Source organism: Phyllobates terribilis, unplaced genomic scaffold, assembly GCF_046119375.1.
Source record: "Phyllobates terribilis strain yellow unplaced genomic scaffold, ASM4611937v1 Scaffold_7__3_contigs__length_470593459, whole genome shotgun sequence".
Classification (NCBI taxonomy): Eukaryota; Metazoa; Chordata; class Amphibia; order Anura; family Dendrobatidae; genus Phyllobates; species Phyllobates terribilis.
Genome location: NW_027362767.1, coordinates 417808576 through 417952754, shown reverse-complemented (window position 1 = coordinate 417952754; position 144179 = coordinate 417808576). Strand labels below are relative to the sequence as shown.

The 144179-nt window shown below is 44.2% G+C and overlaps 1 protein-coding gene across 1 annotated transcript; it reads right to left on the bottom strand.

The window, feature by feature from the left end:
- Nucleotides 1-38286: 38286 nt before the first annotated feature.
- Nucleotides 38287-137060, bottom strand: LOC141155579 (uncharacterized). Its single transcript, XM_073642449.1, has 15 exons — nt 137000-137060; nt 134795-134818; nt 132639-133010; nt 127881-128052; nt 127259-127307; nt 116669-116719; nt 116367-116481; nt 111266-112831; nt 110487-110569; nt 109332-109486; nt 109199-109232; nt 50543-50594; nt 41848-49869; nt 39648-39742; nt 38287-39348 (listed from the first exon to the last, which is right to left on the bottom strand). Exons 1-15 carry the CDS (start codon nt 137058-137060, stop codon nt 39097-39099), a joined length of 11103 nt encoding a protein of 3700 aa, XP_073498550.1. The 3' UTR covers nt 38287-39096.
- Nucleotides 137061-144179: the final 7119 nt, after the last annotated feature.

The window sequence follows — 144179 nt, the reverse complement described above, 5'->3', positions numbered from 1 at the left end:
GGTATCGACCCGTACCCCCTGCACATTACCAACACGCCAAGGGGATGCTTAGAGACATGAAGGAGGCTGGGGTAATCCGGGATAGCTGTAGCCCCTGGGCAGCCCCACTAGTTTTAGTCAAAAAGAAAGACAACACCATGAGGATGTGTGTAGATTACCGGAAAATCAACCGTATCACACACAAGGATGCGTACCCCTTACCAAGGATAGAGGAGTCATTGGCTGCTTTAAGATCTGCTAACTTCTTCTCTACCTTGGATCTCACTAGCGGGTACTGGCAGGTTCCTGTAGCAGAGGCGGACCGGGAGAAGACCGCATTCACCACCCCGATGGGACTTAGTGAGTTCACCTGCATGCCGTTCGGACTCTGCAACGCCCCAGGAACCTTCCAACGATTAATGGAGTGCTGTCTGGGCCACAGAAACTTCGAGACGGTCCTGTTGTACCTGGACGATGTCATCGTATACTCCAAAACTTATGAGGACCACCTGAAACACCTGGCGGAGGTGTTCGAAGCTCTGGCGAGTTACGGCCTAAAGGTGAAACCCTCCAAGTGTCACCTCCTGAAACCAAAGGTGCAATACCTGGGACACGTGGTGAGCGCTGACGGAGTGGCTCCCGACCCCGATAAGATCACCGCAATTAAGGGATGGCCAAGCCCCTCCAGCGTAAAAGAAGTGCGGCAGTTCCTAGGGTTGGTAGGCTACTACCGAAGGTTTATTCCCGGTTTCACCAAAAAGGCAGCGCCTATGCAGGACCTCCTGATAGGCCAGTCCCGGAAGGCCAAGAACCAGAAGCCGCCCTTCAAATGGGAAGAGCTAGAAGAAGAGTCCTTCCGCCAGCTGAAGATGGCCCTCACGGGGGATGAAATCTTGGCGTACCCAGACTATAGCCAGCCCTTCATCCTCTACACCGACGCCAGTAACATCGGGCTAGGAGCCGTACTATCCCAGATTCAGCAGGGGAGAGAACGAGTGATCTCCTATGCCAGCCGAAAACTGCGACCCACTGAAAGGAACCCCGAGAATTACAGCTCATTTAAGTTAGAGTTCCTGGCCGTGGTATGGGCAGTCACCGAGCGCTTTAGGCATTACCTCGCTTCTTCCCGGTTCACCGTATACACGGATAACAACCCGTTGATACACCTGGACACGGCAAGACTCGGTGCCCTGGAGCAGAGGTGGATGGCCCGTCTGTCCAACTACGAGTTCACAATCAAATACCGGGCAGGACGCTCCAATACTAACGCGGATGCCCTGTCCAGGATGCCCAACCTGCCGGACGAAGGAGAAGATCCGGAGGGACTGGAAGAAGTTGAACTCCCTGCGTTCCACCGTCATGGGACTATCCAGTATTCCCACCGGGTAAGGGGTAAACAGGCTGCTACGTTGAACCCCTTACCCCACTACAACTGGGCGGAAACGCAAGACAGCGACCCTGCCGTCCGACTGGTGAAGGAGATGCTGACTCGGCCGGAGGCTCGACTTGAACCAGACGCTCCGGAGGAAGCCAAACAACTATGGGCGGAGAAGAGTCGACTATTCCTTTACAAGGGGAAGTTGTGCAGCAGAATGGTCAACTCCCGGACGCATGAACTACTCTGGCAAGTAGTGGTGCCACGAAGAGACGCAGCCATGGTGATGGAGGCATACCACGACGGAGCTGGACACTTCGGGTGGAAAAAGCTGGAGTTCCTGCTGCGCGAGCGGTTCCACTGGGTAGGCATGAGGGGAACCATCGAGAAGTGGTGCAGAGACTGTGGCCCGTGCAATCTGAGAAGGAAGGACCGGGCCAGCCAGAAGACTCCCCTGCAGTCCATCGTCACCCGGCAACCGTTGGAACTGGTAGCCTTGGATCATGTAAAACTGACCCCAAGCAGAAGTGGCTACGTCTACGCGTTAACCATCGTGGATCATTACTCCCGGTTCTTGGTTGTCGTCCCCGTCAAGGACTTAACGGCTCAAACAGCAGCTAGAGCCTTCCAGCAGCACTTCTGCCGTCCACACGGGTACCCGGACCAAGTGCTGACGGACCAGGGACCTGCCTTTGAAGCGGAGGTCTTCCAGGAATTCTGCAATCTGTATGGCTGCCGGAAGATAAGGACGACACCCTACCATCCGCAAACTAATGGACTTTGTGAAAAAATGAACCAGGTGGTAATGGATCTGCTAAAAACATTGCCCCTGGAAGAACGCAGTCTGTGGCCTGAGAAGTTGCCCGATCTGGTGGACCTATACAACCACATCCCGGTAGGTTCCACCAACTGTACCCCGGCTTACCTAATGAGGGCGAGACCTGGTAAGTTACCTGTTGACCTGGAAATGGGAGTCCTGACACCTGAGGACACTTCACCAGAAACAGACTGGGACACAGAGAGGCAGCAGCAGTACCGGAGAGTACAAGAGAGCGTGGAGCGAAGTCTCTGTCAGGCTAGGGAAAGACAAGAGAAGACTTACAACCAGTATGCTCCCGCTGTTCCCCTGGTACCCGGAGAGCAGGTCTTGAAGAGGAAAAGACGGCTCCACAAGTTGGATGACCAGTGGGAGGAGGACCCGTACACCGTACTGCCCTCAAGCCACGAGAACTCGAAGGTCTGTACCATCAGTAAAGACGGAGGGGAAACCACAGCCATTGTATCCCGGGACCACCTGAAGAAGTGTCCCGAACAACTGAGGAACCCTGAAGAGGAACAAGAAGACCATCGACCCGTGGAAGAAAGGGAAGATATGGTTAGTACCGTGCTCGGGGACTTCCCTCAGTCTTGGACTCAAGTCAATGGTGCAGTTGTGGTACCCGTACTCACCTTCCTCCAACCATCATCCCAAGAACCTACGGAGCAACGGGTAGAGCTGGAAGAACAGCCGGTCCAGGAGGCAGAAGACTCCACACAAGCAGAACAGGAGAATCAACCCTCTGCTTATAGTGAGCCTGCCGTACCCCTAGTGAGACAAAGAGCCGGTAGACAGCTGCCCAGTTTACCCTTGACAGCTCCTACACCCTGTAGTTCAGGGCCAGACAGTCAGCTCCGTAGGTCCACTCGGGCCACTAGAGGCCAGTTACCCGCACGCTGGAGAATTTAAAGTGTATAAATTGTTTTATTTATGTTTTTCTGTGTATTGTTGCTTGTGAATAATTTTGTGTTTCCAGTTGTTTTTAGGAAACCTTGGTGGATTTACCGGGAATCCTTGTATATAGTTGGAGCGTAACCCAGGATGGACTAGAGACTGTTAAGGACTCGGGGTAGGACAGACCCCTACCTGGTTACGTCTCCCTGTGTTGGTGAAATGGACACCTTTGCTTTTCTTCAAAGACTGCACCCGGTTGCGGACACGCCGCAACCATCTTATGTGTTTTTCTTATTGTGTTGTTATTGTTATACTTTGTTATGTTTTTCTAAATGTGTTTAGTCCCGGAGTACTAAATTTCACTAGGGGGGAATGTGGCACCCCAGGGGTCTGGTTTTCCACAGTAATGTAATGTTATGTCTGAGAGCAGGTGGGAGGTCCTTTGGTCAGGGATCCTGTGCATGCCACACCTCCTGCCCAGTCTTGGGAGGGGAAGAACTTCCCCTGTATAAACCCGGGGCTGAGGCAGGGTGAGTCAGACAAGGAGAGTGGAGACAAGAAGCAGCATAGGAAACAGGAGAGTTCCAAGGAGTCAGGGGCTGGCAGCTGCAGCGCTCGCCCTGACTAAGAAGATTCTTTACCGGACCCGGAGTCCGAGGCTGTGGGGACTAACTTCTACCCAGCAGCAGAATCCGTCAGGCAGGGGATTTCAGGTCCTCTGGCCCAGAAGCCCGAAGGCACGGTCACACGCGTGGGACCAGCACCGCCATCGTGGAGCGGAAGCCATTAGAAGGCCCCGAGTCACCGGCCATACGGGTGAGCACCACACGGTACACTCAGGGACGTGGGCTACTTACATCAGCTTCTAGCAAGGTAGCCAGAAGAGTACAGTCAGATTGTGAGGCCTACAACTACGCCTGGCCAGGGGAGATCCCATCTGCTCAAAGACTGACCAGGCCCCGTTTGCTAGCAAGTACTCCGGGAGGGTCTATCGTTGTTACCAGTAAAGACCCTGAACTACACCGTACCGTCTCTGAGTGGTTCCTGTTACCCCCATCATCCACGTCGGCTGCCCTGAGGCCATACCCCTCCCGTTGGGGGTTATACTATCACGCTGCACAATCCTACCACTGGCCTCAGCGGTCTGCCCTGCAGCAGCAGCTCCCTGGCTGCACTCAACGGGTGGCGTAGTCATCAACTATTTACTACTAATAGACTGCCGTCTAGTTTGACTCCCTGGGCACGGACCGGGTCACCGCCACGAGACTAAAACCCTCCACTGATCCGGCTCCGGGTAGGCTCCCGCATGCGCAACGCAGCGCGACACAGGCCCAGGGGCGCGTCAGAAGCACGTCAACAACTGCATCCTCAAACACAACTCTGCCTCTCACCACAAGTCGTGGTGGCTCTTCAGGTCGCATGGGTGCTAAGCCTTGCATAGCCTGGGCATTTTTTCAGATCGATAAAGATGACCCAACTCGTGTTATCTGTAACATTTGTCAGCAAAAGCTAAGTAGAGGCCAAAAAATACATAGTTTGAGTACTTCATGCATGAACCGGCACATGGACATGAAGCATAAGTTGCAGTGGGAAGCTCAGTGTGCTACAATGCGGCCTAGCCGGCCGGGCCAACCACCGTCTGCCATATCTTGTGCATCCGCGGCCTCTTCATCCTCTGTGACTGGGGGGACAGCAGTCACACCTGTTTTGGGGCGCAGACCTGCCACCTCTTTACCCGCAACAGCCAGCGTGATTGGCAGGTCATCATTTTCTTTGGAGGTGGTAACAACAGCTGGTGTTGAGCGCTGTCCGACATCGATAGCACCACCTTTGGATCAAGGCAACCTAACATGTCCGCCTGCATCTTCCTCACAGACCAGCAGTTTGCCGGGGACACCCTTATCAACCCCGTCTAAGCACAATAGCCAGCCCTCGGTCCCTCAGATGTGGACAAGTAAAAGACCATTTCCTCCTAGCCATGAGAAAGCTAAGAGGTTGAATTTCACCATCTGCAAGCTCTTGGCTACAGAAATGCTGCCTTTCCGCCTGGTGGACACAGAGGATTTTCGAGACCTTATGTCCGTCGCAGTGCCCCAGTACCAGATGCCCAGTCGGCACTACTTCTCAAAGAAAGGTGTGCCTGCGCTCCACCAGCATGTCGCACACAACATCACCGCTTCTTTGAGAAACTCTGTGTGTGACAGGGTGCATTTCACCACAGACACTTGGACGAGTAGGCATGGACAGGGGCGTTACATGTCGCTGACTGGGCACTGGGTAACTATGGTGACAGCAGGACAAGGGGCTGCTGTCCAAGTCTTGCAGTCCCCACGAGTTGTGCGTCAATCCTCTTTATGTCAAAGTTCCTCCACTGCTTCTGCCTCCTCAACCTCCTCTCGGTCTTCCACCTGCACGAAAAAGCCTGTCTGCTCATGCCACAAGCTTTCTAACTGCGCAGAAGGGATCCTGCACACCTCCTTACTATGCTGGCAGTAGGGCTCAACGTCATCAGGCGGTTTTTCTTTGAAATGTCTGGGAAATGTGAGTCACACAGCTGAGGAGTTGTGGTCAGCTCTGGAGAACCAATTTCATGAATGGTTGTCTCCACTGGACCTGAAACCAGGGAAGGCCGTGTGCGACAATGCTGCAAACCTGGGTGCGGCCCTTCGCCGGGGCAATGTCTCACATGTGCCTTGTATGGCTTACGTGTTGAACCTGATTGTCCAGCAATTTTTAGCCCACTATCCCAGACTAGATGGCCTTCTGCAGAGGGCACGGTCGCTGTGTGCTCACTTCCGCCGTTCGCATCCCGCAGCTCAGCGACTTACATCTCTACAGAAGTCGTTGGGCCTGCCATCTTCACCGGCTAAAATGCGATGTGCCTACCCGGTGGAATTCAACTCTGCACTTGTTGCAGCGACTGTGGCAGCACCGACAAGCCCTGGTGCAATACGTTCTGACGTATAGCCTGGGCCAACGAGATCCAGACGTGGGGCAAATCACGCTGGAGGAGTGGTCTCAGATCAGGGACCTATGCACCCTTCTGCACAGTTTTGAAATGGCGACGAAGATGTTTAGTGCTGACGATGCCATTATCAGCATGACTATTCCGGTGATTTACATGCTGGAGCACATGTTAAACAGAATTCGGAGTCAGGTGGTGGCACAAGAGGAGGTGGAGGAAGTAGAGGAGGAGGAGTTGTATGCGGAAGGGCTAACATCTGCAAGGTCCAGACGGTCGGCAGCACCAAGGCGGCAGGCATGTGAGGGTGGGGGAGATGGTTTTACCAGGGCGCATGGTAGCAGCCAAACTAGTGAGGAAGGTGCAGGAGCCCAGGAAGAAGTGGAGGACGAACTGATGGAAGACTCATCAGATGAGGGAGACCTTGATCACATTTCTGTTGTGCGAGGTTGGGGGGAGAGGACAGAGGAAGGAAGCATGATTGTTACCTCGCCACCAACACAACAGGGACTTGGTGCTCCTGGATGCGCAACACACATGAGTGCCTTCTTGCTGCACTACCTGCAACATGACCCTCGAATTGGGAGAATTAGAAATAATCCTGACTAATGGGTTGCCACACTGTTAGATCCCCGGTACAAAAGTAAATTTGCAGAAATTATTCCTGCCATAGAAAGGGATGCACGCATGCAGGAGTATCAGCAGAGACTGTTGCAGAATCTTACATGTGCTTTTCCACAAAACACCAGTGGTGCACGTAGTGAATCTCACAGTTCCAACTTGCCAACCGTGGGACCGTCAAGTGTTCAGCACTCAAACCGTAACAGAACCACAGTATCTGCTGGTAACATCAATTTTGCGGAATCATTTCACCACTTTTTTAGCCCATCCTTTGCAAGGCCACAGGAAACAAGAAGTCTGACACATAGTCAACGCCTAGAGACGATGGTACAGGAGTATCTCCAAGTAAACATTGAAGCCATGACTGTGTCACTGGACCCTTGCTCTTTTTGGGCTTCCAATCTGGATAAATGGCCGGAGCTAGCCACTTACGCCTTGGAGATCTTGTCATGCCCCGCAGCCAGCGTTCTGTCTGAACGTGTGTTCAGCACTGCTGGTGGTGTGCTGACAGATAAGCGCACGCGGCTCTCCACTGATAATGTAGACAGACTCACGTTCATAAAGATGAACAAATCATGGATTCGAAACGACTTTTCTACCCCTGTGTCATCCTGGGGAGAGTAAAAGATGGATGATTGGTTAAAATCACCCTACCAACCGTTTTAAGCTTTCAAATTACTAATCATGTTTATCTGTATCTTGGCTGGAAAATAATTTGGGCTTTGTAGCAGTGTGCAGCACTGATTCTATTAGGCCATCTATAATAAGCTCCACCAGATTTAAAATTACTAATCATGTTTATCTGTATCTTGGCTGGAAAATAATTTGGGCTTTGTAGCAGTGTGCAGCACTGATCCTATTAGGCCATCTATACTAAGCTCCACCAGATTTAAAATTAATAATAATTTTTAGCTGCATCTAGCCCGGAAAATAATTTTGGGGCTCCGAGATGCGCAAGACACATAAGTGCCTTCTTGCTGCACTACCTGCAACATGACCCTCATATTGTCAGAATTCGAAGTAATCATGACTACTGGGTTGCCACACTCTTAGATCCGCCAAACTTTTCGATCAACCTTTTCATTTTAATAAAGACCAAAAAAATGGTCATTTTTGAAATTATAAGCATTAGCAGGTTATTAGAAACTGAAATCAAACAGTTTTCAACTCAAAACTTTATTCTAGGTGATGTTACATTTTCACATAGGACCCCTTGTTCGAAAGGAGCTTCTGAACTCTCTCGTCCATTGAATTTGTCAGGTTTTGGATGGTTTCTGCTTCAATTGTTTTGCATGAGGACAGAATACCCTCCCAGAGCTGTTGCTTAGATGTGAACTGCCTCCCGCCATCATAGACACTCCTTTTGATGATGCTCCAGAGGTTCTGAATGGGGTAGAGGTCAGGGGAGCATGGGGGTCACACCATAAGTTTGTCCCCTTTTATGCCCATATCAGCCAGAGATGTAGATGTTTTATGTGCAGCATGAGATGGTGCATTATCATGCAAAAAAATGATCTTGCTGTGAAATACACGGTTCTTCTTCTTGTACCATGGCAGGAAGTGCTGTTTGAGAAAATCCACATACATTATGGAGTTCATCTTTAGCGCCTTCAGGGATCCTAAAGGGGCCGACAATCTCTCTCCCCATGATTCCAGCCCAAAACATTACTCCACCTCCTCCTTGTTGGCGCTGTAGCCGTGTTTGCGTGGGGTGTCCATCAACCAGCCATCCTCCACTCCATCCATCTGGACCATCGAGCGCTGCACGGCACTCATCCGTGAACAAAACAGTTTTGAAATCAGTCTTCATGTAATGTTTGGCCCACTGGAGCCGTTTCTGCTTGTGTGAAGTGGATAGAGGAGGTCGACAGGATGGCGTATGCACAGCTGCAAACCTCTGAAGGACCCTGCATCTTGTTGTTCGGGGGACGTTGGAGGCACCAGCAGCTTCAAAAACTTGTCTGCTGCTATGACAAGGCTTTTTTGCCGCTGCTCTTTTAACCTGACGTAATTGCTTGTAGGAAAGAGTCCTCAATTTGCCCTTATCAGCACGCACACGTGTGTACTGTGAATCAGCTACATACTTCTTGATTGCCAAGACACTTCATCCTGATCATCGCACAATGTTGATTGTAGTCATGCCTTGACCTAAACACTCCACAATTTGTTGCTTCTCAGCAGCTGACACATCCTTTTTCTTTCCCATTTTGGCAGAAAATGTAGGCTGCTTAATAATGTGAGACAGCCTTCTTAAGTAGTCTTGCCTTTCATTGGACACACCTGCCAAACTAATTAGCACAGGTGTCTGCAATTGCTTACAGTGATATAAAGAGCCCTGACACACATCACCATCAATGAGTTTAACTGACAAACAAACAAATTCTTCCCTTATCACTCCTAAACACTTTTTGCATAATAATTTGGAACACAGTGTACATGTGCTTTTCCACAAAACACCAGTGGTTCACGTAGTGAATCTTACAGTTCTAACTTGCCAACCGTGGTCTGTATGGAGTTGTTCAATAAAGGGCCCAAAATTAAGATAACATAGATGGGAGAGGTCTCTATGAATAGGAATTCCTAAGTATTTGATACCCTGTGAGGGCCAGGCAAAGGGAAAGTTGGACTGGATGGAATCCTATATGGATTTGGGGAGGGAGACATCGAGGGCCTCAGACTTCGCTGCATTGATTTTAAAATTTGACCATGTAACAAAGTGATCTATTTCAGCCATAACAGCATGGATGGAGATATGTGATTGAGTGATATATACTAGGACATCATCAGCAAATAGAGAGCACTTGTACTCGGTGCCTCCCACCTCAATCCACCTAATATTGGGGTTATGGCGAATTGATGAGAGCAGGTGCTCCGTCACTAGGATGTATAAGAGAGGGGACAGAGAACATCCCTGCCTTGTCCCATTGGTGATTGTGAAAGGTGATGAAAATGTTCTGACGCGCCCCCTGGGCCTTGGGACACCCGGAGCCGGACCCTTTTTGGTGGATGCTGGTGGTTGTTGTCTCCGTGGCGGCGACCCGGTTCCGTGGCTCAAGGCGGTCAAACCAGTGGCGGAACTATTTATGTGGTTTTGATGTTTAAATGTCCGACTACGCCACCCGTGGATTGCGGTCAGAGTGAACCGCCGCTCCAGGGCAGACCGCTGAGGCTGGTGTTGTGGGTGCAGCAGAGCGTAGCATAACTCCCCACGGGAGGAGTATAGCCTCAGGGCAGTGTATGCGGAGGATGGGGGTGATGGTGGAGGGCAGCAGCAGTAACGACACGGAGTCAGTGATGCAGTCCAGGGCCTTTACTCACAGTTCTTATTATCCAGACCACGTCTGCAGGTAACGGCTGCCCACGTCGTACTGTGCTCACCAGGTGAGGGGCTCAGACAACTCCCAGATAACTTTGGAGTGCTTCACAGGACCCCCTTTGTGTGTCCTTTGTCTGGCCTTTCTTACCAACCCTTCTGTACGGCTGCCTCGGGCCTCCTCTTGGTAAACTTGGTGCCAGTTTCCCTGACCCTATGTGGTGCCTTCCTAGCGGGTGTAGCGAGGGGCTGCGCCACATAAAATGTCACAGCCTCCGGTTTCTAGCTGAGGGTCGTTTCCTGCCTCCACTAGTTTCGGGGACCGGTCTCCCCCTTTGGTCTGACCCCTCCACGCAGGTGGATTCGGGCGTGCGGTGGCGACTCGCCCGTCCGCACCCCTGGGATCCCTTCATTCCTCGTTCCTGGAGCCTTCTCCGCTCCTCTTCCTTCCTTCTCCCTCTTCCAGGCCTGGGCCTCTGTTACTAGGCCCGCCTCCGGAGCAGAGCTCATGCAGAGCCCCTGCTCCCTGCCACTTCTGCTCAGACTTCTCTGCACTGAACTAAGATTGTGCCCACCTTTTATACTCCCTTCTCAATGCACCCAGGAACTGCTTCCTCCCTGCTCCTGCACTACAGGGTTCCCCTTCCTCAGTGTTCCCTCCCCCCACTCCAGCCAGGGACAGGGACTGTCGTGCCCATCTCAGGGGCATATTGGTCGACCTGCCCCACGGCAATATGGTGTAATGCATGCAGGTGTCGGGTCCTGATCCACACTCCATCCTTACCTGAGAGTGAGATATCACACCTCTGGGTGAGGTGCAATACCTCTGTATCAACCGAGCCCTCAGGGTAATACAGTTCCATTTATCTTCAGCCTAGGTGACGTATTGCGATACAGGGCCGTGATTTTGGCTATAAAAGGGTCCCCTAGACCCCTACCCCAAGCTTTTTAAGAGAATCATATATAGCGTGCCAGGAGACTCTATGGAATGCTTTCTCAGCATCCAACGAGAGTATCTAATTACAAATTTTTAACTGCATCTAGCCCAGGAAATACTTTGTGCCTAGTAGCAGTGTCTGCTAGTCAGCGGATTATCCCGGCTGTTAAGCAAGCTACACCACCTGTAGTTTTGACACTTAATTTTTTCAAAGGAAATGCTTCGGGACCACGGGATACTCAGTGAAGAGCATCAGGAGGCACCCCAAGGCATAGGGGCTGGGACTGGCAGTAGGATGCCTTGCGGTGGACAGCCGAGCTCGATCCTTATAAAAGCTTTTTAACTGCAGCAGCTTTAGTGGACGCTACTGGAGCTGGAATTACGCGGCTGCTGGCATGAGACTTGCCCTCCAATAGATCCTTGTAAATGGATTTAAAGTGTATTCATTCAAATTAGAGAGACAATTTAAATTAAAAAGCTTAGAGCTGCCTCCACCACAGGGGGGCTCGCTCGACCCACCAGCGGACAGGCACCAGTATTGGGAGAGGGGGGCTGGCCGTCAGGGTTCACCGCGGCTCTGGCACAAACCCGGCGACACGGAGGTGGCACGGGCAGGAGCGGACTGAACGTGTCGGCTTCTCACTTTTTGGATTTTAGAAGGGCATGACATGCCTATATCTGTGTCTCCCCCTCCTTTTACTCCTCCACCTCTTTTCTTTTCGCATGACTATATGTACTTGTCACTTTTTCATGTGTTAGTTTTGTCTTCAGAGCAGTTTGTCAGCTTTTGGACACCTTTGAAGGTGTTTTCTATGTGTTTCTATGTGTTTTTGTTTGCCTGCCATTGGTTTTAACGGTGTTCGAAGGTGTTCGACGAACAGTTCGACGAACAGTTCGGCGAACACACGGGTGTTCGACGAACCGAACCGAACTCGAACACTACGGGGGGTGGCTCAACACTAGCGGCAGGCTCAGCTCGCTGTATAAGCCCCGTTGCCCAGCCCAGCCCGGGTTCTGCTGTGCATCCGGTGCAAAGGCACGGGGAGATTACAGAGCGCGGTAGTGAGGCGCAGAGCTCCGTCTCTGCTTGTAGTAGTGGGGACGCAGCAGGAGGTGCATCAGCCGAGAGGCTGGACAGTGAGGGCGGCACGGCGGCGGGCGTTCCATCTGGCCACGATGCTGTGGTGTGCTCCTCAGTGGGAGGGGGGAGCAACCCGGTGTCGGGGGCAGCGCCGGTAGCCTCTGAATGCTGTTGCCGCTGATCACTTAGTTGAGAAGCGGCGGCAGTGTGAGGGGGCTGTTGGGGCTGAGCGTTCCGGTCCCCCCACGAAAGTGCTATTTTGTGTTGGCGTCGCTGGTCCGGAAGATCCTGATGCTAAAGATCAGCGACGCCTAACAGCAGCTAAAGATCAGCGGCACATTATACCAAATGCCAAACAATGGAAATTACCGACCGATGATGTGGAGGGCACACATAAGACCGGGGGTGAGGTCGCCTCCAGTTCTATGGAGGTGACTGAGCCCCTTGTGCCTGATGCGGAGGTCAAAAGGTCATCCACCATTGTTACTGGTCCAGCAGGAATGAATGTGGTGGTGGGGGTGAATGAGGCTAATTCATTGTCTAGTGGTGTGGTTGCTGGTTTGGTGGAGGGTGAGATGGAGGTGGGTAATGGTGATACTGTTGGGGCTGATGTGGTCACTGGTCCGGTTGCCCCCCTGGGGGTGGCAACACCTGTCCAGAGTTATGCCAGTGTCACCTCCAGGCAAATAGGGCATCCTCCTCATCTCCGGGCTTTGGGGACGGCATGTTGCAACGGCGCCTTCTGGAGGCTCTAAAGAAGGGGGAGAGATCACTAATGGTAGAGGGTCGAGAGGTTGATCTATCCTTCTGGATAGAGAGGCATGGCCTCGGGGCCTTCCGAGAGCAAAAAGGGGGGGAAACAGTGTGGTCCCTCCCAACAGCTGGGCCAGGCAGTATGCGTAGGAATGTGGTCCGTCTTCGGTGGAGGGGCAGTGATGCATGTCCGCCAAGGTCTAAATTTGTGGAGCTCCTGCTGAGGGAGGGCTTCAAGGCGATTGACATCTACGCCTTGATACATCCCTATTCCACGCCTGAGTTTGATGTCAGCTTTGTTCGGCTGGAGGGGCTTGAGCTCTTCTGGGCGAATTATGAGTTGGCAAAAAATGAGCCCTGCTAGCGAGACTTTGCCGTTCAGGCAGTGTCTCGCCAAAACCAGATCAAGAAAGTGACCGTGATGACTCGTAACGAGTCGCTTTCTTGCTATGACATCATGACGTGGCTTGGTCGGTATGGAGAGGTGGTGGAGATGCCAAAGAAAAACCGCGACGAGTTTGGTATCTGGTCAGGGGCCTGGACGTTTATGGTAAAACTTAAGCGTTCAGGTGGTACGGTTGCCCACATTCCATCGTCTGCCTTCGTGGGTAGGGATCGTATCCTGGTCTTCTACCAGGGGCAACTGAAGCTCTGTCACAGGTGCGGCGACCCCACACACTTCAGTGCAAACTGCACCGTGCAGAAATGCGCGTTGTGTGGGGGTGTCGGCCATCTTGCCGCCTCTTGTGTGGAGATTAGGTGCCACCTGTGTGGTGAGTTAGGTCACCCATTCAGCCGTTGTCCTCGCTCCTTTGCTAATGCAGTCGAGACCCCGGTGGGAGTAAGCCGTGAGGCCGATTCTGCTGGGGAGGGGACTAGCAGGGGTGGGGGAGCTGAGGGGCCAGGGAAGAAAAGCAATAAAAAGACGCCTGCCCAGCTGAGGCGTCTAGACAAGCGCAGACAGGAGAGGGAGCGGGGCGAGCCCCAGACTACCGGAGCAGCCCCTGTCCTGGATGCCAGTCTTGCTGCTGAGGCCCCGAGGGATGATGAGTTGGATGAGGAGGTCAGGAGGATCCACCGGAGGAAACTGCCTCTGCCTCAGAATCCTCCCATTATGAAAGTATGGATGAGGATAATAAGCGGTGGCTAGAGAACAAGCGTAAGCTCGGCACCAAAAAGAAGAAAAAGAAGGGGGATAAAACATCTTCTCCCGCTCTGACCAAGGAAGGTAAAACCGACTCCCCTCTGGTTGGTCTTTCGAACCGGTTCCAAGCCCTTGATAACATCTCTCCCTCAGAAGAGGAGGCTGAGAGTGAGGTTCCGGCTTTAGCGGAGCTTACAGGGGGTGCCGAGTCTCCTTCTCCTGGGGATGCAAGGTCCTTGGGGGGAGGGACAGGCCCAGAGTCCGGAGACGAGGACGAGAAAAGAAGGAAAAATGCTGGAATGGACACCTCTGTGTCATTAAAGAGGGGGAAGGATTCCTCCTCTGAGGCAGAGGATAAGGGGAGTGGGAAGAGGAAAGCCATCTAACTTAATCACCAATGATGGCGGTACCCACTCCGTTGACGCTGGCATCCATTAATGTTTCCAGCATTAAGTCAAATATGGCTAGATTTGCGGCCTTTGATTTTGTCAGCCGGGTTGAAGCTGACATTTTCTTTTTGCAAGAAACCAGGCTGCAAAATATGGCAGAGGTGTTTATAGCTAAGAGGGAGTGAAGACTCAGGCCCTCCTATTGGTCTCTTGCGGCCGAGCCGCATAGCGGAGTGGCGGTCCTTTTTACCGCACCGGTAGAATGCCGACGGGTTATTAAGTTAGAAATGGGGAGGTGCCTGATATTAGATGTCCTCATGAAGGGACAGGAGCTTCGGCTCATTAACATCTATGGTCCCCAATCTAAGTGGGACCGGAAGTGTCTCTTTACGAGGATCAAGCCCTACCTTTTTACGAGTCGGCAGGTCGTCTTTGGAGGGGACTTCAACACTGTCACGAGGCCCTGGGATAGAGGAGGTTCCAGAGACAAGCTGACTTATGATAGCGTCGCCCTTAATAGTATAGCTAGTGAGGCTCGCCTGGTGGATGTCCACATCCGGCACACCCCAGGCCACGAGGGGTTCACCTATCATAGAGGTAACTGTAGGTCCAGGATAGACAGGTTTTATTTAAAGGAGGAAGCCATCTCTTCAGCAGTATCTGTTGTTGAGGTGGAGTTCTCCGATCACTGTTTGATTTTGTTTTCCCTGAATGTTTCAGAGACCCCCCGGATGGGAAGAGGCTTTTGGAGGCTCAATTCGTCTCTCTTGGAAGAAGCGGAGATAAGACAGTCCTTTGAGGATTTTCTTCAGAGCCAGGTACCCTTACTGGATCTTTGCAGTAGTTAGTCAGAGTGGTGGGAGATGTTTAAGAAAAGGGTGGCGAGATTCTTCCGCCAGCTCTCGAGCCTCAGGAGCCTGGACAGGTATCACCTGTATCAGGGCCTGAGGAGGAAACTCGAGCATCTTGTCTCAACTGGAGGTAGCCGCAAGGAGATCTCCAGAGTGAAATCTTTGCTAATGAGGTGTCAGTATGATAGACACGCATCTTTGGTTTTTGAGAGGGATTACGGGAAGTACCGCTCGCCCGACCCTTACAGAAACTGCAAGATGTCAGTGAATAGTAAAGTTGTTACAGGACTGGTTGACACTGTGGGGTCCCTGAAAAGATCCAGATCAGGGATCCTGGAGGTCGTCAGATCCTTCTACTCGCACCTCTTGGGGAAGAGGGATATGGATTGGGATAAGATGTCGGCTTTTCTGGCAGAAGCCATCCCCGAACCAGGGGTAGACCCCTCTCTTGGCGTTTTGACAGAGATGATCAGGGAAGAGGAAGTTAAGTTGGTGATTGAAGGGCTTGCCCTAAAGAAATCTCCCGGTCCAGATGGCTTAACATCTGAATTCTATAAGACCTTTAAGGACGCCTTGGTTCCCCTCTTGACTGAGGTATTCAATGAGTGTCTTTCCTCGGGCACTCTGCCAAAGTCAATGAGGAGGTCTGCCCTGATCATCTTGTCAAAGGGTAAGGACCCATCTAGCATTGAGAACTGGCGTCCCATAGCGCTTCTCAATGCAGACAGGAAGGTTTTGGCAAAGGTGCTGTTTAATCGGCTGGTGAAATTTTCACCCCAGCTCCTTTCGGGGGCCCAGCATTGCTCTGTTCCGGGCCGCAGTACAATTAGTGCTGTACTCTGTGTCCGAGAGGCGGTGGAGCAGGGTAGGGCTGGTCACTGGAAGGGGTACATGCTGTCATTGGACCAGGCAAAAGCGTTTGATCAGGTTAATCATGAGTACCTCTGGTCTGTCCTTCTGAGGTATGGCCTGCCGGGGGGCTTTGTTGATTGGCTTAAGACCTTGTACGCTGGGGCAGAGAGTTTCCCGCTTGTGAACGGTTGGATTGGCAGCTCTTTTGAGGTTGGGTGTGGTGTTCGCCAGGGTTGTCCCTTGAGCCCGCTACTGTACGTGTTTGCGATTGACCCACTTCTTAGGAGGGTGGAGCGTGGACCGTTGGCTGGGATCGGGATGGACCGGGCAGCACCGGAAGCCACTCTGAGAGTGGTGGCGTATGCCAATGACGTCACCGTTTTTGTTTTCTCTGATGGGGAGGCAGAATGGCTGATGTCAGACGTAAATCGCTACTCGGAGGCATCCGGGTCTAAGATCAACCGGGATAAGTGTAAGAGTCTCTGGCTGGGAGGAGGAGATCCTGGTTTTGATCTCCCGGACACCCTTCCAGGACCCAAGGTCTCTGCAAAAGTTCTTGGCATCGAATTTGGCCAGGGGGATTACCCCAAACAAAATTGGGACAGCAGGCTAGAGATCGCCACTCAGAAGGTGAACCAATGGAAGGGTTGGTCTTTGACCCTAAGGGAAAGGGTAAACCTGATCAAAACTTACCTGCTCCCTTTGCTGATCTATCTGGGCAGTGTGTGCATCTTGCCAGAGCCTCTCTGGACTCGGGTCTACAGTTTGTTCTTTCAACTGTTATGGGGGAATAGACTGAACCTGGTCAAGAGGGAGGTTACTTACCGTACGAGGAGACTAGGAGGGTTGGGTATGGTCAACCCTGTGGTATTCCTTGTGAATACCTTCATTAAGATCAATATTGCAAACCTCTGGAAAGAGAGGGCTCCTCTGTGGGTATTCTCCTCTAAGGGATGGTTTCAGCCTTTCTTCCAGGAATGGGAGACAGAAGGGCAAGTGAAGGATCTCCGCACACCGCATGGACATCTCCCGGCTTACGCTACCATGGTTCTGAAGGTAATTCGCCGGTGGGGTCTGAGAATGTGGGAGGTCAGGACTCTGCCAAGGAAGCTCCTTGACAAAAGGGTTCTGTTGACCCATTTTCAGAGGCCTCTGGCGCTCAGGGATTGCCCAAGTCGGGATCTTGGGGTGGGTCTGTATCTTTTGAATTCTATCAAGATCCCCTCGAAGGTTTGGGACTTGGCTTGGCGCTGCTTCCATGGGAAACTGAGTGTGAGGGACAATCTGAAGTGTAGGAGCTCTGAGGACAGGAACTGTCCTCGGGAGCCTTGTGGTACCATGCTTGAAAGCATGGACCACTTCCTACTTCATTGTCCCTTTAACACAGAGGTGTACAACAGGGTGGGCGCCTCCATTGGCTGGCCCCGGCTGGCCGGTCTCTCTTATGCGGAATGGGCCTATGGAGCATTCGGGGACCTGGGTGGTCGGGACCACTGCACCTTATTTCAAGTTAGCGCAGTGGTTAGGTATCACACGTGGAACGCACGGTGCTTAGTATCGACGCAGCGGTAAATCCTCCCAGTGGACGATGTGTTTAGGACCATACTCGGTGACCTGGTGAAGGTGCGTTCTCTGGAGTATGAGAGACTGGGTACACGGAGGGCCGCTCTCCTCTGGAGGGGATTTTCTTTTAGTGTGCCCTAGTCTGGTCATCTCCTCTCCTGGTGGTGGGCTCCTGCTGACACCATAGATTTTTGTTTTTGATCAGTAGACAGTGATGTAGGGCTGCAGGCGCCGAACTTGGGCTTTGTCAGTTGTGGTTATTGTATTGTTTGTTTCTGTATATAATGTATATATGGGTTTGGGTGTAGGTGTTAGGTTGGGTGGAGGGAAAAGGGGGGAGGTGGGTTCATCTTGTGGGACACTGGTTATTTGGGTGAATAACTGGCACTGCCTGATCTGTCCTATGGACGTTGGACATGGACTGAGGCATGAGGCGCGGGACCAGCTCTCAGGTCAGTGTCGGGGAGGGACTGGTGGGCTCGAGTGTGGGGTGTTTTGTTTTGTCTTGTATATATTTGTATAGTTAGTATTTATTTTATTTATAATAAAAAAAAAAAAAAAAAAAAAAAAAGAATATATATATTAGTTTGTTTATAATTTGTCGGTTATGGTTTATTATATTGTTATTATTTGTTTGGTAACCGGACCAGATGTCATGGTTTAGGTAGTTATTATTGTGTATATATGTAGAATATGTGTTTGAGGAGAGAGGGAGCGGCTGGACCAGTTCATTACATTGTTCATTTTACATTTATTAATTTTGTTATGTTTCTGTTATTATTATTGTTATGTTTTTCATTTTTATAATAAAAGATCTACAGGATGTAACTCAGGATCAGCCTAGGATCAGTAATGTAATGTATGTACACAGTGACTGCACCAGCAGAACAGTGAGTGCAGCTCTGGAGTATAATACAGGATGTAACTCAGGACCAGTACAGGATCAGTAATGTTATGTGTGTACACAGTGACTGCACCAGCAGAACAGTGAGTGCAGCTCTGGAGTATAATACAGGATGTAACTCAGGACCAGTTCAGGATCAGTAATGTCATGTATGTACACAGTGACTGCACCAGCAGAACAGTGAGTGTAGCTCTGGAGTATAATACAGGACGTAACTCAGGACCAGTACAGGATCAGTAATGTAATGCATGTACTCAATGACTGCACCAGCACAATAGTGAGTGGAGCTCTGGAGTATAATACAGGAGATTACTCAGGATCAGTACAGGATCAGTAATGTAATGTATGTACTCAGTGACTGCACCAGCAGAATAGTGAGTGCAGCTCTGGAGTGTAATACAGGATGTAACTCAGGATCAATACAGGTTCAGTAATGTAATATATGTACACAGTGACTGCACTAGCAGAATAGTGAGTACAGCTCTGGAGTATAATACAGAACGTAACTTAGGATGAGTAATGTAATGTATGTACACAGTGACTGCACTAGCAGAATAGTGAGTGCAGCTCTGGAGTATAATACAGGATGTAACTCAGGATCAGTACAGGATCAGTAATGTAATGTATGTACACAGTGACTGCACCAGCAGAACAGTGAGTGCAGCTCTGGAGTATAATACAGGATGTAACTCAGGACCAGTTCAGGATCAGTAATGTCATGTATGTACACAGTGACTGCACCAGCAGAACAGTGAGTGTAGCTCTTGAGTATAATACAGGACGTAACTCAGGACCAGTACAGGATCAGTAATGTAATGCATGTACACAATGACTGCACCAGCACAATAGTGAGTGGAGCTCTGGAGTATAATACAGGAGATTACTCAGGATCAGTACAGGATCAGTAATGTAATGTATGTACACAGTGACTGCACCAGCAGAATAGTGAGTGCAGCTCTGGAGTGTAATACAGGATGTAACTCAGGATCAATACAGGTTCAGTAATGTAATATATGTACACAGTGACTGCACTAGCAGAATAGTGAGTACAGCTCTGGAGTATAATACAGAACGTAACTTAGGATGAGTAATGTAATGTATGTACACAGTGACTGCACTAGCAGAATAGTGAGTGCAGCTCTGGAGTATAATACAGGATGTAACTCAGGATCAATACAGGTTCAGTAATGTATTGTATGTACACAGTGACTTCATCAGCAGAATATTGAGTGCAGCTCTGGAGTATAATACAGGATGTAACTCAGGATCAGTAATGTAATGTATGTACACAGTGACTCCACCAGCAGAATAATGAGTATAGCTCTGGAGTATAATACAGGATGTAACTCAGGATCAGTACAGGATCAGTAATGTAATGTATGTACACCGTGACTGCACTAGCAGAATACTGAGTGCAGCTCTGGTGTATAATACAGGATGTACAGTGCAGACCAAAAGTTTGGACACACCTTCTCATTTAAAGTGTTTTCTGTATTTTTATGACTATGAAAATTGTACATTCACACTGAAGGCATCAAAACTATGAATTAACACATGTGGAATTATATAGTTAACAAAAAAGTGTGAAACAACTGAAAATATGTCTTATATTCTAGGTTCTTCAAAGTAGCCGCCTTTTGCTTTGATGACTGCTTTTTACACTCTTGGCATTCTCTTGATGAGCTTCAAGAGGTAGTCACCGGAAATGGTCTTCCAACAATCTTGAAGGCGTTCCCAGAGATGTTTAGCACTTGTTGGCCCTTTTGCCTTCACTCTGCGGTCCAGCTCACCCCAAACCATCTCGATTGGGTTCAGGTCTGGTGACTGTGGAGGCAAGGTCATCTGGCGTAGCACCCCATCACTCTCCTTCTTGGTCAAATAGCCCTTACACAGACTGGAGGTGTGTTTGAGGTCATTGTACTGTTGAAAAATAAGTGATGGTCCAACTAAACGCAAACCGGATGGAATAGCATGCCGCTGCAAGATGCTGTGGTAGCCATGCTTGTTCAGTATGCCTTCAATTTTGAATAAATCCCCAACAGTGTCACCAGCAAAGCACCCTCACATCATCACACCTCCTCCTCCTTGCTTCACGGTGGAAACCAGGCATGTAGAGTCCATCCTTTCACCTTTTCTGCGTCGCACAAAGACACGGTGGTTGGAACCAAAGATCTCAAATTTGGACTCATCAGACCAAAGCACAGATTTCCACTGGTCTAATGTCCATTCCTTGTGTTCTTTAGCCCAAACAAGTCTCTTCTGCTTGTTGCCTGTTCTTAGCAGTGGTTTCCTAGCAGCTATTTTACCATGAAGGCCTGCTGCACAAAGACTCCTCTTAACAGTTGTTGTAGAGATGTGTCTGCTGCTAGAACTCTGTGTGGCATTGACCTGGTCTCTAATCTGAGCTGCTGTTAACCTGCAATTTCTGAGGCTGGTGACTCGGATAAACTTATCCTCAGAAGCAGAGGTGACTCTTGGTCTTCCTTTCCTGGGGCGGTCCTCATGTGAGCCAGTTTCTTTGTAGCGCTTGATGGTTTTTGCAACTGCACTTGGGGACACTTTCAAAGTTTGCCCAATTTTTCGCACTGACTGACCTACATTTCTTAAAGTAATGATGGCCACTCGTTTTTCTTTACTTAGCTGCTTTTTTCTTGCCATAATACAAATTCTAACAGTCTATTCAGTAGTACTATCAGCTGTGTATCCACCAGACTTCTGCACAACACAACTGATGGTCCCAACCCCATTTATAAGGCAAGAAATCACACTTATTAAACCTGACAGGGCACACCTGTGAAGTGAAAACCAATTCCGGTGACTACCTCTTGAAGCTCATCAAGAGAATACCAAGAGTGTGCAAAGCAGTCATCAAAGCAAAAGGTGGCTACTTTGAAGAACCTAGAATATAAGACATATTTTCAGTTGCTTCACATTTTTTTGTTAACTATATAATTCCACATGTGTTAATTCATAGTTTTGATGCCTTCAGTGTGAATGTACAATTTTCATAGTCATGAAAATACAGAAAAATCTTTAATTGAGAGGGTGTGTCCAAACTTTTGGTCTTTACTGTAACTCAGGATCAGTACAGGATCAGTAATGTAATGTATGTACACAGTGACTGCACCAGCAGAGTAGTGAGTGCAGCTCTGAAGTATAATACAGGATGTAACTCAGGATCAGTACAGGATCAGTAATGTAATGTTTGTACACAATGACTCCAGCAGCAGAATAGTGAGTGCAGCTCTGGACTATAATACAGGATGTAATTCAGGAACAGCACAGGATCAGTAATGTAATGTATGTACACATTGACTCCACCAGCAGAATAGTTAGCGCTGCTCTGGAGTATAATACAGGAGGTTACTCACGATCAGTACAGGATAAGCATTGTAATGTATGTGCACAGTGACTCCACCAGCAGAGTAGTGAGTGCTGCTCTGGAGTATAATACAGGATTTAACTCAGGATCAGTACAGGATCAGTAATGTAATGTATGTACACAGTGACTGCACCAGCAGAATAGTGAGTACAGCTCTGGAGTATAATACAGGATGTAACTCAGGATCAATTCAGGTTCAGTAATGTAATGTATGTACACAGTGACTGCATCAGCAGAATAGTGAGTGCAGCTCTGGAGTATAATACAGGATGTAACTCAGGATCAGTAATGTAATGTATGTACACAGTGACTCCACCAGCTGAATAGTGAGTGCAGCTCTGGAGTATAATACAGGATGTAACTCAGGATCAGTAATGTAATGTATATACACAGTGACTGCACCAGCAGAATAGTGAGTACAGCTCTGGTGTATAATACAGGATGTAACTCAGGAACAGCACAGGATCAATAATGTACTGTATGTACACAGTGACTCCACCAGCAGAATAGTGAGCACAGCTCTGGAATATAATACATGATGTAACTCAGGAACAGCACATGATCAGTAAGGTACTGTATGTACACAGTGACTCCACCAGCAGAATAGTGAGCACAGCTCTGGAGTATAATACAGGAGGTTACTCAGGATCAGTACTGGATCAGTAATGTAATGTATGTACACAGTGACTGCACCAGTAGAATAGTGAGTGCAGCTCTGGAGTATAATACAGGATGTAACTCAGGATCAGTCCAGGATAAATAATGTAATGTATGTACACAGTGACTCCATCAGCAGAATAGTGAGTGCAGCTCTGGAGTATAATACAGGATGTAAGTCAGGATCAGTACAGGATCAGTAATGTAATGTATGTACACAGTGACTGCACCAGCAGAATAGTGAGTGCAGCTCTGGAGCATAATACAGGATGTAACTCAGGATCAGTACAGGATCAGTAATGTAATGTATGTACACAGTGACTGCACCAGCAGAATAGTGAGTGCAGCTCTGGAGTATAATACAGGATGTAACTCAGGATCAGTACAGGATCAGTAATGTAATGTATGTACACAGTGACTCCACCAGCTGAATAGTGAGTGCAGCTCTGAAGTATAATACAGGATGTAACTCAGGATCAGTCCAAGATAAGTAATATTATGTATGTACACAGTGACTGCACCAGCAGAATAATGAGTGCAGCTCTGAAGTATAATACAGGATGCAGCTCAGGATCAGTACAGGATGAGTAATGTAATATATGTACACAGTGACTGCACCAGCAGAATAGTGAGTGCAGCTCTGGAGTATAATACAGGATGTTACTCAGGATCAGAAATGTAATGTATGTACACAGTGACTGCACCAGCAGAATAGTGAGTGCAGCTCTGGGGAATCATACAGGATGTAACTCAGGATCAGTACAGGATCAATAATGTAATGTATGTACACAGTGTCTGTACCAGCAGAATAGTTAGTGCAGCTCTGGAGTATAATACAGGATGTAACTCAGGATCAGTACCGGATCAGTAATGCAATGTATTTGCACAGTTACTCCACCAACAGAATAGTGAGTGCAGCTCTGGAGTATAATACAGGATGTAACCCAGGATCAGTCCACGATAAGTAATCTAATGTATGTACACAGTGACTCCACCATCACAATAGTGAGTGCAGCTCTGGAGTATAATACAGGATGTAACTCAGGATCAGTAATGTAATGTATGTACACAGTGACTGCACCAGCAGAATAGTGAGTGCTGCTCTGGAGTATAATACAGGATGTAACTCAGGATCAGTACAGGATAAGTAATGTAATGTATGTACACAGTGACTGCACCAGCAGAATAGTGAGCGCAGCTCTGGAGTATAATACAGGATGTAACTCAGGATCAGTACAGGATCAGTAATGTTATGTATGTACACAGTGACTGCACCAGCAGAATAGTGAGTGCAGCTCTAGGGTATAGTTTAGTACATAACTCAGGATCAGTAATGTAATGTGTATATCTATATATATTTGCTAGCCATTGAACCCGTTCTACGTCCAGGTGGCGAACATTTTTATTAGTATATGGTCTTTCATGCTGGTATGTGCTACCCCCTCCTGGTATTTGCGCTGCCCCATCCTGTCTCCACCATCCTATCCTGATATGCATGGCATCCCTCACCCCCAATCCTGGTATGCATGGTACCCCTCACCCCCAATCCTGTTATGCATGGCACCCCTCATCCCCAATCCTGGTATGCGTGGTACTCCTCATCCCTATCCCGGTATGCATGGTACTCCTCACCCCTATCCCTGTATGCGTGGCACCCCTCATCCCCAATCCCGGTATGTGTGGCACACCTCACGCCCAATCCCGGTATGTGTGGCACCCCTCACCCCCAACCCTGGTATGCATGGCTTCCCTCACCCCCAATCCCGGTATGCCTGGCACCCCTCACCCCCAATCCCGGTATGCATGGCACCCCCCACCCCCAATCCCGGTATGCATTGCACCTCCCACCCCCAATCCCGGTATGCATGGCTCCCCTCACCCCCAATCCCGGTATGTATGGCACCCCTCACCCTCAATCCCGGTATTCATGGCACCCCTCACTCCCCATCCTGGTATGCATGGCACCCCTCATCCTTATCCTGGTGTGCATGGCACCCCTCATCCCCAATCCTGGTATGTATGGCATCCCTCATCCCCAATCCTGGTATGCATGGCACTCTTCATCCCCAATTCCGGTATGCATTTGCACCCCTCATCCCTATCCTGGTATGCATGGCATTCCTCATCCCTATTCTGGTATGCATGGCACCCCTCACCCACCAATTCTGGTAAGCATGGTCCCTTCACCCCCCAATCCTGGTATGCATGGTCCCCTCAACCCCCAATCCCGATATGCATGGTACCCCTCATCCTGGTATGCATGGTCCCCTCACCCCCCAATCCTGATATGTGTGGTAATCCTCATCCCCCCAATCCGGGTATGTGTGGCCCCCTTATCCCTTTCACGCTGCACGCATGCAAAAAAATAAACTCTTATACTCACCTTTCCTCCCTGTGCTCCAGCACTGCTGTGTCCTATTCTGCTGGAGGCCGGGTTAGGAGTGCGGCTCCGGAGCACCGCACTCTCCAGCGCCATTTTGCTGAAGACACACTGCAAATGTGTCCTCAGTAAAATGGCGCCAGATAGCGCTATGCGCATGCGCCGCTCCGACGCCTCGCTCCTGCCCTGGTCTCTGGCGAAGAGAAGCACAGCGGCAACGCTCCTCCCGGTCAGGTAAGTATGTAAGTATGTCGCTGGAGATCGCGGTATGCGTTCAGTGTCTACGCATACCGCGATCTCCGGCGCCATACACTCCTCTTACCTGTAATGGCTCGATGCATGCTTCTGTCTGGAGCCAGACTGTGCGTCGCGCATGCGCAGTTTATAAAGGCTTCAGACAGAGACACGCATCCCCCGTTATATTATAGATATATACAGTACAGACCAAAAGTTTGGACACACCTTCTCATTTAAAGATTTTTCTGTATTTTCAGGACTATGAAAATTGTACATTCACACTGAAGGCATCAAAACTATGAATTAATACATGTGGAATTATATACTTAACAAAAAAGTTTGAAACAACTGAAAATATGTCTTATATTCTAGGTTCTTCAAAGTAGCCACCTTTGGCTTTGATGACTGCTTTGCACACTCTTGGCATTCTCTTGATGAGCTTCAAGAGGTAGTCACCGGAAATGGTTTTCCAACAATCTTGAAGGAGTTCCCAGAGATGTTTAGCACTTGTTGGCCCTTTTGCCTTCACTCTGCGGTCCATCTCACCCCAAACCTTATCGATTGGGTTCAGGTCTGGTGACTGTGGAGGCCAGTTCATCTGGCGTAGCATCCCATCACTCTACTTCTTGGTAAAGTAGCCCTTACACAGCCTGGAGTTGTGTTTGGGGTCATTGTCTTGTTGAAAAATAAATGATGGTCCAACTAAACGCAAACTGGATGAAATAGCATGCCACTGCTAGATGCTGTGGTAGCCATGCTGGTTCATTATGCCTTCAATTTTGAATAAATCCCCAACAGTGTCACCAGCAAAGCACCCCCACACCATCACACCTCCTCCTCCATGCTTCACGGTGGGAACCAGGCATGTAGAGTCCATCCATTCACCTTTTCTGCGTCGCACAAAGACACGGTGGTTGGAACCAAAAATCTCAAATTTGGACTCATCAGACCAAAGCACAGATTTCCACTGGTCTAATGTCCATTCCTTGTGTTCTTTAGCCCAAACAAGTCTCTTCTGCTTGTTGCCTGTCCTTAGCAGTGGTTTCTTAGCAGCTATTTTACCATGAAGGCCTGCTGCACAAAGTCTCCTCTTAACAGTTGTTGTAGAGATGTGTCTGCTGCTAGAACTCTGTGTGGCATTGACCTGGTCTCTAATCTGAGCTGCTGTTAACCTGCGATTTCTGAGGCTGGTGACTCGGATAAACTTATCCTCAGAAGCAGAGGTGACTCTTGGTCTTCCTTTCCTGGGGCGGTCCTCATGTGAGCCTGTTTCTTTGTAGCGCTTGATGGTTTTTGCAACTGCACTTGGGGACACTTTCAATGCTTGGCCAATTTTTCGCACTGACTGACCTTCATTTCTTAAAGTAATGATGGCCACTCGTTTTTCTTTAGTTAGCTGCTTTTTTCTTGCCATAATACAAATTCGAACAGTCTATTCAATAGGACTATCAGCTGTGTATCCACCAGACTTCTGCACAACACAGCTGATGGTCCCAACCCCATTTATAAGGCAAGAAATCCCACTTATTAAACCTGACAGGGCACACCTGTGATGTGAAAACCATTTCCGGTGACTACCTCTTGAAGCTCATTAAGAGAATGCCAAGAGTGTGCAAAGCAGTCATCAAAGCAAAAGGTGGCTACTTTGAAGAACCTAGAATATAAGACATATTTTCAGTTGTTTCACACTTTTTTGTTAAGTATATAATTCCACATGTGTTAATTCATAGTTTTGATGCCTTCAGTGTAAATGTACAATTTTCATAGTCATGAAAATACAGAAAAATCTTTAAATGAGAAGGTGTGTCCAAACTTATGGTCTGTACTGTATATATACAGTGACTCGACTATTTAAAATATATTTATGACTGTGTACAATTGAGCTATAAAAATCTATTAATTGAAATTAAAAACTCAGTCATTAGAAGATTCTTTTTTACTAAATGATTGTACTTTTAGCTTTTATATTTTTATGTCGTTTTCTCTCTGATTAAAAGACAAAATGGAAAGCAATAAACTTTTTATTTTCTGCTTTTCTTAACTACTGTGAGAACATGTCCTGTTTGCACATGTTTGCAATGAATCAATACCTGGCAGCAGAGCTACTCCTTTTTGTGCTGCTGTTATGAAATAGTTTTTTTCATATAGAAATTAAACTACTTTGAAGTCCTCGTAAATGACAAGTGCAGTCCTCAAGCCATCCAAAATAACTTGTAAAGTTCTCAAGGTTTTCCCTCTTTGCTATTTTCACAACATCCCTTACAATAACGCTTCTGATGCTTGTGTTTGGCTTCGTTATTTACACACATGATAGAAAGTGCCGATCATTTCAAAGGCTTTTCTGCTTTATACAACCCCTATTTGTTAGGAGTGTCTGGACATTCAATTGATCACAAAAAGTATCATCTGTTGCCCCTCCCTTCAGTGATCAGCTCTAATCTGTGCTGAAACTCTATGGTAAGTATTTAGTTTTTCTGCAGCGCCACCACAGGGAAAATGAAGCATTACACGTTGATCATTCACACAATTAGTAGTTGTCTAATACTGGACAGGTAAGGTCCTCCAGAGCAAGAGACGCTCTTTGTAACTATGCTCCACTCAAGAGATTCAAGAGATTAGACTCCTAGACATAATTCCTTTATAAAGTGTATGAAAATGTTTTTTCCTAATCTAGACAGTCTTATTAAGGGATATCCGGTCTTTGATTGGTTAATTATGTGATTACAGTAAGGAAGAGAGAATCTTTTGAAAGTTGAATTCGTCATCTTTGCCCAATTTTGCCTGGAAATTTGATTAGCAGCAAATTAATTCACAAAAAAATTATTTGCCTCAAATCAGAAGTACTCCAGAGCCTTCTATAGCCCTGTGATGATGTTTTTGACTCTCTGAGGCCTCCTATCAGTTAAATTTGTATAACTCTCTTTTCTCTCGCACAATATTTTTCACTGCTGAGCTGTCACACACTAATCTGTAGAGTTTCTTCAGTGGTTTATGAATTTCTCTCCCTATCTCGATATCCCTATCACTGAATAAAGAAAACCCAAGATACAAAGTGAGCAAATACCCTGCAGTAAATAAATAGAAATAATGCTTGAAAATAACATATAGGACTTGGTTAACATAATTTTGATAAAAAAAACCTCAAAAGCCATCCCGCAACGTCACGGTGACCCTATTTGGGACGGTCCTAACCTCTAGTATTAAAATCTTACCATACGTCAAATGGCGTAAATGTGAATAAGGTCCGAGAAGGTCGGCCCTTATTTACATTTACGACAGCGGCATTTAACATATGCCGGCAGCAGGGGACATCATTCTATGCACTCATCAGCATGACCTTGACGTGATCGCGGTGGTACCTATGGTTTGCCATGAAAGCCAGGAGTCTGCTTAAGACCCCTGTGCCTTTCATTACGGTACTCTTTTGAAAGCCAGCCCGTAGCTCACCCTTCCTTCTCCGCCCGCCTGGGATAGAACAGCTGCGACTTTGGGACTTCCTGGGCCAACTACCTCAACCAGTGGCCCCCCGCTTCTGGTGGGCCCCCACAGAGAGGAGGTAGCGGCAAGCTTAGGAAGCTAGCAGTCCATCGAGGTACAAGGCCAGGAGACCCGAGTGTCCCACCCTGGCCTTAAAAATATACCAATGAAAAAAATACACATATTAAGTATCGCTGCATTCATAAAAGTCCAATCTATCATAATATAAAATAAATGAATCTGTTTGGTAAACGGTGTGATAAGAAACAAATTCCCATACTCCTGAGGAAGCCACAACAAGTGTGGCGATACACGTGGGGTGTTTGGTCCTTATCCATTTTTTCCCATTTTCCAGGTTTCATGGTTCCAGGTTCTTGGTCTCTATTCTATCTTATGCTATATTGCATGTTCTCTATATATTGGGTCTTCATATGCTTTTTTGGGGGGGCTTTGTCTTCAAGCATACTCTAAGCAGCCCACATAAGATTTATTCATCTTTTATCGTGCATTAATTTTGATCATTCTGCTTAATTTGCCTGTTAATATTAATATAGTGTTAATACATGGTTGTATATTGAACAGCACATTTATTCTGTGTATTATTCTTGTTGCCATCTTTGTATATATTTTTTTTCACCTTGACCCACAGATACCTTGCATGTTATCATCTTTTGTGGATAATGAGGACAGGTGTCTTATTACAGCTTCACACTAGTGATGATCGAGTATGTTTTATTAACCCTTTCGCCAAGTATGCTCGGGCGAGCACTGAGTATTTACAGCTGCTCGATGATATGTTTGAATCACTCCCGTGTGCATGATTTGCGACTGTTTGACTGCTTTAATACATGTGAGGAATGTCTGTTTCTTACACATTCCTCACATGTATTAAAGCTGTCAAACAGTCGCAAATCATGCACACGGGAGTGATTCAAATATATCACCGAGCAGCTGTAACTACTCGGTGCTCGCCCGAGCATACTCGGTGAAAGGGTTAACAAAACATACTCGCTCATCACTACTTCACACTTTTCATCTTTTGGTGCCTTTGGCCTTTTCATAGGTTTTAGAATTGTTTGCTTATTGTCCCTTTTGTGTCATCTATTTATGTTAATAAAAACTATTTATATGGTAATCCTTTAGTATATAAATATGTCTTTTCTCATTGTTGTCCAAGAAAAAAAATCAAAACGCCAAAATTAAATTTTTGGGGGCTGTCTCAACATTGAATTAAAATGCAATAAGAGATCATCAAAAAATTGTATTCACCTCAAAACTGTATCAATAAATATGTCAGCTCAGAACGCAAAAAATAAGTCCTCTTATAGCTTCATATCCCAAAATTTGAAAATGTTACAAGTCTTGGAAAATAGTGACACAAGCAAAAAAATTTTGGGGAAACTTTCAGATTTTTTTTCACCACTTAAATAAAAAGGAACTATACATGTTTGGTGTCTGCTTAATTGTACTGACCTGGAGAATCATATTGCCAAGTTAGTTTTACCATATAGTGAACATGATAAATAAAAAAAACAAAAATTGTGGAATATGCCATTTTGATGCACTTTGAATTATTTTTCCGCTTTCATGCGATAAAATGAATGGTGTCATTCAAAAGTATAATTTGTCCTGCAGAAAGTAAACCCTCATACGGCTATGTGGGTCGAAAAAAAAGTAAATCTCTTGGAAGAAGGGGAGGAATAATCAAAAATCGAAGGCGGAAATTGATGGCAGCGAGATTAAGATCTGACTTCTGGGACCTCCACAGATACATCGAACTGCTGTAGCACAGTGATCCTTTATTAAAGCTTCTGGTCACCAGCCTGTAAACAACTAGTATCAACCTCATTCACCTAAATGGAGAGAAGCTGCAGTTTCCAGCCTAGTGGATATTCGTGGTACCTGTGCAGGGAATATACGGTAGGGTCATTGTGCCACACCCGAGTTCCTAGAACTCAAACTTTCATCAATAAGGGAGGCGTGCTATTCCTAGCAATCTACCATTATTTTACGATGAGTGCATTATACAATATGGATTCTTTGGGACTGCTGCCCAACAACCAATAATTAGCATTTCAAAAAGTCAATAATAATTTAACATGTCATTGTAAGTTACATAATTATATGTTTTGAATGAGTTGTATACAGTCTCTTCTGTCTTTTCTCATATTGTCACCTCCTTCTATCTCACATAAGTTTTTATCCTTTACATTGACTTCAAAGAACTGTGTTTTTCACCCAAATTATGACCTTCACTATGACCTACAGCATTTTTGTTACATTATTTTTCTAAAGTCCCAACTGCACTGATGTCCTACATACTCTGCTATAATACAGTCTCTAAATAATATCTACATTTTTATAAGTATTTATGACAATAAGTAATAAACTCAGACTTAATTAGATAATCATTTGGAATCTTTGAAGGAACCTCAGGAATCTAGAATTACCAGTTGGGAATTGGATAACTATTCCTTATTATAATCTTCTTTTAGTTACCATATAGTGTTTACCTTTTCCTAGTTATGGTTTTTATCATTTACAATCTTACTTTATTCGTGGTTATATAACCAAGGAGTGTTTTTTGAACATGCTGTAGTTACCTGGCGAGCCATAAGGACAAAACATGTTTGTCTCCCAGTTAACTATCTGTGTCCTTCATGCCTTTTACGCCTGCTGCATTGATGCCCGTGGCCCCTTTGCCCACCCGGACCTTGGGCTTAGAGATTCTACCTCACCTAGTGAGCCCTTTTTTGCGACATATGGTAGATCTGAAGCCTTTATCACTCCAGCTCTATTGCCCGCCCAGCACCGCCTCCCCTTGCTTTAGTGGGGGTTCTTTGTTTAGGATGCTTATCTCTTGGCCAGAGTAGAGAAGAATGGTTACAAGTAGCCCTTCTTGCTCTGAAAGACCTGTCCTGTATTTCACAGTGGCCCAGCTGATTTTATTGAGAACTGTGTAATACATAATTCCCCCTGTGGGGGTGCTGTAGGGAAAATGAATATTAACTTACACTTGTACAGAGTGATTACAGTAGAACACTGGCTACCGCGGGACTCAGCATGAAGACACATTGGTCAAAATTCATCTCGATCAACGATGTTCACACCGGTCTTGATGAGGGTGTGTGTTTGTAGTCAGATGCTCCTGATTCCTTTATAGATGCACCCCTCCTAATGAATCAGTAGAGCCTGATGTGTGACATGTGCTTCCCTGCGCCTCACTACAAATCTTACTGCAGTGGTGGACAGGAGTATGATTTCTGGCATAAAGTACACCACAGCTCATCATGAATCAGACGAGCTATAGAATCACGCTCCTGTCCCACCCTAGCTCTGCCCTTTCTAGGTGCAATCAGCATGGAAACGCCAAAAGTTTTCGAAGCGATTAAACGCTTTGATAAATCGGGGCCTTTGTGATCAGCTTTTTTGTCAGAATAATTGTGTGGCGCCCCTGAGGGTTCAGTCGCCACAGACTTACTGCACCTCACCCAGACTTGTGGCATCTCCTTCTCTCAGGTAAAGATGGAGTGCTGCCTGGGACCCCAACACCTGCACTCAACACTACACTACTTCAGACCGGTTGGAAGTGCATTATGCATTTCTTCTGCTGCCCCGTCCCTGGCTGGAGTGGGGGGGACCAAAAGTAAGGGGAACCATATAGTGGGTGTGGGTGGAGGACGCAGCCCAGGGGAGCACTTAAAGAAGATACATATATATATGGAAGCCATCTTTTTAGAGGAGTTGAACAGAGGGAGAGGGAGTGAGAGGACGTGAGGAGCAGAGGCTCTTCAGGAGCTCTGCTCAAGAGGCAGGCTTGGCCTGTCATGCCCAGGACTGAGAGAGGAGTGGGAGCAAGGGAGGAAGGCTCCAGGAACTGAAGGGATCCCAGGGGGTACGGCGAGTGCAGGAAGGCACCCGTACGCCCGAATATGCCGGGTGGTAGTGGGATCAGGCCACAAGAAGGGAACCGGTCCCTGGACTAGCCGAGTTACTTCAAGTCTCCGCTAGAAAACCAGAGGCTTCTGCACTTTCAGGGTGCAGTTGCCACAAACCGCACCTAAGCCGCCGAAAAGGGCACCAAGCAAGATCCGAGAACTTCAAGTTGCCCTGAGGGATCTCAAGGTACCTGATCAGGACTTTGTGTGGCGGGTCGCAGGGCAGGAGGGAGAGACCCAGTGCGGGAAGTCGGCTAAGAAAGGAACATACAGAGAGGGGTCCCGCTAAGTGCTCTTGAGATACGTGAGGGAGTGCTGAACCCCTACCTGATACACGCAGCGCGACGTGGGAGGCTGCCTCCTGTACAAGCAACCTGAGGAATAACTGTAAGTAAACTTAGACGACTGCACCCCACAGTCTCTGTTGGTTCTTGCCCCTGCGTTACCACTCCTGCACTACAACGCCCAGCATCACCATCTGCGCCTACACTGCCCTGAAGCTGAGCTCTGCCTGTGGGGAGCCGCACCAACCCAGCTGCCCTAACACATGCTCATTACCAGGAACCACAGGTGGCGTCACGAGACAAAAACTGTCATCCATCTCCCCAAGCAACCAACCCCCTTTTTAAGAGTGACCCCAGGGTACGGACCCAGGAGCTGACTGCCGTGACATCCCAAGGAGGTAAAGGCCCGGGTACCGAGTCCCCCATATCTCCCCCTGGGCGAGTCAATTGTCTTTAAGTAGGAATTGTCCAAAGAAGATATCACCTCTAATACATATTTTCATCGTTAACCTCCTCTCTGTTTTGGCAGTGGTTCATTATCTTGAAATCACAAAATGACTTTCCAACTCTGTGTTATCTCCGAGTACCGAGTTACTATCCCATATGTGGAATTAAAGCAAATTTTTGCCAAAATTGAGACTAAGTCACCCACCCATTTAGCATTAGGAGAAAAACAGGTGTTTGAAAGCAAAAAAATTGCGTGACATCTGCGTGACAGCGTGGCAAATCAGGGATGTTCATGGGCGGAGCCAATTTTTTGGCTCGAACAAGCCGGAATCCCGAACACGAACCCGTATTTGAAATGCTGACCAAATTCACTCAAAACTAGCTACAATCGCATGGAAAAACTCAGATAACATTGTGATACTGTCATGGGCTCAGTAGATGAGGTGAAATCTCTAAGCCCAAGTTCTGAGTGGGCACATGGGCCACGGGCAACAGCAGAAGGGCGAGGCACACAGATCACATATAGCAGACAGGAGAACATTAGCAGAGGTACGGGAGACTTCCTGGAGACTGCATATAAACTGGAAGCCGCAGGCAGACCAGAGACTTCCGGGAGACCGCACACATGTAGCATAGGTACTGGAAGGTGGACAAAAAACAGACATCCTGGAAGACCAGGAATAAGTCGCAAAGCTTCTGGAAACTGCAGGCTGACAGTTGATGTCCTGGAGACTGTGGATAGGTAGCATGGGTTTTGGAAGGCAGGGAACAAGTACAAAAAGCAGGTACTGGAAGCCACAGGCAGACCGGAGACATCTGGGAAACCACAGACAGGTAGCAGAGGCTCTGGATGCCACAGGTAGATAGAAGACATCCTGGAAGCTACAGGCGGACAAGTAGCAGAGGTCATGGAAGACTGCAGACAAGTTGCAGAGCTACTGGAAGCCAAACGCAGACTGTTAATCATACAAAGACAAACAAAATGTTTTAATACCAAGACATATGTGGGTGTCTTTGTAGGTCTTATATAGGCCTAGGAAGCTCAACACACGGGAGCACACCAGGCTACTTGCGAAACCCAACGTTGAGTACAAGAAAGTTTAGAGGACTAGGGTGTAGAGAGCAGAGCCCTGTACCGGGAAAGGTGTGTAACAGATATCACAATACATTTTCCCCAAAAAATCTAAAAAAATCTTCAGAAGCAGACATCTTCAGAAGCAAGATCACCTATTAAAGGGAACTTATCAACAGAATAAAACACTATTAACCTGCAGATATGGGGTTAATCTGCAGGTTAATAGTGTTATTAATCTGCCTGGCGTCCACACTTAGCCGAATGCTGTAGAGAGAAAATGAACTTTAGTCCCCCTTGCTCCGTTCCGGTTTCAATCGCAGGGGTGCTGCCAACGCAGGTTCAGTCAAGAGCGTCGGCTGTAAATGCGCCCCCCGCCCTGACTGACAGCTGGTCCAAATGAAGAGCCAGTGTCAGTCAGGGCCAGTGGTGCAGCTACAGTCGCCGCTCTGAGTAGAGAATCAGCATCGGTGCCACCCCTGTGACTGAAACCGGAACACTGCCGGGGGAAAATAAAGTACATTCTCTCCCAACAGCGTTGGGCTAACTGCAGGCACCGGACAGGTTAATAACGCTATTAACCTGTAGATTAACCCCATATCTTCATGTTACTGTTTTTCTAGTGACAGGTTCCCTTTAATGGTTACTTGATCCTGGGTGTATTATAGAATTGTAATTATTACCTAACGGCAGGAAATAGCGTTGAGCAAAAAGATTTGTGCTTTCCTGGTCGAACATTCTGTCTGGTCCAACATCCTGTCCGATCTCTTATGACAGCCGGACAAGGGCTGTCTCCACTTCAGCAGCTGACATCCTCGACTTGGCATCCTGGATGTTTCTAGTGTTTAGCATGGTTATGGCATCACAGATCTAGTAAACACCAGAAGCACGCAAGATGCCAGGCTGATGATGCCGGCTGCAAAAGTGAGGACTGCCCGGACCAGGCTGGACACTAAACCAGAGCAGTGCAAATATTTTTGCACAACTCTAAGACATATGATTACTGTACCACATTTTGTAAGCTTTGAGTTTAATTAAATTGTGAAGGGAAATGTCTAAGCAATTTTGATGTTCTCGCAGCTTACATTAATATTCTAGATGTGTGACTCATTAAAGTCATCACAATGTATCAGGCCCTCTCTGATCTGAAATGTGTGGTAATGATGAGTTTCAATTTCGCAACAAGTAATCATCTAATCATGTAAACTTTATTTTTTATTTAAAGGGGCTGTCCATTTTTGTTGGAATGGCCTATTAATGATTCTGTCAATCCCAGTGACCAGTTGTTATCAGTGGAGAAGGTTATCAGTGCTTAATTTTCCTACAGCACCACCACAGGGGAAATGAAGCATTACATACTGTATGGCCCATTTAATCTTTCCCAGTTGAGTGAATTTTAGATTTTTCACATTCGTTATTTTTCTCCCTTGTTCCTAGGACCATCTTTATTTTTCCATTTGGCTTGAATGACACCATTCACTTTACTCTATAATGTACTGAAAAAACAGGCAAAAAAAAATCCAAGTGAAATTAAATGGTGAAAAAAAATGCAATCGCGCCATTGTCTTCGTCATTTTGATTTTAAATTGTTCATTGTATGACAACAAAAATATTCGCTAAGTCAGTACGGCAATACCAAAATGTTATAGCATTTTTATATTTAACTGGTGAAAAATTCTCTCCATCTAAGCTGCCCAGCTATTCAGCCAATCTCTGATTCCCCAACGTTCCTCCTACAAACTGTTTCATGCCGGTCCTCCCCTATGCCGCACTCACTCCGATACGTCCCTTACTATTTAGCAAAAATGAAGAAGTTGGCACCATGTAAAGGGAAAACAGATACCTTGAATTAGAATATTAACAAGTTTTGGTACAACCATTATAAGTAGAAAAAAATGTATCATGAGACCATAAGCTTAAAAGCCCCAAAATGTCAAGAATTTATATATATGTCAGAATGATCTGCTGGAAATCACTTTTTTGTAGAGCAGTTGTTGGCTGAATAATAGTAGCTGGTGATGCTTAAATAATTGAGGATTCAGTAGAAGTTGGCGCTACAGTAGTAGTTGGTGAATCAGTGGTAGTAAGCGTTAAGTCAATAAATGTGGTTTCTTCAGGGGGTCTTCTTCTTGGACTTGTCTACTGCTATCATTTATTAATAAAGTGTTTATTCATTATTATTTTTTGTCATTTTTAAGGTAGTTTTTAAGTTAATAACATGCTACAAAATTAGTTAGAGCTTCAGTAATAGTTGACCCTTCTCTGTACTTGGCCCTACATTAGTAGTTTGGGCTTCAGTAGTAGTTGGCACCACAGTAGTATTCATCTGTACACTAGTAGTTAATTTTGACACTAACTTACATAGTGGTAGAGAGAGTGATCAAACCTTGAAATGAACCCTGACAGTATGTTAGGAACACAAAGTTACATAAAAAAGTTGATAGAAATCAACTATCGCTTGCATCATTTAAAAAATACATGGTCAACCAGGTTTCACGTGGACAACAGGCTTAGGCAGGTGAATTCTTATTGGTCCACTGCACAGGAAATTCTAGTCATTCTCTTGGACTTATAGGCAGCGACAGAACAGTATCCCTGATCATAAAAGACTCTGACCGAATTCATTAAGACTGGTGCTTCATACGTTTTTGTACCCTTTTGTCATTGAAGTTAGTGATTAGCCTCATTTGGACTAGCCAAAATCCTAAATTTCAAGGGAATTTGTAATAAATTTGATGGTAAAGGATCAATTCGTAGTCACACAAACATCATACCAAATGCATGCTTCTTTGTGTCTGGTGGCCACCTAAAAGTATTTTTCATGTCAGAGTGAAGTTCCACAATTGGTTATTTTTAGGGTCTCCAAACATGGGCAGAACGAGGGTGTTCTGATTTTGTGTGGCACCCCGGTAAGGAGTGGATGAGGTGGAAATATGGCCATATACATTACAGACCAACAGTCACCAGACCTGAACCCAATCAAGATGGTTTGGGGTGAGCTGGACCGCAGAGTGAAGGCAAAGGGGCCAAAAAGTGCTAAGCATCTCTGGGAACTCCTTCAAGATTGTTGGAAGACCATTTCCGGTGACTACCTCTTGAAGCTCATCAAGAGAATGCCAAGAGTGTGCAAAGCAGTCATCAAAGCAAAAGGTGGCTACTTTGAAGAACCTAGAATATAAGACATATTTTCAGTTGTTTCACACTTTTTTGTTAAGTATATAATTCCACATGTGTTAATTCATAGTTTTGATGCCTTCAGTGTGAATGTACAATTTTCATAGTCATGAAAATACAGAAAAATCTTTAAATGAGAAGGTGTGTCCAAACTTTTGATCTGTACTGTATATGTGTGACTTTCTTTCTTGTAGTTTTTTTGGAGATTAGTGAAACACATGGCCATTTGAGCAAATCACTTAGCGTATATGCATGGTCTTTGAATTGATTCAATCTAACAGTGTGGCCCTTGGACTAAAAAAGGTTGAGCATTGCTGTCCTAAAGCAATACTCTGGTTCATAAACTGAAGAGGAGAAGCATCACCCATAAAATTCAAAGAAGATCAAAGATGGACTCCAAATGTCAATCTCTGCCCACCTCACGAGGCACAAGACAATGTATCGGTAAACAACCACTTTTTAAGAAAATGATCCAAAGGCCTTGGTTTAAAATAAAAACATTTAAATAAAGTTTATTTCATACTTCACATAGTTATAATATTACATCTTGCATATATATAAATAAATACAGTGATTGTGTGCAAAAGCAAAAAAAAATCCATATTCTTTACAATTACCGTAATACAAAAATTAAAAGCTTTATCAAATATGACTTTCAAGATTTAAGGAAATAAGTATAAAGAACTCCAGCCCTGCTGGAAACATATTACAAAACAAAACAATACATTGAAATAAAAAGAGTTTTAGTAACTGATGTCGTATCCATAGAATATGAATATAAACGTTTAATAAGTTTTGGTCCAAACTAACTGTTGAGAAGTCAAAGTACCAATGGTAGACAATGGGAAGAAAAAAAAATATCAAAAAGGCCACCACACCTGCTGCTTTCTCTATGAAGGACAGTGTGAATTATGGACACAGCCAAGCTGTAGACTCTACTAGAGAGAGAGAAGCTACATGTTCGACCATCTCTACTTTTCTTTTACTTTCTTTCATGGCCATTATTGGCCGCATTTGACTGGTGCTTTTAAACAACTGCTATAAACAAATATTTATGATTACAAGTCATTAATACTTGGGACAAGGGGTTTGAGAAGAGGAAAATTGCTTACAGAGTCATCCTTGCATTGTGGTGGTGGAGTAGTGATGGTACAGGGGGTTGGTATGGTGGTTGTCTGGATGGTCACCAAAGCAGTTGATTTGGTCATCACTGACATGGTTGTCTTAATAGATATCTTCATGGTTAATAAAGTGATTAGTTTGGATGAGGCTCTGATTTACAGTGGAAGCTCTGGTCAAGTTGTTTGGTCCCCGAAAATTGAATAAAAATAATACTGAGTGCATAATCTCAAGTCATAAATAGCAACAATAGTCAAAGTGAAAGGATTGCTTCATAATAGGTGAACCACGTGTAGGCAATATAGAAAGTAGGAAGAGTATTCCTTCTCTCATCTTTGCATCCATATAGAAAGTAGGAAGAGTATTCCTTCTCTCATCTTTGCATCCATATAGAAAGTAGGAAGAATATTCCTTCTCTCATCTTTACATCCTAATGGTTATCTATCTGGTTTACAAAGTGAGTGCCAGTATCGTTGATTTAGTTAACAAGTTGGTTACCGGAGTGGTTGACGAGGTGGTTGACGAGATGGTTGTCTTGGTGGTTGCCGTGGCAGTTCTGGTCGATTAAAACGAGGTAACTCAGTGTTATTGCTCATAAAGTTACTATGAGGATGGTATGTTGGATATGTTGGGGCTGGGATAGAGACTGTGGTAGTCGGCAAAACACTGATAGCAGTAGGTGCAACAGTTGGAAGGGTGTAGGTGCCAAAACTCAGGAAACTTCCAAAACTAAAGAAAGAAAAGACCTGCAACGAAAGCAAAATTTCTGATTAACAACTTTTTTCCATATTGCACTGTGTCGTTATCAAAGATTTCTTTGAACTATAAGGAAAATTTATTTTAATCTGGTTGAGGATAATTTTTGACCCTTACGGGACTAGCAAGCCTTCCCAAACCACAAATTACTATATGTTCTTACAGGACTATATGTGGACTATCCTGACATAAGAAGTAAGCAGGTTTCCAGAATACAGTTATAGTAAAGTTACTAATTGGATAACATTTAATTTAAGATAAAATTTCACAATTTATGACTGATACTCACAAAAGATATCACAACTACAGCCAAAATAGCGCCAAGTGCAACACCGCCTGATATTAGAATTACTCCCCAGAACGGAAGGCTTTCACCAACAGGACCTATAAATAAGAACAGACATATAATTATATTATAAAGGTTGGTATCAAAGAACTACTACCAGATGATTTATACAAAAAGTCTATGATTGTGTGTCAAAAATTAGGAAAAAAGAGAAATATCAGATTCAGCTGCCCATTAGGGATGACTATATAATTTTGTGTGGTTTCAGTTTCACTGATTTTCAAAATTAAATCAGTCAATTTTCCAGATTACAGACTAATTCTTGGTAAAGTGAAGAAAGTACTAAGCAAATTGGGTGATCAGACACAATTGGTTGCTCATCTCTAGTGCCAAGATAAAAGACACTCAATTTGCCGGGTTGGCCAGGCCCTCTAGACATGTGGAGCCTGTCTGGGTTGGGCCTAAGTTTAGATCCAATAAAAAAGAACAATATTTGACGGTGACTTTGGAGCCAAACATTTACCACTGGGGTCTATTTCTTTGGTTGATAACCTATTAGACCTTAATAATGATATGTCTTATGTGAGTGGTGTAGCTACAGGGTTGAAGCAGGATGGATTGTTGCTCCAGGAGTGGTTAGGTAGTAATGGTGGTCGTAAAATAAAAATATCTGGAGATCCTCTCTTTCTACTCCCCCTCCTTCCTGAATTCACAGAGGAAAGTCATCAGAGAGACTCTGTTCTGTTCTCTTCTTTTCCCTACTCCCTCTCCACGAATGGGATGTGGTAGCTCCGCAGGAGCAGATAATATGTCTACTGCAGGTAATTATACTGATGTAACATTTTTTAACTATACCATGATACAGAAAAATATATTGCTGCAGCAAACTGACACATCACTAGCCATTGTATGTGTGTACACATGTGTGTATTATGTGTAATGCTATGAGTATGAGCATATATATATATATGGTATGAGTAATTTGTATTCTATATGTATGTATGTGTATAAAATGTATGCATGTGTGTTTTGTGGATATTTTTCTCTATAAATAAATTTTATGTGTGTAATTTCTATGCAATGCATATGTAATGTGTGTGTGTCTACTGTATGTGTGATTTTTTTATGTAATGTGTATATAGTGTATATCTACTGTAGGTGTGTAATTTCTATGTATATGTGTATTTTGTACATTTCTCTAATATGGGTATAGGTGTGTATAATTTTTGAAAGTATGCATGTGTATGCAATACAGGTAGGTGTGTATTACAGATGATCATAATGATTTGAGGCAAATTTTTAGAAATTCTTTCAACCCAGCAAACTCAAATAATATGCAATTCACTTGAGGCGAATTGTCTGAAATGGAAGGCTTTCTCATAAAGTCTCTATACCACAGCCAAATAGAAAGGATTTTATGAATAGAAGTCGATGCAGGAAATGCAGCAGCAATTTTGCGATGAATCTGGATAGTGAGAGAACGTCATTGTCACAGCTCACAGCTTAGCCATAAAGATAGTGGGAGAAAGTCATAAAACACTGAATAAAGTGTGAAGGAATTTTGTGACAGTGCAGCAGTGAAGATTAGTGGGTAAAAGCACCATATTAATGTGCAAATAAAAGAGAATGGTGTAAATGGTTCTATGTAAATGAAATGTGGGACTACAGAAAAATTGTTTCTTATAGGCCACAAGTACCCTAGTGTGACTCTTAACTGCCTATAATAAAAAGGACATAGCAGAGGGGTCGTCATGTTCAGCAGGATTCACCATCCAACTGTTAGGTGGCAGATTTTTGTCAGACATATAGTCCATCCAGATAATTTTTCCATGTTGATTTTGGGGACAGAATGGGCATTGAATTTTTTATTTTTTCTTGAAAAATAAAGTTTAGTGGTTCCAAAATGAAAAGTAAATAAGCAATCTAATATATGTTGTGTTAAATCTAATCCTGTCATGGATGCAGGGCTCAATAACTGTATCAGAGAGCTTGTCTTGCAAAACTTCATGCACTTCTGACAGTAGGAAATGATCAGGAAAGCATTTTAGACTTAAAAAAAAATTAATTTACTTTCAGCAAGCAGATCTTGGAATTGGTGCATACACCGAGTATATATCATTGCATTGCATAATTCAGTCCAGCTAGAATTAAAATTTAAATATAAAAAAATATCGAATTGTGCCACATCGTGCTTTACACTTACCGTTGGTGGTTGTTGTATTTTGTCCTGCGGCAGTATCGGGACTACTTGAAACAATTGGCTCTGTAGTAGAAGCTGTAACAGGAGATGTAGTTGTGCGTCGTGCTGCAGAGGTAGGAGAAGTTGTTGGAGAAACTTTTGAAGTTGTTGTTCCAGTAGTTGTTGTTGATGTTGCAGTAGTAGATTGTGCGGGAGAAGTGGTTGTTGCTTCAGTAGCAGTAGTTGCTGCAGTAGATGTTTGTGCTGGAGCTACAGTTGATGCTCGATTAGAAGTTGTCATTGCAGGAGTAGTTGATGCTGAAGTAGTAGTGGTTGCTGCAGTAGTAGTTGGTGTTGGAGTAGAAGTCAGTGATGATGTAGTTGGAGCTACAGTAGATGTTGACACTGCAGTAATTGTTGGAGCTTGTGTAGTGGTTGGAGCTGCAGTAGTAGTAGGAGTTGGAGTAACAGTTGGAGAAACAGTAGTAGTTGATCCTTTAGTTGAAACTGAAGTTGTTGTTGGAGCTGCAGTAGTGATTGGTGCTGCTGTAGTAGTTTGAGCTGGAGCAGTGGTTGTAGAGGAAGTAGTAGTTAGTGCTGGAGTAGCAGTTAGTGCTGATGCAGTAACTAAAGCAGCCACTGTAGTAGGAGATAAAATTGTAGTTGGCTCTACAGTAATAGTTGATGCTTTAGTAATAGTTGGAACTTCATTAGTAGTGGACTCTGTAGTTGTAGTTAGCAATACAGTTGTTGGGGCCTCAATAGTAGTTGGTGCTACAGTAGTAGCTGGCGTTTCTGCAGTAGTTGGCTCTACAGCATTAGTTTGGGCTGAAGTGGTAGTTCGGGCTGCAGTGGTAGTTGGTGTTTCAGTGGTTTCTGTGGTGCTTAGTGAAATGGTAGTAGTTTGGGTTTCAGTGGTAGTTGTTGGCGCAATCGTAGTAGTTGAGGCTTCTTTAGTAGTTTGCACTAACATAGTGGTTGGTGCTTCAGTGGTAGTTGATGCAATGGTATTAATTTGCATTTCAGTAGTAGTTGGGACTTCAGTAGTAGATGGTGGTGCAGTTGTAGTTGGTGCTTCAGAAGTAGTTGGGTCTTCAGTAGTAGTTGCCAATACAGTAGTAATTGGGGCTTCAGTAGTAGTTGGTGCTTCAGTGGTAGTTGGTGCAATGGTTGTAGTTGTCGCTAAAGTAATAGTTGAAACTTTAGTAGTTGTTAGAATCTCAGCAATAGTTGTGGCTTCAGTAGGGATTGGTGGTGCAGTTGCAGTTGGTGATTCAGAAGTAGTTGTTACTTCAGTAGTAGTTGGTGCAATGATAGTGGATGTGGCTTCAGTAGTAACTGGTGTTTCAGTAGTCGTTTGTGCAATGGTAGCAGTTGGGGCTTCAGTAGTAGTTGGTGGTGCATTTGTTATTGGCGCTTTCGAAGTTGTTAGGATTTCAGTAGTTGCTGGCTCTATAGTAGTACTTGGTGCAATAATAGTAGTTTTAGTAGTAGTTGGTGTTGAAATTGTAGTTGCTGCTTTAGTAGAAGTTGTGACATCTGTAGTAGTTGATTTTATAGTAATAGTTGTGACTTCAGTAGAAGTTGGCTCTGCAGTAGTAGTTGGCAATGCAGTTACAGTTGGAATGTCAGTGGTAGTTGATGACCCTGGGGTTGTTTGTGCTTCAGTAGTAGCTAGTGCTTCAGTAATAGTAAGTGCATTGGTAGTGGTAGTTGGCACTTCAGTAGCAGATGGGGGTTCAGTAATAGTTGGTACAATGGTACTAGTTTGGGTTTCAGTAGTAGTTGTTAGCACAATAGTAGTAGTTGAGGCTTCTGTAGTAGTTGGTAGTTCAGTAGCAGTTGGTGCACTCGTAGTTGGTTCTTCTGTAGTAGTTGGTGTTTCAGTGGTTGTCGGTGCAATGGTAGTTTGAGTTTCAGTTGTAGTTGGCACAAAGATAGTAGTTGAAGTAATAGTTGGCTGTAGAGTAACAGTTGTGACTTCAGTAGTAGTAGGCTCTACAGTAATAGTTGCCAATAGAGTAGTAGTTGGAGTGTCAGTGTTAGTTGACATTTCATGGTTTTTTATTGCTTCAGTAGTACTTGGTGCAATAGTAGTGGTAGTAGGGGCTTCAGTAGTAGTTGGGGCTTCAGTAGTACTTGGTTCAATGGTTATAGTAATTTGGGCTTCAGTAGTAGTTGGTGATGCAGTTGTAGTTGGTGCTCCAGTAGTAGTTGTGACTTCAGTAGTAGTTGGAGCTACAGTTGTAATTGAAGCTTCAGTAGTAAGTGCCTCTACAGTAGTAGTTGGCAATACAGTTGCAATTGGAGCTTCATTGGTAGTTGGTGCTTCAGAGGTTGCTCGATCTTCAGTAGTAGTTGGTGCTTCAATAGTAGTAGGTGCAATGGTACTAATTTCGGTAGTAGTTGATGGTGCAATAGTAGTAGTTGATGCTTCAGTAGTAGTTTGGGCTTCAGTTGTAGTTGATGGCACAGTTGGAGTTTTTGCTTCAGTAGCAGTTGTCACATCAATAGTAGTTGGTTCTATAGTTGTAGTTGGTGCTTCAGAAGTAGTTGGCTCTATAGTTGAAGTTGGCAATATAGTTGTAGTTCTAGCTTCAGTAGTAGTTGGTGCTTCAGTGGTACTTTGAACTTCAGCAGTAGTTGGTGCTTCAGTGGTAATTGCTGCTTCAGTAGTAGTTGGTGCTTCTGTAGTAGTTGGTGCAATGGTAATAGTTTGAATTTCAGTAGTAGTAGTTGGCACAATAGTACTAATTGAAGCTTCAGTAATGGTTTGGGCTTCAGTAGTAGTTAGTTGTGCAGTTGTAGTTGGTTCTCCAGTAGTAGTTGTGACTTCAGTAGTAGTTGGCTCTACAGTTGTAGTTGGAACATCATTAGTAGTTGTCTCTACAGTAGTTGTTGGTAATACAGTTGTAATTAGAGTTTCAGTAGTAGTTGGTGCTTCAGGGGTTGTTTGTGCTTCAGTAGTAGTTGTTGCTTCAGTAGTAATAAGTGCAATGGTAGTGGTAGCTGGAGCCTCAGTAGTAGTTGGGGCTTCAATAGTAGTTGGTTCAATGCTACTAGTTTGGGTTCCAGTTGTAGTTGAAGGCACAATTGTAGCACTCAAGGCGTCACTAGTGGTTTGGTCTTCAGTTGTAGTTGGTGCGTCAGTACGAGTTGTCACTTCAAAAGTAGTTGGCTCTACAGTTGTAATTGGAGCTTCAGTGGTAGTTGGTTCTACAGTTGTAGTTGGAGCTTCAGTAGTAGTTGATGCATCAGTGGAAATTTTAGGTTCTGTAGTAGTTGGTGCTTCACTGGTAATTGGTGCTTCAGTAGTAGTTGGTGCTTCAGTAGTAATAGGGGGAATGGTAATAGTTTGGGTTTCAGTAGTAGTTGATGGCACAATGGTAGTAGTTGAAGCTTCTGTAGTAGTTTGGTCTTCAGTTGTAGTTGGTGGTGTAATTGTAGTTGTGGCTTCAGTAATAGTTTTGACTTTGGTAGTAGACGGCTCTAGAGTAATAGTTGTGAGTTCAGTAGCAGTTGGTTCTACAGTTGTAGTTGGCAATACAGTTGTACTTAGAGATTCCGTGGCAGTTAATGTTTCAGAGGTTGTTTGTGCTTCAGTAGTAGTTGGGGCTTCAGTAGTAGTTGGTGCAATGGTACTACTTTGGGTTTCAGTAATACTTGTTGGCACAATGGTAGTAGTTGAGGCTTCAGTAGTAGTTTGGGCTTCAGTAGTAGTTGGTGGTGCATTTGTAGTTGCTGCTTCAGTACTTATTGTGACTTCAGTAATTGTTGGCTCTACAGTTGTAGTTGGAGCTTCAACAGTAGTTGGCTTTACAGTAGTAGTTGACAATTCAGTTGTAGTTGGAGCTTCAGTAGTAGATGGTGCAATGGTACTACTTTGGGTTTCAGTAGTAGTTGTTGACACAATGGTAGTAATTGAGGCTTCTGTGGTAATTGTGACTCCAGTAGTACTTGACTCTACAGATGTAGTTGGCAATACAGTTGTAGTGGGAGCTTCAGGAGTAGTTGATGGTTCTGTGATAGTTGGTGCTTCAGTAGATGTTGGGGCTTCCGTAATACTTGGTGCAGTAGCAGTTGTTGATGCTTCCGTAGTAGTTGGTGCTTCAGTGGTAGTTGGTGCAATGTTAGTTGTTTTGGTTTCAGTAGTACTTGTTGGCACAATGTTAGCTGTTGTTGCTTCTTTAGTACTTTGAGCTTCAGAAGTAGTTGGGGGTGCATTTGTAGTTTGTGCTTTAGTAGCAGTTGTGACATCTGTAGCAGTTAGCTCTACAGTCATTGTTGGAGTTTCAGCAGTAGTTAGTATTTTAGTAGTAAGTGGTGCAATGGTGGTGATTGCGGCTTCAGAAGTAATTAGTGGAGCAGTTGTAGTTGGTGCTTCAGTAGTAGCTGTGACTTCAGAAGTAGTTGGCTCTAGAGTTGTAGTTGGCAATACAGTTGTAGTTGGAGCTTCAGTAGTATATGGTGTAGTGGTAATTGTTGGGGCTTCAATAGTAGTTGGTGAAATGGTACTACTTTGGGTTTCAGTAGAAGTTGTTGGCACAATGGCTTCAGTAGTAATTGGTGTTGCAGTTGTAGTTGGTGCTTCAGTAGAAGTTGTGACTTCTGTAGTAGTTGGCTCTACAGTAATAGTTGTGACATCAATAGTAGTTGGCTCTACAATAGTAGTTTGCAATGCAGTGGTAGTTGATGCTTCTGGGGTTGCTCGTGCTTCAGTAGTAGTAAGTGTAATGGTAGTGGTAGTGGTTGTTGGGGCTTCAATAGTAGTTATTTCAATGGTATTAGTTTGGGTTTCAGCAGTAGTTGTTGGCAAAATGGTAGAAGGTGAGGCTTCTATAGTAGTTTGGGCTTCAATAGTAGTTGGTGGTGCAGTTGTAGTTAATGCTTCAGTAGTAATTGTGACTTCAGTAGTAGTTGGCTCTACAATTGTAGTTGAAGCTTCAGTAGTAGTTGGTGATTCAGTGGTAGTTGGCATTTCAGTAGTTTGTGCTTTAGTAGTAGATGATGCAATGATAATGGTTGGGGTTTCAGTAGTAGTTGGTGGTGCAGTTGTAGTTGATGCTTTAGTGGTAGTTGTGACTACTGTTGTTGGCTCTACAGGTGTAGTTGGAGCTTCAGTGATAGTTGATGGTTCCAGAGTTGTTTGTGCTTCAGTAGTAGTAGGTGCAATGGTAATTGTAGTTGGGGCTTCAGTAGTAGCTGGCACAATGGTACTAGTTTGGGTTTGAGCAGTAGTTGTTGGCAAAATTGTAGTAGTTGAGGTTTCTGAAGTAGTTTGGGCTTCAGTAGTAGTTGGTGGAGCAGTTGTAGTTGGTGCTTCAGTAGTAGTTGTGACTTCAGAAGTAGTTGGCTCTAGAGTTGTAGCTGGCAATACAGTTGTAGTTGGAGTTTCAGTAGTAGATGATGTAGTAGTAATTGTTGGGGCTTCAATAGTAGTTATTTCAATGGTATTAGTTTGGGTTTCAGTAGTAGTTGTTGGCAAAATGGTAGAAGGTGAGGTTTCTGTAGTAGTTTGGGCTTCAATAGTAGTTAGTGGTGCAGTTGTAGTTAATGCTTCAGTAGTAGTTGTGACTTCAGTAGTAGTTGGCTCTACAATTGCAGTTGAAGCTTCAGTAGTAGTTGGTGATTCAGTGGTAGTTGGCATTTCAGTAGTTTGTGCTTTAGTAGTAGATGATGCAATGATAGTGGTTGGGGTTTCAGTAGTAGTTGGTGGTGCAGTTGTAGTTGATGCTTTAGTGGTAGTTGTGACTACTGTTGTTGGCTCTACAGGTGTAGTTGGAGCTTCAGTGATAGTTGATGCTTCCAGAGTTGTTTGTGCTTCAGTAGTAGTAGGTGCAATGGTAACGGTACTTGGGGCTTCTGTAGTAGCTGGCACAATGGTACTAGTTTGGGTTTGAGCAGTAGTTGTTGGCAAAATTGTAGTAGTTGAGGTTTCTGCAGTAGTTTGGGCTTCAGTAGTAGTTGGTGGTACAGTTGTAGTTGGTGCTTCAGTAGTAGTTGTGACTTCAGAAGTAGTTAGCTCTAGAGTTGTAGTTGGCAATACAGTTGTAGTTGGAGCTTCAGTAGTAGATGATGTAGCAGTAATTGTTGGGGCTTCAATAGTAGTTGGTGCAATGGTACTACTTTGGGTTTCAGTAGAAGTTGTTGGCACAATGGTAGTAGTTGTTGTAGTTTGGGTTTCAGTAGTAGTTGGTGTTGCAGTTGTAGTTGATGCTTCAGTAAAAGTTGTGACTTCTGTAGTAGTTGGCGCTACAGTAATAGTTGTGACATCAATTGTAGTTGGCTCTACAATAGTAGTTTGCAATGCAGTGGTAGTTGTTGCTTCCGGGGTTGCTTGTGCTTCAGTAGTAGTAAGTGTAATGGTAGTGGTAGTGGTTGTTGGGGCTTCAATAGTAGTTATTTCAATGGTATTAGTTTGGGTTTCAGTAATAGTTGTTGGCAAAATGGTATAAGGTGAGGTTTCTGTAGTAGTTTGGGCTTCAATAGTAGTTGGTGGTGCAGTTGTAGTTAATGCTGCAGTAGTAGTTTTGACTTCAGTAGTTGTTGGCTCTACAATTGTAGTTGAAGCTTCAGTAGTAGTTGGTGATTCAGTGGTAGTTGACATTTCAGTACTTAGTGCTTTAGTAGTAGATGATGCAATGATTGTGGTTGGGGTTTCAGTAGTAGTTGGTGGTGCAGTTGTAGTTGATGCTTTAGTGGTAGTTGTGACTACTGTTGTTAGCTCTACAGGTGTAGTTGGAGCTTCAGTGATAGTAGATGCTTCCAGAGTTGTTTGTGCTTCAGTAGTAGTAGGTGCAATGGTAACGGTAGTTGGGGCTTCAGTAGTAGCTGGCGCAATAGTACTAGTTTGGGTTTCAGTAGCGGTTGTTGGCAAAATTGTAATAGTTGAGGTTTCTGTAGTAGTTTGGGCTTCAGTAGTAGTTGGTGGTACAGTTGTAGGTGTAACTTCAGTAGTAGTTGGATCTACAGTTGTAGTTGGTGCTTCAGTAGTTGGTGGTGCTTTTGTAGTGGGTGATGCAATGGTAGTTTTTAGGGCTTCAGTAGTACTTGGTGGTTCAGTTATAGTTGGTGCTTCAGTAGTAGTTGAGACTTCATTAGTAGTTTGTTCTACAGTAATAGTTGTGACATCAGTAGTAGTTGGCAATACAGTTGTAGTTAGAGTTTCAGTTGCAGTTGATGCTTCCAGGGTTGTTCGTACTTCATTAGTAGTTGGTGTTTCAGTAGTAAGTGCAATGATAGTGGTAGTTGAGACTTCAGTAGTAGTTGGTACAATGGTACTACTTTGGGTTTCAGTAGTAGTTGTTGGCAAACTGGTGGTAGTTGAGGCTTCTGTAGTAATTTGAGCTTCAGTAGTACTTGGTGGTGCAGTTGTAGTTTGTGCTTCAGTAGCAGTTGTGACTTCAATGGTAGTTTGCTCTACAATTGTAGTTGGATCTTCAGTAGTAGTTGTGACTTCAATAGTTGTCAGTGCTTTAGTAGTAGGTGATGCAATGGCAGTAGTTGGGACTTCAGTAGTAGTTGGTGGTGCAATTGTAGTTGTGACTTCTGTAGTAGTTGGCCCTACAGTTATAGTTGGAAATACAGTTGTAGTTAAAGCTTCAGTGGTAATTGATGCTTCAGCAGTAGTAGGTGGAATGGTAGTGATAGTTGGGGCTTCAGTAGTAGATGGCACAATGGTAGTTGAGCCTTGTGTAGTAGTTTGAGCTTCAGTAGTAGTTGGTGCTTCAGTGGTAGTTGATGATTCAGTGGTTGTTAGTGCTTTAGTAGTAGGTGATGCAATGGTAGTGGTCGGGGCTTCAGTAGTAGTTGATGGTGCAAATGTAGTTGTTGCTTCAGTAGTAGTTTTGACTTCAGTAGTAGTTGGCTCCACAGTTGTAGTTGGAGCTTCAATAGTAGTTGGTGCTTCAGTGGTAGTGGATGCTTCAGTAGTTGTTAGTGTTTTAGTAGTAGGTGATGCAATTGTAGTGGTTGGGGCTTCAGTAGTAGTTGGTGGTAGAGTTGTAGTTGGTACTTCAGTAGTAGTGCTTTGAGTAGAAGCTGGCTCTACAATTGTAATTGGAAAATGTAAATATTTTACTATTTGACTCTTAAAAAGTTAACAAAATACTAGTTTTCCGGTCGCCACTTTGCTAAATTTTAAAGTGCTAGGAAAGAGTAAATAAAATTAATGAATAAATTTAAAAAAAATAGTACTTAATCGGCTCTCCACCAGTTTTCCTTGGTCTGGTCACTGATATGGTCTCAAATGGACTTTCTTCAGCATCTTCTGCCATCTTTGGTGTTTCCTGCTCTGACTAGGCTACAACAGCAAGAAATGCGTGCTGATGCTGAAGCCTAATAATGTCATGGGTTATTCAAATCAGGAGATGCCAAAGATGCCAGGTGCTGGAAGATGCCAAAGATGGCCATTCATTGAAGACTTTACTGGAGTACAGAGTGGAGCATACAACAGCAAGGCTACTTGGTGAGACTGATTATGGCCAGGTAAATATATATTTTTAATATATTTTTTACATATGTGTGGAGAGACTATCATCAAAGCATTATAATGTACATTTAATTTTCATTGATTAACTTTAATGCAAAATAACCTTGCAGGCCAAATTCGAGGGAATTGTTTAATTAAAATTTTCAAATAGTGCTAGAGACGGGACAGAAAATTCGACAGAGGGTGATACCTAAAATATATAGAACAAACACAAGATGGTGTGCTCACCTTGAGGGGTTTTGTTAGGCACAGCTCCTGTATATGCTAAAGGGAAAATCTTCTGCAGAATTTGAAGAAAGAGGATACTACATGGTTAAAAGCTGCACTGCTGGAAGTAACGGATCATCAGGCATGTAGGATGAGATGAAGATCATGTTTAATTTCCAAGTGTTTCCTAGTCAGACTGGCTTCTTTATCAAGAAAAAATCCATTGTGTTTTTTGTCATGATAAGGAATCCAGTCCGAGTTTGCAACGCGTTGGAAATAAGACCTCATACTCATCTCATCCTACATGACTGATGATCCAAAACTTCCAAAAGCACAGCTTTTAACCATGTAATATCCTTTTTTAGTTCAAATGTTTGCAGATTTGCTCATTGCTAAGGCAATTAAAGTTTCTTAGATTCACGCATCACGTAAGCATGGTACACAGTACATCCAAATTTCTAGTGCAAAAGAAGGAATCAGATCTAGAGCAACTACATTTTCCATGAAAAAAATAGCATAAAATTTGCCCAACTTGAACATACAGAGCGGCGGATCTGAGAATACAGAGAGGCTGTAATAACTGCGCCCGGCACTGACTGACAGCCGATCCCAATGCAGAGCCAGCGTCAATCAGAGTTGAGGCTGCTCCCATGACTGAAACCTGAAGGCTGCCTGGGAGAATAGAGTAAATTTCTCAACAAAGCATTCGGCTACGTGTGGGCGCCGGGCAGGTTATTAATGCTATTAACCTGCTGATTAACCCCATATCTGCACGTTAATAGTGTTTTTTTCTGGTGAAGGGTTTCCTTTAATAAGATAATCCTTTGGAATTTATGTAGCATCCTCAGGAGTTCAGAGTTACCAGTAAGGACTTGGATCATGATTCCTTATTATAATCTTTCTTAGTGGTGATATAGTGCTTACCTCTTCCTGTTTCTAGTTTATATAATGTACAATCTTACATCACTTACAATCTTATACTTGGCAGACTTTAAGGAAATAATATAATTGTATTTTATGGGATGCAAGGGAGCTAAAATTCTTGAATACGATGATTGGCCTTACTTCAGTGGGTTTCACCAGTAACAAATAATGCTTAGAGACAAAGCAACTGGCTAGTATTTTACCTATCAATTACTCTTGTTTACCCCAAGATAAGTGGTGGAAAACATTTTTGTCAGCTGCTTATCTCAATAGCTTCATGAATATAACTCACGCTGCCTGTTTCTTGTGTATCTAACTATTTTAAAAGGAACCTGTAAGGTTCCCTAAGAGTGCTTTGACACTGTGCTTTGTCCTACATTTGTTGGTCCGTGGGAGGATACGTTCGCAAAATGGGATTCCTGCGTGTGCACCAATGGGGCCATTGACTTTATTAGTGCCAATAGAGTCAACATGTGCTCTGTCGTGCATCATTTTTGAGTATATACGCCTACTGGAAGTGGACACTCAGATGCAGTATACTACGTCTGAGTGTCTGCCTCAAGTAGGCGTATACGCCCAAAAATATTGCACGACAGAGCACATGGTGACTCCATCTGTACCATTATAGTCAATGATCCCATTGGTATATAAGCACAAATCCCATTTTGCGGTGATTCGGACTTAAGTCCCTTCAGGACCAATGAACGTCACGAAGGATGCAGTGTGAAAAGGCCCTTAGTTATCCAAACTGCCACTAGTACCATACATAACTCTATCCCTGTATTTTTTCCAAGTTTATGGCAAAATTTTGAGATGCAAAAATTCTATTGTTTCATCTTTGATGATATGTTAATTAGTCAGGGCTAACCTGGTGGGACATCTATTCCCCAGACTAGTCCCTGCCTCAAGTGCCATAATTATGCCCATTCACCATGATTGACATCTTCATTTTTCCCAATGGTACAATAGCTTTAATTGAGGACATTATGAGCTTTTGCAAATGTATATAGAAGTCCAGGCAGCACAACTCACAGAATGGGCATGATTATAGCACCCAAAACTTGGACTAATCTAGAAGAATAAACACCCTACAGGACTAGTCCTGTCTAATTAGCATATCTTTAGCAGTTAAACAAAAAGTGTTTTTTGCCCCTCGAATAGTAGCTTCCTAGTTTTTTTTACACCATAGGTTTGATTAAGTCAGAGGGATAGAGTTCAGTATTAAATTAGTGGAAGTTAGGGACCCTATGGAACCTAACAGGTTCCCTTTAAAGGGATTGTCTGCTGGCTTGAAAAAAACCATATACCCTATTACTGAAGGTTTCTATGTTCAAAAAAGATCCTCATCTCTTGTCAGAAGTGGAGAATGGCTACAAATAGTCCCTCTTGTTTTTTTGTTCTGTACTGCAATTACACAGACAACCCACTGATTCAACTGAGAAATGTGAAATACTTAATATCCCCTGTGGGGGTGCTACAGAGAAATTGTATGTTAACTGTGTGTTCTACCAAGAGATTACAGCTAAAGACTGGTTACTGGGAATCTCAGCAGGAGGACACGTTATGATTTTTTTTTTTCCAGGTTAACCATCTAATAATTAGGAACCCCTCTAAGAGATGTTCTCATCATTAACCTCGTTACATCATCATGAGGAGGTCGTCTTACCCTAAACACGTTCTCTAGATCTTCCTCAAGCTATGCATACTATAACAACCCCATAAGGATTATGAGGAGCATCATCCGGTTTGTAGTATCCCTTTTTTGTCAAATATTCTTATAACAGATAATGGTTATATGTTATTTTAAGCTGGTGAATCAGAGCTAAGTGTGGTGCTTAGATGTTTTAGATGCACAACTAATTGAGGTAAATTGTAGGTTAACTTGAAAGTTTTCATATGTTGTAAAATATTTAGATTTGAGAGTCCTCAATGGTTGATGCCTTTGTGGTACAAAAATATATATTTTCCCTGTATCATATGTTGTAGATACCAATGAGTTGCTTCGAATGGTGGGGGGCCCACTCCTGAGACCCCTTACTTATTGCTCAAAAAATAATTATGCAACTAGTCCTAGAAGGGGAAGTAGAGTTATGTACAGATCCATAGACTTTCCTTTGAGCTGATAGACTCTGCTCATGCTCAACGATAAGCTGAGTCTATCGACCAGTTCCTTGGAGTGGTCAGAGGAGGTCTTGAAACCAGACCTCAACTTATCAAAACCATTAAGCATTGAGTACAATATTTTAAAACTTTTGTACACTGTAGGTTTGACTACAGTACTATGGAGAAACTGGTATAACATATTGTGGCATCACAATACTTTTTTGGCAAAAATCTAATAAACATTGGAAGCTGATAGACCAAGATCTCCTATTAATGATCACTTGATCCAAGCTGTATTAGAGAATTGTAATTCTCTAATAGCATAAATATTTGTGCTTCCATAGTCTGAAATCCAGTCTGGTCCTTCATGGTAATTGGACCAGGACACTTTTCACTTGCCGGGCGATTGCCCTGATCTGGTTGTCAAAAGACGACCGACTAAACACCAAACTAGGGCAGAATAAATATTTTTGCTCAACTCTAACAGATATGAAATGATTGCAGTCGATAAAGCACAATGATAAGAAAATTCTAACATGGGTTTACAACATTTTACACTCACCATTCAGAAGCATCATAAATAAGAGGAAAAGTGCCTTGGATCCACCATTAGTCCCCATGGTGCTTATCATTTAGTCCTGTGTCTTGAAGATGTAGATAAGCAATATGCCAAACTTTGGAAATAGGAAATACTTTATAAAGCCTTTGTGACGTGATGATAGACTTTAGCAAAGTCTGATGTGTCACGTTACAAAAATCTCACACTTGGACAACCCCTATCACGTTTGATAAATTGAAAATTAATTCAAGTGTCAATGAAATTATCTAAGCAATTCTGATTTCCATACGGCTTACATTAATCCTCTACGTGTATGACTCATTAACCTGATCACAATGGAATGTATCAGGCCTTACTTGATCTGAAAAGTTTGGTAACAATGAGTTTCGTTTTCCCAACAAGTAAGGACATTATGTAAAGTTTACTTTTCAGAGGACTCTTTTAAAAAGGGTTATCTACTTTGGATAATCCATTTGTATTAAAATGGCATCATGCCCCTACGTCTGTGACTGGTTGTGATCAACGGGGGAACTTAGTAATGCTCAATTTGTTTTCTTCCCCTTTTTCCAAGAGCCATAACCTATTTATATTTCTGTCAACTACTTATTATAATTGTTAATTTTACCATATAATGTGCCAAAAAAAACGAATAAGATCCAAATGCAATGTAGTAATGAAAACATATTTCTGCTATTGCATTTTTGGACTTTATTTCCACTGCATTCATTGTGCGGTCAGATCAGTATGATTATGGTGATACCAAACTTTTAGAGCATTCTTTATTTTTAAGAGGTAAAAACATTTTTTTACAATGTTGGAAAAGAAATTAGTTTGTCTCCAAATTCTAAGACCCATAACTTTTTTTTCCGTCAATAAAACTGTAAGGGGAGAGCATTTTTGTGCGTGGTCAACAGTAGTTTTTATTGACATCATTTTGAGTACATATTGTATGATGTTTGATCGCTTTTTATTGCATTTTGTAGATAGGTGAGGCATCTTAAGCATCACTATTTTAGAAACCGAGACCAGAAAACTATGTAAACCAGTAAACTATGGTCATTCTGAGAAAAACTCAAATCAGAAGAAGCAGGTCAGAAAAAAAAGGTCTCCATTTATACGCCGTCTAGACAATTTCCATATTTTAGATGTCGCTCCTCCTAAGCTGCCGAGTTAATCGCTCAATTTCCACTTCCATTACTTTCTTCCTACAAAACATGGCATGCAGATCCTCCCCTGTGTTGACCTCACTCCGTCCCTTGAAATACATTAAGAAGGAAAGAATTAAAACCATTTGAAGGGAAACAGGTCCTTCGAATTACGATACTAACGCTTTTCAGTACAAGCAATGTAACATGTAGATGAATGGTATTTTTGGATGCAGCTCGCTCTGCCTGATGTGCATGTGTTGCTCCATCTGCAGGTGTTAAGTGCCAGTGCAAAGACAAAGCCGGTGAGGATCCAGTCATTCTTCATAAAGTCCAATGATGGTTTGAAGTCCAGCACATGGTGGTTTAAAATCTAATAATTGTTTTTGTAAATCCACTAAAATATAGAAGGTACAGAGAAGTTTTTCTTCACCACCATTGTAAGTTGAAAAAAATTGTAACTTGCAACCAAAAATTTCAAAGCCCCAAAATTTCATCTGAAAAAAATAAATTAGGGGATTAAAGAAACTTAAGAAGAAAAGTATTACAGATGAGACTAGAATGTAGATCTATTAGTCAGAATGATCTGCTGGAAGCCACTTTTCTGATTCAACAGAAACTTCTTAAAGAGGTTCTCTGGTATCCACAGGATAGGTGATAACAACTTATAAATTGCTGGGGGTTCGTCCACATGGAACCCCTCCGACTGACAGAACAAGGAAGTTTTATCCCCTTTAGAGTGGAGAGGCAGAGCGCATGCTCGAAAGCTGCTCCATTCAGTCTTTATGGGCTGCTAAGAGCTACACTGGATATGTCCAGAAGCACCATAAGAAATTAATGGAGTTGACCATGCACAATGCTGAGCTATGTGCCCTGTTCTGTTGATTGATGCAGGTCCATGTGGAAAAACCCTCACCAAGTTATCACCTATAACAGTGGAGAACATTAGTGGAGAACTCCTTTAAGACCCCAAAGTGGTATATAATCCCACCTCCACCAGGACTCTAAAGCTCATCCGAGTACAGGTAAAAGCAGTAGATGGCAATTAGTGCATACACTTTTATAAAATAATTTTACCAGTAAAATGCTCTTGCTGATTTGCTCAATCCTCAAACCAATACCAAAAAATTAGACAAGTAATGAAATAGGGAGGGACATAAGTTTTTTTTCACTTTTTTTTTTAAATTGTTATCAAAATGTCAGTCAGTAAATAAATTAATTTGGAAGTTTTCTTGTCTTGTTTTGAATATTTGGGGATACCTGTTTTACATATGAGTCAGTGTGAATTTTGGCACGTTAATTTCCTTGATAATTAATTAAGTCTTAAATAAACAGAACAGGAGAATCAGTCATCCAGTAACTCTGCCCTGCCCATAGATATGTTAAGAAGAAACTGATGGTTTATTTTCTTAATTTGATGATTGCTTTTCTTTCTTAATGAAGTCCTATGCTTTGGACAATATGGTAGCGTGATGCCATATGGGTCTGTTGTTCTCAAGCTGAAGCCTAGTCTATAAATGTGTGAGTTTTCTGGTGCATCTAAATGTCTCATGAAAGTAATGTAGATTGCTGGAGGGTCCATAACTGTAGAGTACCATGGGCCGGTGAGTATGGAGTCAGTGTATCGTGACTATGGGCCATTTGTAGTAGATCTCTTATTTATTGCTGGTGGAAGCCTCATCCTCTGCAATGCAAGCAAGACCAGAAACACTGACGTGAGCCTTCAAATTTTCCAGAGCTATCAAAGTTGTATTCTTGTACATTTACCCTTAAACTGCCCCACTTTTGAACCTATGTAACTTCCAAGATTTATGCCCCTTCTAAAGTAAAGTTCACTTGCATCAGGAATAAGTCAGCATTATTGAGGCATCCTTTTATAGGGTGTTGAGTGAGCATGCTCGACACTGCTCGGTACTCGCCCGAGCATCTCACTACTCAGGATGTTCGGCGAGCACCGAGCATTTTCAGGTTACTCGGGCGGGACCTTGAGTCTCCGCCCTGCATGTTTGGCGCTCTTTACAGAGCCAATGAACATGCAGGGATTGCCAGCCAGTCACTGTAATGCTGCAGCCATGTTGTTTGTGGGCATTACAGTGATTGGCTGGCTGCACAGCATCACCTTGAGTATTTAAAACCGTGCGCCGCCATCTTGGACACAGTCGCTCCGGATCAGACAGTGTAGGGAGAGTGCTGCTGAGCTAGGGAGAGGTTTATACTGCGAAATAGGTAGTTTAGGGTCTCTAAAGCCTGCAAAATCAAACAAACAGTCCTTCTGAGGACTAATATCCATACCAGATATCAGGCAGGCAGGCAGGCTGTATAGGAGACGCAGTGGTTATACGAGCAAACGCTGCATTTCAGTCCTGTGTACTGCTGCTGCTCAAATTGCTAGACTTATCCCCAGGTCTCAGGGGCCAGGAAAAATCCTTTTTTTTCATCTAAATCCTCTTTTTTTTTTTTCCCTCAGTCAGACTGTACAAATACCCGTCTTATTAAACTTTTGGTATTTTTACCCCCCCCCCAAAAAAATTGAGTGTGTCTTTGAGTGTTCAGATACAAATATATCTGTTTAAAAGAGTCGAGTTTCGAGATTTGGAACTGTGGTTTTCCTCTTCCACGGTTCAAATCTTGGTGTTATCCACCTTTTTGCCTTTTTTCCATAAAAAAAAAGTTTGAGTGTCTCGCTGACTGTTCAGACACAAATATATCTGTTTAAAAGATTCTGGTGTAGGCCAGAGAACTAGAACTGTGGTTTTCCTCTTCCACTGTTCTAATCTCCTTTTTATTACCCTTTTGCCATTGATAGTGCGAGTGTAAGCTATTTTGCTTCATTTACAATGGGCAAGGCGCATGGCAAGGGACGTGGAACTGGATGTTCTGCTGATGGTGCGTGCAGAGGACGGGGCCGTGGCCAAGGTGAAAATGTGCCACAACCAACAGCCACATCTTCTCACTTCCAGTTCTTGACCGAATTACTAGGGAAGCACACAACAACACCAGTATTGCGAACTGATCAGTGTGAACAGGTTATTAATTGGATAGCAGATAATACTTCCAGTCACCTGGGCACCACCACTTCCGGTCTGTCTTCCACACAGTCAAGTCTTAGTAGCCGTGAGTCTCGACCGCATACTCCTCCTCACCCTGATGCTCCTTCTTCCCACCATGCCGAGTGACATCAGACAGCAACTGATCCGACAGTTGGACACTCTGAAGAGCTGTTCACTGGTTCATTTCCATATTTGGGCCCCTCGCCTGGTCCGCTTGAAGTGGTGGAAGAGGAGATCCCATGTAGCAATGGCCACAGGAAGGCGACACTGGCAATTTGTCAGAAGAGGTGGACTATGACGAGACACAATTGCCATGAAGTGAGAAGGAGGACCGTGGTGCGGAAGTGGAAGAGGAGGAGGTGGTGGATGATCTAGTAACTGACCCAACGTGGCAGGAGGACATGCAGAGTGAGGCCAGCAGCACACAGGGGGAGGGAGGCAGAGTACCCCAACAGGCAGGAAGAAGCAGTGTGGTGGCAGCAGACAGAAGGCGGGCAACCGTTCCCCGTAACACCAAAACAAGGGACATTGCCAGTACAACCAGTAGGTCTTCCAGAGTCTGGAATTTTTTTAAAGACTCTGCTGATAACCCCAAACAGGCCATTTGTACCACCTGCCTTTCCAGCATCAGCAGGGGTGACAAAACTACCAGCCTGACCACCACCAGCATGATCAGGCACATGTCAGCAAAGCACTCGACTTTGTGGGGCGAACCCCAGGGTCCATGACCAGTGTCAGCGGGTGTCACCACTGCTTCTTCCGCTGTTGTACGTGTAAGAGAACCCCCTGTTGTGTGTGCAAGGCAATCCCCTGTCCATACTGCATGCAAAGATGCCCCCTCCTCTCAGTCTTCACTTGTTATGGCAGTTTCTCAAGAAACAGAATCAACGTCCACGTCCCACCGCAGCGTTCAATTGTCCATATCCCAGAGCTTTGAACGAAAGCGCAAATTCGCAGCCAACGCCCCACAGGCCACAGTCCTAAATTCGCACATTTCACGACTGCTTACATTGGAAATGCTGCCTTTTAGGCTGGTGGAGACGAAATCCTTCCGCAACCTTATGGCAGTGGCCATCCCTCGGTACTCAGTCCCCAGCCGACACTACTTTGCCCGGTGTGCGATCCCCGCACTACACAAGCACGTGTCCCAAAACATCTGCCGTGCCCTCAACTACGCAGTTAATGGGAGAGTCCATCTGACAACGGACACATGGACAAGTGCTTGTGGCCAGGGACGGTACATCTCCCTGACGGCACACTGGGTAAATTGGAAGCCGGGAGGACCCAGTCGGACCTTGGGACGGAACACATCCTCCCCACACCGAGGATTGCGGGCCCTATGTCAGTCAGAGCTGCCCCCACAGTGTACAGCTCTTGCGCATCATCCTCCTCCTCCTCCTCATGTTCAGCCTCCATCTCAGATATCACCACATCAGTTACAAGCTGGAAGCACTGCAGTGCTGCCTCAGCCAAGCGGCAACAGGCTGTGCTGAAACTCATAAGCTTAGGTGATAAACCTCACACTGCTTGTGAGTTGTGGACAGCTGTGAAAGAGCAGGCAGATCTGGGGCTGAGACCGCTGAACCTACATCCAGGCATGGTTGTGTGTGACAATGGCTGTAACTTGGTGGCGGCTCTGAGGCGAGGTGAGATCACACACGTACTATGCCTGGCTCATGTGCTTAACCTCGTGGTTCAGCGGTTTCTTAAATCGTACCCCGAGTTGCCAGATCTGCTCGTCAAAGTACGCCGCCTGTCAGCTCATTTTCGCAAGTCGGCTACAGCTTCAGCCGCCCTTGCTGCATTGCAGCAGCATTTGCAGCTTCCGTCACACCGACTGGTGTGTGATATCCCCACACATTGGAACTCTACCCTCCACATGTTGCAAAGGATTTGTGAGCAGAAGAGAGCAGTTGTGGAGTACCAGCTGCAACAAGGCCGTCGATATTCAGGTCAGACTCCACACATAAGACCTCAGGAGTGGACCTGGATGTCTGACATATGTACCATCCTGACAAACTTTGAGGAGTCCACCAAGATGGTGAGTGGTGATGACGCCATCATTAGCGTCAGCATCCCACTTGTCTGTCTTTTGCAACGCTCTCTGCAGAGAAATAAAGAGGAGGCATGGCAGCCAGAGTATGATGAGATGGATCAAGAAGCCGTAGCAGGCGATTACACACAGCCCAGCCTCATCTCATCCCAACGTGCATTGGGGGACAATGAAGGAGAGGAGGAGGAAGAACAGGAGCTAGTATCATGCGCTGCAGACGGTAGTATCTGAACAACTGTCATACCGTCGGTTCAGCGTGGGTGGCCTGAGGACAGGGGGGAGGAGGAGGAGGAGGAGAGCATGGTCAGTCGTCGTCTTGGTGAGGACACGGAAGTCTTGCCCGTTACCAGTCTGGCACGCATGGCTGAATTTATGTTACGCTGCCTTAACCGTGACCCTAGCGTTGTAAAAACGTCGGGTGACATTACTGGTTGGTGACACTTTTAGACCCCCGCTACAAGGAGAACTTTCACTATCTTATACCTGAGGTGGAGAGGTCTACAAAAATTGGTCAGTACCAGAAGGCCCTTGCTGCAGAACTCTTAAAAAAATTCCCATCTGAACATGCTAGCGGCAGAGGTCACAGTTCGTTGCCCAACCAAGGCGTACAGGCGAGAGAGACGCAAGTCCAATCGAGCAGAGGCAGGGGAACACTGTCAACGTTCTGGGACAGTTTTCTGAGACCCGCCCAGCTTACAGGCCCTGAGGCGCTGAGTACTCTCACAAGGAGTGGAAAGTTTCAAAAGATGGTGAGGGAGTACCTTGCCGACCGTAACAGCGTCCTCCATGATTCCTCTGTGCCTTTTAATTATTGGGTATCCAAGCTGGACACTAGGAATGAACTCACTCTGTACGCCTTGGAGGTCCTGGCCTGCCCTGCCGCTAGCTTGTTATTGGAGCTTGTTTTTAGTGCCGCTGGGGGAATTATAACTGATAAGCGCACTCGCCTGTCAACTGACAATGCTGACAAGCTGACCCTTATCAAAATGAACAAGGGCTGGATTGGGCCAGACTTCTCATCACCACCAAATGATAGTGTAGCACCCTGAGGACTCGGCTGCTACAGGGGTATTACACCTCAAGCCAGAGGTGTGGTATTCCACTCCCGGGTAAGGATGGAGTGTGGAACTGAGCTTAGTAGGCTGCATGCACTACATACATCCCATTTCCGGGGGACAGAACGACGGTACTCCCACCAGTATATGTGCAGGTACGACAGTGTCTGTCCCTGGCTGGAGTGGGAGGGGGGTGGAACATCCCAGTAGTGTAGGGGCAGATAGGGGGAGCAGTCTGGGTAAGGCTAGGAGCTCATTGGGTGCTGGTCACCTGAGCTCACACATAGAGGGAGTATATAAGGTGGGCACCATCTTAGATCAGGGTCAGTCTGTCAGAGTTTAGCCTGAGGAGCAGAGCAGAGAAGCTCAGCCAGAAGGGCTGACAGGGAGTTGTGGTTCCGGCTGGGCCCAGCTCCAAGGCCAAGTCTGAGAGAGAGAGAGGAGTCAGAAGGACCCAGAGAGAAGAAGAAGGAACCCCAAGACCCCAGAATACAAACAGCAGGGTGAAGGGTTGGCACCCAGGGTACCGGATCCCAAGCTGGCAGAGGCCAAAGCACACCTTAGCCAGGAACCGGAGGTCGTGGGCAGGATCTGCCACGACCCTCACCAAATCCACTAGAAAGGCATACCAAGCATAGGGTCAGGGAGCCCAGAGGAGGCTTGACCAACAAGAGACCCGAGGGAGCCGGACATAAGTGGATCCCTGGTGGGAACGGCCAGTAGAAAGGACAGTCAGAAAGGAGCTCAGGACCACGCTCCAGAATTGCTTGGGGGTTGGCCGAGTCCAGGACCTGGTGGACGCAGCACGGCTCGGGTGATCGCTTCAGGCCAGAGTGACCATAAGAACACCCGTAAGTAAAAACCCCTGAACTGCACAGCCCGACTCTGAGTCTTCTTGCTTGATGATCCTGCACCTTCACAACCACCATCCTCTACATCTGACCCCCTGAGGCTATACCCCTCCCGTTGGGGGTTATACTACCACAACTGCACACATACCACCAGCCTCAGCGGACCCTTCTGCAGCGGCGGCCTTTTGACCGCAAATCAACGGGTGGCGTAGTCGACACTAAGAACATCAATAACATCTATCAAGACTGCCACACACTGAGTTTGACACCCTGGGCACGGACCGGGTCGCCGCCACTCGGAGACTACAACCCCCATCTGATCCGGCTCCGGGTAGCCCCCAAACAGCACTGGCCCAGGGGGCGCGTCAATAGCAGAGTAACATAAAGTCAAATCCACTGTGTTATTTCAGGAGGTGTATTCCCATGCACCACTTCACACCCACACATGGGTATACGCTTCCTTATTTCAGTTGTTTTTTGCTCTTCTCCTTATCCTCAGCCTCCACCACCACTATACCACCAGGGTGACCTTGGTACGTGTTGCCAGCATTGCAAGTACCTCCGTCCTAATTTTTGGCAGCTTTTACTTGGAAAGCATAGGCAAAGACTATGGGAGACCCACTCCCCAATAATGGGAATAATGTTTTTAATATGCTGTACTGCATGGCTCTTGTAAGGGGCATTACAACTTCATCTGTCCTAATTTTTGGCAGCTTTTGCTTGGAAGGCATAGGCAAAGACTATGGGAGACCCACTCCCCAATAATGGGAATAATGTTTTAATATGCTGTACTGCACGGCTCTTGTAAGGGGCATTGCAAGTTGCTCCGTCCTAATTTTTTGCAGCTTTTGCTTGGAAGGCATAGGCAAAGACTATGGGAGACCCACTCCCCAATAATGGGAATAATGTTTTATATATGCTGTACTGCATGGCTCTTGTAAGGGGCATTGCAAGTTGCTCCGTCCTAATTTTTGGCAGCTTTTGCTTGGAAGGCATAGGCAAAGACTATGGGAGACCCACTCCCCAATAATGGGAATAATGTTTGTAATATGCTGTACTGCATGGCTCTTGTAAGGGGCATTGCAAGTTCCTCCATCCTAATTTTTGGCAGCTTTTGCTTGGAAGGCATAGGCAAATACTATGGGAGACCCACTCCCCAATAATGGGAATAATATTTTTAAAATGCTGTACTGCATGGCTCTTGTAAGGGGCATTAAAATCGTCTTGTTAAGCTACTGTGACCTCCACGTCTCTTCCAAGGGTCATTGATATTGTCTTTATATTCCACTGGGACCTCCACGTCCCTTCCAAGGGGCATTAAAACTGTCTTGTTAAGCTACTGTGACCTCCACGTCTCTTCCAAGGTGCATTAAAACTGTCTTGTTAAACCACTCTGAACTCCACGTCTCTTCCAAGGGGCATTAAAATTGTCTTGTTAAGCTACTGTGACCTCCATGTCTCTTCCAAGGGTCATTGATACTGTCTTTTTATTCCACTGGGACCTCCACCACTCTTCCAAGTGGCATTGATATTGTCTTTTTATTCCACTGCGACCTCCACCACTCTTCCAAGGGGCATTGATATTGTCTTTTTATTCTACTGTAACCTCCACCACTTTTCCAAGGGGCATTGATTTTGTCTTTTTATTCCACTGGGACCTGCACCACTCTTCCAAAGGGCATTGATATTGTCTTTTTATTCCACTGGGACCTCCACGTCTCTTCCAAGGGGCATTAAAACCATCTTGTTAAACCACTCTGCACTCCACGTCATTTCCAAGGGCATTAAAACCGTCTTGTTAAGCTACTGTGACCTCCACGTCTCTTCCAAGGGGCATTAAAACCACTCTGAACTCCACAGCTCTTCCAAGGGGCATTGAAATGTTGTTTTTAATTACCTCTAACCTCCACGACTCTTCCAATGGGCATTACATTTCCTCCTAATTTTAGTCAGCTTTTGATTTTCAATGCATAAGAGAACACTAAGAGAGACCCACTCCCCAATAATGGGTAGAAGGCTTTTAGTACGCTGTAATCAACGTCTGTTTCAAGGGGCATTGCACTTCCTCATAATTTTTGGAAAGCCTTCCATTCACTGCTTAGGCCAACAGTGTACCGGAGACCCAGTTGCTATAAATGGAAAAAACGGTTTAGTTATGGCCCTCTGACCTCCATTTCACTTCCAAGGGGCATTGGAGTGCCTCGAAATTTTTGGTAGGCATTGCACTCACTGTATGCCCTATAACTGTGTAGCCGAACCGCTCTTTTTGGTACAGAAACATATCCTACAAGACATGTGTGGTTGACTGGCCTGATATTGATGTGAATGGTCCCTGTTCCTCCTGCTCTTTCTCCTTTGCCACCACCTCATCCATCATTCATCACCTGAAGCTTTCTTTTAACGGGAGCCATAGAACAGGGATAGTAGCAAGAAAACATCCAGCAATCCTCGGAGGAGGTAGGATATGCGCCAAAACGCTGACCACCTCAGGCCTAGACACTACTACATACATGCGCTTGCATTCCAAGGAACAGAAAGCTAAGGAGATGGATGGCCTCATGATCATGAATAATTTACTTGTTGTGTAGGAGGCCACCACTGCTGCTGTTTACCTTCTGAACTTTGTGTTGAAGCCTGATTGACCCAGGACCCGCAATCTTCTATGTCTGGAGGACGTGTTGCATCCCAGTGTCCAACTGTGTCCCGGCTTCCACAACATTAACCCAGTGTGAAGGCATCAGTGAGATGGACCATCCCTGGCCACATTCACTTGTCCACGTGTTTGTGGTTAGGCTGTCCTTCCCACTAAATGTACTGGGGAGGGCACAGGTAATGTTTTTGTATGCACGCTTGTGTATAAGGTGCACCAGGACAAATAGGGGCGGCTGGGGACCGTGTGTGGGCACCCGGTAGCAGGGCGGCTGGAGACCGAGTATCGACACCCGGCTGCCGCCTGGCAGCTGGGGACCAAGCGTGGACACCCAGCCAATGGGCGGCTGGGTACTGAGTATGGATACCAAGCCGCCGACGCAACAATGACGTGGTGGCCAGATTCCGCCTCCACATGCCTAAAAGGCCCAATTTCAAGTGCAAGCAAGCAAGCAGTATGGTATTGCAGCCTAGGGGTGGGTGGGTGGCAGGCTGCATACTTGCGCTTGCATTGCAAGGAATGGGGGAGGTACAATTGAACACTGCCTTGGGTCAAGGACTTGAGCGGGGATAGTTGCAAGTCTGCAACGACAGGTGAAGGGCGGGAAGCATCTTCGCATGTGCCATGAACAGGGGGTTGGCATGCACACACTACAGCGGGATAGGCTGTCCTTCCGGGAGAAATAGGGGTGGCTGGGGACCGAGTATGGACACCCGGCCGCCCCCCCGGCGACTGGGGACCGAGTGTAGACACCTGGCCGCCGTGCGGCTGGGGACTGAGTATGGATACCAGGCCGCCGACGCAGCCATGACATGGTGGCCGGCGTCTGCCTCCACAAGCCTAAAAGGCCTCATTTCAAGTGCAAGCAAGCTAGCAGTATGGTATTGCAGCCCTGGGGGTGGGTGGGTGGCAGGCAGCACACTTACGCTTGCATTCCAAGAAAACAAAGCAGATGCTAACTTCTATCATCATCATCATGCGCCTCACCTTGGCACTCTCAACTCCCCTGATGGAGAAGCCAGGGCCCACCGGAGGAGTCTGGTTGTCTGGTGGGCTCATCCAATGCTGCCCTAAAGCAGGCCAGGCTAAGAAAAGTGTGGGGAAGTTTACCGGGACAAATAGTGGCGGCTGGGGACTGAGTATGGAGACCTCGCTGCCGAAGCAGCCATGAGGTGGTGGCCAGCTTGGGCCTCCTCCAAACTAAAAGGCCCCATATCAAGTGCAAGGTAGCAGTATAGTATTGCAACCTGTGGGTGGGTGGGTGGGTGGTTTTCTGCATATTTGCGCTTGCATTGCAAGGAATGGGGGAGATACAATTGAACACTGCCCTGGGACAAGGACTTGCACGAGGATAGTTGCAAGTCTGCATCTTCTGATGTGTCAAGGATCACTTCTGATGGGCACACTTTTAGGCAGTGACCTGGGTGTCAGAGATGCTTCCATGGGTCTTCCTCATGTTGTTCCCATGTCTTTTTAGCACTGTATGCATGTGTCACGCAGCATATGACCAGATAAGGTTGTAAAATGTTAAAATGACATTTCCCGGTGAATGCATTTGTCACGGTTGAAAGCAATACAAAAGTACAAAAACGCATAAAAAATGCTACTTGTGAACATAGCCCAAGGTGTGGAGGAGTATTTTTGTTTTTGGTTATTTATTTTACCTTATACACAAGTCTTTACCCTGGAAAGGATGTTCCTTAACCACTTCGCGCCAGAGCCTGTTTTTGCCTTCGTGACCGGGCCAATTTTTTCAATTCTGACCACTGTCACTTTATGAAGTAATTACTCTGGAACGCTTCAACGGATTCCCCTGATTCTGAGATTGTTTTTTCGTGACATATTGTACTTCATGATAGTGGTAAAATTTCTTCGATATCTATGGCTATGGGTTGAACTAGATGGACTTAGTCTTCCTTCAACCTTAAAAACTATGTTACTATGTTTCTTGCGTTTATTTGTGAAAAAATCGGAAATTTGGTGAAAATTTTGAAAATGTTGCAATTTTTAAACTTTGAATTTTCATGCCCTTAAATCAGAGAGATATGTCACACAAAATAGTTAATAAATAACATTTCCCACATGTCTACTTTACATCAGCACAATTTTGGAACCAAAATTTTTTTTGTTAGGAAGCTATAAGGCTGGGTGCCCACGTAGCGTTTTTCAAGCGTTTATGCTGCGGAATTTCCGCAGCGTAAACGCTTGTTAAACGCTAGGTAATCCGCACCCCATGGTCCCCAAGGGGATTCCGCATGTTCTATGCACATGCTGCGGATTTTTCCGCAGCGTTTATGCTGCGTACAAAAATCCGCAGCATGTCATTTAATTTTGTGGTAGCGCAGCGGAACTCCCGCCATTGACTTGCATTGAAACGCATAGGAACCGCGACTGTACATTTCTATAAGCGGCTTCTATGCGTTTCTATGTGCGGATGGTACCCAGTTCTGGAGGAGAGGAGACTCTCATCCAGACCTGGGTACCATTGTACCTGTAAAAAAAGAATGAAATAACAAATAAAGTTATATTCACCTGTCCGGCGTCTTCTCTCTGAATGCCGGCATCGCTTGAGGACCTGCGGTGACGTCACAGTCATGTGACCGCAGGCCCTTCACCGCTCTGTCTCGCGATATGCCGGCAGCCAGGAACCAGACAGGAACGAGCGCTGCTGCACACACCGGGGCCTCGGGGGAGAGTATAGCTTTATTTGTTTTCATTTTTACTGTTCACACTGTATAAATCCATGCTGTTTGCATGGATTTATATAGTGTGACCTAGTTGTCAAGCACTTTCCAAGTGATGCTATCGCCTGGAAAGCGCTTGTCAATCTGCATGCGGAAACGCATGTGAATCCGCATGTATTCTGCAGGAAAAACGCATGCACAATCTGCATGCGTTTTTTCTGCCAGGGAGATGCAGAAATGCTGCAGAAATTTTCTGCTTCATTTCTGCATCGTGGGCACATAGCCTAAGGGTTAAATTTGACCAGCGATTTCTCATTTTTCCAACAAAATTTACAAAAACATTTTTTTAGGGACCACATCTTATTTGAAGTGACTTTGAGGGGCCTTTATGACAGAAAATACCCAAAAGTGACACAATTCTAAAAACTGCACCCCTCAAGGTACTCAAAACCACATTCAAGAACTTTATTAACCCTTCAGGTGTTTCACGGGAATTTTTGGAATGAGGAAGAAAACAATGAACATTTAACTTTTTTTCACAAACAAGTTAATTTAGACCCAATTTTTTTATTTTCACAAGGGTAACAGGAAAAAATGGAATACACAATTTGTAGTGCAATTTCTCATGAGCACGCTGATACCCCATATGTGAGGGAAAACCACTGTTTGGGCGCACTGCAGGGTTCGGAAGAGAAGGAGCGCCATTAGACATTTTGAATGTAAAATTTGTTTGAATAAATAGCAGACGCCATGTTGCGTTTAGAGAGCTCCTGATGTGCCTGAACAGTGGAAACCCCCCATAAGTGACACCATTTTGGAAACTAGACCCCTTAGGGAACTTATCTAGATGTGTGGTGAGCACCTTCAACCCCAAGGTGCTTCACAGAAGTTTATAATATTGAGCTGTAAAAATAAAATTTTCACATTTTTCCCACAAAAACGTTTTTCATCCCTAATTTTGCATTTTCATAAGGGTAATAGGATAAATTGCACCATGATATTTGTTGTGCAATTTCTCCTGAACACGCTTATACCCCATATGTGGAGGCAAACCACTGTTTGGGCGCACGGCAGGGTTTGGAAGGGAAGGAGCGCCATTTGACTTTTTGAATGTAAAATTTGCTTGAATAATTAGCGGACGCCATGTTGCATTTGGGGAGCCCCCCCACAAGTGACACCATTTTGGAAACTAGACCCCTTAGGGAACTTATCTAGATGTGTGGTGAGTACTCTGAACCCCCAGGTGCTTCGCAAAAGTTTATAATATTGAGCCGTAAAATAAAATTTTCACATTTTTCCCACAAAAAATGTTTTTCATTCCCTAATTTTGCATTATCATAAGGATAACAGGAGAAATTGCACCATGAAATTTGTTGTGCAATTTCTCCTGAGTACGCTGATACCCCATATGTGGGGGAAAACCACTGCTTTGGTGTACGGCAGGGTTCGGAAGAGAAAGGAGCGCTATGTTGGCTGGGATAGGTTCCAGACACCATGTCACATTTGAAGAGTCGCTGACATGCCAAAACAGCAGAAACCCCCACAAGTGACCCCATTTTGTAAACTACACCTCTCAAGGAATTCATCTAGGGAAGAAGTGAGTATTTTTTAATTTTTAAATTTATACCATTGGGCAGTGAAGAAAGCATAATTATATTTTTACCACAAAAAAATGTTTTACCCTCAGATTTTACATTTTCACACAGGGCAATGGGTAAAAATGGTGCCAAAATGTGTTACACAATTTCTTCTAAAAGTGGCAATACCCCATATGTGGCTGTATCATACCGCTTAGCCATACGGCGAGATCTGGGAGGGACAGAGTGCTATTTGACAATTGGAGAACAAATTATTGTAGAATAGGCATTTGGATTTGGGAGCACAACATTTTCTGAATTTCTTTTGGGGGGCAAGGGCCATTTCACTTTTCCAGAGCCTTTCTGCTACCAGTAACTTGGAATATTTTTAACAGATGACTGTTATGAACTGCTACAAACACTAAGGAAAGATAGGAAAACTGTCCCTACAATAGGACTAAGCTGATTCCCTACGATGCTGCGGGGGACCTGTTCCTTGTGAACAGACCCGCCTAAGTCCTCGGCTAGTCTGAACGCAGACCTATAGATATAAGGGAGGGGTCCCTACAAGAACTAAGGACTGGGATATAGTTGGACACCTCCTAGCAGAAATTGTAGCAGAGCAAAGACAAACAAACAAACAGAAGTACTAGTGGTCAAAAGACCAAGCAAACTACAGAGTAAGGTACAAGGCACCTGGCTAGCTTAAGAGTAAATGTAACACTGAAGTCCAGCAAGGCCAGGAGGGCGGAGCTGGATTAAATAGGCAAAAAGTCATGTGACCAGCAAAATAGAAAAAAACTAACAGGAGGGTTCTAACAATGACGGACCTGAGTGAGGACTAGCTTTCTTTGAGGACTGAGTTGAAGCTTTTATTGGGAATATTTTACATAACATTTATCCGGCGCTCGAGGCTGAGCACTTACATCGGGATTTCCATCTAAATTTCCAAGTGATGTAATTCAGATGAAACCCCTGTGGGATCCATTCACTGTAATGAGGCAGCAGAGTTACTCTGGACTCCGTCTGGCCTCTGTTTAGCGGTGTCCTTTTTTTCAGAAGTACACAAAACTGTGGCCAACCGCACTTTTATGCACGCCTATAAAAACTGACACCGTGGGATCACAGGCCAGACGACATCCACAGTGGCCTATATCTGCCTCATTACAGGGAATCTTCCATCATGGGTTCAGTCTGAGTCACGTATTTCAGAGATTTACACGGAAACTCTGGTGCAAGTGCTCAGCGCAGAGCGCAGGATAAATGTGAGCAGAGCCTTTCGGAGACATAATAAACAAATCAGTAGCAGGTGAAGAATTTGTTTTATTTATTTTTTACGCCGTTCCTCGTGCGGTATAAGTGATGAGATTACTTTATTCTTCGGGTCGGTGCAATTACAGAGATACCAGATTTATATTGGGTTTTTATGATTGACAGCTGTCACACACTAAGAGACGCTTTTTTTTGCAAAATCTAGTTTTTGCATCGCCATCTTTGAGAGCTAAAATTTTTCCATATTTCGGCCGACAGAGTCATGTGATGGCTTGTTTTTTGCGGGACGAGTTGACATTTTTATTGGTACCATTTTTGGGTATGTGACTTTTTTGATCGCTTTCAATTCCGTTTTTTGGGAGGTAAAATTAACAAAAACCAACAATTCAGGAATTGTTTTTGAGGGTTTTTTTTATGCCGTTCTGCGTGTGGTAAAAGTGATAAGGCAGCATAATTCTTTGGGTCAGTACGTTTACAGCGATACTACACTTACTGTATATTTTTTTCTATGTTTTGGCGCTTTTACACAATAAAACAATTTTATAGAAAAAATATTTTTTTTGCATCGCTTTATTCTGAGAGCTATAACTTTTTTATTTTTCAGCTGATGCAGTTGTATGGCAGCTTTTTTTTTGCGGAACAAGATGACGTTTTCAGCGGTACCATTTTTATTTCCATTTTGCTTTTTGATCGCATTTTTTTCCACTTTTTGTTTGGCAATATGATGGAAAAGCATAGTTTTTTGCACCGTTTTTTATTTATTTTTATTACGGTGTGCACAGAAGGAGTTAATTAGTATGACAGTTTTATAGATCGGGTTGTTTCGGATGCGGCGATACCAAATATGTGTACTTTTATTGTTTTTGCATAAATATACGGATTTATTGGTTTATTATTTTATTTATTTATTTTTATTTATTTTGTGATTTTTTTTAACAGTTTGAAAACATTTTTTTGACTTTTTTTTTACATTTTTACTTAGTCCCTGTATGGGACATTAATTTTTATTTTTCTAATCACTGATCTCATGCAATGCAATAGACATGTATTGCATTGGATGAGATCTTTGCTGACAGTTTTACACTGTCTGTCTCCTGCTAGAGTTCAGCTGCAGGCTAAGCCTAGCAGGACCACCATATATGGCAGATCCGGAGTCGGTCATGTGACCTTCGGCTGCCATAACAACGGCAGGTCCTGTAAGACATCAGGGGGCCATCGGAGAGGTTAGTTGACGAACCCCTCTACTCTCACTATCTTCTATATGCCGCGATCACTATAGATCGAGGCATATAGAAGATAGCAAAGGGTTAACATCATTGGGGCCTGATCCAATCAGGTCCCGATGATGTCCCCTGTCAGAGCTATCGCTCTGCACCGGAACTGCAGCGCTTACAGGACCCTGGGGGTCCTGAGGGCTGCAGGACCACCCACCATTTTTAAACGTTGGCGCTGCACAGAGCCCAGGCAGCGCCGATGTTTATGTACAGTGGGCGGTCCTGAACCGGTTAACACATTTCACAGGAAAACAGTTTCAGTTTCGTTTTTGAACGTTTTATTGTGAGTCCGTAAAAGTGGCTTAATACCTCTGACCACATTGTTGACAGCAGTGACCTGGGGGTCAGAAATGCTTCCTGGGGCGGTCCCCATGCTGTCCCCATGTCATTTGAGCACTGTCACTATCGTTTTTGGCACTTTTTAGGCTCTCTACAGACTGCCGGGGGTGCCGCCGCAAAAATGCTCGGGTCTCCCATAGACTAACATTGGGCTCGCTGCTCGGGTCGAGCACCCGAGTATCACGGTGGGCTCGGCCCGAGCTTCGAGCACCCGAGCATTTTAGTGCTCACTCAACACTAGGTGCTACTCATTGCCCTACATTTGGGTGCCAACCATCTTACATTTAAATATGAGCATTCCATTGTGTGAAGAGGGTCTCCTAATATTGAGATGGACACATGGTGTTCTGCTGCCAGAACCTCGAGCAATCAGCTATTACCTGTAGGTGAACCAGATGAAAAGTTCTAGAAATGAGCAAATCTTTTGATATTCGAATTTGCAAGCTTTGGTGAATTTTTCCCAAAAATCGTAATCAATTTGCCTCAAATCGCAAGCAATGTAATTGCCCTGAAAAGATGTGTATAACACTCTGAGGTCTCCTTCTAACCCTTTTCTAGCTCTTTAACACAAATACAACCTTAATAATGTCAAAGTGACCTCATCAAATATCGCTAATGGTTAACGAATGGTCATCATAATTCAATGCTGCGCTGTCACACATTATCGGTACAGTTTTTTCAGTGCTTTATGGCTTTGTTGTAAGCTACGACCTCTTCTCACTGTCCAGATTCACCACAAAATGGCTGATTCATTCCCTGCCTCTGCTTTTATACAGGCTATGAGAGACCCTACTGATTTATTAACATGATGTGACTGCTGCAATATATTATAGGGGAAGACCATCCAGCCATATCCGAGGTCATGTGATCCTTCTCTGGTTGATACAATCTTCTGCAACATGTAAAATTACAAAGGCCATTTTTTGGAAATTCAGGAGATTAAAATCACAAATTGTTTCAATTTACTTGATCCAGCAAACTCTTAAAAATTTAACACAAATTTGATTTGCATTGAATCGCTTCTCTCATCTCTACTCACTTCCTCTGCAGTGCCCCTATAGAAGACATAAAACATTACAGTTTTGTTAGCTGGTCTCCACTCTAATAGGTGAGAGTCCTGAATGTGGGACTCGCTCTTTATACTGTAGCTTGATAAGTTTGAATGGGTCCTTAAAAAGTTTACATGGGGTGACAACAATACACTGGATTTGCTACTTCCTGTCATGCTTGTTACACTATTTTCATTATCTTGCTTTGGTTACAGACTATGATAATCTGCCTAATTTGCATGTGTTAGGAATGAAAGGAACGTAATCATATATCAGTAAAAAATGCTTTGATGTTCTTAGATTTAAATTATAGAGGTGCCTGGTTAAGGCAGGAGCATGCCCTGAGCACACCCAAAAAATACGGTAATGCTATGAAGTTCCATTCCTTACTGCCTGGTAATAGATTGTCATGTCTACAACACAGATAGCAAAGTAAACCAAAAGAACATGCAATAATGCATGGCCACTAGCCAACTAATAATGGAAACATTAAAAATTAAGAATATCGTCCCAAATGTCAAGTCCTAAAGGGAATCTGTCAGCAGGTTTTCACACCACAAACTATTTTTATGTACATGCATCTTATTCAAAGACAAAACTGGCAATATCTTTACATGACCAGCTGGTTCCTCCATTACTGAGAAATCAGGATGGGAAATTATATGCAAATAAGGCAGAAGTGCTATTAGTAGACCTGAAGCCTTTGTCACTTGAGCTCTATTCCCTGCCCAGTGCCACCTCCTACTCCTACCTACAACTACTCCTCATATCTGTTAATTATACTACCTGTGCTCTCAACAAAGCTACATCATCCTACACCTCATCTCTTGTCTACCACTCTACCTGTGCTCTAAAACAGGCTACACCCCATTACGTCTCCTCCATGATCTCCTTTTACCATCCTACACATGCTATCCTCTCTGCTAATTGGCTAAGACTAATATTATCCATAACTTGAAGTGCCCTACTTCCATCTTCAAGACTTTTCTTGTGCTGCACCAGTTCTTTGGAATGTGTTACCCCAGACATTCAGGTAATTTCCAAATTCCACAAAATTAGGCATGGGCCAAAAACACATTGTTCAGTTATGCATATCACGTTCACTATTCAAGCTTTTGTCCTTTGCTACCTTTCAATATTTTTCTTCAGAATCTGGTCCCTTCTTGCAATAGATTCCACCACACTTCATTAGAACTTTATTATAGTTTATGTATATATTACAAATAAGGGCCAGTAACTGTTTGGGAAGCTTTATATAAATACTCCAATGTATTATAAAAAAAAACTGAATTCTATTTCTGCCAAATATTTCATGTTTTGACTCATCAGTCCAGAGCATGCATGTTTTCTTGCATAACTGAGTCACGTGACCTTGGTTCCATGTGGAAGATATGACTTTTGGGCACAATTCTTCCATGAAGACCACTTCTGGTCAGACTTCTCAGAACAGTAGATGGTAGTAGATGGATCCTACTGGTTGCTGCCAGCTCTGAATTGTTGGCATTGCTGGACATCTGATGTGTCTTTCATCTGTTGCACTAAGTTTCTTCAGTCGATTACTGCATCTACGGTCCTCAGTGTTGACCATTTCATTTGAAAGCATTTTCCCTGTGCAGTATTTTTTCACACCTGCCTAAAACTTTTACACAGAACTGGACATTGCATTTTTATACACTAGAGGTCACCTGTGCTCAACCCATTGTATCACTTGTCATCATGGATTAATTCAAGCTATCACAACAATAGAAGATATTCGGTATCAACCTGCCAGTCATAATAAATTAACATGTGTGTGGTTATATTGGTGAGTCATATTGGGACAAGTTTGCACAAGTGCTTTACTTTTCCTTTCTTCTGAATATACCTATCTATAATATCCATAATGACATGTTATATGTTCATGTAGTTTTTCTTCTCAGTGTGAGCTATTGCTTTGATGATCCCAAAATAAAATAATGTAATGCAGACAGTAGATTTGAAAAGACTCAAGAAATCGGTTGCAAACTGAGATCATAACACTCACACATACAGGAAGTCAGGTGTAAGCATAATTTCATTTCTATTGCGCCAAGAAATTCTGCAGCACTTAATAATTCATAGGGGATATGTACAGACAAAATATGACATTACAGAGCAATTCAAGCAAGCTTGGAGTTTTTGAGGAAATAGAGGAAAAAGCTAAAAAAAATGCTTGTTGTGTATGGCCCAGTCATGAGTATAATAAATAAGGGTGCTAGAATACAACTGCGAGAACCAATCATCAGCCAGTATCTGTAAATGTCCAGCTACAAAGTGCTACTGAGTGCATGAAGAGTGTGAGAACAGGTGATTGAAAGGACCAGATTCTAAGGAAAATTTAGGAAGGGAGAACAGAGACTAGTTGGATTATTGAGTGAAAGACCAGTCCAAATAAATGAGTTTTTAGGGCACAGCCCCTCTCTCCCACAAAGGGCTGAACCCTTTTGTTGGCATTGCTGGACATCTGATGTGTTTTTCATCTGTTGCACTAAGTTTCCATAGTCGATTATCTGTGGTCCTCAGTGTTGACCATTTCATTTTAAAGTATTTTCACTTTGCAGTATTTTCAACACCTGCCTAAAACTTTTACTCAGTACTGTACATTGCATTTTTATACACTAGAGGTCACCTGTGCTTCAACCCATTATATCACTTGTCATCATGGAATAATGCAAGCTATCACAACAATAGCAGATATTCAGTATCAACCTGACAGTCATAATAAATTACAATGTGTGTGTTTATATGTGTAATCTCGGATCTGCAGGCCTAACTGGAGGAATTCCGTAAGGTCTTCCATGAGCCAGGCAGTGTCACTTCAGCTGCATCCGCCCTCCTTAGACAGCGTCAATCAGGCCTGACTATAGGCCAATATGCCTTGCGGTTCCACATCTTGTTTTGCGAACTAGGCGGGAACAATATGACCCTGGTAGCTGCCTTCTGGGAGAGTTTATCTGGAGAAGTTAGGGACAAACTGACTGGTCGTGACATACCCATTTCCCTGGCTGACCTGATTTGCCTGGCCATCTTGAATGATCTCAGGTTTCAGGAATGTTCCAAAGAGGCGGCGTATGAGAATAAACTGATGTGTCTTGCTCTGTCCTTTCAAGAGCCACTCTTTGCCCAGCCACCTACGGCAGCTGTCCTTCCATAACTTATGCAGATCGACTGCGTTAAGCTGGCTGAGAAACTTTTGGAACGCAGTCGTGTTGCTGGATTGTGCTACTATTGTGGTAACCCGGAACATGTAATCCGCACTTGTCCCGTAAAGTTGGAGAAACACCCTAGCTTAGGGTCTGTAAGAGAGATTACTCTGCATGAAAGAAACTCCTCTCCACCATTGACTCTGGCCGCATCCGTGTCTCATGAAAGTACCGCTTCACTGAAGCTGCCTGCCTTGATTCTGGTTCGACGGGAAATTTTTTGCAGCAAGCCGTGGTTAATCGGTATCAGATTCCAGTCCGATGCCTCTGGAGTCCCTTGTCGTCTGTCGATGGAAGTGCCGTGTCCGAGGCCTTGTTTTTTGTTACTGAACAGGTGGAGCTTCTGGTAGAAGGGCTGCATATGGAGAAGATTGCCTTCCATGTGTTTCCTAGTTTGCCACATCCACTTCTCCTGAGCCTTCTGTAGCTTCGTAGTCATGAACCCATCCTGGTCTGGAGACCCGGTGAGGTGCTTTGTTGGGGACAGTCTTGCCACTAAGGCTGTCTTATCCCTCATCATCCAGTCTTGTTAACTGACAAGAATGTTAAGACAGATACACTTTCTAGGTCCTTCCCTCCCTCTGGTCAAAGGGATAAGCCCTAACTTGTCGTCAAGCCTGCCAAGATGGTCACTGTGGCTCTGGTGGTCTTTAGTGATGAGCGAGCATGCTCGCTACTATTCATTATTAGCCCGAGCATCATAATGCTCGAGATGTTCGGTACTCGGTAAGAAATTTTGAAATGCTCAGGCGGGAGCTCGAGTCCCGCCCTGCTTGTTGGGCGCATTTTAGGTGGCCAATTACTATGCAGGGATTGCGTGACAGTCACTGTAATGCTGTAGCCATGTTGGGTGTGGCATTACAGTGATTGGCTGACCACATAGCGTCATCAGGTCTATATAAGACCCGGGACCCTATACTCATCACAGTGTACCGGTCAAACAGGCAGAGCTGGGAGAGGTGGTGCTGAGTGAGGGAGAGAATTGGTGGTTATTTTAAACAGAGATTCCACTATTTGAAATCTAGTCTAATAGTCCTTGTAAGGGTCTCATTCTGAAGAAAATATTAATCCTGCTGATAACACTAGTTAGGCAGAGCTTGTGGAGTTACATAGTTACATAGTTTATAAGGCCGAAAACAGACAAGCGTCCATCCAGTTCAGCCTATTCCTTGTGCACTGCAGCTATTCCGCAGCGTTGATGCAGGGGAAGGCAAAAAAAAACAAAACATGTGGTATAGGCCAATTTACATCATTGAGGAAAAATTCACTTCCCGACACCAATCTGGCAGTCAGATTAAATCCCTGGATTAATTAACTAAGCATAAGATATAATTTTATTGTTCTCAAGAAAGGCGTCCAGGCCTCTCTTGAACTCATTAAGTGAGTTGGACATCACCACTTCCTCTCCCAGAGAGTTCCAGAGTCTCACGGCTCTGACCGTAAAGAATCCCCTTCTATGCTGGTGCAGGAACCTATTTTCCTCCAGACACATAGTGTGCCCCCTCGTCTTTGTCACCATCCTTGGTATAAACAGGTCATGGGAGAGATCTCTGTACTGCCCCCTGATGTATTTATACATGTTTATGAGGTCTCCCCTAAGCCTTCTCTTTTCCAACGTAAATAGGCCTAATTTTGACAACCTCTCTGGGTATTCTAGTCCCTCCATTCCCCTTATTACCTTAGTCGCCCTCCTTTGTACCCTCTCTAGCTCCAATATGTCTTTCCTGAGTACTGAAGCCCAGAATTGTGCACAATATTCTAAGTGCGGCCTTACTCCATTGATAACCACCCTCTGCTTTCTATCACTCAGCCAGCTATTTACCCACTTGCACACATTATCCCCCAGACCAAGCATTCTCATTTTATATACCAACCTTTTGTGTGGCACGGTATCAAACGCTTTGGAGAAGTCAAGGTATACAACATCCACTGACTCTCCCCGGTCCAGCTGTGAGCTCACCTCCTCGTAGAAGGCCATCAGGTTTGTTTGGCAGGAGCGATCCCTCATGAATCCATGTTGATATTGAGTTAGACAGTTATTATCATTAAGATATTCTACAATAGCATCTCTAAGAAATCCTTCAAACAATTTACCCACAACAGACGTTAAGCTGACTGGTTTATAGTTCCCAGGGTCACTTTTAGACCCCTTTTTGAATATTGGTACCACGTTTGCTTGGCGCCAGTCTAGTGGGACAGTCCCTGTCCATAAAGAGTGCTTGAATATAAGATACAGCGGTCTGTCTATCACATTACTTAATTCTTTTTGTACCCGGGGGTGTATGCCATCTGGGCCTGGTGACATGTCTATTTTGATATTATTTAGGCGTTTCTGAACTTCTTCCTGGGTTAGGTGGGTGATATTTAGCGGAGGGTTTACTTTATCACTCTGCATTTCCTCCGATAAATTGTATTCTTTTGTGAAAACAGTGGAGAAGAAGCTATTGAGTAGGTTTGCTTTACCCTCATCGCCTTCTATGATTTTACCCAGGTTATTTTTCAATGGGCCAACTCCATCAGTTTTAATCCTTTTACTGTTTATATAGTTAAAGAACAGTTTGGGATTCGTTTTACTTTCCTTGGCAATTAGTCTCTCTGTCTCCTCTTTTGCTATTCTTATTTGTTTCTTACAGATTTTGTTTTTTTCCCTATAAGATATTAGCGCTTCCTCGCTGCCTTCTTGTTTAAGTTTACCGTAAGCCCTTTTTTTGTTTTTCATTGCCCTCTTGACTTCCTTATTTAGCCACATTGGCTTCCTCCTATTCCTAGCCCTTTTATTCCCATAAGGTATGTACCTTCTACAGTGACTATGTAGGACTGTTTTGAAAATTTCCCATTTTCTATCCGTGCTCCTATTACTAAAGATACTATCCCAGTCTATAAGGAGAAGGGCATCTCTTAGCTGATCAAACTTTGCCCTCCTGAAGTTCAGTGTTTTTGTGACTCCCTTGCTGGGCACCTACTGAAGCACATGTGGAATTGTATAATGTTGTGGTCACTATTTCCCAGGTGCCCCCCGACCTGCACCTCAGTTATTCTGTCTGGCCTGTTAGTTAATATTAAGTCTAGAAGGGCCGTCCCTCTAGTTGGCTCCTGCACAAGTTGTGACAAATAATTGTCTTTGATAATTGACAGAAACCTGTTTCCTTTCTGAGATCTACAGCTTTCGGTTTCCCAGTCTATATCGGGGTAGTTGAAGTCCCCCATAATAATCACCTCGTTATTTTTTGCTACTTCATCTATTTGTCTCATTAATAGACTTTCCGTGGCTTCTGCTATATTTGGTGGTTTATAACAGACTCCTATGATAATTTTATTATTGTTTTTTGACCCATGTGTCTCCACCCATAAGGACTCGACCTCCTCATTTCCCTCCCATACATCCTCCCGTATTGTAGGCTTTAGACACGTCTTTACATATAGACAGACTCCACCCCCTTTCCGACTTATTCAATCCCTTCTAAACAGACTGTAACCCTGTAAGTTAACTGCCCAGTCATAGCTTTCATCTAACCATGTCTCGGTTATTCCCACTATGTCATAGATATTTCTGCTTCCAGTTCATCCATCTTGTTTGTCAGGCTCCTGGCATTTAGAGATGAGCGTTGTTCTACTCGAACTGTTCGCCAATCTCAAATTCGAGCTGTTTTGGGCGGTGTTCGAGCCGTTCGGCGAACACGAACAATTTGAGAAAAATTCGGCTGTTCGAGGTTATGTTCGATAACTGTTCGTGCACCAAAATCATAACTGGATTTTTTCTCAGTAATGATGAAAATTAATGTTAATACGCAGTTTGAGTGTACAGCGGGGTGGGGGGAGGGGCAGGGGATGGATCTCTGCAGGAACAATGAAGATCTCCATTTTTTTTTCTCTTTCCCGCATTTGCAGTGGGGAGGTGCAATCTGTCAGCCTATCAGCAGCGCACACACGGAGCGAAGTGCTTTTTTTCACACAAGCAAGGGCATGTGTCATTGGCAGTGTATGTCACATGTCCTTGCCCTATAAGACCAAGCCATTTTCCCCGTCGCCACCATTTTCTCACTGCTGCAGCTGCGTGTTAGACGGCACCGCTGTTGCTGTGTGCGCTATACCTTGTTAATTTCAAGCCAATTTTCGCACAAATATACAGATAGCTTGGGAGTAGGGAATAGTTGTGATTGCAGTCCTTTTAAGGACTAGGTTACAGCATTTCCTACGACTTTTATCAGGCAGGTCTGTGCTCTTAAATAGATAGGTTGTGGGAGTAAAGACTAATTGTAATTGGAGTCCTTTTCAGGACTAGGTTACATCAGTTCCTATCAGTTTTTGCCAGGCAGGTCTGTGCCAGTGCTGTGCAAGTTTTTTTCACAGCATTTGGCTGAATCTAGCAAAGCTAATCCCTTTTGGCCTATTGCAGAGTGTGTTAGTCAGTGGAGTAGCCTATCTGTGTTGCAAGATATACCACCTGTGTATAGAATACCAATTTTTTTACTGCACCTAGTGAAGTAAAATCTTTTGGGCATAGCATCATTCTATTAGTCCATCTATACTGACCTCCATCAGGTTGCAAATTAAAACTAATTTTTATCTGCATCTACAGTACCTCTGAAAAAATATTTGGGCTTCTACCTATGTGTGGGACTTGTTGTATTAGTCCATCTATACTGACCTCCATCAGGTTGCAAACTGAATATATTTTTTTCCTGCATCTACCTCTGAAAAAATATTGGGCTTCTAGCTGTGTGTGGGTCTTGTTCTATTAATCCATCTATACTGACCTCCATCAGGTTGCAAACTGAATATAATTTTTTTCTGCATCTAGCTCTGAAAAAATATTTGGCCTTCTAGTAGTGTGTCGGACTTTCTCTATTAGTCCATCTATACTGACCTCCATCAGGTTGCAAATTAAAACTAATTTTTATCTGCATCTACAGTACCTCTGAAAAAATATTTGGGCTTCTAGCTGTGTGTGGGACTTGTTGTATTAGTCCATCTATACTGACCTCCATCAGGTTGCAAACTGAATATATTTTTTTCTGCATCTACCTCTGAAAAAATATTGGGCTTCTAGCTGTGTGTGGGACTTGTTGTATTAGTCCATCTATACTGACCTCCATCAGGTTGCAAACTGAATATATTTTTTTCTGCATCTACCTCTGAAAAAATATTGGGCTTCTAGCTGTGTGTAGGTCTTGTTCTATTAATCCATCTATACTGACCTCCATCAGGTTGCAAACTGAATATAATTTTTTTCTGCATCTAGCTCTGAAAAAATATTTGGCCTTCTAGTAGTGTGTCGGACTTTCTCTATTAGTCCATCTATACTGACCTCCATCAGGTTGCAAATTAAAACTAATTTTTATCTGCATCTACAGTACCTCTGAAAAAATATTTGGGCTTCTAGCTGTGTGTGGGACTTGTTGTATTAGTCCATCTATACTGACCTCCATCAGGTTGCAAACTGAATATATTTTTTTCCTGCATCTACCTCTGAAAAAATATTGGGCTTCTAGCTGTGTGTGGGTCTTGTTCTATTAATCCATCTATACTGACCTCCATCAGGTTGAAAATTCAAAATAATTTTTTTCTGCATCTAACCCAGCCAATAGTTTTGGCCTAATACCACAGTTTGACCACTCAGCTCTGCTCGGTTACCATCCATTGTTTTTTTGTGCAAACAACTCCAGAGTTGTGAATTAGTTAACCACCAAAATGAGTGGAAAAAGGCCTGCTGCTGGTGGAAAGGGGAATAGGCGTGTTGGGAAGGGGAAAAAAGGTTGTGTCCGTGGGGTAGGTGTTAAAGCAACAGTAACATCTGCAGAAGAAAGACCATCTTCCAGCCAAACTAAAATGTCTACTTCTTTTAGCGGACAATGGGATAAGATCCCTTTCTTACGGCCACGCCAATCGCTACAAATTCCAGATGAGGCACAAAAACAGCAGGTGCTTCAACGGATATCAAGTGCTCCTTTAAGTGGGCTCTCCTCCACATCAACTTCAACATCACAAATACTCCAGTCCTCAAAGGTGTCACCCCAATCGCACTTGCTTCCTCACAGCTCCCAAATCTCCAGCTGCCCGTCTGAGTATGAGGTAGAACAGATGGTTGAGTCTGCAGAGCTGTTTACTCATACTATAGCCTGGGAATCAGAGGTCGACTCCAGCGCTTCTGTGAATCCAGACGAGGAAATGATCTGCACTCATGCCCAGAATCTTTATGAGTCGGATCCAGGACCAGACGCAGAAGGTTCTGACCATAATGTAGACCCTCATTCCCAAACCGTAACTCCTGTTGGTGGAGACAATGAGGAAGACGATGATAAGACTCAAATACCTGATTGGAGCGACAACTTTAGTTTTTTGTCAGGGCAGGAACAGGTTGGCTCTGAGGACGACGGGTGTGATAACGCACAGGGTGATGATGATGAGGTCGGAGATCCCACTTACTGTCAACCCACAGTCAGCCAAGAGATGAGGTCAGCAGAGGAGGTGGAGGAAGATGCTAGTGACGACGAGGTCAGGTTGCGCCTTCCGGGACAGAGACGTAGTACTGGAAGCACGTCAACAACTGCATCCTCAAACACAACTCTGCCTCTCACCACAAGTCGTGGTGGCTCTTCAGGTCGCATGGGTGCTAAGCCTTGCATAGCCTGGGCATTTTTTCAGATCGATAAAGATGACCCAACTCGTGTTATCTGTAACATTTGTCAGCAAAAGCTAAGTAGAGGCCAAAAAATACATAGTTTGAGTACTTCATGCATGAACCGGCACATGGACATGAAGCATAAGTTGCAGTGGGAAGCTCAGTGTGCTACAATGCGGCCTAGCCGGCCGGGCCAACCACCGTCTGCCATATCTTGTGCATCCGCGGCCTCTTCATCCTCTGTGACTGGGGGGACAGCAGTCACACCTGTTTTGGGGCGCAGACCTGCCACCTCTTTACCCGCAACAGCCAGCGTGATTGGCAGGTCATCATTTTCTTTGGAGGTGGTAACACCAGCTGGTGTTGAGCGCTGTCCGACATCGATAGCACCACCTTTGGATCAAGGCAACCTAACATGTCCGCCTGCATCTTCCTCACAGACCGGCAGTTTGCCTGGGACACCCTTATCGACCCCGTCTAAGCACAATAGCCAGCCCTCGGTCCCTCAGATGTGGACAAGTAAAAGACCATTTCCTCCTAGCCATGAGAAAGCTAAGAGGTTGAATTTCACCATCTGCAAGCTCTTGGCTACAGAAATGCTGCCTTTCCGCCTGGTGGACACAGAGGATTTTCGAGACCTTATGTCCGTCGCAGTGCCCCAGTACCAGATGCCCAGTCGGCACTACTTCTCAAAGAAAGGTGTGCCTGCGCTCCACCAGCATGTCGCACATAACATCACCGCTTCTTTGAGAAACTCTGTGTGTGACAGGGTGCATTTCACCACAGACACTTGGACGAGTAGGCATGGACAGGGGCGTTACATGTCGCTGACTGGGCACTGGGTAACTATGGTGACAGCAGGACAAGGGGCTGCTGTCCAAGTCTTGCCGTCCCCACGAGTTGTGCGTCAATCCTCTTTATGTCAAAGTTCCTCCACTGCTTCTGCCTCCTCAACCTCCTCTCGGTCTTCCACCTGCACCCAAAGCCTGTCTGGTCATGCCACAAGCTTTCTAACTGCGCAGAAGGGATCCTGCACACCTCCTTACTATGCTGGCAGTAGGGCTCAACGTCATCAGGCAGTTTTTACATTGAAATGTCTGGGAAATGTGAGTCACACAGCTGAGGAGTTGTGGTCAGCTCTGGAGAACCAATTTCATGAATGGTTGTCTCCACTGGACCTGAAACCAGGGAAGGCCGTGTGCGACAATGCTACAAACCTGGGTGCGGCCCTTCGCCGGGGCAATGTCACACACGTGCCTTGTATGGCTCACGTGTTGAACCTGGTTGTCCAGCAATTTTTAGCCCACTATCCCAGACTAGATGGCCTTCTGCAGAGGGCACGGTCGCTGTGTGCTCACTTCCGCCGTTCGCATCCCGCAGCTCAGCGACTTACATCTCTACAGAAGTCGTTGGGCCTGCCACTTCACCGGCTAAAATGCGATGTGCCTACCCGGTGGAATTCAACTCTGCACATGTTGCAGCGACTGTGGCAGCACCGACAAGCCCTGGTGCAATACGTTCTGACGTATAGCCTGGGCCAACGAGATTCAGAGGTGGGGCAAATCACGCTGGAGGAGTGGTCTCAGATCAGGGACCTATGCACCCTTCTGCACAGTTTTGAAATGGCGACGAAGATGTTTAGTGCTGACGATGCCATTATCAGCATGACTATTCCGGTGATTTACATGCTGGAGCACATGTTAAACAGAATTCGGAGTCAGGTGGTGGCACAAGAGGAGGTGGAGGAAGTAGAGGAGGAGGAGTTGTATGCGGAAGGGCTAACATCTGCAAGGTCCAGACGGTCGGCAGCACCAAGGCGGCAGGCATGTGAGGGTGGGGGAGATGGTTTTACCAGGGCGCATGGTAGCAGCCAAACTAGTGAGGAAGGTGCAGGAGCCCAGGAAGAAGTGGAGGACGAACTGATGGAAGACTCATCAGATGAGGGAGACCTTGATCACATTTCTGTTGTGCGAGGTTGGGGGGAGAGGACAGAGGAAGGAAGCATGATTGTTACCTCGCCACCAACACAACAGGGACTTGGTGCTCCTGGATGCGCAACACACATGAGTGCCTTTTTGCTGCACTACCTGCAACATGACCCTCGAATTGTGAGAATTAGAAATAATCCTGACTACTGGGTTGCCACACTGTTAGATCCCCGGTACAAAAGTAAATTTGCAGAAATTATTCCTGCCATAGAAAGGGATGCACGCATGCAGGAGTATCAGCAGAGACTGTTGCAGAATCTTACATGTGCTTTTCCACAAAATACCAGTGGTGCACGTAGTGAATCTCACAGTTCCAACTTGCCAACCGTGGGACCGTCAAGTGTTCAGCACTCAAACCGTAACAGAACCACAGTATCTGCTGGTAACATCAATTTTGCGGAATCATTTCACCACTTTTTTAGCCCATCCTTTGCAAGGCCACAGGAGACAAGAAGTCTGACACATAGTCAACGCCTAGAGACGATGGTACAGGAGTATCTCCAAGTAAACATTGAAGCCACGACTGTGTCACTGGACCCTTGCTCTTTTTGGGCTTCCAATCTGGATAAATGGCCGGAGCTAGCCACTTACGCCTTGGAGATCTTGTCATGCCCCGCAGCCAGCGTTCTGTCTGAACGTGTGTTCAGCGTTGCTGGTGGTGTGCTGACAGATAAGCGCACGCGGCTCTCCACTGATAATGTAGACAGACTCACGTTCATAAAGATGAACAAATCATGGATCCGAAACGACTTTTCTACCCCTGTGTCATCCTGGGGAGAGTAAAAGCTTCATGATTGGTTAAAATCACCCTACCAACCGTTTTAAGCTTTCAAATTACTAATCATGTTTATCTGTATCTTGACTGGAAAATAATTTGGGCCTTGTAGCAGTGTGCAGCACTGATCCTATTAGGCCATCTATACTAAAGCTTCACCAGATTTAAAATTAAAAATAATTTTTAGCTGCATCTAGCCCGGAAAATAATTTTGGGGCTCCGAGATGCGCAAGGCACATAAGTGCCTTCTTGCTGCACTACCTGCAGCATGACCCTCATATTGTCAGAATTCGAAGTAATCATGACTACTGGGTTGCCACACTCTTAGATCCCCCAAACTTTTCGATCAACCTTTTCATTTTAATAAAGACCAAAAAAATGGTCATTTTTGAAATTATAAGCATTAGCAGGTTGTTAGAAACTGAAATCAAACAGTTTTCAACTCAAAACTTTATTCTAGGTGATGTTACATTTTCACATAGGACCCCTTGTTCGAAAGGAGCTTCTGAACTCTCTCGTCCATTGAATTTGTCAGGTTTTGGATGGTTTCTGCTTCAATTGTTTTGCATGAGGACAGAATACCCTCCCAGAGCTGTTGCTTAGATGTGAACTGCCTCCCGCCATCATAGACACTCCTTTTAATGATGCTCCAAAGGTTCTGAATGGGGTAGAGGTCAGGGGAGCATGGGGGTCACACCATAAGTTTGTCCCCTTTTATGCCCATATCAGCCAGAGATGCAGATGTTTTATGTGCAGCATGAGATGGTGCATTATCATGCAGAAAAATGATCTTGCTGTGAAATACACGGTTCTTCTTCTTGAACCATGGCAGGAAGTGCTGTTTGAGAAAATCCACATACATTATGGAGTTCATCTTTAGCGCCTTCAGGGATCCTAAAGGGGCCGACAATCTCTCTCCCCATGATTCCAGACCAAAACATTACTCCACCTCCTCCTTGTTGGCGCTGTAACCGTGTTTGCGTGGGGTGTCCATCAACCAGCCATCCTCCACTCCATTCATCTGGACCATCGAGCGCTGCACGGCACTCATCCGTGAACAAAACAGTTTTGAAATCAGTCTTCATGTAATGTTTGGCCCACTGGAGCCGTTTCTGCTTGTGTGAAGTGGATAGAGGAGGTCGACAGGATGGCGTATGCACAGCTGCAAACCTCTGAAGGACCCTGCATCTTGTTGTTCGGGGGACGTTGGAGGCACAAGCAGCTTCAAAAACTTGTCTGCTGCTATGACAAGGCTTTTTTGCCGCTGCTCTTTCAACCTGACGTAATTGCCTGTAGGAAAGAGTCCTCAATTTGCCCTTATCAGCACGCACACGTGTGTACTGTGAATCAGCTACATACTTCTTGATTGCCAAGACACTTCATCCTGATCATCGCACAATGTTGATTGTAGTCATGCCTTGACCTAAACACTCCACAATTTGTTGCTTCTCAGCAGCCGACACATCCTTTTTCTTTCCCATTTTGGCAGAAAATGTAGGCTGCTTAATAATGTGAGAGAGCCTTCTTAAGTAGTCTTGCCTTTCATTGGACACACCTGCCAAACTAATTAGCACAGGTGTCTGCAATTGCTTACAGTGATATAAAGAGCCCTGACACACATCACCATCAATGAGTTTAACTGACAAACAAACAAATTCTTCCCTTATCACTCCTAAACACTTTTTGCATAATAATTTGGAACGCAGTGTACATGTGCTTTTCCACAAAACACCAGTGGTTCACGTAGTGAATCTTACAGTTCTAACTTGCCAACCGTGGTCTGTATGAAGTTGTTCAATAAAGGGCCCAAAATTAAGATAACATAGATGGGAGAGGTCTCTATGAATAGGAATTCCTAAGTATTTGATACCCTGTGAGGGCCAGGCAAAGGGAAAGTTGGACTGGATGGAATCCTATATGGATTTGGGGAGGGAGACATCGAGGGCCTCAGACTTCGCTGCATTGATTTTAAAATTTTACCATGTAACAAAGTGATCTATTTCAGCCATAACAGCATGGATGGATATATGTGATTGAGTGATATATACTAGGACATCATCAGCAAATAGAGAGCACTTGTACTCGGTGCCTCCCACCTCAATCCACCTAATATTGGGGTTATGGCGAATTGATGAGAGCAGGTGCTCCGTCACTAGGATGTATAAGAGAGGGGACAGAGGACATCACTGCCTTGTCCCATTGGTGATTGTGAAAGGTGATGAAAATGTTCTGACGCACCCCCTGGGCCTTGGGACACCCGGAGCCGGACCCTTTTTGGTGGATGCTGGTGGTTGTAGTCTTCAAGGCTGCGACCCGGTTCCGTGGCTCAGGGCGGTCAAACCAGTGGCAGAACTATTTATGTGGTTTTGATGTTTAAATGTCCGACTACGCCACCCGTGGATTGCGGTCAGAGTGAACCGCCGCTACAGGGCAGACCGCTGAGGCTGGTGTTGTGGGTGCAGCAGAGCGTAGCATAACTCCCCACGGGAGGAGTATAGCCTCAGGGCAGTGTATGTGGAGGATGGGGGTGATGGTGCAGGGCAGCAGCAGTAACGACACGGAGTCAGTGATGCAGTTCAGGGCCTTTACTCACAGTTCTTATTATCCAGACCACGTCTGCAGGTAACGGCTGCCCACGTCGTACTGTGCTCACCAGGTGAGGGGCTCAGACAACTCCCAGATAACTTTGGAGCACTTCACAGGACCCCCTTTGTGTGTCCTTTGTCTGGCCTTTCTTACCAACACTTCTGTCCGGCTGCCTCGGGCCTCCTCTTGGTAAACTTGGCTCCAGTTTCCCTGACCCTATGTGGTGCCTTCCTAGCGGGTGTAGCGAGGGGCTGCGCCACATAAAATGTCAGAGCCTCCGGTTTCTAGCTGAGGGTCGTTTCCTGCCTCCACTAGTTCGGGGACCGGTCTCCCCCTTTGGCCTGACCCCTCCACGCAGGTGGATTCGGGCGTGCGGTGGCGACTCGCCCGTCCGCACCCCTGGGATCCCTTCATTCCTCGTTCCTGGATCCTTCTCCGCTCCTCTTCCTTCCTTCTCCCTCTTCCAGGCCTGGGCTTCTGTTACTAGGCCCGCCTCCGGAGCAGAACTCATGCAGAGCCCCTGCTCCCTGCCACTTCTGCTCAGACTTCTCTGCACTGAACTAAGATGGTGCCCACCTTTTATACTCCCTTCTCAATGCACCCAGGAACTGCTTCCTCCCTGCTCCTGCACTACAGGGTTCCCCTTCCTCAGTGTTCCCTCCCCCACTCCAGCCAGGGACAGGGACTGTCGTGCCCATCTCAGGGGCATATTGGTCGCCCTGCCCCACGGCAATGTGGTGTAATGCATGCAGGTGTCGGGTCCTGATCCGCACTCCATCCTTACCTGAGAGTGAGATATCACACCTCTGGGTGAGGTGCAATACGTCTGTAGCAACCGAGCCCTCAGGGTGCTACAGTTCCATTTATCTTCAGCCTAGGTGACGTATTGCGATACAGGGCCGTGATTTTGGCTATAAAAGGGTCCCCTAGACCCCTACCCCAAGCTTTTTAAGAGAATCATATATGGCGTGCCAGGAGACTCTATGGAATGCTTTCTCAGCATCCAACGAGAGTATCTAATTACAAATTTTTAACTGCATCTAGCCCAGGAAATACTTTGTGCCTAGTAGCAGTGTCTGCTAGTCAGCGGATTATCCCGGCTGTTAAGCAAGCTGCACCACCTGTAGTTTAGACACTTAATTTTTTCAAAGGAAATGCTTCGGGACCATGGGATACTTAGTGAAGAGCATCAGGAGGCACCCCAAGGCATAGGGGCTGGGCCTCGCAGTAGGATGCCTTGCGGTGGACAGCCGAGCTCGATCCTTATAAAAGCTTTTTAACTGCAGCAGCTTTAGTGGACGCTACTGGAGCTGGAATGACCGCGGCTGCTGGCATGAGACTTGCCCTCCAATAGATCCTTGTAAATGGATTTAAAGTGTATTCATTCAAATTAGAGAGACAATTTAAATTAAAAAGCTTAGAGCTGCCTCCACCACAGGGGGGCTCGCTCGACCCACCAGCGGACAGGCACCAGTATTGGGAGAGGGGGGCTGGCCGTCAGGGTTCACCGCGGCTCTGGCACAAACCCGGCGACACGGAGGTGGCACGGGCAGGAGCGGACTGGCCGTGTCGGCTTCTCACTTTTTGGATTTTAGAAGGGCATGACATGCCTATATCTGTGTCTCCCCCTCCTTTTACTCCTCCACCTCTTTTATTTTCGCATGACTATATGTACTTGTCACTTTTCCATGTGTTAGTTATGTCTTCTGAGCAGTTTGTCAGCTTTTGGACACCTTTGAAGGTGTTTTCTATGTGTTTCTATGTGTTTTTGTTTGCCTGCCATTGGTTTTAACGGTGTTCGAAGGTGTTCGACGAACAGTTCGACGAACAGTTCGGCGAACACACGGGTGTTCGACGAACCGAACCGAACTCGAACACTACGGGGGTGGCTCAACACTACTGGCATTTGCTAGCATGCAGTTTACACGATTTTGTTTTGTTCCAATCTTCTCCCTGTGGATAGTATTAGAAATTTTCTTACCTCCTTTCCAAGTATCTTGTCTTGGAACTTCTTTTTCGCACTTCATATCTTTCATTAGTATGTTCTCTGGTTGCATGTTCGTGTCCGGTGTTTTTCTTCCCATCCCCTCTTCTTCTAGTTTAACGCCCTCCTGATGAGTGTTGCGAGTCTCCTGGCGAATGTGTGTTTCCCAGGTTTGTTGAGGTGTAGCCCGTCTCTGGCAAGGAGTCCGTCATAGAGGTAATTCACACCGTGGTCCAGGAATCCAAATCCTTGTTGTCTGCACCATCGTCTCAGCCAGTTGTTCACAGCAAGGATCCTGTTCCATCTCCTGACGCCATGCCCGTCTACTGGAAGGATAGAAGAAAAAACTACCTGCGCATCCAGTTCTTTTACTTTCTTCCCCAATGCTTCAAAGTCCTTGCAGATTGTCGGTAGGTCCTTCTTTGCCGTGTCATTGGTGCCAACATGTATCAGAAGAAATGGGTGGACATCCTTGGAACTGATGAGCTTCGGTATCCTATCGGTAACATCCTTTGATCTTCGCCCCTGGCAGGCAGCATACTTCTCTTGCGGTTATGTCCGGTCTGCAGATAGCTGCTTCTGTTCCTCTCAGTAGTGAGTCTCCCACCACCACCACTCTTCTTCCCTTCTTGGCTGTCCTTTTTCTTGTCGCTTCTGGGTGTTTCTGGGTGCTCTTTTCTTTTTTGCTTGCTGGTAGTTCCTCATCCTTAGGTGTGCCATCTTCGTCCTCCACAAGTCCTTGGAATCTGTTTCTCAGTTGTGTGGTTGGTGGTGTCTCCATGGTCTTCTTGCTTCTTTTGGTCACTTGCCTCCACTTGTCTGCCTCTGGAGGTTCTCTGACGATTTCTTCACTTTCCGTGACCAGTAGTGACGCTTCTGTTCTGTCCAGGAAGTCTTCATTTTCCTTGATGAGTTTTAATGTCGCAATTCTTTCTTCCAGTCCCCGCACCTTTTCTTCTAAAGAGCCAGTAGTCTACACTTCTGGCAGGTGAAGTTGGTTTCAGCTTCTGGTCGATCTGTGAACATGTAGCACATGTTGCAGCTCACCATGTAGGTTGTCACATCTGCCATGCTGCTCCTTGTCCCTGCTGACTTGATGTCTGTCTTCTTTCTTGTGTTACCCTAGGATAAACAAATTAAACAAATTTGCGCGCCGTTAGGCATGAGGTTTGGCGATGCTTTCCAAGCAGCTGGTCCCGGCTGTACCCAACGATCTTCTAGCTGAAGGAGACTCTTTGCTTTTCCCAGAAGGCACCTGGAATATGCAAATTGTCCTCTTCAAGCTTCAATCCCTGGTTTGGCGATGCTTTCTAAGCCGCTGGTCCCGGCTGTACCCAACGATTTCTAGCTGAAGGAGACTCTTCGCTTTTCCCAGAAGGCACCTGGAATACGCAAATTGTCCTCTTCAAGCTTCAATCCCTGGAGACCTAATATAGTACAGAATAGGGCCCCTTGCACATTCTTTCTGCTGCTGGAACTCCTATCAATAATAGTGATGAGCGAGCGTGCTCGATAGTGTTGAGCCACCCCCGTAGTGTTCGGGTTCGGTTCGGTTCGTCGAACACCGGGATGTTCGAGGAACTGTTCGTCGAACTGTTCGTCGAACACCTTAGAACACCGTCGAACACCGTTAAAACCAATGGCAGGCAAACAAAAACACATAGAAACACATAGAAAACACCTGCAAAGGTGTCCAAAAGCTGACAAACTGCTCAGAAGACACTCTCTTTAAAAAAGCCGGCCGGCAAATTCAGCAGCGGCATACACCGGTACCCGACAATTTAGACAAGAAGGAATAGAGCATCACACATAGATTAGATAGATACAAACATGTCAGTCACACATATAAGAAGCACAGTGACAGTGTTGGTTACTGCACTTGTCATTTAGTGTAAAGGATTTATTAAAAAAAATATTAGTGTTTTCATGCACCGTCTCTTTAAAAAAGCCGGCCGGCAATTCAGCATCTGTACCCGACAATTTAGAACAGAAAGAATAGAGCTTCACACATAGATTAGATAGATAGAAACATGTCAGCCACATATATAATAAGTACAGTGATAGTATTGCTTACTGTACTTGTCATTTAGTGTAAAGGATTTATTTAAAAAAATAATAGTGTTTTCATGCACTGTCTCTTTAAAAAAGCCGGCCGGCAATTCAGCAGCGGTACCCGACAATTTAGAACAGAAAGATAGAGCATCACACATAGATTAGATAGATAGAAACATGTCAGTCACATATATATGAAGTACAGTGATAGTGTTGGTTACTGTACTTGTCATTTAGTATTAAAATAAAGGATTTATTATTAAAAAAATTGGCGTGGGGTTCCCCTTAATTTTAGGCTCTAGCGGAGGTTAAGCAGACGGCTGGGGCAGATGTTTGAAGCCTGGGAAGGGGGTAATACCCACGGAGCTTCCCAGGCTACTAATATCAGCCCCCAGCTGAATACATAGCCTTTACTAGCTATTAAAATGGGGGACCCCCCAAAAAAAATGACGTGGGGTCCCCCCTAATTTAATAGCTAGCAAAGGCTAGGCAGACAGCTGGGGGCTGATATTAATAGCCCAGGAAGGGAGCCATGAATATTGGCCCCCTCCCAGGCTAGAAACACCAGCCGTCAGCCGCCCCAGAAATGGCGCATTCATAGGATGCGCCAATTCTGGCACTTAGCCTCGCTCTTCCACGCTGCCCTGGTGCGGTGGCAGGGGGTAATAGGGTTGGGGTTGATGTCAGCTTATAATGCCAGCTGACATCAAGCCCAGGTTAGTAATGGAGAGGCGTCTATAAGACACCCCCATTACTAACCCCATAGTCAAAGTTAAAAAAAACACAAACACCCAGAATAAAGTCCTTTAATTGAAATAAAGACACAGTCCTTTATTGTTCTAAATTAAACCATACTTACCGTCACGCCCATTCCAGCTGAAGCCAACGATCTCCTGCAATAAAAGAAAAATAATAAAGCAACCTCATCCTTACCTTTCCATGGTTCCCACGACAGCTTCAGCTCTGCTACATCGAGATGACAGGCTGGACCGCAGCAGAACGCTGCCATCCAGCCTGTCATCCCGCAGACACTGAGAAGCGCAGGCTTGCTTGCGCTGCTCAGCGTCTCTCTGTGACGACATCCAGATGAGCCGAGTTCATGTCCAATGAACTCGGCTCACCTCATTCACGTCACTGACAGCGTGGGAAAATTCTCACGCTGAAGCGCTGATTGCAGGAGAATTTTCCCACGCTGTCAGTGACGTGCATGAGGTGAGCCGAGTTCATTGGACATGACCTCGGCTCATCTGGATGCCGTCACAGCGAGACAGTGAGGAGCGCAAGCATGCCTGCGCTTCTCAGTGTCTGCGGGATGACAGACTGGATGGCAGCGTTCTGCTGCGGTCCAACCAGTCATCTCGATGTAGCAGAGCTGAAGCTGTCGTGGGAACCATGGAAAGGTAAGGATGAGGTTGCTTTATTATTTTTCTTTTATTGCAGGAGATCGTTGGCTTCAGCTGGAATGGGTGAGATGGTAAGTATGGTTTAATTTAGAACAATAAAGAATTGTGTCTTTATTTCAATTAAAGGACTTTATTCTGGGTGTTGTGTTTTTTTAAAATACTTTACTAGAAATTCATGGCGGTCATGTCTAATACTGGCGTGACCCCATGAATTTTGGGCTTGGGGCCAGCTGATAATACCAAGCTGGCCCTAACCCCTTTATTACCCAGTGAGCCACCGCATCAGGGCCCTGGATGAGTTGGGTACAGCGCCAGAAGATGGCGCTTCTATGAACGCGCCATTTTCTGGGGTGGCTGCGGACTGCAATTTGTAGCGGGGGGGGGCCCAGAAAGCTTGGGCCTCCCTGCGCTGCAGATTCCAGCCCCCAGCTGCCTAGTTGTACCTGGCTGGACACAAAAATAGGGCGAAGCCCCACGTACTTTTTTTTTAATTATTTCATGAAATTCATGAAATAATTAAGAAAAAAAGGCCTTCCCTATATTGTTGTGTCCGGCCAGGTACAAATAGGCAGCTGGTGGTTGGGGGCAGCCCGTTCCTGCCTGCTGTACCTGGCTGGACACAAATATTGTGCGAAGCCCCACTTCAATTTTTTTTAATTATTTCATGAAATTCATGAAATAATTAAGAAAAAAAGGGCTTCCCTATATTGTTGTGTCCGGCCAGGTACAAATAGGCAGCTGGTGGATGGGGGCAGCCCGTTCCTGCCTGCTGTACCTGGCTGGACACAAATATAGTGCAAAGCCCCACTTAAATTTTTTTAAATTATTTCAGGAAATTCATGAAATAATTTTAAAAAAATTGACGTGGGGCTTCGCACTATATTTCTGTCCAGCCAGGTACAGCAGGCAGGAACGGGCTGCCCCCAACCACCAGCTGCCTATTTGTACCTGGCCGGACACAACAATATAGGGAAGCCCTTTTTTTCTTAATTATTTCATGAAATAATTTAAAGAAAATTGACGTGGGGCTTCGCCCTGTTTTTGTGTCCAGCCAGGTACAACTAGGCAGCTGGGGGCTGGAATCCGCAGCGCAGGGAGGCCCAAGCTTTCTGGGCCACCCCCGCTGCAAATTGCAGTCCGCAGCCACCCCGGAAAATGGCGCGTTCATAGAAGCGCCATCTTCTGGCGCTGTACCCAACTCATCCAGGGCCCTGATGCGGTGGCTCACTGGGTAATAAAGGGGTTAGGGCCAGCTTGGCATTATCAGCTGGCCCTAAGCCCGAAATTCATGGGGTCACGCCAATATTAGACATGACCACCATGAATTTCTAGTAAAGTATTTAAAAAAAACACAACACCCAGAAAAAAGTCCTTTAATTGAAATAAACACACAATTCTTTATTGTTCTAAATTAAACCATACTTACCATCACGCCCATTCCAGCTGAAGCCAACGATCTCCTGAAATAAAAGAAAAATAATAAAGCAACATCATCCTTACCTTTCCATGGTTCCCATGACAGCTTCAGCTCTGCTACATCGAGATGACAGGCTGGACCGCAGCAGAACGCTGCCATCCAGTCTGTCATCCCGCAGACACTGAGAAGCGCAGGCTTGCTTGCGCTCCACAGTGTCTCTCTGTGAGGGCATCCAGATGAGCCGAGTTAATGTCCAATGAACTCGGCTCACCTCATGCACGTCACTGACAGCGTGGGAAAATTCTCCTGCACTCAGCGCTTCAGCGTGGGAGAATTCTCACACTGAAGCGCTGAGTGCAGGAGAATTCTCCCACGCTGTCAGTGACGTGCAGGAGGTGAGCTGAGTTCATTGGACATGAGCTCACCTTATGCACGTCACTGACAGCGTGGGAAAATTCTCCTGCACTCAGCGCTTCAGCTTGAAAATTTTCCCACGCTGTCAGTGACGTGCATGAGGTGAGCCGAGTTCATTGGACATGAACTCGGCTCATCTGGATGTCGTCACAGAGAGACGCTGAGCAGCGCAAGCAAGCCTGCGCTTCTCAGTGTCTGCGATATGAGAGGCTGGATGGCAGCGTTCTGCTGCGGTCCAGCCTGTCATCTCGATGTAGCAGAGCTGAAGCTGTCGTGGGAACCATGGAAAGGTAAGGATGAGGTTGCTTTATTATTTTTCTTTTATTGCAGGAGATCGTTGGCTTCAGCTGGAATGGGCGTGACGGTAAGTATGGTTTAATTTAGAACAATAAAGGACTGTGTCTTTATTTCAATTAAAGGACTTTATTCTGGGTGTTTGTGTTTTTTTTAACTTTGACTATGGGGTTAGTAATGGGGGTGTCTTATAGACGCCTCTCCATTACTAACCTGGGCTTGATGTCAGCTGGCATTATAAGCTGACATCAACCCCAACCCTATTACCCCCTGCCACCGCACCAGGGCAGCGTGGAAGAGCGAGGCTAAGTGCCAGAATTGGCGCATCCTATGAATGCGCCATTTCTGGGGCGGCTGACGGCTGGTGTTTCTAGCCTGGGAGGGGGCCAATATTCATGGCTCCCTTCCTGGGCCATTAATATCAGCCCCCAGCTGTCTGCCTAGCCTTTGCTAGCTATTAAATTAGGGGGGACCCCACGTCATTTTTTTTGGGGGGTCCCCCATTTTAATAGCTAGTAAAGGTTATGTATTCAGCTGGGGGCTGATATTAGTAGCCTGGGAAGCTCCGTGGGTATTACCCCCTTCCCAGGCTTCAAACATCTGCCCCAGCCGTCTGCTTAACCTCCGCTAGAGCCTAAAATTAAGGGGAACCCCACGCCAATTTTTTTAATAATAAATCCTTTATTTTAATACTAAATGACAAGTACAGTAACCAACACTATCACTGTACTTCATATATATGTGACTGACATGTTTCTATCTATCTAATCTATGTGTGAAGCTCTATTCTGTCTGTTATAAATTGTCGGGTACCGCTGCTGAATTGCCGGCCGGCTTTTTTAAAGAGACGGTGCATGAAAACACTATTATTTTTTTTGATAAATCCTTTATGCTAAATGACAAGTACAGTAAGCAGCACTTTCACTGTACTTCGTATATATGTGGCTGACATGTTTATATCTATCTAATCTATGTGTGAAGCTCTATTCTTTCGGTTCTAAATTGTCGGGTACAGGTGTATGCCGCTGCTGAATTGCCGGCTTTTCATGTTTCACTGTTGGCACTGTTCCCATCGATTTGGGCAATCACTGTAATGCCACAACCACCATGGCTGTGGCATTACAGTGAGTGGCAGACAATCCATGCAGGACACGCTTTTGGTGCACGAACAGTTATCGAACATAACCTCGAACAGCCGAATTTTTTGCAAATCGTTCGGGTTCGTCGAACAACTCGAACACCGCCCAAAACAGCTCGAATTTGAGATTGGCGAACAGTTCTAGTCGAACACCGCTCATCTCTAGTGCTCGATACTGCTCAGCACTCGCCCAAGCATCTCACTGTGTGAGATGCTCGGCGCTCAGCGAGTACTTTCTGGATGCTCGGACGGAAGCTCGAGTCCCCGCGCCGCATGTTTGGCACTGTTTAGACAGCGAATAAACATGTAGAGATTTCCTGCCACTCACTGAAATGCTGAAGCCATGTTGGTTGTGGCATTACAGTGATTGACTGGTCGCATAGCGTCATCGGATCTATAAAAGATCCGGTGACCCTATGCTCATCACAGTCTACCCTTCAGGCAGGCAGAGTAGGGAGAGGTGCTGCTGAGCTAGGGAGAGAATTGGCGGTTTATTTAGTTAGGTAATAGGTATTCCAGAGCAATATACATCTCAACTAACAGTCCTTCTAAGGACTAATCCAAATTCATATTATTAATCCTGGCGATAGCAGGATTTAGGCAGGCTGAGTTTGTGGAGAGTGTATAGAGTAGAATAGGGTGCATTGCACATTCTGTCTGCTGCTGTTACTGATATCAATAGCAATAGATATCAGGGCACATATTCTTTTTGCTTTTAATCCTGATTACTTGTTTGAAAAGCAATATAATACACCATTTTTACTGCTCCATTTGCTTGTTAGCAGCATACAGACAGATTTGTTTCATTTTATTCGCATTTCTGTATTGTGGAAGCAGAGAAACTTCTCCATCATCAGACGTGATCCGATATTACTGTGATAATAATCGTGACATTTTGGGGACCGTGCCAAATATTGATGGTGATGGTGCACGCAGAGGCCGAGGCCATGGGCAGGATGAAACTGTGCCTGCTGAAAGAGCACAACAGACACCCTCATCAGTTCAAACTACCTTCCTGTCCCAATTTCTGGAGGGCCACGGAACACCACTCTTAGAGTCAAAGCAGTGTGAAAAGGTTGTTGATTGGATAAAAGATAATGCTTCCAGTCAGTTTGCCACCCTCCACCACCCTGTCTTCCACACAATCCAGTCTCGGTAACCATGAGTCAGGACCACATATTCCTCACCTTGATCCTCCTTCCTCCCATCATGCCGAGTGACAGGAGACAAGTGATCCCACACTTGGACACTCTGAAGTGCTGTTCACTTTTCAATTTATAGATTCGGGCCTCTCGCCCAGCCCGCTTCAAGCTGGGCAAGAGGAGATCGCATGTAGTGATGCCCAAATATTTGAGCAGCTATAGTCACATGAAGGCAATGCTGAGAAAGTGTAATTACTGTCGCAAGAGGTGGATGATGATGAGACACAACTGCCAGCAAGTCAAGAGGAGGCCCAGGGTGTGTACATGGATGACGAGGTGGTGGACAATGAAGTCACTGACCCAACATGGCAAGGTGAAATGCATAGCGAGAACAGCAGCACAGAGGGGGAGGGAGGCATAGCACCACAACAGTCAGGAACAAGCAGTGGGGTGGCCACAACCACAAGGCGAGCAACTGTTACCCGGAGCACCAACACAAGGGTAGTTGCCAGTCCAACTGTTAGGTCTTCCCGATTCTGGCTTTTTTAAAAAAAAATTTCCAGTTAACCCTAAAAAGGCTATTTGCAACATCTGCCATGCCAGAATCAGCAGAGACAGCAAAACTACCAACCTGACCATCACCAGCATGTTCAGGCACAAGACAGCAAAGCCCCCAACTAGTTGGGCCAAATGCCAGGGTCCAGAAGCATTTTCTGCGGGTGACACTAATACCTGTTCTGCTGTTGTGTGTGTACGCCAATCACCTGTGCATGATGCAGGCGAAGATGCCTTCCACACAGCACCTGTCGTTGCACACTTGCATCCATCACCGTCAAGAACCACATCTACGTCTTTGTCCAAGCACAGCGTTCAGTTGTCCCTACCTCACTCCTTAGAACGCAAGCGCAAATACGCAGCCAACAGTCCACAACACTAAATTGCCACATTACTCAACTGCTTGCACTGGAAATGTTGTCATTTAGGCTCATGGAGATGCAAGCTTTCCGCAACCTCATGGTGGAGGCTGTCCCTGGATACTCTGTCCCCAGCCACCACTATTTCTCCCGGTGTGCCATCCCTGCATTACACGAACAAGTGTCCCAGAAGATTACCCGTGCCCTCAACAATGCAGTTACTGGGAAGATCCACCTAACCACGAAAACGTGGACAAGTGCTTGTGGCCAAGGACAGTACATCTTACTGATGGCACACTGGGTTAATATTGTGGAAGCCGGGACCCAGTCAGACCCTGGGATGGAACACGTCCTCCCGATGCTGAGGATTGATGTACCTGGGTCAATCAGGGTTGTCCCCACATTCTACAGCTTCTGCACCTCCTCCTCCTCCTCTTCATCCTCAATATCTGAAATGACCACATCAGTCGGAAGATGGAAGCACTGCATCACTTACTAAGTGGCAACAGGCTGTTCTGAAGCTAATATGCTTAGATAACAAACCACACACCGCTGAAGAGTTGCTGAAAGCTGTAACAGAGCAGCCAGATCTGTGGCTTTCATCACTGAACCTACAGCCAGGCATGGTCATGTGTGACAATGGCCGGAACCTGGTGGCGGCTCTGAAGTTTGGCAACCTCGCGCACGTACCATGCCTTGCCCATGTATTCAACTTAATGGTTCAGCAGTTTCTCAAAACCTACCTGGGTCTGCCTGAGCTGCTTGTAAAAGTACGCTGCGGGTGTGTCCATTTCAGAAAGTCAGCTACAGCTTCTGCTGCCCCCGCCATGCTTCAGCAGCGTTTGCAGCTTCCAACTCACTGACTGATGTGCCATGTCCATGCGTTGGAACTCAACATTGCATATGTTGGGAAGGATTTGTGAGCAGAAGATGGCAGTTATTGAGTACCAGCTTCAACAAGCCTCCGCACCTAAGAGCTGATGAGTGGACATGGTTGTCTGATATCTGTGCCGTCCTCCAAAACTTTGAGAACTCCACCAAGATGGTGAGCGGCGATGATGCCATAATTAGCGTCACCATCCCACTTCTCTGTCTACTGAAATGCTCGCTGCTCAGAATTAAAGAGGAGGCATTGCATGTGGAGCACGATGAAATGGAGCAAGGAACCATACACGTTGATGCTACACAGCCTAGCCTCATCTCATCTCAATGCGGATTGGGTGAAAATGAGGAGGAGGAAGAGGAGGAGAAGGAGGAACAGGAGATGGTTTCCTGCACTACAGATGGTACTACCCACACAACATTCATACCGTCTGTTCAGCGTGGATAACCTGAGGAGAGGGAGAATGAGGAGGAGGACCAGGAGGAGGATGAGAAGGAGAACATGGACAGTTGTCCTCTTGGGGGAGACAGGGAAGTCTTGACTGTTGGCCGTCTGGCACACATGGCTGACTTTATGTTACGCTGCATTTCATGTGACCCTCGCATTGCACGCATTTTGGGCAACAGTAATTACTGGTTGGTCACACTTCTAGACCCACGCTACAAGGAGAACTTTCTATCTCTTTTTCCTGTGGCGGAGATGTCTAATAAAATGTTGCAGTACCAGAAGGCCCTTGTTGAAGAATTATTTAAAAAATTCACAGCTGACAACGCTGGTGGCAGAGGTCACATTTCCTTGGACAACCAAGCATTACAGGTGACGGTGACACAAACAAGATGCAGTAGAAGCAGGGGAACACTGTCAAAGGTCTGGGACAGTTTTCTCAGTCCCTCCCAGTGCTCAGGCCATGATGCGCAGGGTACTTTGACAAGGAGGCAAAAGTTTTGGAAAATGCTGAAGGAGTACCTTGCCTACTGTACCACCGTACTCCGTGATTCCTCTGTGCCTTATAACTATTGGGTATCCAAGCTGGATACGAGGCATGAACTGGCTCTCTACGCCTTGGAGGTCCTGGCCTGCCCTGCCGCTAGCATTTTGTCAGAGCGGGTTTTTAGTGCCGCCAGAGGTATTATAACTTATAGACGCATCCACCTGTCAACTGAAAACGCTTCCCGATTTAGTCTGTTTTATGTCACCCTCCTCCTTCTCCTTCTCCTCACCCTCCACCACCACATCAACAGGTTGAACAGCTTGCAACACGCACATAATTTTTTTAAGGGTGTTTATGATGCCCATAAGAACTATTTTTCGAGGCCTACCTTCAACATTCTGTATATTATACAGCATGTTCCTGTATACCCCCAGGGAGACCCACTCCTTAATAATGGGAACAACTTGTTTAATGAGGCCCTCCTATTCGTCTCTTCGAAGGGGTATTGGAGTGCATCCTAATTTTTTGGCAGCCCTTGCAGTCACTGCACACTCAATAACAGTATAGGAGACCTACTCCTTTGTAATGGGAACATTTTTTTTAATGAGGCTCTCCTCTATATCTCTGCAAAGGGGTATTGTAGTGCATCCTAATTTTTGCCAGCCCTTGCAGTCAATGCATACGCAATAATAGTATAGGAGACTCAATTCTTTATAATGAGAACATTTTTTTTAATGAGGTCTTCCTCTACGTCTCTTCAAAGGGGTATTGGAGAGCATCCTAATTTTTGGCAGCACTTGGACTTGCTGCATACACGATAATAGTATAGGAGACCTACTCATTTATAATGGGAACATTTTTTTTAATGAGGTCCTCCTCTACGTCTCTTCAAAGGGTTATTGGAGTGCCTCCAAATTTTTGCCAGCCCTTGAACTTGCTGCATACACAATAACAATATAGGAGATCCACTCCTTTATAATGGGAACATTTTTTGTAATGAGGTCCTCCTCTACATCTCTTCAGAGGGGTATTGGAGTGCCTGCTAATTTTTGACAGCCCTTGAATTGTATATTGCAGTACCAGGTGGCCCTTGTTGAAGAATTATTTAAAAAAATCCCATTTGACAATGCTAGCATAAGAGGTCACAGTGCCTTGGACAACCAAGGAGTACAGGCGAGGGAGAAACAAAGCAGATGCAACAGAGGCAGGGTAACACTGTCAAAGGTCTGGGACAGTTTTCTCAGGCCCTTCCAGCACCCAGACCATGATGTGCGGGTTACTCTGACATAGTAACATAGTAACGTAGGTTGAATAAAGACCTAAGTCCATCAAGTTCAACCTTTCTCCCCAAATTGTACTACCTACATTAACACTACACTAACTTATTAACTTACTGGAACTGTAGGGAAAAGTTTTGGAAGATGCTGAAAGACTACCTTGGCGAACATACCAGCATCCTCCGTGATTCCTCTGTGCTTTACAACTATTGGGCATACAAGCTGGACACGTGGCATGAACTGTGTCTCTACACCTTGGAGGTCCTGGCCGCTAGCATTTTGTCAGACATGGTTTTTAGTGCCACCGGGGGTAGTATAACATATACGCAATAACAGTATAGGAGACACACTCCTTAATAATGGGAAGGCCAATACAAATCAATTCTATATTCTACAATATTACTTCTCATAGCTGAAATTCATTTACTGGTGTGCTATCGCAGTATGGATAGCGTATTACACCAATACAGCCAGGTGTTATTGCCTTATTCTGTGTACTTCTACTGCTGCAAAAAAAAAATCTATTCTATTCCCTATTGATACCACTGTTAGTTGAATTTAAATAGGGACAGGTGCAAGGTATCATCAGCAGGAGATGAGTGTTGTTCATTGTCGTCAAATACATCTCTTCCACAAAGTGCATTACTTGATATTTTCCATGCACTTGTTGACTGATTCATAACTTTTAACGGTGATCTTTTAATTAGAAAGTGATGAAAGCAGACAGGGTTGCTTGCGTTCCTTCACAGTTTGGTGGTGCAACGTAGAAAAATAACTCTTCGGAGCCGGTTAAATTCTATTTTCTATTGTACTATATTACCTCTCATATCTGAGATTCGTGTACGGGTGACCTATAGCAGTTGGGATACCGTCTTACAGGCATCTAGTCAGGGATTATTGTATTATTCTCCATGCTGAAAAAAAAAAATTCCCTACTGATAACACTGGATTGATGGTATAATGAGCTGGAAATGAGTGTTCATTCTGGTCGCATACATCCCTACAACAATCCATAACTTGATAGATTTTTTCCACACACTTAGATTCATAATTTTTAACGGTGATCTGTCATTAGAAAATGATGAAAGCAGACAGGGTTGCTTGCGTTCCTGCTTGCATGTACGGGTGACCTATAGCATTTGAGATAGCGTCTTACAGGCATCTAGTCAGGAATTACTGTATTATACTCCGTGCTGAAAAAAATATATTCTATTCCCTATTGATAACGCTGTTAGCTGCTTTTAAAATAGGGACAGGTGCTAGATTGTAATATCAGCTGGAAATGAGTATTTATTCTGGATGTGTCTGATCATGTCTCACACACCAGATGGCCAGATAAAGTAGTAAAATTTTAAAATTACATTTACTGGTCAATGTATTTTTCACTTTTGAAAGAAATGCAAAAGTGCAAAAATGCATCAAAAACTCTACATGTGAACATATCCCAAGGTGTGGAGGATCATTTTTGTTTATGGTTATTTATTTTGCCTTACATATAAGTCATTACCCTGGAATGAATGTTTCTTAACATTTTTTCCAGGAAAATCCATTTCAACTTAGTTTTTGTGTAATACCCCAGAGTTGGGTATTCATAAAGAACTCTGTAAAGGTTAAATGTGTATTCATGTTATAGTCATTCAGCACTTTTCATACTAGTTTGCACAGTAACAGTTAACATCCATACCAAGGCCGCTTGCCTAGTGAACAGTGGTGGGAGGAGTTAGTTACACCAAAAAGGTACACTAACCATAGTTCAGATTAGATTAGATTGAGGAAGAGATGAAGTAGCATCACACAGAGAAGCACCACAGCACCCAGCCAGCCATGTGAGGGAATACAGTCCCCTGTTCCTACCACGCTGTATTGGGAATGGCTAACTTGAGAACCCAACATGAGGGACCAAGACGTCTGTCAATGGGCTGATTGCCTGGTCCTCACGTGTACACATTCGTCTAATGCTAAGTGCAGGTGTGCCCTGGATTCAGGAGCTACATTCGGCTATTGGTGGTTACTCATGGAAAGACCGTGGGGATATCTTCGAGCTGTATTTGCACCTCATGAAACATGATGGTTAATGAGGATGGGACAGTGAGGCCTGATCTGGATGGAGACTCATCAAGGAATCTCTGTAGCGTTAGTAGCGGAAACCAGACTTTAGACACCTGGAGGGACCTATTTGTAAGCTCCTCATTTGTTCCACCACTCTGTCCCCGTGTACCAAATGCTGCCTGCGATAATGGAACTGTTTACCATTTGCACATATTGTTCTACTGTACCATCTATGGCTGTGACCATCAAGGCTGTGTGTGAAAGTAAAGAGTTAAATGGTTAAACTTCAATCTGCCTCTGCAACTCTCTAAATCATCTAAACTTCCTTTTTCTCTCCTACACCTGACCACCAAGGGGAACGTCGACCACATCACACACCACTGTCAGGGGACAGGAGAACGACGTTTAACACCGACACACCCACAGCCGTGTGTCTCTTTAAATGTGACCTCCCAGTGCCAGGCATCGGGCATGGCCACCACCGACCTTGCGACCAGGGGACCACAGAGAGGATCCGACCCATGCCCAGCGTAGTGGAGGGTCTCGGTCCTGTGCCTATCATATTTGTATGTTTTATTGTCAGTCTGTAAAAGTAGCGTAATACTCTGACAACATTGCTCACAGAAATCACCTAGGAGTCTGAGATGCTTTAAGGGGTCTTCCCCATGCTGCTTCCATGTCATGTGAGCACTTTTTCCATCGATTTGACCAATTTTTAGACCTCTTCCAGACCTTGGGGGGGGGGGGGGCGCCAGAAAAATGCTTGAGCTTCCCATTGACTTACAATGGGGTTGTTACTCGGGTCAAGCACCCGAGCATTAAGATTTGCTCAACCCGGGCAACGAGCACCCAAGCATTTTAGTGCTCGCTTATCACTAGTGGTCTTGACTCAGTTCCCTCCAAGGAAGTCATTTGTGCCTGAATCTGATAGGAAGCAAGTCCTATTGTGGGATTACTCTTCAACATTGGCGGGTCATGCTGGGCAGAAAAAGACTTTGCGACTAATCTTCCGTGATTATTGGTGGCCAACAATGCGAAGGGATATTATGGAGTTCGTCTCAGCGTGTCCCTCCTGTGCCCATAACAAGACTCCCAGGCAACTTCCCTCTGAAAAGGCATGCCGACAAGAGATGCTTGGATTCACCTTGTTACTGTCCAGGGGATAAGGTGTGGCAATCTTCTAAGTACATCTGCCTTAAGATCTAATCCTGGAAATTAGGCCTTCACTTCATCAGTCCGTTTGAAGTCATCAAGCAAATTAATGCTGTATCCCATAAGTTGAAGCTGCCAGACTCCTTGCGAATACCCAATTCCTTCACATCTGGCAAATCTCCTGGCAGCGCGCTTAGTTCATGTGTGTCTGCTTTATGACTCTTAAAGAGACAGTGCGCACTCTCCTAAAGTGTCCCCAGCCAATAGCTGAGAGATACTTACTACTTAAGGCACCTCCACCTCTTGCGAGGTGTCTGAGCAACGTTTGTCCAAAATTAGTTTCTACTTGCCTGCCAGCTGGTAGGTCCCCTTGTCTGCTTGGTCTCATCTGACCCTCCTTTGTTCAATCTGTATTCTGCTTGCATTCCTGACCTGTCTGCTACCCATAAGCTGCACAGTTTGAACCTTTCCCAGTGGCCGACCTATCTGCTATGCAGAAACTGCACAGTCTGAATCTGTCCCAGTGGCCATTCTGTCTGCTATCCTGAAACTGCACTGTCTTAAACTGTACCTGAGGCCATCCCGTGTTCCTCAACTAACCCTGTCCAGCACCACTTCTGTCTACCAGCTGCACATCCTCCTCTGTGTTCCAGTCCTGCTTACGTACCCCTTTGGCTCTGGGGTCTGTCCTGGAGTAACACTTGGCATCCACCTGGGTTCAAGTCTAACCACACCATCAGGGGCTCTAGTGAAGAACCAGGCTCTCACCAGACCATGGCACAGTGGTTCCACAACCACGTGCATAACAGATGACCACTCTTCTCTTAAGTGACTGAAATTGAATTGGCACTGAAGGTATTCTCTACAAATTGCATATCCTTCTTTGCCGGCTGACATTTTCCTGAACCATCATCGAAACAAAATATAAAAAATAATTTTTTTGCTGAATGCACATTTTTATATTATTCGAGTAGAATATCAGATTTTTGGTCATTGTCTAGACTGCTCTATTATATAGCAGTCAGAGATGTAAATTGGAGCTTTAGGATTTTAACGCAAAATCAGTAATAGTGACTCCACTTTATTTGTGTCATTTTGGTATTGTAGTCTTTTTTTGGGTGTCAGAGAAAACTTTGGATCCCTCCAGGCACAAGGGTCAAGGTTTGACTCTGATTTAGTGAATAAATAAATGAAGGGTATGAACAGCAGAAAAAGCCTTTGGAATAATTGAATCATAAATAAGACTAATAGGCAATATAAAGGACAATACATTTTCAAGAAATATTTTCCTCTAAATGGTCCAAATAAGTAAATAAGGACTCAAAAAAATCACAAAAAGCTGAATTTCGTGTCTTTATGAAATACTTAATACTTTATTAAATACTCGACATGAGAAGTATACATAATAAGTTAGTTCACACATAAATAAATTGCAGTTCAATGTCTTCTAATCTGCAGAGAAATATCTTTATAAAAGAGTGGCGCACTGCATGCTATAAGAGACATGGGTAAACTAAATGTGGTGGAAGGTATTTTGACACCATATTATACAAACAGATGTATCATGAGAAAAATTCTGCATGTGTTTTCTTCTAAAAATTACTCCCGAAAAGTAATGCCCAAAAGTGCACCATTTACTTTCTCTTGAATTTCATTTTTTTCTTTTTCTTTCTCATGGATTCAAGCACATTTTTTTGTCTCTGATCCTTTCTATTTCTTTTTAACTTTATATACTGTTTTCTTTCTCATAACTCCCTTCTATATTGATATCCTTGCTCTTTGCGTTCATTTAATCTACTATTTTTCCCTAACTTTCAGGTCTATCAAAAAAGTTTTACCTATCTGAAATTTGTATAAAAAAATTCAGGAGAAAAGCCGGATGAACCCAAAAGTTCAACACATTATTGATTCCTGAGAAGAGAAAGCTCATTTTTATGAGTTTTAAACATAAAATGATCCTGCAGTAAATGGGAAGTGGAATAATATATTAAATACAAGGACTATTTCCAGAAAATGAACCAAAGGTGGCTAGCACATGTATAGCCAAGGCTAGGCTTTCCTTCATTTGGGAGAGCGACTCATGCCGTATGTAAACACTCTGAGCAATACCTTGGTTGTTGCCACTATTTCAAGCTAAGCCCCTGAGGACAAGTACTAAGTTTTGTTAACCATTTCTTTCCAATCTATGGCTAATTTTCAGTCGCATGAATTAGACTAAAGATGTTAAACTAATACATAATAATTTAAAGGGGTTTTCCATTTTCGTAAAATTTCACTCTAAACACTTGTAGGCATGGAAAATAACAAAGACAGATAGTACTCATCCTCCTCAGGTCCAGCGCCCGCTCTTTTGAAGCTGCTTTGATCTCTGTGTTTTGCTTGGCTGCAGCTGTGATGTCACTATTACAGCACATATCACCACTGCAGCCAATCAATGAGTTCTGTGGCTTTGTCCATGTAGACAGCATAAACAGCTGAGCTTAATGATTGTCTGCAGTGGTGATTTGTGCTGTAGTCGGGATGTAACCACCAGAGCTAGTGCTGGACCCAGAGGGGGCGAGTACTATCTCACTTTTATTGTGCATGCCTGCAAGCCTCTAGGGTACACTTTGCTGAAAGTGGAATACCCCTTTAGAGACAAGCCAATTGATTCGTAAGAAATGTAACTTGCTTCCAATTTCACCGAAAATTCTAATTTGCCAGAATCCAATTTCTTTTAGATCGATTCATATGAATCCATCCAAATAGCAGCCATCTGGCCGTTATTTTGTTGAATTCTGAATCCTGGGTAGGAACCTAGGTTGCCCTATCCATAACTGTGCCACTTCTTCCCGGTCTTCTGATCAGCTCCTTTTGATCTTTCTTCTTCTGGCCACTTTAGGGTGTTCATTCTACTGATGTCACATCAACGATGTGTGGCCTAGTCAGTGGCAGTGCCAGAAGAGGAAGGAGCCGGAAAAAAAGAAGGCCAAAGAGGGCCGAGGAAAAGTGAGTACAGTAGTTTCCTTTTTTTTACCCTGTAGGAACAAGCAGATTCGATTCACACCTAATTTAATGGATACAAATCAAATTTCCACCTGCACTCTCCAAACCTGTGTGAATCTTCCTAAATTGAATTTCGGGATATTGACTCACCTCTAATATTACATGTATACAGCATATTTATGGTTGGTTTATGGTGGTGATGTCACATAAGTAGTGTAAACTGAGTGCAACAAGTAAAGTCCTATAATAATACAATACTCTCATATAATGTACAATTGAATTAATGGCTCTATATAAGTGAGTAAAATAAATAAATATCCTAAAGTGTGTCCAATGACATCAATACTGATAATAAGTAATAAATATTACCCTACACTACAGGCTCGGACTGGCCCACCGGAGTAGCGGGGAATTCGTTGGTGGACCTCTGGTGCTCCATGGACTCCTGAGCCAGAGTGTAACGATTGTGGTTGCAAATTGTGATAGTAGTATATTAGTGGTTCTATGTAGTTTAGTCAATACTAGACTTAAAAGTTCGGTGTTCATACTTGACAGTTATTGTCCGGTGCTAAATGCCGAACACGGAAGTCCATTGCAGTGTTCGGAGTACCGGGGGAAGTCTGTTACAGAAAGAGAGAGAGAGAGAGATTTTTTTTTCATAGCCAGACCCAAAGTTCAGGTGTCCATTGATTTCAATGGGGTTCAAGTTCTGGATCAAGTTCAGGTACCCGAACTGAATAAAATTTGGGTCCGGTACCAGAGCCCGAACTACCACAGGTTTGCTAATTCGTATTCAATACCATTTATTGCAGGGAAACTTTTTTTCCGATTTTTGAGGACCACTCAAAATTCAAAGTAAAGTCACATGGATGTCCAGTAAATATAAAGGAATGAAAGCCCTACGCAAATAGCAATGCGCAAAAAAAAAACACTGTAATACAAAAGTAGACCACAACACAATGTATCACACTCCAAATTGGTGTTAATTATTATGGCACCGAGCTGCATAGTGACTTCCAATTCCAGACATTTCTATATTAGAGTGAGGACCGCATTGATCCCTTGCAGTTTCATGAAAGCCTTGACGGGCAGCACGATTCGGACAGTACGAAGATGATGGGTTTGTAGTAAAAGCGCAACGGGGTGCTACACACTGCAGGAAACAAAAAGAGCTTGTTAGCAGTTTTCATCGATATCTTAAACTACCACTGACATCCATAACACTCGAACATATTTTAGTAGAACTGTGTGTTGGTTATACATCTCATAGCACCATATAAAAAAAAAAATCTTCCCACTTTCTCTCTCCTTTCCCTCTCATATCATGCAATTTCACTCGGATAAAGAGAGAAGCTGCACCTGCATCCCCCTCTCTGAAAATATCAATGTTATCATAGAAGGCCAATTTTGGAACATTATAGAAGTTTCTAAACATGGAAGAATAAAAATATCTCGGCTTATCAGATTTGGATTATAAAAATGTAATTAAAGATTTCTGCTATTTTATCGTACAATTATCAGATGCAAAATATGTTTATGCTCGCAGTAGATTCAATAAATAAAAAATCAATGATGAAACCTACTATATTGATTAAACCAAGAAACAACTGATATTTCAACATTGCCACAATATCGGCTTGGATGGAAGAGGCTGTTGTTGAACTTGTTCTTGATAAAATTGAATATACTGATTTAAAGGGGTCGGCCACTTTATCTTAATTTTACTAAACGTGTTGGGAATATAATTTTGTGTCACTTACTGACACATAAGTATCACAGGTTCTCCTCCTCTTTCATCCCACACTACAAGGTTCTTCTGTTCTCAAAATGACTGCTGATGGAGAACATGTGACCAGATGTGATCATCAGCCTCCACCAATAGAAAAAAACTCATATGGATAGGTTGTTTTTCTATTGGAGGAGGCTGATGGACAGGTCTGGTCACATGCTGTTCCATTAGAGAAGAGGAGAACTGTGCAGTTTGTGAAGAAGGAGGAGAACCTGTGATACCTATACGTTAGTTCGTGTCACAAAAATGTCCCCCAACACATTTGGTAAAAAAAATTGGTGAATCTCTTTCACTTTTTAATAAAGATATTCATTTTAATGCATAAACACTGATTGGTAGTAAAAGACAGTAACTGTTGACTTACCTTCAAAGAGAAAAACACAAATAGGAAAAAAACTGCAATGGCGCCAAGGCTTATAAGAATAATAATCCAGAATGCGATGTTTCCTTGGGAAATTAAAGGAATTAATGTTAAAATTTAGTTCTAGAAGTAAAAATAAAATTATTTTAAAAATGGGGTCGTCTGATCCAAGACAATCCATGACAAAATGCTGCCTCTAGAATAATTGGTTGATCACCATCGGTCTTGATTCTAATCTTCCTGACAAACAGCACTTTTGTCATAATATGGGCAGCCAAAAATTTTTAGCATGTAGAAACAGCAATCTAGTATTACATGGTGACTATTCAGATGATTCTAGAATAACAAAAGAAACTGAGCCATTCTGAATTGGGCAGGAGTATCCCCTCTATGATATCCATATCCTTACAGATCTCAGACATCCACCTCGATAGTCAGATGATACTACCATTGGAGCTGGAGGCAATATCTGCATAGTAATGAAATATTTCAGAATCTAGAACCCAACGTCACATGATTTACATGTCTCTTAGTGAATATGTTTGGATGTACTGTTTTGAAGCAGTGAGATCTCCTGGCTAAGCATATGCAGGGTGCGGCTGTAGGCTACAGCTGTTGTTTGCTTGCTCATATTTAAAAAAATGTATTCATCTTTCTCCTCCTTTGCTTCAGGCTATGTGGCACTTAATTATAATTAGGCAGGTACTATTGCTGTACATGCTATTTTAATTGTAAAAAAAAAGCAATAAATAACTGCTTTTAGAAAAGAAAGGCAAACTTACCATCTTTAACTTCTCCTAAAGCGTTACTCGCAGTAGTTGTTGAAATGGTGCTTTGAGTGTTCTCAGATGAACTTCCAGTAAATGCACTGGTACTTCCAGTGAAAGCAGTAGTGCTTCCAATGTTGGCAGAGGTATTTCCAGTCAAGGTACTGTTGATTCCAGTGCTAGCAGAGGTACTATCAGTATTAGGAATGGTGCTTCCTGTGGATGAAGTGCTTGAAGATATTGTTTCTGATGTGCTTGAAATTGTTGTGGCTGTTGTTGAAGCTGTTAGTGTAATAGCTGGTGTGGCTGATGTTGTTGTAGCTGTTATTCTGTTTGTTGTGACTGGTGTTATGAGTGATGTTGTGGCATCTGACATTGTTGTGGCTGGTGTTGTTGTGACTGATGTTATAGGTGGTGTAGTTGGCATCGTTATATCTGATGTTGCTGTGGTTGATGTTATGGGCTGTGTAGTAGTTGGTGATGTGGCAGAAGTTAAAGGTGTTGTAGCTGTCATTGCTGTGGTTGTTGTAGCTGAGGTTGTTGTAGCTGGCGTTGTTGTGGTTAGTGTTGTAGCTGAGGTTGTTGTAGCTGGTGTTGTTGTGGTTGGTGTTGTAGCTGAGATTGTTGATGCTGAAGTTGTTGTGGTTGGTGTTGTAGATAAGGTTGTTGTAGCTGGGGTTGCTGTGGTTGTTGTAGCTGAGTTTGTTGTAGCTGGCGTTGTTGTGGTTAGTGTTGTAGCTGAGGTTGTTGTAGCTGAGGTTGTTGTAGATAGCGTTGTTGTGGTTAATGTTGTAGCTGAGGTTGTTGTAGCTGGGGTTGTTGTGGTTGGTGTTGTAGCTGAGATTGTCGTTGCTGGAGTTATTGTGGTTGGTGTTATAGATAAGGTTGTTGTAGCTGGGGTTGCTGTGCTTGTAGCTGAGGTAGTTGTGGTTAGTGTTGTAGCTGAGGTTGTTGTATCTGGCGTTGTGGTTAGTGTTGTAGCTGAGGTTGTTGTAGCTGGGGTTGTTGTGGTTGGTGTTGTAGCTGAGGTTGTTGTAGCTGGCGTTGTTGTGGTTAATGTTGTAGCTGAGGATGTTGTACCTGGGGTTGTTGTGGTTGGTGCTGTTGCTGGAGTTGTTGTGATTGGTGTTGTTGAAAAGGTTGTTGTAGCTGGGGTTGTTGTGGTTGCTGTAGCTGAGGTTGTTGTAGCTGGCATTGTTGTGGTTAGTGTTGTAGCTGAGGTTGTTGTAGCTGGCGTTGTTGTGGATATTGTTGTAGCTGAGGTTGTTGTAGCTGGGGTTGTTGTGGTTGGTGTTGTAGCTGAGGTTGTTGTAGCTGGGGTAGTTGTGGTTGGTGTTATAGACGGTGTCGTTGTGGATATTGTTGTAGCTGAGGTTGTTGTAGCTGGCGTTGTTGTGGATAATGTTGTAGCTGAGGTTGTTGTAGCTGGGGTTGTTGTGGTTGGTGTTGTAGCTGAGGTTGCTGTAGCTGAGGTTGCTGTGGTTGGTGTTATATCCAGTGTCATTGTGGTTAGTGTTGTAGCTGAGTTTGTTGTAGCTGGTGTTGTTGTGGCTGTTGTGCTGGTAGTTGAAATTTGTGCCTCTGTAAATTGAAAAATATAAATGTTCAAGCAATGTTATTACACAATATAACCATGTTATACAGAGAAGGTAATAAATATTAGATTAGTAGTGATCCAACTTTAGGGGCCACCCTCAATTACAAGAACAGGGGACCATCATTCCTGACTATTCCTGTGAATGGCCATAGTGACAAATAATTGTACTAATGGATTGTTCCATTATTAGATATCCACCTTATTGTATTGATAATTAATATTGAGCATATATATGAACAATGTTTGCTATTTAAAAGCTGTTAAAAATAATCCAATGAAGAGGTATGACATTTACGTATATAGTATGGTGCCGCCTGGTATTCAAAGTGTATAGCTGTATGCAAGTCCACCTTATTAGCCAAGTGTTAGTCAACATGCATGGCAGTACAACTGAGAGGATTCCTATTACGGGAGAAGTACAGATGTGGCAGCCAATAGGTTTTGTGCTATGTTGCTGTACAATATTTGCATAGCATGGCTGCCCTTATTTGCTTTGAATTTATGACATGCTATACTATAGTTTCAGCACAACTAAGCTGCCATGATGGCAGCTACTACATCTGTAAGATGTAACTTTCAGCTGCCTGAATGGGAAGGAAATTCATTGTGTTGGAGCTCATGTCTATCAGTAAAGATTAGCAGCAGCACCAAGAGGTATGCAATTAGCCCCCCCAAAAAAAATGTGGGTTTCTTGTGCTAGAAATTGAGTGCTGTCAATCACTGAGAAAGGACCGCCCACTGGACTCATATGCGTACATCCACTAGATATTTCATTGAATAAAATACAAGTTGTATTGAATCTTATCCAAAAAATCTAGATATCATTCTGCTAAACTTTTCCTTCTCTATACCGTGCTGTCCATGGATCGAACGGCATGTACAACATGACAGGTTCACTATAAATTAAATATAAGTAGATGACTGATACCTTCTCTTCAATCAGAAGAATATTTCCATAATTTTTGGGTGTGCGTACAATAGCAAATACATTTAATCTATTTTTTTTAAAAAAGATTACATATAATTATTGTAATTGAAATAAATGTATAATTAAGATGATTTGATCTCTGAGGGTAAAGTGGAGTCATGCATATTGCACAAGGGAAATAATCAGACAAGCCTTGTACCTTGCTTTATCTGGATGTGTTTTTGTTTTACTCAGTTTACTCAGTCTGCTCCAGTACTATTTTTTCACAAATTGAATGGAATTAGAAAACTTAATGAATGATGACTAGAATTCCTTTTTGAGTTTCATCTACAAGAAATGGAAATTTGGTTGGAACCATAAAAGAATCAGCAGAACGTCTTGTAGAAGTCAATCCCTCCCAGTCCCAAGAAAATTATGTCAAATATTTTTTGCTTCCGAGAAAACTTATGGAATTCTAGAGAGAGTCATCTAGTTTTCTAGTCTTCTATTTAATCATGTACACTATAAAGTTATCTCAGTCCTACACACAAGTTTTAGAAACTTGGAAACCACCTGAGATTAGAATGTCTGGATGAGCATTGTACCCAACTGGTGTTAAGCACTAAAGCAAGGACAATTCCTCCTTGCACGTAAGTCAAAATGTTTTACCTCTAACAAAGAAATATTAAACAAGTAAATTTTTTTATATAAAAATGCGATTACTATTATAATTTGTGTTCACTGTGAATTTTGGGGGGAGCTGCTTCATTTGAATTTTGGAAAATGATATAAGCCCTAAAACCAGTTGATATTGTCAAAAGAACTGCCCATTAAACCAATGTTAATAGCGCATTACGTGGCACTCTGGTGATATCAAGTTATTGGAATTTCTATACTGAACATTTTGATTCGATGCTTCATTGTAGATAGGCTTTTTTTGTAATATGGATGCTTAAATAAGCAATGCTAGGAATTTTATTGGGGCTTAAAAGGCATTCAGAAGTATATCATCTGATGTAAAGATCCCTCAATTTGTTTCTGCTTAGACCATCCAATATAACTACCTAAATCTCATACTTTACGAATGACCTTCCAGTTGCATGCATAGGAATCATACACTTTGGCATTAGACATTTCCTTTTTCCCATAAATCCATATATGAAGATATCATTGAAAATAAATTCCAGTCATGAAAAATCTTTAGCCACTTAGCAATTACAATTGTCTCTATCTTCTAAAACTTGTACGTTAAGAAAAAAAAGGTAGATGTAATAGTGGACTATAAGAGACCTAAAAACCAGAGAGAATTGAAAAATTTACAACAGTCCCAAATTTCAGCTTTTTCAAAGTTAGAGAAATACCAACCAGATCACAAGTTGGTAATTCCAACTTCTAAATATACTTGAAGGCTAAGATCGTAATTTATTTGGATTTATGGAGTTATTAGCCATCCATCCAGGTCAAAATATAATTAGCCGTTGAAAGCCAAAATAGCATGAGCTTCTTTTTGAAGCTTACAGCTTCCTTCAATTTCTCTTCTCTCTAGGAACCTCAGGCATATTAGTGCACATTTATACATTCCTAGGAAGGCTTATTTCCATTTATTGTTTCTCTAAATTGGCCTTCAATCATCCAAGAAAGAGCAAAGCACTCATTCATTGGATGAAATTATTTTTAAATTTGTTTAAAAATCATTATTCTCGGCAGCACATCATATGCTGTAAAGAGTAAATATGCTGACGAGAACATAATGTTCTACAAGCACAAAAGGATCATGTTAATGATAAATCTTGTGCACGGAAATGCGGTCAGCTTGTCTAAATAGACTATTAAACAACCGCCGATTGGTAACCAGTTGGTGGTCACTTAATTGCCACAATTGGGCTGTCGAAATATACTATTGGTCAAATTAGTATAATTGTACTATAAGTAAATTCTAAATTTCTAAGTCCATCATTGTTTTTCAAGCTTTTGACAAAAAATCAACCCTAACATTTTCCTTCAAATGTTGGCATTTTTGAGTCATCAAAACCACAATTTGCGCCAGTTTAAACAATTAATTATGTCTTTAGTACTTTTTCACTTGACTTTGGTTTCATTTACATGGCCAGATTTTCAGCCTGTAAAAAAAATGTGCATATATATTTGCCAAAAATGGGAGTTGATTCAATTACGGAGAAGAAAAAGAGAAAAAACAAGGTTCATATAATCCATGTGATCATGGACTTAACTGACCATCTGGTTATGAATTATTACACGTTATGATGTTTGGCTGAAATATGGCTAAAACAGGATTGGTTACGGTGAACATAGCTTTATTTATTTGCTTTATTTTTGTAAAATTTTTAACTTTGATACTTCAAAGTTATCATATGAGAAATACATTTTTTTTACTAATACCATATATTAAAAATTACAATTATTTATATTTTGCATAATTAAATTCTAAGCATCTGTTGTATAACGGTGTACTTTGTATTAAAGATTACATTATATATACAGATTGAAAATTAATTAAATAAAAAGGTAAATTAATGCCTAACTTGATAAACACAAAAAACTTAATTTGCAAGAAAATATTATCTAATTATAACTTGAAAAATATAACTTACCGGCTGTCATAAGTAGAAAAAATGCTAGAAAAATTCCTTTAACCACTGCCATTTTTGTATGTCCCATGTTAGCACTTGTCTTCATATCTTCTTGTTTGATGTAAAACTCCCAACTCTATAAAATGTGGTTCTTATATACCTTTGGCAAATGTAAAATGTATGCATAAACCAATTAGGAGTTATTAGTTGGTAAAAATAGCTACATGTGTTTGCACATACCATGTTTTAGATATCCAAATTATTTTGGGATACAATGACGAGAGGATACTCTTCTGCGTGTTGCTTAAAAAAGTGACACTCACCTGATGGAATGTGTGGGAACAGCCCAATCGTAAACTTTTAACTGGAACAATCTGCGGAATAATTGGATTAACTTTCAAAACAATTTACAATTAAATGCTATTGACAGATATTCTCACTTCTAATAATATAGGCAGAGGAATAGCTAGTAGGTTCAGAACAGTAAGAGGCAAAAGTAGTATTTTTTCATACAGAAAGTAAATAGATTAATCTGGTGCCAACACTATTGCAAATAGTCCCATAAATGATAATATAATACCAGTAATACTCCCAATTCCCCAACGTAGCCATTTCATACTGCTAACACTGACCTACAAAGCCGTCCATAATCTGCCTCCCTTATATATTTCGGAACTAATCTCATGATATCTCCTACCACGTAATCTCCGGTCCTCCCAAGACCTCCTTCTCTCCTCCGCACTCCTACATTCCTCATCCAATCAATACTAGTTTGTTCATTGTAATTTCTATTTGTGCTATGTATTTGACCCTCTCATGTACAGCTCCATGGAATCAATGGTGCGATAAAAATAATCAATAATAAAAAATATAATGCAAAAGTGCACATAGATAACAGGGCAAATCAAAAGAATATCTACATACAAGCTCATCCACTAATGACCCGACGCGCGATTCACCGATGACCAATGACTTGAAACGCTTTTCACTGATGCTTCATCAGGGGTGACACATAATAATTATTTATCATCCATTTTCTCTCTGTATGAGCCTTGATACCTACCTGTTATTTTTACTTTGGCACTTATTTATATATGTTTGATTTGGTTGGTTATTCAGACACATATATTTCATGCCTTTGCACTATTTTACATAATTTTACTTCTCGGGGTAATCATTATATTTTTTCACCTTTTTGGCTCACCTACCTTCCTTTCCTTATCTGTATTTGCCATGTTGGATATTTATCTCCCCTCTCCTTGCTTTTAACCCCTTTTCTCCTGGTCGTGTCGCCATTTTATGAGACCAGTATATTTTTTATTTTTAATATCTTTATTTTCAAAGGGGGTGATTTGCACTTTTTTTTTTTTTATTTACCATATTTTTCGGACTATAAGACGCACCGGACAATAAGATGCACCTAGGTTTTAAAGGAGGAAAATAGGAAAAAAAATTTAAGCAAAAAATGTGGTCATGATTCTCTGTTATGGAGGAGGGGGTCTGCTGCTGACACTGGTATTGGGGTAATGTCCCCCCATTCTGTTAATATCCTCCATCCTGGTATGTATGGCCCCTCCTTCCTGGTATAAGTGGCCCCCATACCATCCTGGTATGCATGGCACCCCTTTATTCCCCATCCTGGTATGCATGGCACCCCTTTATACCCCATCTTGGTATGCATGGCACCCCTTTATCCCCCATCCTGGTATGCATGGCACCACTTGAGCCCCCATCCTGGTATGCATGGCACCCCTTGAGCCCCCATCCTGGTATGCATGGCAACCTCTGAGCCCGCATCCTGGTATGCATGGCACACCCCTGAGCCCCCATCCTGGTATGCATGGCACCCCTATGAGCCCCCATCCTGGTATGTATGGCACCCTCTGAGCCCCCATTCTGGTATGCATGGCACCCTCTGAGCTCCCATCCTGGTATGCATGGCACCCCTTGAGCCCCCATCCTGGTATGCATTGCACCCTCTGAGCCCCCATCCTGGTATGCATGGCACCTTCTGAGCCCCCATCCTGGTATGTATGGAACCTTCTGAGCCCCCATCCTGATATGTATGGCACCTTCTCAGCACCCATCCTGGTATGTATGGCACCTTCTGAGCCCCCATCCTGGTATGTATGGCACCTTCTGAGCCCCCATCCTGGTATGCATGGCACCCCTCTGAGCCCCCATCCTGGTATGTATGGCACCCTCTGAGCCCCCATCACGCTGCCTACAAAAAAATAATAAACACTCATACTCACCTCCTCTCTCCTCTAGCGCTGTCCCGCTATGCTGCCGACACTCTCACTGTGTGATCCGCGCATAGCAGGGCCTAGCGCTGTCCCTGCCATGCGCCCTCACACAGTGTGAGACACTGTGCTGGTATATTCACTGCTTCCCATGCCGGGACTCTGTGCGTGGGGAGCAGTGACCATTCAGTCTGTTCAACAGGCGGCACATTGTCCCTCAGCGCGGCTTCTGATGCTGCTCTGTGGTCAGTGTGCCTGCTATTAAAGACCTTGGATATTCACTACAACCCATCGGAGTGCTGTTTTTATGTTCTGCAATTGGCCTTTAGTAAGAAGACCAAAGTTGAACCTGTGTTAGTGTAGCACCCTGAGGATTCGGCTGCTACAGGGGTATTGCACCTCAACCCAGAGGTGTGATATTCCACTCCCGGGTAAGGATGGAGTGTGGATCTGAGCTCGGTAGGCTGCATGCACTACATACATCCCATTTCCGAGGAACAGGCCGACGGTACTCCCACTTAGAAATGTGCAGGTACGACCGAGTCTGTTCCTGGCTGGAGTGGGAGGGGGGTGGAACATCCCATGTAGTGTAGGGGCAGATAGGGGGAGCAGTCTGGGTAGTGATAGGAGCTCATTGGGTGCTGGTCACCTGAGCTCACACATAGAGGGTGTATATAAGGTGGGCACCAACTAAGAACAGGGTCAGATGCAGAGAACAAGTCAGTGGAGACAGCAAGACAGCTGCAGAGGAGCAGACAGCAAGCAGAGAGGAAGTCAGCCTGCAGCAAGAGAGAGACCCTGAGTGAGAGAGGAGCAGAGAAGGAGTACCCAGAGGGGGAAGACTGAAGGGACCCAAGAACCCAAATTAGAGCACCGGGTGAGGAGTCAGCAAAAGGGTACCGGAACCCAAACTGGTGGGGGTAAAAACAATCCCCAGCCAGAGACCGGAGGCCGTGGGCAGCATCTGCCACGGCCACCCACCACATTCACCCCGAAGGCACACCACATGAAGGGTCAGGGAACCCAAGGCCAAGGGTGTCCCAACAGAAGGCCCGAGGGAGCTGGACCTAGGTGGATTACTGGTGGGGATGGCCAGAGAACGGGACAGAAAGAGAGCTCAGGGCCACGCTCCGGACTTGTTTGGGGGTTGGCTGGATCCAGGACCTGGTGGACGCAGCACGGCTCGGGTGGTCACTAGCAGCTGGAGTGACCAGTACAACATCTGCAGTAAGTAAACACCCTTAACTGCACAACCCGACTCTGTCTTCACTGCCGTCTGCACTACACCACCACAACCCCCATCCTCTGCGCCTGTCCCCTCTGAGGCTATACCCCTCCCGTTGGGGGTTATCTCACCAAGCTGCGCACCCACCATCAGCCTCAGCGGACCCTGCTGCAGCGGCGGCCACAGTGACCGCATCACAACGGGTGGCGTAGTCGACACAAAAGAACTCTTAATAACATCTGTAGGACTGCCACATAACACTGAGCTTGACGCCCTGGGCACGGGGCCGGGTCACAGCCGCTCGGAGACTACAACCCCCCATCTGATCCGGTGCCGGGTATTCCCCTCAAAAAGGAATATGTCCCAGGGGGCGCGTCAACTTTGGCGTAGTCGGCAGGATTACGTGCCCGCAACACCCGGGTACTGCGTGCCTGAAGAAAAGTGCAAGTTTACCTCAGAAAGAAGTCTTCCGCCGGTTCCGGAGGGTCCACGCCATCGGACTCCATCACCAGTCGTTTCCCGCCGATTGTCCGCCATTTCTAACTTGTTCCCGCCATCTGCAGAGTTTCCCGCCACTGGGCGACGCTTCCCGCCAAAACCGCAGATTTCCCGCCTTGGAAGAGCAGCGGACGCCATTATGGGCGTGCCAAAGGAGGGCAAGAGGCCACCTCCCATCGTGGGCCGGGACAGAAAATGGCGCCAAAAGTGGAAACCGCCCCCACCAACAGAGACTGTGATGTTGGAGGTGTCTGTCAGCGTGAAAGAACTACCCCTGGAGCTGACAGTCACCGAGTTGCCCCGGGACCGCCCTCGAAGTGGGAGGAGACGAAAGAAAAGAACAAAGATGGGTGCCGCCTGGAGCAGTCTGGAGCGAGCGCACCCGGAGGCAAGAAGTCTAACGAGGAGTAGCGGAGGAGCTCACCCGGAGATGGAGAGAAAGCAGAACAGCACCGGCCCGCTGGCCAGGAGTCTGCTAGAGACCGAGGAAGGAGGGCAGAGCAGCACCGGCCCGCTGGCCAGGAGCCTGCCGGAAGAAGAGCAGAGCAGCACCGACCCGATGGTCAGGAGCCTGCTAGAGTCCACAACCCCGCTAGGTCTAGCGGAGATCTTAGCGCAGCTCCCCCGAGACCGGGAGTGTGCACAAACTGCCTTGGAGGGCCTCGCAAGGAGGATGGCCCGGGTACAGCGCGAGATATTGGCGGAATGGAGCCGGGAGATGGCCCAGCAAGCTGAAACCAAGACCCGGAGCACGCCAGCCGAGATGAGGAAGGAGACCGCCTCTGAGGATGGCGCGGGAGGACCCAAGGCCGGAGACGGCGCCGAGGAGGGAGCCGAACGCATGGAGGCAGGTAAAGGGGACGCCTATACCCCAAGCCGTGACACCGCTTACCTGCCCCAGCTCCCCGTCGCAGAGCCCGAAAGTCCCCCTGCTGTGCCCGAAAACGCCATGTCACCGACGCAGACTAGGCCCCAACCGGAAGCCGCCGCCGCGACCCCTGTGACGTCACGCGCCTCGACCCGGAGCGTGACAAAGCAGGAAATACCACCAGCCTGGTCGCAAGGCCTAGTACCCCCGGGCGCCGCATCACCAACAGCGCCCCCTACCTCCGCGGAGCCTCCGGCCTGGCCGCAAGGCCAGGTAGCCCAGGGCGCCGCCGTCCTAACGGTGCCCTTCACCTTCCAGGTGCCCCAGGCCTGGCCGCAAGGCCTGGGCAACCCGGGCGCCACCACCACCGCGCCCGCGCCCGCAAAACCAAGGGTGCCACACCTGGGGGAGGACCTGTTCAGCCAGCTCACATGGCCGGACGGGCGGCCCTTCATCTGGCCCGAAGGATACCATGAGCTGGAGCGGCAACAAAGACTAGGGCCCTTGTGTGAGCCCCTGATCCCGGCTCCGAAGCCCGTGACTCGGGTCTCGCCTCCTTTAGAAGAAGCCCAATTCGTGTGGGACCCCACGGGAGAAGATCTAATGGGGTTCACTCAGGAAACTCGGGCATGCGCCGCTGAGCGTACTGAGTGTTGTCGTCAGCAGCTAGCAGAGTTTGCGAGAGAACGGGAGGAGAGGCGGGTCAGAGAACAACAGGCCCAAATCCGGAGCGCGGAGCAGAAGAGCCGGACTAGGAGGAACCCCCGTGCAGCGCACTGTCCCCGCACCATCGGGACGGTGATAAAGTTCAACCCGCAGCATGGGTGGGGCTTTATTCGGGACCGTAACAACCGCGGTGACGTTTTTGTGACCCGCAGAGACGTCGAGTCCCACCTGCCGGAAGGTCACAAAGGCCGTGACCTCTACGTCGGAGACGAGGTCACTTTCACCCGGCACAAGTGTGCCAAAGGACCTTACGCCCTCCACGTACACCGCTTGACGGAGGAGGAGTTGCGGTACGGGGAGGAAGAGCAAGAGGACCCGGACGGGTCTGAAGCAACACCATATCACCAAGAAAAAGCAGGAGGGAGCCGTCGTTGAGGACGGGAGTAGAGACTGTATATAGTTGCCCGTCGGGGCACAGTGAACCGTTGCTGCTAAAATAGTCCCCGTTGGGACCAGTGAACTGTTTACCCGTTAACCCCTTCAAGCTACAGGCTGAGGACTGTGAGCAGCCATTCCCTTTCCCTCCTTAACTGGCCGAGGACTGAGAGCGGCCATAATCCCTGTATATAGTTGCGCGTCCTAAAGCGCCCCCTACCGGTTTTATAGAAAACCAGTTTTTCTAAGAGACTGTCGCACTTTTCCCGGACACACGTTGCACAGTGTCCGGAGGAGGAACCTGAAACAAGAGACGACGAGAATGTTATATGAAAAGTTTTATATATATAATGTTTTATATGTTTTATTATGTTTATATGAAAAATTTTGTATGTTTTGGTGTTTTTGTCTTACAGCCCGAGGACGTGCTGTGATTTACCAGGGGGGAATGTAGCACCCTGAGGATTCGGCTGCTACAGGGGTATTGCACCTCAACCCAGAGGTGTGATATTCCACTCCCGGGTAAGGATGGAGTGTGGATCTGAGCTCGGTAGGCTGCATGCACTACATACATCCCATTTCCGAGGAACAGGCCGACGGTACTCCCACTTAGAAATGTGCAGGTACGACCGAGTCTGTTCCTGGCTGGAGTGGGAGGGGGGTGGAACATCCCATGTAGTGTAGGGGCAGATAGGGGGAGCAGTCTGGGTAGTGATAGGAGCTCATTGGGTGCTGGTCACCTGAGCTCACACATAGAGGGTGTATATAAGGTGGGCACCAACTAAGAACAGGGTCAGATGCAGAGAACAAGTCAGTGGAGACAGCAAGACAGCTGCAGAGGAGCAGACAGCAAGCAGAGAGGAAGTCAGCCTGCAGCAAGAGAGAGACCCTGAGTGAGAGAGGAGCAGAGAAGGAGTACCCAGAGGGGGAAGACTGAAGGGACCCAAGAACCCAAATTAGAGCACCGGGTGAGGAGTCAGCAAAAGGGTACCGGAACCCAAACTGGTGGGGGTAAAAACAATCCCCAGCCAGAGACCGGAGGCCGTGGGCAGCATCTGCCACGGCCACCCACCACATTCACCCCGAAGGCACACCACATGAAGGGTCAGGGAACCCAAGGCCAAGGGTGTCCCAACAGAAGGCCCGAGGGAGCTGGACCTAGGTGGATTACTGGTGGGGACGGCCAGAGAACGGGACAGAAAGAGAGCTCAGGGCCACGCTCCGGACTTGTTTGGGGGTTGGCTGGATCCAGGACCTGGTGGACGCAGCACGGCTCGGGTGGTCACTAGCAGCTGGAGTGACCAGTACAACATTTGCAGTAAGTAAACACCCTTAACTGCACAACCCGACTCTGTCTTCACTGCCGTCTGCACTACACCACCACAACCCCCATCCTCTGCGCCTGTCCCCTCTGAGGCTATACCCCTCCCGTTGGGGGTTATCTCACCAAGCTGCGCACCCACCATCAGCCTCAGCGGACCCTGCTGCAGCGGCGGCCACAGTGACCGCATCACAACGGGTGGCGTAGTCGACACAAAAGAACTCTTAATAACATCTGTAGGACTGCCACATAACACTGAGCTTGACGCCCTGGGCACGGGGCCGGGTCACAGCCGCTCGGAGACTACAACCCCCCATCTGATCCGGTGCCGGGTATTCCCCTCAAAAAGGAATATGTCCCAGGGGGCGCGTCATTAGCACTTGTTTTCTATTTGTGCCTACTTAAAGCCACATGGAACATTCACTCATTGCTTCAGTATTGTGTCTAGCTGTTGTCTCGTTCCAGTCTCCAGCTCCTGAACTGTCTTACACAGACTGTTCCCACTCATCTCTGAATTGTTTCTACAACTCCCTCTGCTATGTACAAGGATTTCTACCAAGGCTTGCTGTTCCCTGCTCATGTTACTCTGGCCATTGGATTCCGGCCATGTTCCAAAAGTATCGTAACACACTGCTCCCGAGACCTGTGTTGCAACTGTATTATAAGCAAATATACTTCCATTAGTCAAGAGGAAGTGTGTGACAGGAGAAGAAATAAAACTTTTCCTTAGTTGACTGAACACGAAGGACTGAGGTTGGAGAAAAAATCCTTTGTTTTTAGTTAACCGAGGAGATGATGTATTTGCTTGAGAAAAAAGTAATTTTTCAATTTAAAGCTTAATAAAATTTGCAGCTATTCTTCAGATATTGACGCTTTTCTTCTCTTTACAGATTGTTGCCTAGGAGACCGACCACCGTTGCTGTCTAACATGTTGAGTGCTTACAAACTCATTGCCATTTAGCTTGTTCTGAAGCTGGCCTTGCTCACAGGAATGCATGGTTGGCTCCCAATCCCAGCGAGCTACAGAGCTTTTCTTAAAGAGGTTTTCCAGGACTTTAACATTGATGGCCTATCCTAAGGATAAGTCATCATTGTTTGACCTGTGGGGGTGCGACACTCTGCACCTCCGCTGATCAGCTGTTCCTATCGTCGGCCGGAACTGCTTAGTTGCGGAGATGCGCAGCTCCGTTGACTCTATAATGGCCACAGTGGGGTACTGCACATCTGCCTCCGATTCAAATCCATATGGGGCGGATGTACAGTACCTGGCAATGGCCACTATTTCATCAAAAGAGCTGTGCATCTCTGAAACTAAGCATTTCTGGCCACCGCCAACACCGAGAACAACTGTTCGCCAAGGGTGCTGTGCGTCGGAGTCCCACTGATCAGACATTGGACCATCCTTAGGAAAAGTCATCATCAATGTTAAAGTCTCCGACAACCGCTTTAAAAGCTAGACATTTCACTCCATTGTTTGAAAAGGTAAAAACATTCAAAAACTTGTGTTTTACCCATGGGAGCTTCTTTTTAAACTGTAGCGTAACAACCATTTCTGATTCTTTTTATCCCAAAAGGTAACAAAACTTTGTGGTTATACACTGATCGTGGGAATCAGTAATCGGAAAATAGGTGATACATTGAAGAACTAATTGAAAAAAAAAATCACTGGAGCCAAACGCAACCTTCCCCAACAACATCAGCTGGTATACTGACTCAGAAGGGTTGCACAAAGGCCATACTACAAGCACCTTGACTCTTGTTTCTTTTAGCTTCCCTCTCATACAATTCATCTCACAAAAAAACGAGCTGTGTCAAGGGAATAATAAAAAATGTTATAATTTTTGAAGGCAGCGGTAGGTGGCTCAGTGGTTAGCACTGCAGCCTTGCAGTGCTGGGGGCCATGGGTTCAAATCCCACCAAGGACAACATCTGCAAGGAGTTTGCATGTTCTCCCCGTGTTTGCAGGGGTTTCCTCCGGGTTCTCCAGTTTCCTCCCACACTCCAAAGACATACTGATAGGGAATGTAGATTATGAGCCCCAATGGGGACAGTGCCAATAATGTCTGTAAATTGTCTGAATTGTAAAGCGCTGTGGAATATGTTGGCGCTATATAAATAAAAAGATTATTATTATTAAGGGAGCAATGGATCAAAATGAGAAAAAAAATCGCCTGATCTTTAAGGGTTTAATTCAGAAATAGAAAGAGGGAAAGTTTTTACGTAAAAGGAACTTCCCAAACACCAGGTAAATCTATGTTTACAGCATAGAAGTCATGTTGAGATTCATGTTTTCTCTAATCCTTACAGCTCTGACTAAACGGTGACACCTAAATGAATCACATCTTACATAATCGTATGTCAGAATAACTTTGGCTCCTTCCAGAACAAAAAATCTTCATATGCCTTAGTAGCAAAAAAATATCAGATGCAAATGGGTATAGCGTATAATGTGAAACCCGTGGTCTACAATTAGTAGTGCATATTGGCTCCATTCAACTCAAGAACTGTCATATATATGATTTTTTTTTTACATTTTTTTCTGTACTTTATACCAGTGTAAAATGAGACGTTCTGATAAATGAAATATCAATAATTTATTTAATTTGTATAATTCATGTACAAAATTATGACAAAAACAACAACAAATGATGCGTAAGCCAACTTTATATCTGTGTGCACATAAAATATAAAACAGAAAATGAAATAAATATAAATTATTACTATATATACAAATGTACAATATATTAAGCAAAACCCACAAATCACATTCCAAAATATTATCCGTGCTGCAGATAAAATTACGGCAATTGGCAGAGGCGTAACTTGAAGCTTTGGGTCCTCGATGCAAATACAGGGTCCTCCATCTATTATTTGCTTTTTGTAATACTTATGTGGCAGCAGTGACTCGCTTCAGTCAGTGATTGGCTGAACAGTAGAGATGGGTGAATCTTATGAAATTCCAATTTGTTTGATTTGCTCGAATTCGGCCGTGAACTTTAACCTAATTTATTTGATGTGAATTGAATTTGACACTTAAAGATGCTTTGAGATCTCTCCAGTACACAAAATCTAATAAACATAGGTTTAAAAACATAAATATAATGCCTCTGTCCCATCACGCTGCTTTCCCTCGTTCTGGTCACTCTTCCAGTCTCATCGGTGTCTCAAGATATGATAAGGTCTCAAAACATCATGACGTCGCATGAAATCTTGTCACTGCTTTACTACTCGATTAGACCTCACATGACACCACGTTTTGTGGTGCCCGACAATATCAAGATGTTGGAAGGGCTAGTCAGCACCAGAGTCACTGAAGAGTCCTGAAGAGTGACCGGACTAGGCCTCACATGACACTATCATGTGCATCACCTTGTTACGCCATTACATGATGAGGCCTAGCCAGCCGTAGAGGATCTGAAGAGTGACCAAAGCCAGAGGAATCTGAACAGTGGGACAGGTGATTGCTGAGGAATGGTGATTATTGCATTCATTTTTTTACCTCTTTATGGCCCTACGAGGAATTAAGCAAATTGGTGGCCAGCCACCATTTTGCTGGATTTGAGTGAATTGCATCACAAATGAATTGGAATCTGGAGACTCCAAATTTTTATACGAAATTTGAAGTGGATTTCACTTGCTTCAAACCAATTTGCTCACCTCTACCGAATAGGCATTCCTTTCCATTCCATGTGCTTCTAAAACAGGACTGGGAAGAACAAAGCCATTGGTATTGGGTAGTGTCAAAACAGCAGCTGGGGGGGGGGATTGCTTAAGGTACATACTGCTTTATTTAATTATTTTTTTCCTAAAGCAGTCTGCACCATTTTCATAATAATTTACAGTCCTTGTACTCATATACTGTAAGGTCCCACTTCTCGTCTCATAACTTAATGCATGGCCCAATGGCAGCTGATTATCTTAGACAGGACAACCTAGAGGTAAAAATATTCAAAAATATTTGAAAGCCTGTTGCATAGGACTGGAAGAGGAAGGAATCCAAAAAGAGTAAAATGTAAACCATTGGTGATAAAGGAGCCCTCAAGAACTCTTGCCCTGCTTGGCTTAAGGAACCTTTTTGCTCCCGACCTCACATTGCCATCTATCTATTATACATTGCATGCAAATATAATTTTTCTAGAATTCTTCCACTTAAACAAAATACTGTTATAATATGCATTATCTTATTGTTTCACGTATGCATTGCAATGCTAAAAACTTTGTCCATGAAAACGTTCTGACTGTCCGGGTCCATAACTTTGCGTTTACACCAGCATGTTACTTGTGATGTTGCCCTTTCTGGGAATGGCGCTGTTCTTGGTAACGGTCTCCTCTTGAGGCTGATGGTCTTCTCTGATGTTCCTTTAACTCTAGTCCTCTTTCTGCATCTGTCGCTAAAGATGGTCTGGCAGAATTTAACCAACCGTAATGAGTGAAATAGCTGGGGTAGCTCGCTACAGCATAGGCAGAAGAAGTGCGGCAACATGCAAATATCTGCAGGATAAAGAAATAACTGCATGTAAAATCTGAAAATATATATTGTATTGTCCAGGGTACAGCTGTCTATAGGGTGGCCAACTGTTGATATTCTCATGATCACCAGAATTGGAGTTCCAAGTTATATTGAGGCATAGCCAATAATGAGCATTATATGATACAGAAATTGATATTTTGGATCACCTAAAGAATTGTATGTTGAAAGAGTACATAGTCAGCCATGACTTCATACAATGAAAACCCCCCTTTCTAGTAATGGTCAGTGTCTTGGTGGTCATACCCACCATGTCATACCCTTGCAATCAATAGGAAACACCTTTAATACATATAGAGATACTTACCCCACATAACAGACATGCAAGGAGGGCTGCAAGCAATACGGCTACCAGTCCAAGAAGAATAATTGCCCAGTATGGAACTACAAAGCAAAAAACATTCTCTAATGTGACTTTGCATATGAGTAAGTCAGCATGTCAATTCTATGTAATGATAGAGCATTGTATTGGATCACTAGAAAATTCACGATATGCTGACACTTTTTGTTCTCTGCAGCTCACATGTCAGCTTTACTGAAAAGACTGGGACAGAATGAACAGAGTCATCTCGTTATAATTAGACGTGGGGGGATAATTTAATGCCCGCTCCTGCATACTGCTGGAAGAATAGATAAGGCATAACAATAACACTATATACTATGCATCCAGATCTGTAGACTCTGTGCTCTCTGCAGATCCTCAATCACTTGGAAGAGGGGGATGTCCTCCATCACTTGTTGGAGACAATAATAATCTATGTAATTTCTTTGTCAATTAGCTTTTGTTAATTTCAACTATTGTAAAGCACTCCCGTCCTGCTGGAGGGTCATACAGGAAGCTAGTGTATATCTGCAATATGGTAGTCTACCATTATTTCTCTGAGATAGGTTAATATGCAAATACTGAAACTAAAATCAAATACATCAAAGGCATTTTTTTATATACAAAATACTTACTTGCAGATTGGTCTGCGGTTGTTTGGGTTAAAGTGATAGTACTTTGAGTTGATGTGCCTTTATTGGTAGCTATGGAAATTAAATAAATGCATTTTTTAGAATACTATAACAATGAAGACATTGCCTAGTTTGCTTAGCATAGAACTAGCAATAAAATTTAATTTTTATGCTACATGCACATACAATACTTTGGCAACTTACTGGTGACTGTTGTAGAAGAGCTTGAGGCTGTGTTGGATCCAGGATTAGAACTTGAGGCTGAAGACATATTCACTGTTGAGCTTGACCCAGTTGATCCTGATGTCACAGTAGTACCACTACTGGTGCTTGTGGTGCCACTTGGACCTATATTAGGTGGCGCAGTGCTTGAAGCTGTAAGGGCTGTGACTGTAGAGCTTCCAGTAGGTATGGAAGTACTGGATCCAGACATGGTGTTGCTATTTATTGTAGTAGTAGCAGAATCTGGTGAAATACTAATGCTTGTAGTACTTTGTCCTGATATGGTAGAAGAACTGCTGTTAGTATTGGTACCAGGTACTGTAGAAGATGTAGTAACGGTGTTCCCACTAAACGTGGAGACAGTAGTGCCAGAGACAGTATTTCCATTAATTGTGGAGACTGTGGCTGTAGTACTAGTCATAGTAACAGGGAGCGTGGATCCAGACAAAGTGGTAGCACCTATCGTGGTCACAGTTGTAGCAGATCCTGGAGAACTGGTGTTTGTGGTAGTCCCTGTATTAACAGTACTAGTGCTGATTGCATTACCAGTAGAAATGGTGGTTGCTCCAGTTGTGCTAATAATATTTGTGACACTTGATGTAGACAAGGTACTTATGGTTGTTCCAGTTGTGGTTGATGCTGTAGTGGTAGTGGTACCATTACTTGTTTCAGTAGAAGAGCTACTGGTTGATACAGTTGATACTTTATTCGACGTTGTATTTGTACCAGTTGAGGGTCCATTTGTAGTGGATGCTGCAGAGAGTGATGTGCTAGATGCACTTGGACCAGCTGTACTAGTAATCGGTATTGCTGATGCAGTGGATAATATAGTTGTGGATGCAGTTGAAATGGGTAGTGTGGTGGATGTGGCATTTGCAGAACCACCAGAAATTGGTTGAATAGAGATGAATGTTGAAGAAGTTGAACCTGTACTAGACGATGAACTAGTTGATGCAGGAGTTGAAACAGTGCTTGATGATGTGGCTGTAGATTCACTAGTACTAAGCGGAGTTGTAATAGAGGTTGAAGTAATTGATCCACTACTTGTTAGTGTAATTGTACTTGTTGTTGTTTCAGTTGAAGTTATTAAAGATGTTGAAGCACTTGAAGTTGATGAGGAACTAGCTGTAGTGGGTGTTGTAACAACAGTTGTTGATACAGTCGTTGAAGGTTGAGTTGTAGTATTGGTTGCTGAAGCAGTTGTATCAGTACTTGTTGGCATGGTGGTAGTTGCTGAAGAACCATGTGAAGTAGGGGATGTTATGCCAGTGCTTGTTGTTGTTGTTGAAGGTTGAGTTGTAATGATTGTTGTGGAAGCATTTGAAATAGTACTTCCTGGTGTGGTGGAACTTGATGAAAAGCCAACTGAAATATTAGTTGTTATACCACTAGTTGATGTTGTGGTTGTAGATGGCATAGTAATGGTTGTTGTTGAAGCAGTTGTATCTGTACTTGTTGGTGTAGTTTTACTTGTTGAAGAGCCGCCTAAAGTAGAAGATGTTATACCAGTGGCTACTGTTGTGATTGACGGTTGAGTATTAATGGTTGTTGGAACAGTTGTATCAGTACTTGATAGTGTGGTGGTGCTTACAGAAGAATGAACTGAACTAGGGCTTGTTATACCAGTTGTTGATGTTGTGGTTGAAGCTTGAGTGGTAAAAGTTAATGTTGAAGCAGTTGTATCAGTACTTGTTGGTGTGGTGATACTTGTTGAAGAACCAACTGAAGAAGAGGTTGTTATGCCTGTGGTTGAAATTGCAGTTGAAGGTTGAGTACTAATGGTAGTTGTTGTATCAGTACTTACTGGTGTGATGATACTTGTTGAAGAACCAACTGAAGTAGGGTTTATTATGCCCATGGTTGATGTTGCTGTTGAAGGTTGAGTAGTAATAGTTGTTGTTGATGCAGTTGTACCAGTACTTGTTGGAGCAGTTGTACTTGCTGAAGAACCAACTGAAGTAAGGGTTGTTATGCCTGTGGTTGATGTTGTGGTTGAAGGTTGAGTAGTAATGGTAGTAGTATCAGTACTTATTGGTGTAGTGATACTTGTTGAAGAACCAACTGAAGTAGGGGTGGTTATGCCTGTGGTTGATGTTGAGCTTGAAGGTTGAGTAGTAATGGTTGTTGATGATGCAGTTGTACCAGTACTTGTTGATGTGGTTGTACTTGCTGAAGAACTAACTGAAGTAGGGGTTGTTATGCCTGTGGTTGATGTTGCGGTTGAAGGTTGAGTAGTAATGGTAGTTGTTAAAGTTGTTGTATCAGTACTTATTGGTGTAGTGATACTTGTTGAAGAACCAACTGTAGTAGGGGTTGTTGGGCCTGTGGTTGATGTTGCAGTTGAAGGTTGAATAGTAATACTTGTACTTGTAGGTGTGGTTGTACCTGCTGAAGAACTAGCTGAAGTAGTGGTTGTTGAAACAGTGGTTGGTGTAGTGGTTAAAGGTTGAGTAGTAATGGTTGCTGTAGAAGCAGTTGTTCCAGTACTTATTAGTGTGGTGGTACTTGTTGAAGAACCAACTGTAGTAGGGGTTGTTAGGCCCGTGGTTGATGTTGAAGTTGACGGTTGAGTAGTAATAGTTGTTGTTGATGCAGTTGTATCAGTACTTGTAGGTGTGGGTGTACTTGCTGAAGAACTAGCTGAAGTAGCGGTTGTTGAAACAGTGGTTGAAGTGGTTAAAGGTTGAGTAGTAATGGTAGTTGATGAAGCAGTTGTATCAGTAGTTGTTGGTGTGGTTGTACTTGCTGAAGAACTAGCTGAAGTAGGGGTTGTTGAAACTGTGGTTGTAGTGGTTGAAGGTTGAGTAGTAATAGTTGTTGTTGAAGCAGTTGTATCAGTGGTTGTTGGTGCGGTTGTACTTGCTGAGGAACTAGCTGAATTAGGCGTTGTTGAAACTGTGGTTGTATTGGTTGAAGATTGAGTAGTAATGGTTGTTGTTGTTGAAGCAGTTGTACCAGTACTTATTGGTGTGGTGGTACTTGATGAAGAACCAACTGTAGTAGGGGTTGTTATGCCCGTGGTTGATGTTGCAGTTGAAGGTTGAGTAGTAATAGTTGTTGCTGATGCAGTTGTATCAGTACTTGTAGGTGTGGGTGTACTTGCTGAAGAACTAGCTGAAGTAGCAGTTGTTGAAACAGTGGTTGGAGTGGTTGAAGGTTGAGTAGTAATGGTTGTTGTTGAAGCAGTTGTATCAGTAGTTGGTGGTGTGGTTGTACTTGCTGAAGAACTAGCTGAAGTAGGGGTTGTTGAAACTGTGGTTGTAGTGGTTGAAGGTTGAGTAGTAATGGTTGTTGTTGAAGCAGTTGTATCAGTGGTTGTTGGCGTGGTTGTACTTGCTGAAGAACTAGCTGAAGTAGGGGTTGTTGAAACTGTGGTTGTAGTGGTTGAAGGTTGAGTAGTAATGGTTGTTGTTGAAGCAGTTGTATCAGTGGTTGTTGGTGCGGTTGTACTTGCTGAAGAACTAGCTGAAGTAGGGGTTGATGAAACTGTGGTTGTAGTGGTTGAAGATTGAGTAGTAATTGTTGTTGTTGTTGAAGCAGTTGTACCAGTACTTATTGGTGTGGTGGTACTTGTTGAAGAACCAACTGTAGTAGGGGTTGTTATGCCTGTGGTTGATGTTGCAGTTGAAGGTTGAGTAGTAATAGTTGTTGTTGATGCAGTTGTATCAGTACTTGTAGGTGTGGTTGTAGTTGCTGAAGAACTAGCTGAAGTAGCGGTTGTTGAAACAGTGGTTGGAGTGGTTGAAGATTGAGTAGTAATGGTTGTTGTTGAAGCAGTTGTATCAGCGGTTGTTGGTGTGGTTGTACTTGCTGAAGAACTAGCTGAAGTAGCGGTTGTTGAAATAGTGGTTGGAGTGGTTGAAGGTTGAGTAGTAATGGTTGTTGTTGAAGCAGTTGTATCAGTAGTTGTTGGTGTGGTTGTACTTGCTGAAGAACTAGCTGAAGTAGGGGTTGTTGAAACTGTGGTTGTAGTGGTTGAAGGTTGAGTAGTAATGGTTGTTGTTGAAGCAGTTGTATCAGTAGTTGTTGGTGTGGTTGTACTTGCTGAAGAACTAGCTGAAGTAGGGGTTGTTGAAACAGTGTTTGGAGTGGTTGAAGATTGAGTAGTAATGGTTGTTGTTGAAGCAGTTGTATCAGTAGTTGTTGGTGTGGTTGTACTTGCTGAAGAACTAGCTGAAGTAGTGGTTGTTGAAACAGTGGTTGGAGTGGTTGAAGGTTGAGTAGTAATGGTTGTTGTTGAAGCAGTTGTATCAGCGGTTGTTGGTGTGGTTGTACTTGCTGAAGAAGAACTAGCGGAAGTAGGAGTTGTTGAAACTGTGGTTGTAGTGGTTGAAGGTTGAGTAGTAACGGTTGTTGTTGAAGTAGTTGTACCAGTACTTATTGGTGTGGTGGTACTTGTTGAAGAACCAACTGTAGTAGGGGTTGTTATGTCTGTGGTTGATGTTGCAGTTGAAGGTTGAGTAGTAATAGTTGTTGTTGAAGCTGTTGTATCAGTACTTGTTGTCAGGCTTGTACTTGCTGAAGAACTCGCTGAAGTAGTAGTTGTTACAACAGTGGTTGGTGTACTAGTGGAAGATTGAGGGGTAGTGGTTGATGCTGGAGCTGTAGAAGAACTGGAGGCAATAGTTGTTGTAGTAGTAGGTGTTGACTGGATAGTCGTAGTTGTACTGACTGCTAAGGAAAAAAAATATAGAATTCTTAAAATATTGTAACATTAAATGAAAACAATGAAGATATCACATATGAAAACAATGTAATAGATCCAAATTGTGAAATGCTTCTTTTTCTATTCATATTGTATTGAATTTCACCACATTCATAATTCAATCTGATTGCAGTGTGTCATTTTTTTGTGAACAGTAGTAGTAAGTCACCTAGGGTTGAAGCACCAGGAGTGGCAGTGAGACTAATGTAAAATTGGCAAGGTAGAACAGGCGTGGCTGTGATGTTTGTCCGAATGTAACTGAGAGAATTTTTTCTTCTGAACAATGAGCAGGTGATAGACAGAGAAAGAAAACAGCTTGTCAAACATCCAGAGCTTAAGCCTCATATAGCAGAAAAAAGAAACATATAACTGCATGACTAGGATTAAGGTGGCTATAGCTGTTTGTTGAGTTTCAGTTTTAGAACTAAAAACATAATCACATAATTTTATAACGCATTAATTCCACAGGTGATAGAAGTAAATTTTGTTGGAGTCTGACCAAGGGGACCTCAACCATTATAGAAAACAAGGGATCTAAAATCTTTCATCTTTGTAGAGAGATATGAAACACAATATCTCAAAGAACTGAATGGAAATGTTGGAAATTGCCAAGTGTGGCTAATTCTGTTGCTCTCATTCAAGTTTATGGAGAAGGAATCTAATCCTAATTCTAATTATGCTGAGAATAGGGATTTTAGTTCCCTTATTTTTGGAAATGATAAAGGTCCTAGTGACCTGTCTGCGTGGCATAAGTAGAAGATGAATAGGAATATATCAACTTTACCTGTTCCATCAGTTGTCTGGGCACCTAGGAGACAAGGAAAAAATTTCATTATTCTACAATAAAAGATTTTTTTTGTTTTTCATCCTCATTTTCAATATACGAAATTTACATGTTAAAATCAAAGTAGAAAGGTTTTATCACTATTCCTGGTATAAACCGTCACCCTGGAAATTGTAAAATATGACTGCCTAAGAAATATACATGTGATCGCGAAGAAAATGTCCACAGATTTACTCAACTAATATAACAATTTTTTCTGACTAGCTTGATATCATTTCTATATTCCATCCAAAACTGGGACAGTTGTAAAGAATGTTAGTCTAATCACTGGTATACAGTGATTTTGGTCCCACCGATGTCTGAACGGTTTTATTTTAAGTTTATGATGCTGATTAAGAATATGACTTTGATTTTGCCAGATTGGCTCCAGTTTCTGAGATATTTAATAATTAATTAATTAATTACAATAGAATCCTGTCTCCTTTACAGCATTGTAAGCCTGCAAATTGAAATACAAAATAATTATATGGGATTTCATTACCTAGGACACTGTTAAAGAGTCAACAGACCAAAAGCTATTGCATTTGTTATCACAGACAAGTCGCATTGGGGGAATGCATTATTTTCATGGATGAATTCTCTCAAAAACTAGAACCAATTCAGCAAAAGCAATGGGAGTTTTGAATTCAGCGCCATCAAAATACCCTAAATCCATTCAAGAAACCTTGGCGCCTGGTTTTGTAGACCTGTGATGTCATTAACAGAAAGGAGAGCACGAGTAGGGTAGTAGAAAGAGATGAAGGGTGATGTGTAGCAGTCTTAAGAGATTTTTAGAATGAGATTGATTAGTTTATAGTGTATAGTATAAAGGATGAGTAGCCAGTGCAATGACTGGCACAGGGAGGAGGCATCGGTGTAGCAGCTGGACAGAAGATTAGCTTGTCTGATTCATTCATGATGTAGAGAGTGGAGAGTTTGGAGATTAGTGAATTATACTAATGAGGACCAGACTGAATCAGAGCAACAATAAGAGATTTGACAGTTTCCACAGTAGGAAAAGGGTGGACTAAGGAGATGTCACTGTTCAAATCATAGTGCTACTACTTATATTATTAATCATGACAGTAATGATTAATGTGAAATAGATGTCAATTATTAAAATTAACAATATTAAATGTAATATTTATACTTGCTGCTTACATACTACCATCATATTCTTATATATTACATACTACAACCAATAATAATTATATAATAATATATTAAATAGGTAACAATTAAAATACATTATAAAAAGAACTAAAGCTTAATGATGATGAGAATATAATGGGAAAAAACAATACAATTACTAATTATTATAATATAGTAGCGAAATAATAAATATAATATTATATTAAAAATCAACAACAAATGAAAAAGTAATAAAATATTTCAGGCAATATTATTTCTACTGCTATTAATAATGATCATAACAGCAAGAATCACTAATAAGAAGATAAAAGTAATATTTTTTACTATTACTACTACCAAAATAGTAGCGACAATAATAATACCAATCAAAGCTTATAATAAAGAAAATGGAATATAAAAAAAAAAACTAAATGTTCATGATGATAACAACTAATAATTATATTTAAATCAATAATAATATGATAGTAATAGTGATAATTATATTTTTTCCACTATTACTACTACTATAACTAATAATAATAGTAATAACATAGAGATCAACTACACAGTTAGACATAGAATCAATATTTCTATTGTCAGCACTACTACAATAATAAATGTACTGGTAAAAATAATACTAGTATCACTAGTAATATTTATAATACCGCCAGTAATAATATATAGTACGCAATGTCTTGGAGCTATATAATCTAAGCAGAATGATTGTGCACTGCATGCTTTCTCATACTGAGAATGTATAATTACACCCTCTTAGCCGTTCTGTTATTTTTTGTATGTAGTAATAGTATGTCTCCACCATTCTAACAACATAATTATTGGATTCTTCTAAGCATTTATTGAATTCAATAAAAGAGTCAACAAGTTATAAAACTTTTGCAAGTTTACATAAATCGAAATATCCTCCTGGTGTCGCAAAATGCACAAATATTTCAATGAAAGATTGTAGCCCAAAAACTGTAAAAAATATTAAACTTGTAATGAAAATTTGAGGACTTTCATCCAAATTTGGCTTACCTGAAAACCCAGAAAATGCTGCAAGGAACAGAAGCAGAAAATAGAGCTGTAAGGTCCTCATGATGTCTCTAATTATTGCCCTTCGATATTAGATGATATATCCTGAAACATCGGCCACAAATCAAGAAGATCTGATGGAGGACGACTGCAAAGGGGTTTTATGTTGAGTTGGTGACAACCCATGTGTGTCATAATTGAGCGGTGACACCCTACGATACTTCTATCAATTGTTCTGCCCAAAAAAAAAAAAAATTAAAAAATATTTATCCATTTCGTTGAGGTAGTTTAGATATTCTTGTGTCGGATCCTATGACACATTGTATAGATATGCACTGCAGACTAAATAATTGCGTGGATAGGGCAGAAATGTGACGTGGTGCTCCGAGGCAGATGTTTCAGGTATGCTGAGAACACTGACATGGGAGAGCGGGTGTGTCTATCATCACTTACAGAAATAGATCTTGGTGTAAAGTGCAAACTATTACAAATAGTAGTGGATGGATGGTTGCTCGGGTAAATAATTCTGACTTTAAAAATTCACAAAAATGAAATATCCTAGAAATTGCTGTCATTTTATACTTTTTTTTCACATAGAAAATTGATATTTCATTTAGTCATTCTCAAACCCAATAACTTTGCAATGATACCATCAGCTTCATATGAGCTCTGCATTCAGACTCTGTGCTGTCTTGTCTTCAAGATAGCAATTGATCTGGGGGTCCGACCGCAGAGGTCCATCTGCAGGATGAGGGACCTTAACCCCTTTCTGACGTGAGACATATCAATATGTCCCTGTGGCCTGGGCCTTAACGACCAGGTTCATATAGGTTCGTCTAGACTGATTCCGACAGCTGACAACTGGCACTCCCGCACCGCTCTCGGCACTTAAACCCCCTAAATGATCGCAGCATTTAGTGAGTGAGCAGAGGGACAGAAGCCCCTCTGCTCTTTGATCGAAGACCCCACAACGTCATCACGGGGTCCCGATTGTTGCCATGGTGACCCGATGTCGTCATGATGACATCCGGGTCACCAGGCACTAGCAAGTTAGTTAGATCATGCGCACTACATGATCTACAGTTAGTTCCATATATATTTGGACATAGACAACATTTTTCTAATTTTGGTTCTAGACATTACCACAATGAATTTTAAACAAAACAATTCAGATGCAGTTGAAGTTCAGACTTTCAGCTTTCATTTGAGGGTATCCACATTAAAATTGGGTGAAGGGTTTGGGAGTTTCAGCTTCTTAACATGCATGTGCCACCCTGTTTTTAAAGGGACCAAAAGTAATTGGACAATTGACTCCAAGGCTATTTCATGGACAGGTGTGGGCAATCCCTTTGTTATGTCATTCTCAAATAAGCAGATAAAAGGCCTGGAGTTGATTTGAGGTGTGGTGCTGGCATTTGGAAGGTTTTGGTGTGAAGTAAACATGCGGTCAAAGGAGCTTTCCATGCAGCTGAAACAAGCCATCCTTAAGCTGCAATACCAGAAAGAACTCATCCGAGAAATTGCTACAATATTAGGAGTGGCAAAATCTACAGTTTGGTACATCCTGAGAAAGAAAGAAAGCACTGGTGAACTCATCAATGCAAAAAGACCTGGGCGCCCACAGAAGACAACAGTGGTGGATGATCGCAGAATAATCTCCATGGTGAAGAGAAACCCCTTCCCAACAGCCAACCAAGTGAACAACACTCTCCAGGAGGTAGGCGTATCAATATCCAAATCTACCATAAAGAGAAGACTGCATGAAAGTAAATACAGAGGGTTCACTGCACGGTGAAAACCACTCATAAGCATCAAGAATAAAAAGGCTAGACTGGACTTTGCTAAAAAGCATCTAAAAAAGCCAGCACAGTTCTGGAAGAACATTCTTTGGACAGATGAAACCAAGATCAACCTCTACCAGAATGATGGAAAGAGAAAAGTATGGTGAAGGCGTGGTACAGCTCATGATCCAAAGCATACCACATCATCTGTAAAACACGGCGGAGGCAGTGTGATGGCTTGGGCATTCACGGCTCCCAGTGGCACTGGGTCACTAGTGTTTATTGATGATGTGACACAGGACAGAAGCAGCCGTATAAATTCTGATGTATTCAGAGCCATACTGTGTGCTCAGATCCAGCCAAATTCAGCCAAACTGATTGGTCGTCGTTTCATACTACAGATGGACAATGACCCAAAACATAAAGCCAAAGCAACCCAGGAGTTTATTAAAGCAAAGAAGTGGAATATTCTTGAATTGCCAAGTCAGTCACCTGATCTCAACCCAATTGAGCATGCATTTCACTTGTTAAAGACTAAACTTCAGACAGAAAGGCCCACAAACAAACAGCAACTGAAAACCACCACAGTGAAGGCCTGGCAGAGGATCAAAAAGGAGGAAACACAGTGTCTGGTGATGTCCATGAGTTCAAGACTTCAGGCAGTCATTGCCAACAAAGTGTTTTCAACCAAGTACTAGAAATTAACATTTTATTTACAATTATTTAATCTGTCCAATTACTTTTGGTCCCTTTAAAAAGAGGGTGGCACATGTTAAGGAGCTGAAATTCCTAAACCCTTCATCCAATTTTAATGTGGAAACCCTCAAATGAAAGCTGAAAGTCTGAACTTCAATTGCATCTGAATTGTTTTGTTTAAAATTCATTTTGGTAATGTTTAGAACCAAAATTAGAAAAATGTTGTCTCTGTCCAAATATATATGGACCTAACTGTAAATAACTTGAGTCTGCAGCACTGATAGGTTATAAGGTATACCAGTGATCCAGCACTGCTATACATTATAACTGCAATCAGACTGCAGAAAGTGAAAGTCCCATAGTGGGACTAAGAAAAAAAAGTGAAAAAAAGTAAAAAAAAAAAGTTTATAATTTTTTTTTTTTTTTTTTAAATCAAAAAATAATACTTAAAAATATATATGCTGTATATATTGTACCCATAAATAAATATTATTATGAGAAAAAAAAACAATAAAAGTACACATATTTGGTATTGCCGCATCCGCAATGACCTGACCTAAAAAACTGTCCCAATAGTTAACCCCTTTTGTGAACATGGTAAAAAAAAAAAACGAACCAAAAAAACCATGCTTTATGATCATACCGCCGAACAAAAAGTGGAATAGAACATGATCAAAAAGACGAATCTAAGTAAAAATGGTACCGCTGAAAACATCATCTTGTCCTGCAAAAAACAAGTTGCCATACAGCTTCATGAGCGGAAAAATAAAAAGTTATAACTTTCAAAATAAAGTGATGCAAAAAAATAATTTTTTCTTTAAAATTGTTTTTATTGTGTAAAAGTGCCAAAACATAAAAAATGATATAAATGTAGTATCGCTGTAAATGTACTGACCCAAAGAATAAAGCTGTCCTATCAATTTTACCACACGTAGAACGGCATAAAAAAAACTCTTAAAATAATTCCTGAATTGTTGGTTTTTATTTATTCTGCCTCCCAAAAATCTGAATAGAAAGCGATCAAAAAATGTCATGTGCCCAAAAATGGTACCAATAAAAACGTCAACTTGTCCCGCAAAAAACAAGCCATCACATGACTCTGTGGGCCGAAATATGGAAAAATTATAGCTTTCAAAATATGGTGATGCAAGAACTAATTTTTGCCAAAAAAAGCGTTTTTTAGTGCTTGACAGCAGCCAAATTTAAAAACCTGATATAAATCTGGTATTGCTGTATTCACACCAACCCGAAGAATAAAGTCCTCTAATCACTTATACTGCACGAGGAACGGCGTAAAAATAAATAAAATTAATTCTTCACCTGCTGCTTTGTTAATTTTGCCTCCCAAAGATCACAGTAAGGCTTTGCTCATATTTATCCTGCACTCTGCGCTGAGCTCTTACACCGGGGTTTTCGTGTAAATCTCTGAAATACGTGATTCAGATGGAACCCCCGGCAGAAGATTCCCTATAATAAGGACGGTGTCCATATTTTTATTAGGCGTGCATAAAACTGCCGTCGGCCACAGTTTTGTGAGCCTCTGAAGAAAAGGACACCTCTAAACAGAGGACAGATGGAGTCCTTAGTACCTCTGCTGCCTCATTATAGTGAATAGATCCCTTGGGGGTTTCATCTGAATTACGTCACTCGTAGATTTAAATGGAAACCCCGATATCAATGCTCAGCATAGAGCACAAGATAAATGGGACCATTTTACATAACATTTTGAATCACAATTAAAGCTTCTAGTCAATCCACAAAAAAGCAAATCCCCACTCAGGTCGATCATCTGTTAATGAAAATATAAGGGGCTTCCATGTTAATTAGTAGCACAAAGGCTCTGGAAAAGCGAAATGGCCTTTGCCTCTCAGAAGAAATTCAGCAAATTCTGTGCTCCCAAATATAAATGCCCACCTCCCTTTTGAGCCCCACAGTGTGCCTAAACTTCAGTTAGCGTCCACATGTTTGCCATTTCTGTAGTCAAGATAGCCTGTCTAATTTACAGGTGCCTGTCTCCAGAAGCACAAGCTGGGCACAACGTATAGGTCACTACAGTGGCAGTTTGCAATTTTCACTCAGCAACATCCACTGCTGTTTGTTTCTGGAAAACACTCACGTAGTTTAAATCCTCACCTTTAAATTCATAAAGGTGTATCATTTCCAAAATGGGGTCACTTGAGGGGGGATTCTGCTCTTCTAGCACTTAGGAGCTGTGTATATGGAGTCTGCATACTATTCTGGGAAAATTTGCGCTCCAGGAGGCAAATTGTTATGATCTGCAACATAAACTAAGGAAAGATAGGGGAAAGCTGTCCCTACAGTAAGACTAAGCTGAATCCCTACGATGTAGCGGGCTGCCTGTTCCTTGTGAACAGACCCGCCTTAGTCCTCGGCTAGTCTGAACGAAGACCTATAGATTTAAGGGAGGGGTCCCTAAATGAACTAACGACTGGAACAAAAATGGGACACCTCCTCAACAGAAGTTGTTGCAGAGCACAAAAGACAAACTGACAAAAAGTACTAGAGGTCCCAGAGAACCAAGCGAACTAGACAGAGGTAGGCACTGAAGCACCTAGCTAGAGAGACAGTCAAACAACACTGAAGTCCAGCAAGCCCAGAAGGGCGGAGTTGGAATATATAGGCAGATGGTCACATGACCGCAAAACACAAGATAGAAAAAACTAACAGGAGGGTTCTAACAGTACCCCCTCTTTTATGAGGATCCTCCGGATCCTCCAGGCCCAGGCCTATCTGGAAACCTCCTGTGGAAAGCTTTAACAAGCCTAGGAGCAGAGACATCATCCGTCCTTACCCAGGAGTTGTCTTCAGGACCGAAACCCTTCCAGGAGACAAGATACTGTAATCTCCCTCTATGCCATCTAGAATTCAAGATACGCGAAATTTCATATTCGCCGTCTTCCACCACAGGAGGAACTGTGACAGTGGCGTCCCTATCAGATACGTCAGCCTTTTTCAACAAGGAAACATGAAACACAGGATTAATCTTCCAAGAAGTAGGGAGATTCAGCCTAACAGCAGACGGGTTAACAACCTGAAGCACTTTAAATGGATCCACAAACTTAGGACCCAGTTTTTTAGAGGGAATCCTCAACCGCAGGTTCTTCGAGGACAACCAAACCATGTCACCCACAGTAAACAAAACCTCTTTACGTTTCCTGTCAAAATACTTCTTGGACTTTTTGTTAATCTCTTGAAGGTTACAACGTACATTAGTCCAAACTCTCTCCAAATCACCAGAAAAATTCACCTCCTCCGGCACCGCCGACCCCAATTTGGAAAATGAACCAAAAGACGGATGTCTCCCAGTACAACAAAAAAAAGGAGAACTCCCAGCAGAGGAGGATGTATGATTGTTAAGAGCAAATTCTGCGGGAGGCAGAAACTCAGACCACACCTCTTGATTGTCCGCCACAAAACAACGCAAAAACTGTTCAACATCCTGGTTCTTTCTTTCAGTCTGTCCATTAGACTCAGGATGATAACCAGACGAAAATGACAAATGGACTCCCAACCTGTCACAAAAAGCACGCCAAAAGCGAGCCACAAACTGAGGTTCTCTATCAGAAACAATATCCATGGGAACGCCATGGAGCTTGACAATCTCCTTAACAAGCGCCTTAGCAAGTGTCTTGGCGCAGGGCAACTTAATGAATGGAACCAAATAACACATCTTACTAAAACGGTCCACGACCACCCAGATGACAGTAAAACCCTCGAACACAGGAAGATCAGTAATAAAATCCATAGTGAGATGCATCCAAGGCGCACTAGGAACCTCCAGAGGGCAAACCAACCCCGCAGCAGGAGTATGTGAAGCCTTTGACCTAGCTCACACAGTACACTGATGCCCCCACTTGATTGATGACTTCCTTCTGCCACCCTGGCCACCAAAAACTGCGACTGATCAGTCTCTTAGTCTCCGAAATTCCTGGATGACCTGCCAACAGAGACTCATGACACTCACAAACAAATCTCTCCTAAAGGCTCTAGGCACGAACAACCTCCCATGGGGAGTGTTAGATGGAGCATCATCTTGAGCTTTCAGAATCCCATTCTCCAAAACGGAGTCCAAAGCCGCCACCACAACTCCTTTCTGTAAAATGCTCTCCTCCTCCTCGGCACTGACCGTAGGAGAGAAGCTTCGAGATAAAGCATCGGCTTTAACATTCTTAGTACCAGGGATATAGGTAACAGAAAAATGAAACCGAGAAAAAAAAAGTGCCCACCTAGCTTGACGGGCATTCAAGCGCTTGGCAGCATCCAGATAAATCAAATTCTTATGATCTGTGAAAACCTGAATAGGAAATCTAGCGCCTTCCAAAAAATGATGCCATTGTTCAAACGCGAGTTTAATAGCCAGCAGCTCCTGATTTCCAACATCATAATTAAGTTCGGTTTCCGAAAATTTTTTCGAAAAGAAGGCACAAGGATGCACTCCACTCTTGTTCTCCTGAGACAAAACTGCTCCGACCCCCACCGATGAAGCATCGACCTAGACCAAAAAAGGCTTGGTCTCATCAGGCTGCATAAGGATAGGGGCAGAACTGAACCTCTCTTTGAGATACTCAAACGCTTCAATGGCCTCAGTAGTCCACTGGCCGGTATTCGCACCTTTCCTGGTGAGATCGGTTAGAGGTTTAACAATTACAGAAAAAGTCTTAATGAATTTCCTGTAATAATTGGCA

Excerpts from the sequence above, each read along its gene's own strand:
- LOC141155579 (XM_073642449.1), bottom strand. The coding sequence starts at position 137,060 with ATGAGGACCTTACAGCTCTATTTTCTGCTTCTGTTCCTTGCAGCATTT. Across the intron at positions 116,720-127,258 it reads GGAATGCCTATTCGGTAGAG|ATTGTTCCAGTTAAAAGTTT; the intron begins GTGAGCAAATTG and ends ATTATTCCGCAG. Across the intron at positions 112,832-116,366 it reads TTTTCTACTTATGACAGCCG|AGGCACAAATTTCAACTACC; the intron begins GTAAGTTATATT and ends TTCAATTTACAG.